The sequence below is a fragment of the Chamaea fasciata genome, unplaced genomic scaffold (assembly GCF_029207755.1).
Source record: "Chamaea fasciata isolate MVZ Bird 193981 ecotype frontalis unplaced genomic scaffold, bChaFas1.0.hap1 SCAF_2, whole genome shotgun sequence".
Classification (NCBI taxonomy): Eukaryota; Metazoa; Chordata; class Aves; order Passeriformes; family Sylviidae; genus Chamaea; species Chamaea fasciata.
Genome location: NW_027094087.1, coordinates 14473313 through 14617491, shown reverse-complemented (window position 1 = coordinate 14617491; position 144179 = coordinate 14473313). Strand labels below are relative to the sequence as shown.

General features: G+C 41.6%; 3 protein-coding genes across 12 annotated transcripts; 1 reads left to right on the top strand and 2 right to left on the bottom strand.

The window, feature by feature from the left end:
* Window positions 1-36499: 36499 nt before the first annotated feature.
* On the bottom strand, window positions 36500-75290 carry GABPA (GA binding protein transcription factor subunit alpha). 6 transcript variants are annotated; one of them, XM_066208581.1, is made up of 11 exons: window positions 75167-75281; window positions 61366-61466; window positions 58946-59090; window positions 58014-58098; window positions 54136-54381; window positions 49782-49976; window positions 49004-49060; window positions 47831-47971; window positions 46311-46503; window positions 41406-41646; window positions 36500-38740 (listed from the first exon to the last, which is right to left on the bottom strand). In XM_066208581.1, exons 2-10 carry the CDS (start codon window positions 61440-61442, stop codon window positions 41418-41420), a joined length of 1368 nt encoding a protein of 455 aa, XP_066064678.1. In that variant the 5' UTR covers window positions 61443-61466; window positions 75167-75281; the 3' UTR covers window positions 36500-38740; window positions 41406-41417. The 6 variants fall into 6 exon arrangements, with proteins under 6 accessions (XP_066064678.1, XP_066064681.1, XP_066064667.1 ...); XM_066208584.1 differs by having other exon boundaries at window positions 36715-37176; window positions 75167-75282; XM_066208570.1 differs by lacking the exon at window positions 36500-38740 and adding an exon at window positions 74660-74875 and having other exon boundaries at window positions 38782-41646; window positions 75167-75290.
* Window positions 75291-75351: 61 nt separating this feature from the next.
* ATP5PF (ATP synthase peripheral stalk subunit F6) lies at window positions 75352-79413 on the top strand. Of its 3 annotated transcripts, none has more exons than XM_066208607.1 (4): window positions 75352-75461; window positions 75992-76171; window positions 77470-77594; window positions 79290-79413. In XM_066208607.1, the coding sequence occupies exons 2-4, from the start codon at window positions 76002-76004 to the stop codon at window positions 79316-79318; spliced, it is 324 nt and encodes a 107-aa protein (XP_066064704.1). In that variant the 5' UTR covers window positions 75352-75461; window positions 75992-76001; the 3' UTR covers window positions 79319-79413. The 3 variants fall into 3 exon arrangements, with proteins under 3 accessions (XP_066064704.1, XP_066064716.1, XP_066064707.1); XM_066208619.1 differs by having other exon boundaries at window positions 75352-75504; XM_066208610.1 differs by lacking the exon at window positions 75352-75461 and adding an exon at window positions 75486-75504 and having other exon boundaries at window positions 75989-76171.
* Window positions 79414-80000: 587 nt separating this feature from the next.
* Window positions 80001-134975, bottom strand: JAM2 (junctional adhesion molecule 2). Of its 3 annotated transcripts, none has more exons than XM_066208585.1 (10): window positions 134696-134975; window positions 99654-99719; window positions 96462-96575; window positions 94818-94997; window positions 90778-90983; window positions 88502-88604; window positions 86959-87066; window positions 86004-86019; window positions 85218-85251; window positions 80001-84272 (listed from the first exon to the last, which is right to left on the bottom strand). In XM_066208585.1, exons 1-10 carry the CDS (start codon window positions 134745-134747, stop codon window positions 84240-84242), a joined length of 912 nt encoding a protein of 303 aa, XP_066064682.1. In that variant the 5' UTR covers window positions 134748-134975; the 3' UTR covers window positions 80001-84239. The 3 variants fall into 3 exon arrangements, with proteins under 3 accessions (XP_066064682.1, XP_066064683.1, XP_066064692.1); XM_066208586.1 differs by having other exon boundaries at window positions 94818-94970; window positions 134696-134973; XM_066208595.1 differs by lacking the exon at window positions 94818-94997 and having other exon boundaries at window positions 134696-134974.
* Window positions 134976-144179: the final 9204 nt, after the last annotated feature.

The window sequence follows — 144179 nt, the reverse complement described above, 5'->3', positions numbered from 1 at the left end:
GTTAAATGAATTACTGAGAGAACGCCAAAAATTTTATGTGCAAAGGGATGAAGAAAAAGCAAAGGTAAAAGCTAAAATTATGGTAGCCACCATGCAAGAAAGTAACCCTTTGAGGAATCCGCAGCCCCTGGGTACTATTCCCAGATATTTGGATTCTACAGATAAGTAAAGGGGAAGAAACAAACCCTCTCTATGATCAAGGTCTCAGGAGCAAACTAGAAATGTCTGGTTTTATTGTGGAAAAGAGGGACACTGTAAGAGAGATTGCCCATGCCGGAACAAGGACCTGGCAGTATTCAAAGAGATATACTAAGAAGGATTAGCAGACTAGGGCTGCCAGAGGCTCTATTTCTTGGAGGATAAATCCATCTAGAGCCCTTGATAACTTTAAAAATAGGCCCTCAGGGAGAGGCATTAGAATTTATATTTGATACTGGGGCAGAGAGAACTTGTGTAGTTACTATTCCAAAGGGGTGTAATGTAAGCAGTGACACTATAAAAATAAGGGAAGCTAAAGGAGGAGGGTTTAAGGTTCAAAAATCTAGTAGTTGAAGGGGAAACTAAAATAGGGACAGGAGATGTTTGACTAGTTCCTGGAGCAGGTTGCAATTTATTGAGGAAAGTCTTGCAGGTACAATTAGGAATAGGGATTATACCTGAAGAAGGGAAAATGGTAGCCGAAGAGCTAAATTTCTACCAAGAAAATAAGGAAAGGATTAACAAGGAAGTTTGGACTGGAGAAGGAAATAGGGGAGGATTGGATATTTATTGATGATTGAGAGAGAGACGGGAAGACTAATTTGCTGATTAGAATTTGTTTTTACTGAAATTTCCAAATGCTTATATACTATGCTAGGAAGGCTAGTAATCTTTTACTACAATGATTGTGTTAAACATCACACAGACAAAACTCATACATTTTACAACATCTCTTCCTTGTAGAAGTTTGATTCAGTATTCTTCTCCTTAATCCAATCTTCTTGTTATCTTGTTTAATTCAAAGCTCTGTTTGTTCTTGGTTATCAAACTGACTATGCTAATTAAATCCACATCCTATGCAGATACTGACCCCGTAAAGGTAACAGTTGAGAAAGTGAAATGTCCCATACGTATGCATCAGTACCCTATATCATTAGAATAAAGAGAAGGCTTAAAGCCAGTAATAGAAGAACTGATGAAGGATGGGACATTGGAACCTTATATGTCTCCTCATAATACCCCTATTCTCCCAATAAAAAAGCTGGTTGGGACTTATAGATTATTTCAAGATTTAAGGGAAGTTAATGAAAGAACCCAGAACCCAGTGGTATACTTAATCCCTAAACCCTTTAAGTACCTCAACATCGGTAGTTTAGTGTTGTTGATCTTAGAGATGCATTTTGGGCTTGTCCATTAGCTGAAGATAGTCAAAATATTTTTGCTTTTGAATGGGAGGATCCAGGTACTGTGTGAAAACAGCAATTAAGATGGCCAAAACTGCCACAAGGGTATACTGAATCTCCAAATCTATTTGGGCAAGCTTTAGAGGAAATTTTACAGACCTTCCCCAGTTCTCCAGAAGTACAGATTACTCAGTATGTTGATGACCTTTTATTAGCAGGAGAAACTGAGGTTGAAGTTAGGGAGGCCACTATAAAACTTTTGAATTTTCTTGAGGAAAAAGGACTGAGGAAACCCAAAGTAAAACTACAATTTGTGGAGTTAGAGGTGAAGTATCTTGGTCACTTAATCAGCAAAAGTACTGAAAACTAAATGCTGAAAGGATCGCTGGGATTTTATCTCTTCCTCCTTCTTCAAAGAAAGAAGTTAGAAAACTGCTTGGATTATTGGGGTATCGTAGGCTGTGGATTAAAGGATATACTCAGGCAGTGAAATTCTTATATGAAAAATTGACAGAGGAAGACAAGATGAAGTGGACTAGAGAAGACAATAAATTAGAGGAAATAAAGTTTAAACTAGCTCAGTACCAGCTTTGAGTTTACCCTCATTAGTAAAGCCCTTTTATCTGTATGTGATTGTGGAAAATGGAGTAGCTCATGGAGTTTAAGTCCAAGAATGGGGAGGGGTAAAGAGGCCAGTGGCCTATTTACCTAAACTGCTAGATCCAGTGAGCTGTGCCTGGCCAATATGTATTCAAGCCATAGCACCTACTGCCTTCCTAAAGGAGAGCCCTAAACTTTTGGAAGTAAACTAATGGTGTGCATACCTCATGCAGTCCAAAATGTGTTAAATCAAAAAGCTGAAAAATGGTTAACAGGTTCCAGGATGTCAAAATATTAAGCAATTTTGATAAACAGTGATGATTTTACGTTCGAAGTAGACAACAGTTTAAACCCAGCTCAATTTTTATATGGAGAGCCAAAGAGTGACTTAACACATAATTGTTTAGAAGTTAAACAGTGGCAAACTAAATTTCAAGATCTATCAGAACAGGCCCTCCTGGAAGGGAAAAGAATATGCTTAGAGGGAAAAAGGATGTGTGCTAGTTTTGCATGGAAGTGATTTTTTTAAAGAAAAACTGTGGCAAAACCAATTAGTGACTAGCTTTGAATATTGACAACCTGTGGAACAAATTAGAGAGCTAGATGTGCCTCTGGACTACACAGGTCAAAAATCAGAGGAATCCCAGGAAGAGTTCTCTTTTCTTCCAGTCTGGGAAGAGGTAACAGGGTGCCGGTGGGGTTGGCCTCACTCAGTTGCATGGCCCCTACATCCTGGCCAGGCCCTGCCGCTGTTATAATTCTGGCAGGGCTGGGCCCAGTAGCTACTGGGCACGGGGAAGGGGAGGAGAGAAGGCCCCATCCCAGCTGGATCAGGCCCCCAGCAGCTGTTAACATCCTGCTGCTAAGCAGCCCTCCTGTGTCGCGGCCCACAGGGCATAGCCAGGCCGGGCCCTCCCCAAAGCACCCTCCAGCCACCACTACTAAGACCCCTTGCTGAGGAGGGCCCAGCTATGCAAGAGATCATGCAGCTGGAACCAAGGGCAGCTCTGCAGCTGCACAGAGTGGCCACACAGCTGAAAATTGAATGCAGCCAGAACCCCTGAGATCCTGGCCCAACCCCAGTGCGGCCTGAATTTTCCACCTTCGGCACCTGCCCAGGAAAGACCATCATGACCCTCTACAGACCTGTGAGAGATAGTAACTCTCTTCTTGACAGATGAAACTTGAAAAGCACTGATCTTCTCTGAGTAAGAGAAAAGGACAAAGTGAAGTCACATAAAGAGACAATATAAAGACATTAAGGTTAGTAAAGAAAGAGCTAAGGCCTAAATGGAAAGAGAATGAGTAGATGCCTTGGTTTTAAGCTGAAATTCTTTTATAAGCCATGGTAATGGACTGTGGTATATTATAATATCCCTCTAAGTCATGGAAGGCATGGATGGGGAGATGAGAGTATTCAAATTGTAGAATTTGTAGATCTGAGCAAAGGCATTTGTAGTGAACTAAATAAATATTGAAGTAGTTGTGATCTTATGAGAAGTTTGAACAGAGAGAGACGAGATGAAGATCTGCCTCCAGAAAGAGAAAAGATCTCTGTTCCTAGAGATGAAGAAAACCTTTGCATTTGAACAATTCATCTTTAAAATGGTACCCTGTGAGTTTACATGGCCCATTATGCAACTGTGGGAAGGCTGCATGATGTTGGGGGGACATCACAAATGCAGATTTCCAGGCAGCTGCTTTTGTGAGAATTAAAAACCACAAGAGAACTGTTCTTTCTTGTGGGGAAGTTTCCTTGGAAGACCAAAAGAGACTTCTCTCTCTGAGAGGACTGATGAAAGACAATTTTAGAGGTGGCAACTGACCTCAGTTTTGTCTCTCCATGTTGTCAAAGATAAAGAAAGGAGTTTGTGGGGAAGAGGGGAAATGTTTTGAAGGTTTCTTCTGATTATTATTAATTTTTTTCTCTCTTGTAGTTTTGTTAATAAACCTGTCTTTATACCCTTTTAAGTTTTGAGCCTGCTTTGCTTTTCTACTAATCCTATCTCACAGCAGAAAAAGGGTAAATAATTCTAGTGGACACTCAAACCACTACACTAATTGATGCCTTGAATCGGATACAGAAATAGGTGAACTTGAAACCATTACATGAATTGGTGTTTCTACCCGGTTTAAACCTGAAACCATCACAAGAAGTCAGGATATACTTTAGTCGATGGGAAAAATATGCAAACCATTGAAAAAGGGAAATTACCTTCAGTTTGTAATTTGAAGGTAATTCCTCAATTTTGTGAATTATGTGCTCTGAAGAGAGCATTGGAATATTTAGCATAAGAAAAGGAACATTACATAAGAAAGGAACCATGTACACTGATTCAAAATAGGGCTTTGGGGTAGTGCACACTTTTGGAAAAATTTGGGAAGAAGGGTTCAAAAAGAGGGCTGATTCATGAGGCACTCATTCTAGAAGATTTAGGAACATTAAAATTGCCCAAAGAATACAGTATGTATGCAGTACATATTAGAGGACACCAAAAGGGAATGACCCCATATGTAAGAGGGAATAATTTGGCACACCAAGACGCTAGAGATGCAGCTAAAAATGGGAGCAAGAAGGTTATGTTAATTTTGACTGCAAGCAAGGAAGAATTGTAAATTCCAAGATTTAATGAAACAGAAGAAAAAGGGTTAAGATGGAGAGAGAGTGAGATAAATCTGGAAAATGGAATATCCCTGATGGGAAGCAAATATTTAATAAGCCCCTTACTAGGAAAATATTAGAAGACATACATCAGAAGTCTCATCAGAGTACTCAGGCTTTGTGTGATCACCTTTTAAGAAATTATGGGTGCATTGGGATCTTTGGATTAGAAAAGCAAGTAACTGAGAGATGTATATGTTGACAAAAGCTAAATAAAAAAGGTTATGAGAAAAACAACACCAGGAGGTCATGATTTAGCTATGCGACCATTTCAAAGCATCCAAGTGGACTTTACTGAACTTCCCCAAGTTCAGAGATGGAAGTTTTTATTTGTAATAATAGACTATTTAACTCATTGGGTGGAGGCTGTCCCAGCTGCTAGAGCTACAGCTAATGTGGTATGTAAAACACTTTTGGAACAAATTATTCCCAAGTATGGAATGGTTAAAAAGATAGATAGGTATCTTACAGCAAATACCTCAAGCCCTGAGAACAGAATGAGAATTACATGCCCCGTGGCACCCACAGTATTCAGGCCAGGTAGAGAGAATGAACCAAACTTTAAAAATGACTCTAACTAAACTGATGATTGAAACCCAGATGTCATGGCTAAAGTGTTTCCCTCTGGCACTACTGAGAGTCCGTATCAGATCAGACCTAGGAGTGTCGCCGTATGAAATGATGTTTGGATTGCCCTTTTTGACCACCCAACATGAAACCACTACTTATGAAGAAGGGAAAGTGAATGTTAGAAAAATGTCACCACAATTGCACAAACTCTAGAAAATTTAGTTAAAAGGGCTAATCTCTCAAACCACACCCTTAGATTTTATGATCCATAACGTTTGCCCAGGAGTATGAGTATTGGTTAAAACATGGAAAGAACAATCTTTAACTCCATAATGGGAAGGTCCTTCCCAAGTACTACTGACAACTGAAGCTTCAATCCAAACTAGGGAAAGAGGATGGATCCACGACAGCAGACTCAAAAGACCTGTGGAAAAACCTAAGGAATGGACCATAACATCTAAACTGGGTGACACAAAACTCTTAAACGAAGACTGGAAGGTAATGAACTGAGATGATCCAAACAATCCAAGGAATGTTCCAAGGATCACAGACAATTGGAAAATAAGGCCAAGTTCATATCTGGTTTTAAGTACTGTCTGGACAAGTTTAAAGAAACCTCCAATACCCGTCTGGGTATATACTTCTGCTCCAATTAGAAGTATCAGGACTGTATTAGTCAGGGGGTCCTAATGTACTGGCATTAGCATGTGATTTGTACTATTACAATTATCTTACTTTGTGGATGGGAACTACTAGTGTCTGTTGAATGAAAAGTATCTGAGAAATAGCAGAGAAATGTGATTTACCTGGAAATTAGCAAAAAGAGAGTGACAAAGGAAATGGAGAGCAAGACCAGGTTGGCCACTGTACTCGCCACCAGGAAGATCATACACACCTGCTATGGGTAGCAACCCCATAGGCATAGGAGGTGGGGGTAGAAGCCATACCGGACCTCTGTTATTCCTTTTTTGTCTGTTACTCCATTTCTGTCTTTTCCCTTTCGGAATTCAAGCAAATCCATGTTGTAAGTGCTACCAATCACTTTACTTTAGAAAAACCCAAAATTCTTTTTTCACTGCTCACACCCACATCTGCTGGTTTGAAAGCAAAACCAATGAGAGATTCTAAGTCAGAAATGCAACTTAATAGGAAGGGGAAAAAAATAAAATAAAATAAATGCAATAGTACAAAAGACCATTGACAGAGTCAGAATATCACCTGGCACTCTTTTAGTTAGGGTGGTGGTAGCAGTCTAGATGAAGTGGTCTTGTTGAAGCAGTGATCCCATAGAAAGGTCTGATAGCTCTTGTCCTCTGGAAATCCAGTGGGTAAAGACCCCCATGTGCTGTCCCAAATCCTAGATGATATCCAGATGGGATATCTATATTCCCCTGGGCATAGCATCTCACAGTGGGCTCATATCATTCTGAGTCATGCAGTGGATCCTTGATTGCCTATTAAACAGAGATAGCTCCCGAAGGGAGTCATACAGCAAGGCATTGATGGGCCCATTAACAGAAGATAGTCCGGAGGGAGGGGGCAAGGGAAGCACTGCCTCACCTGGTTACAACAACTCATGAAGATGGTGATAGAATACATACTTCGGGCACATTTTACATTGTCACCTAGGACACCATATCAGCAGATACTGTTATGACTCATCCAAATCAGAAACCTGTACACAGAATGAGCAGACATTCTGGGTTGCAGAAAACTTAGGACAAGTATTGCAGTGTTCAGAGCTGCAACGGCTAGCTCGGTCCCGAACACGCATTAATTGGTACAACCCCGGTACCTTCTTGCTGTGTGAGTCCTGGCCCTCAGGTAAAAACGTGGCTTCAGCGTGGAAGAAAAGCAGACTCTCACGTACGTGACAAGATAGGTTTATTGCTGCCAGCTGGCCACATGAAGAGTGCCCTCTCTGGGCTCTCCCTCAGTTTAAGTACCAGAGGGTGTGGAAAGGGGCAGGGATTAACCCAGGACCAATACCAGGTGGGGTGGGAGTTACCAAGACAGAAAGACAATACACAGGACATCTGATACATGATACAGGGTGGAGAAGTCATAGGCTCTGCCAATCACCCCAACCCCTCACCAGTCTGGGCAGGGTTGCAGGGAGATGGACAGGACCCACAACTAGGGAAAAACCAGAGGGGTAATTTGGAACAAACCATTCTACATAAAATTGCAAAGTATTAATTTCACACCACTACAGACAAGGTGGTCGAAGTCTGGGAAGTAGATGCCCAAAGGGTTATGATGGGTTTGCTTTACAATTACTCTCAGGGGTGGAATCCAGGGTTTGAAAAGAGCAGATAGTAAGCAAGATGAAAAAGCAAATACAGCAATCTAACCTGAGGTCAACCCCACATGAATTTGTATACAAAACTCAAACAACAATTGGAAAAGGAAATAGAAATCCCTAGGTTAGGGGGAAGGCTGTTTGTGGATTTGGGGGAAAGAATAAGTTGAGAACTAAACATAACCAACTGTTGGGTTTGGAGGGGGGGAGGGCCGAATGACAAAGGAATGGCCATGGAAAGGCTGTAGCCTAGGCCCTGGTGACCCCCTTAAATGGAAGCAGACAAATATAAGAGGGGAGAACCGACCAGAAGGGTGGATCTTGAGTTCAACAGTGACAGAAGAGTGCCTCTGGCGCGCTGGGAAAAAAAACTTTTAACAAAGTAGGGCGTACCCCCTGTACAAGATACAAGGTTAGTAATTAGACCTTTACATGGTGGGTCCCCAAAGAACCAATGGGGTACTGGGCCCAGGAAAAAAACTAATAAAAATTGTAAATATAGTAATAGAACTGGACTTTTTATGTGTAATGATAGAGGCAAAACTCTCCCCCCAGTGGAAAGGAAACTGTACTGTGGGAATTAAACAGCCAAGATTTTTTTTCTTTTACCAGGGCAAGATGCAGATGATTTAGGGGTACCAGTTTATAGAGCCTTGAAAAGAAATAAGAGGGAATTAAGCAGAGGATCTCAGAAATGGGGGAATGAGGAATGGCCGCCTGAACGAATATTGGAAATATATGGGCCAGCCACATGGGCGCAAGATGGAAGTTGAGGATACCAAACCCCAGTTTATATGCTAAATCATATTATAAGACTCCAAGCAGTTATAGAAAAAATAATTAACAAAACTGCCCCTGTCACCATTACGGACATGAAAGAACCACACTCACTCAGGTTCAGAGATGAACAGAGAAAGAGGACAGTTTATTATGGTTTGGGGTTTAAATAGGATTTGGGATTTGATCAAAGATTGGGAGATGAAAGGAACACCTCTCTGACCCCAATGGTCAATTCAGCAGTCCATCACAGAGAGGTATGAAAACAATCTACTTTGTTTATGGTACATGCATGAGAATCTCAACTAGAAATATGTAAACAATCAGAAGGCTTGAAGAATCAGGGCAACACTGCCCCAGCACTGGAATTAATATCAAACTAACGAAGGCAAACAAGAGCCGCAGTGTATCAGAATAAGTTGGCTTTAGACTACTTATTAGCAGAAGAAGGGGGTATCTGTGGATAATGTAATTGGAACATGCAATTGTTGCTTGAAAATAGATGATAATGGGGATGCCATTATGGATGAAGCCAAGGATATCAGAAAAATAGCCCATGTCCAGGTCAAGGAATGGTAATCAATAATGAAAGCCAGTTGGTGGGACAATTTATTGGGAATGGAATGGTGGAAAAAGCTAAGCTGCTTCTTCTTATGTGCAGCAGCTGGTTTATTATTTCTTCCTTATCTGATTCCATGTTTTATTCGGACCAGTGTAGTCTAGGGTATGCCAGTAGTGGCAATGCCCGTTGTCCCGAAATTGGCTATGTCCAAACAGCACAAAATATATTGGTATTTAAGAAACAAGACAAAACAAAGGACCCCTTCAAAAAAGCTAAATTGATTTATGAAAAACATGAGTCTATGACCAAAGTTAAAAATAGGAATTATCGCTTGAGTCAAATGATTTATGAAAAGGAAGAGGAGGTATTGTGATAAATATATTACAGTGTTGACTTTCACAATTGTTTGGGTGAATACTGTATGTTTTATAATGTTGACTTTTGTAAGACTAGTTCTGCTGAAGTTTAGAATTCTTTTAATGTGAATGCTGTATTGTAATACCAATGTTGGTGAAGAGTTGTAATGTTATCTTTTAACCAATGAAGGAATCTAAATATCTTGAATGTATTGGACAGTAACAAATGACCGCAACTAAGACCACTGCACATGCTCCAAAAAGGCAGCATGGAGGAAGAACTATGCTAAAAAGTTTGAAAATGTATGACCATTTATGAATGTGTAGTTGGCTGATGTAATACCCAGGGTATATAAGGGGTGTTGCTGAGTTCACTGATGTGCCTCTGGCTTCAGCTGCACTGTTCCTTTTGCTTTATTGACTTTGTCCCCTATTGTCCCTTATTAAATTCTCTTTAAATTTTAACAGTAGTGGACTTTGTTTCTGTCTTAAATTGCAGTGCAAAATGTAACCAAAAGTATATATTCTATTACCATCTGTTAAAACCAGATGGGGCTATGTTCTTTCTCTCTTCCATGATCCATCCTGCCCTCCAGGGAGATAACTTCTGTTAGTGGGCTATTGAGTCTCCCTGCATGACTGAAAAAATTACATCATCCCATTTTGAGATGCTCCACCCAGGGGGAAGAGCCAAGCATTCCTACTTTATCCTACTTGGATATAATCTAAAATTTGGAACAACAGAGTCAGCCTCTTTCCACTGGATTCCCAGAGGAAGACCAGACCCACCTACACCACCACTAGACCTTCAGAGGAAAAATACACCCTTCTACAAGATTCTTCTACAAGATACAAGAAGTTCTGCTTCAGCATCTGCATCTGTCACTCCAGGAAGACTGCAGCCAGCATTTAATCAGACTGCTACCAACACCCTGACCAACAGTGTCAGGTTGCATTCTGTCAGTGGTTATGTATTACTGCATTTTATTTTAATTTTCTATTAAGTTGTAGGGGTCTTTTTATTTATACATACTAGTAAAGAATGGTTATTCCTATTCTCATGTGTTTTCCTGAGAGCCCCTTCATTTCAAAATTATAATAATTTGGATGGAGGGGGTGTACATTTTCCATTCCAGAGGAGGCTCCTGCCTTCCTTAGCAGTCTTTCAAACCAAGATCATTTCTCACAAACCTAAACCAGATGAGTACTGGGGAAGTGGGGTTTATTTTCCTTTCAACAGCCTTGTCTCTCAGCCTGCTTTATGAAAAAAGAGTGGTTTCTTTTCATTTTTTTTTTTTTTTTTTTTTAATTTTATTTTTTTTTGGTGTATGTGAACTGGCTGCTTCTTGCAGAAGAGCTGGAGGCTTTTCTTGCATACCTAGCTGGAATGAAACTTCAGGCCCAGGCCACTCATTTGGGGTTGCCTGGAAGGAGAATTCCAAGCCCTGTATCTGGACCACTCTGTGGCTGTGCCAGCCCATGCCAACCACACTGAACTCTCACTGAGTGTTCCTGGTGCAGGGGACAGCCAAGGATGTATCTGTAATGTTCAGGCTACTCAGGGGTGCACCAATGTTTTATGTTAGTCACGATCCAGCCCACTCCTGACATGTTTGGTGTTACAGAATCACACCAGCAGTAGTGGGAGCTGGAATCCTGCTCCACACCTGACACCTGGGCTGCCCACTGACCTACTGGGGAAACTGTGCTTATTGGCACTGTAAGGGACGGATCTGAGAAGTCAATTCAGCATGTGAGTTTAGTGCCTGGGAAGTGAGGATGAAGTCCCTGATCTGTTGCACGGGCAGTCTTGGCAGAGAGCAACAAAAGATGATCACCTGCCTTGCAGATACCTTCATTAGAAACCCCTTGTTTTCAACAGCATAAAGTCTCCCCAGAATGACATAAAAAAATGAGCAATAAAAGACTGAGCTGCAATTAGTGAAGTTTATTTTTAGAATATAATTTGTACCCTATTACCTATACAAAGTGTAGTAGTAAAGTTTTCTTTTTTTCCCTGGCACAGAAAAAAAATAACAAAGGTACTTGGCTGTTTCTGACAATAGAGTTGCTAGAAAATCTGCTGTGAAAGTCTGTGGGCTGCTAAAATTCAGTAGCCAAAAGAGTATTGCAGTCAACAACCAGCATTTTGCAAAGCCTAAATTTTACATGATTGATATAAAAGAAGGTATATAAATCTAGATATAGAAAATGAAATCCTCTCTTCAATCCCCCAGGATAAATGTTATCTTTAAAAAAACCCATAAATGAAGGGGAAGCCAGAAGGAGCAAGCTGATGACAAACCCGAAAGAAGAGCTGCTCTCCCCCAAGAAGGACTGGCCAAGCCTCTCTCTGCTGCTTGCCCAGAACAGCCCTCATGCTGCAGTTCTGGCCTGGTCCAGAGAAGATGTCAGAACATCCTCTGTCAAGAGTGTGTTGACACTGGGGCACACTAAATTTTCTAAATTTAAATGTTCTCCACTAAATAGAGTGGAGTGACTCACAGCCCCTTGTGAGAAAAGGAAGCACCTGGAGCCCCAAAAAGATTTCATCCATGATGCAAATTCTATTTAAAATCTGCAGTTTATCCAGAAACAACTATACTCCCACTGTGAGCCTTTCCAATGCATATTCAGTTTCCTAAGCAGAGAACACCTTCCAAAGGACACACCAATGGAGTCACAAAGTAGAGAGAGAAAATTCCGATTAGGACTGCATAGTACTGGCATGATCAACCAAGAGAAACACAGAATAGCAGATGGATATGGAGCATCAGAGCCAAAGTCCACCAAAGCCCAGCATCCTGCATCCCATGGTGACCAAAAATGGAAAGCTGGGGAAGGGTGTAAGAGGTTCCTAGATAACCACTATGTTCCATTCCAGATGTCTCACTTTGTACAGATGTCTCAGTTTAAGGACACTGAGGTGCTGGAACATGTCAAGAGAAGGCCAACATGACTGGGGAAGGGGAAGAGCACAAGTCCTGTGAAAATCAGCTGGGGGAGTTGGGGGTGTTCAGCCTGGAGAAAAAGGAAGCTGGGGCTACTTTATAGTTCTCTACAACTGCTTGAGAGTGTAGTGAGGAGTTGGTCTCTCTTCCCAAGCAATAAAAGGAAATTGCTTCAAGTTGTACTATGGGACATTTAAATTGAATTTCGGAAAAATTTCTTCTCTGGAAGGGTTGCCAAGCCCTGGCTCAGGCTGCCCAGGGCAGTGGTGGAGTCCCCACCCCTGGGGGGATTTAATGGATGTGTAGATGTGGCAGCTGAGGACACAGGTTAGTTGTGGGCTTGGTAGTGCTGGGGGGCAGAGCTGGACTCAGTGATCACAGAAGTGTTTTCCAACCTCAGCACTTCTGTGTTTCTGTGACTGAGTGTAAATTAGCTAGTACTAACCTTGAAGAAGATTTAACATCCACAATGCCTGGTTCAGATAGGCCCATCTATAACATGGGCAGTGCAAGGTGGGGTTTTGATGGGATTCAGGAGTGTACACCTTCCATATAATAGTAACACCAAAGAAGAGTGTGTCTAGGCAAGACAACTGCTACTGGCCTTTACTGACATTTTAATATAGAATCACTTCTGTGACACAGAATCATTAGAGTGAAACCCAGCGCTTTTAGGAGAGTGACAAGTCTGATAATTGTAGGAGAAGGGAATACAGGTGACCTTGCCCCTGAGAGGTAACAGCCGCATTAATTACCCAATATAGCCTCGCCCCTTGTTGGAGTACAAATCCCCCTGGACCCCATCCACACAGGCCCAGGAGTATTCAAAAATGCGAGGGCTGAATTAAAACCTTCAGAGAAACTAAGATACGTAAATCCACACAGACGTGAGGTAGAAATGCAAGTTTAGTTTTAAATAAGTAGATTTTTTAAGTGCCTTTGCAAATAAGAGACTGAATTAGTTAGTAAAAAAAAGACCTAAAACTTGGTTTAAAGTTCAATAGCATTAGGTTTTGCAAAGTTAGTTAAATTCTAGTCATAACAAAAACAACGAAACTTCACTAAACATTCTTAGATGGAACAGATTGGGTTATAGAATGTGTGTAAGAATTTGTGTTTGCCTTCGCACATCAATCTTAGCTTAGGATAGACCCAGCAAGACTAGGAAATTAGTGTAAGTACCTGATTGGTTAAAAATAGAATAAAATGCCCTTCTTAGAGAATGCTAGGATGCTCACGAAACATCATAAATGCCACTGTTGTTGCTGCTGCTGCGACTACTACTGATAAGAAGCTCATGGGACACAGATTATGAGTGTTGTCGCTGCTGCTGTTGCTGCTTCTGCTTGGGACTTAGGAATTCTATGTTATGAGGCTTCCTGAACAATGGCACGAATTGTAACACCAATGCCTTCATGGGACTGATTTAACGATGCAATAAAGGACTTTACTTCTACTACTACCCAGCTTCTAGTCTTCAATGAAGACACCCAAACCTCTTGTGTCAGCCCCTGATGAGCCACAGCTATAGCCAATAAAGATAAGTGTGATAAAAGGGAGTGGGTTAGCTGGTGAGGGAGAATCATGGAGGAGGAGGAACCCTGAGGAAAGGGAACTAAAGAATCATGAAGAAGAAGGATCCTGGGGAGAGAGAATCACGGCTGTGGTGTCTGTCTGGGTCTGCAGTTAGAACCTGTTGTTGGAACCTGCATTCAGAGTTTGCAAACTAATATATGCAGTCATAGTTTAGCAGGAAATAACCAGCAGTCAGAGACTGCAAGGGAAACCTACAGTAGGAGCCTGCTGCAGCCAGAGTCAGTGAGTAGTTGGAGTCAGGATGGCTAAGCTGTAAAGAGGAATAAACCAAGACCCTTTTCAAGCTATGACAAACAAGAAGTCTGTGTCTCAGCTCATTTCTACCCTCTAACAAGAGGGTTGCTGCAACAGATAATAAACTCTTTAACCAGTAAACTTTAAACTTTTAGACCAGTCCTGTGAAAGGACTGAATCATTCATTTTGAGCATGACTTTGATAAAATAATACATAGTGATTAAACAACATAAGGCAAATCAGAATGACTATTTTATGGATTCCTCAAAACTCGCACATTCTCTAGCCTTCTGGCTATCTTAAAGAATCAGGATTCAGTATGTTTCTAGTTAAATTACTACTGGCCTTGTGGTTAAGCTAAACAGTGTCAATGTAAATTGAAGGTAGCTTCACCTTTCAAATCTGTACTCCAGACAGAAAAATAATCTCAGCACTGTGGCAGTAAGTGGTATTTTGGACTTCTCCCTGTAAAAACACATTAAAACACTAGCAATTAGAAATCCATGGGATGGCTGATTGCCGTAGTTACAAAAGACCAGCCTGTGTACACCTAGCCTCAGAACCTGATGGAGAGAATGGGCTGTAGTTCAGTGGGCTCGCATGCCCCACTCACCCATCTTGCCACCTCAAGTTAAGCTCTGCAGATCACTTCTGCCTTTGCAGCAAAACCACATGAGACCCATTCTGGGAAGATGCCTGTGATTTGACATGACTTTTCCTGTGACAGAAAAAATACACAAAGCCTATGAGCCCAGGCAGTGCCCAGTCTTCTCACCATGCTTCAGGAAGTCAAGGAAGCCAGTTTGCTTGCCTGTCTCTCCTGAAATGTGGGCTCAGTCCTGTACCCACCTACCAAGTAGGGTCCATTCAGTGTACCATAACAAAGAGATACAGCGCTTCATGATTTGAGGGTATGAAGAATTAGTCAATCTCATCACAGTTTCTATTTTCTAGTGACAGGAGCCTCCTTCAGCTCATGCAGCACAAGATGGCTCAAAACTTCCACTGCAGAGGTTGCAAACCTGCTTTTCCCATTGTCTGCAGCACAGCAGCTGGCTACACAGGGAGACGACTCCTCAGCACAGGGAAGGAAGGTCTTCTGCTCAGCTTGTCCCATCTCATGACTTGAAGTTAACTGAGCCTGGGAGGAAAAAAGAAGACTAAGAGGGCTCCTGTAGGTAGTCATGAGGGCTTCCTTTAAGGTAGATGTAAACCGTGAGCAAAAACCTTAACTGTATTTTATGAACAGAAAAGTAAACCTTGCACAGTTTTTGGAAGGAGGAGATATACAAACCTACTTTCCGGAAAGGATTTACTGCCCTACTCTGAGGAAGCAGAGACAGAGCTCTGAAGCCCTGAGGATATGTAATAAACACTCACATCCTCTGCTTTTCTTACTGGTTTGTTCTAAAGCACTTTCAAATTATGATCCTGACTGTAAGACCCTATGTGAGGCTTGGAAATCAAACACATTAAAAAAAAAAAACCCAATCCATAGCTTTCATGCACATCAGTCTTCCATTGATCTACCTGAAAGTGCCCTGGCACAGTTTGGACAGCTGTGTGTGAGAGCTGTAACAAGTTTAGTTGAAGGAATGAGCATTCTGCAGCTTTCACAGTCCTATGCATTCAAAACGTGCTTGAGCAATGCAAGATCCTGAGACTTTGATATATTACGCATTATCTGCCTCTATTTCAAGATCTTGAAGGTCCACTTGCATCTTACTTTCAAGTGCTCAGCTTCAGTCACGTGATAACAGCCTGCTTGGGATTCTGTGGTCAGGCAGACATAATTGGTCAGATTAGTCCCATCTATCAGCAGCACAAATGAAATCCCTAATGCTGCTGTGGCTGACACTGAGCAAAAGATTATATTGGGCTTTTCTGATAATAAAAATTCCCACTTAAAAATCCAAAGCCACTTGCATAGCACACTTGTTTCTGTGTCAGAAATCTTAACAAGTTAGCATACTTAAAATACATACTTGTTCAAAATTCAGTGCTTCTGTGCAGGTAAGACAACAGGAGTCAGGGTTTTAGACTCAGAAAGCATCATAGATATCATACTTTTCCCCCAGTAAATTCCCTGTCTTAGTCCTACAGTATGTAAAAACACAAACACAGCTAATACCTAATCAAACAATTTCTCTTGCTTTTTGTGATGGAAGATGGAAAACATTGTTATTGTTTCTATTTGAAAATATTTTAGAGCTCTTTGAGGTCAGCAACTCCACAGAGCTTTATAAAATACACAAAATTCTCATTACCTTGGACTTTCATATTTAAAATTCAAATTTAACTACACAACCCAAGAAATGTTGCAAGCCAAAAGCCATAATAAAAATAGGCTTATATCTCACAGTCAACCTCATTTTTCTCACTCTAAAATTATAAGAAACACTAAATATATGCACAGTGTAGATAAGTCAGTTTTAGCCAAATGGCATTTTAAATGGTTCAATATAGTTTGACTAAACTATTTTATAATATACACAATAAAGTCTTCAACATGGTGTTGCAGACTATTACACAACTCAAGAACAAACTCTGGCTTCATTAATACAAAACCATGCATTTTTAATAACTCTCCTCTGATTGTATTCCTCCAACCTGGCTGGAGACCATGTCAACTGTAAATTCTTCCAAAGTGGCTTTTTTAAAAAATCTACTTCAATGGCACTTAGCTGGAGGAAACCCTTGTCCAAAATCAGATCATCTCCAACAATAAATAATTGGATTTCAATAAGCACTGATAGCATTTTCTTACTTGTGAGCAAAGGTCTTCATTAGCTTGAAATCTGTAAACATAAACCATTTTTTTTTTCTTTTTCTTTTTTTTTTTTTCTTCCAGCTCAGGACTTCATGAAACTGGGAAGTGCATGAGTTTCAGTTTTGAAAAAAAATACAAGTTCTTTTCAGGCTGAATTAGACAGAGCTTTCCAGTCAGCTGGAAAAGAGAGCAAGGGAGCAGGGAAACCATAAAATATAAAAGTTGTTCTCCATAGGAATGAGTGCTGAGATGGATTGAAAACTTTATGTTGCTACTGCTTTTGATTAAGAGAAACCTGGTGTGACATCTGGCTCAGCCTATCTTAGCAATTAATGCAATGTAGCAAGTGTGGATCTGCTGATCAAAGCACTTGGTCCTGAGGCATCTCGTGTCCTCGTTGTTACTAATGGATGTGGGTGTTAAGTCCTTACCTTTTGCCCAGGCCTCTGGCGGCAGGCAGTAGCTTTACTGAGGTGGCCAGCACCCCAAAACACTCTTGTTCACAAGTTCTTTAATAATGACTGATTCGGGCTACTATAAAATTATTTATTTATTTAACAGACAGAAAACTGGTGGGGGGCGAGTTTTGTTTCCCCTGGAAAAGGGCCACTATTGGTGTCAAGGGCTTGCTTCCAGGAATGGGCTTCTGGCATCTAAAATTATAAATGGCGCTGGATTTCTTCCACATCAAAAATGTCAAAAGTTAGGACTGTGGTTCCCCTTGGAGTGCCAAATGCCTCCTCCAAAATGACATCAGCAACCTGGGGAGAAGAGTTTTGTTTCCCATGCAAAAGTGTCTCCATTCATGTCCAGGAGCTTGTAGCAGTGATTGGCCTTCTGCCTCCTAATTTGTAATTACAAATGGTACAGGACTTCTCCCAGATCAAAACTCCCAGAACCTAGGATTCTTGCTGCCTGTGAAGTGCCGAACACCTCCTCTAAACGGACATCAGGAACCTGGGGAAGGGAGATTTATCTCCCATGGAAAAGTTTCTCCATCATTATCCAGGCAGTTCTGGCCGTGAGTGGGCTTCTGCCTCATAAAAATAAAAATGGCGCAGGATTTCTCCCAGACCAAAGCTGCCAAAACCTAGGACACTGGTTGCCCTTAGCATGCCAAAGGCCGTCTCCAAAGGGATTTTAGGAAACTGGGAGGGTTTTCTATTCCATGGAAAAAGGCCTCTGATACCTTTTGATTGACAAGAGAGTGTGAAGAAAAGGACAAGGGAGCTGGGGAAGGATGTGGAGGACAAACTCGGTGAGCAGAGCTACTGAGGGAGCTTTAACCTGAAAAGCTGCAGGCTCATGAAGGACCTTCAGGCAGACTTCCACCTACCACTTCAAAACAGTGCTCAGCACAAGGGCTGTTTCCCTGTCAAACATGCCCTTGCTGCAGCGAGTGCTGTAGACATTGCAGCAGGTGGCAGACACTCATGTTTGTGTGCTTGTGCTTTTGTCTGTTTGATGGTTACCAAAGCCCGATTCATCCTCTCTTTTCCCAGCAAGCAAAGATGCTACTGCACAAACTTTCCTGCCTTTTTCAGCACTGGTTCAGATTCTGCTACAGTTTGAGATTTTCATTTCTGCAGCAGCAAGAGCAAAGGCATTGCTAGCTATTTGCTGCTTTTCCAGATCAGAGCTGTTAAGAACTCCATGCTTTGCTTTGCAGAGAGAACACTGCTTGCCGCTGTGAAGCAGAATGTCATGGAGAGGCTAGGACATGTGAAGAGAATGACAAGGAAATGGTGGCAGGCTGTGGAATACAAGTCCAATGAGGAGGTGCTGAGGCAGCTTTCGCCAGAAAAACTGCAGGGTGTTGAGGGACATTCAGCCACACTTGCAGAAATCCTTACATGACCATGCACAGCACAAGGCCTCTTTCCCTGCCAGACATTGCCTCCAGCTGCTGAGTGCTTCAGACACTGGAGTAGGTGGCAGGCACTCTCTTCTGTCAGTTTCTGTGCTTCTGCTTTGCCTGTTTGCACTGCGCAGAAGCACTCATCCTTCTCCCTTTTCCCAGAAAAAAAAAAGCTACTGTAGCAATTTTCCTACCTTTTCCAGCACTCGATCAGATTCTGCTACAGTTTTAGTTGTCCATGTCTGCAGCAGCAGGAGCAAAGGCGTTTGCTGGCTGTTTGCTACTTTTCCAGGTCAGAGCTGTCAGGAGCTAAAAGTTCCCTTCTGCAGAGAGAACGCTGCTTGCTGCTGTGAAGCAGAAAGTCATGGAGAAGACAGATCATACGCAGGAAACAAGAAGGGAACTGTGGCATGCTGTGAAATACAAGACATGTGAGGAAGTGCTGAGGGAACAATACCCAGTAAAATTTAAGGGTCGTGACAGAAACCCAGTCACACCTGCAGAGAGCTTCTTTGCTTGCAGGGATCACAGGAAAAGAAAAGATCTTCTGTCATAAGCAAGCAAACAAAAACAAGAAGAAAAAACCATGCAGAGTGAACTATCCTCTCTGAAAAAAAACAGCCGTGAGTTATTGACAGCTCTGCCATGGAAAAGAACCAAATAGTCAAAAGGAAATTGCTTCTAGCTGCTGCAGACACGGGAAAACTCCAAGGCCAGCAGAAAGTCTTGCAGGGCTGGAAAAGGCATGAGCGGCCCTACACTAACGTCTCTGCTTGAGGAGAGCACAGAAAACACAGAGGGCTGCTGCTACAAGCAAAGCCACAGAATCTCCACTGAGGGCACTGGATCTGCGAGCACAGTTCTCTGTGCTCCAGGGCTGGGAGAGGCACAACAGATGCTACAGTACCTCCTCCTCTTGTGGAAAGCACAGAAAACACACACGGCTCCTGCTCAAAGGAAAGCCACAGAATCCCGCTCCGAGGCCACAAGATCTCCGTCCAGAATTCTCTGTTCCAGGGCTAGGGAAGGAACAAGCGATGCTACAGTAGCTTCTCTGCTTGTGGAGAGCACAGTAAACACACAAGGCTGCTGCTTCAAGCAAAGCTACAGAAAGAGCCGCCAAGAGCACTAGATGCGCCTAGAGTGATTTCTCGCTTCCTGGGCTCGGAGACGCACTTACGCTGCTGCAGGAGCTTCTCTGCTTCTGCAGAGCATGGACAGCACGCAGGGCTCGGAGATGCACTGGCACTGCTGCGGCAGCTTCTCTGCTTCTGCAGAACACGGAGAGCAAGGGAGAGCACCAGAAGTGCCGAACAAGCGAGTTCTTGCTTCCTGGCCCTGGAGACACACTGGCGCTGCTGCGGCAGCTTCTCTGCTTCTGCAGAGCACGGAGAGCAACGCAGGAGCACCAGAAGTGCCGAAAAAGCAAGTTCTCACTTCCTGGGCTCGGAGATGCACTTACGCTGCTGCAGGAGCTTCTCTGCTTCTGCAGAGCACGGACCGACGCAGGGCTGCCGCTCCAAGCAAAGCCACAAGAAACAGTTGGCAGGAGCACCAGATCTGCCGAAAATGCGATTTCTCGCTTCCCAGGCTTGGAGATGCACTGGCACTGCTGCGGCAGCTTCTCTGCTTCTGCAGAACACGGAGAGCAAGGCAGGAGCACCAGAAGTGCCGAAAAAGCAAGTTCTCGCTTCCCGGGCTCAAAGACACACTTACGCTGCTGTGGGAGCTTCTCTGCTTCTGCAGAGCATGGACAGCACGCAGGGCTGCCGCTCCAAGCAAAGCCACAAGAAACAGCTGGTAGGAGCACTAGATCTGCCAAAAATGCTTTTTGGGATTTTCCTTCTTTCCCTCCCCCTCTCTCCCACCCTCCTCTCCCCATTCCCTGAATCAAACAAAATTTTTATTGCCAGGGCATTGTACGGGCCAGTGTCCCGTCTGTCCACACAGTTGGCACGGCTGCTTGGTCTTCTGGGCCAACGTGTGGGAAGCAGGTAAAGTGTTTTATGACTCAGCGTCCACAGCAGCAGCAGTTTTGGCAACAGTTTGTTTCTTTTGGTGATTTCCGGACGGGTTCATTTGTGGTGTTTTTTGTTCACACATCTCAAGCATGTTTAATAAATCAAGCATTAGATTCATCAGGACTGAAAAATCTTAGAGGATCATGAGTCTGCATATTTAAAAACACACGCTCTGCTGCTTCTTTAATCTTTTCAAGAACCAGGATAGGGATATCTGAGGCTTGGGTAGGACCCAACTCCCAGTGGCCTTTATCATATAGATCTTCTAGAGTTATCACAATTTTGTTCACATCAGACTCTCTGAGTGCTTCACATAACTCTTTCACTGTACCCTGGGGAATAACTGGGGTCTGTGTTGAAATCAGACTGCGGTTGGAATTCCCTGGTTTTGACTCATTTTCCCGTTTCACAATAATCTGAAGCAGGGGAGGGAGTGGGGGAGGCGTGGAAATCAGGCTGGGGGGCGGGGCGACCGTAGAAACCAGGCAGGGGAGCGTGGGAACCAGAGGTGGGGCGGGGCCCCCCAGCCTCGGGGACGTGGTCTGGCCCTCTGGTGATGTCATCCGGTAGGCAGACCTCCGGGCGGGGCGAGGGGGAGGGGTTCGGGGAGAGGGCGGAGGGGAAATCTCGCGGGAAGCGGAGGGGAACGGGGTTTGGGACAAGCAGGGGTCAGAAGGGTCCTGCAATGGGTGACAGGAAGGGGAAAGGTCACAGAGAGAAGCCGAGCATTGCACGCGGCGGCTGCCATTTTCAGAAGCATGGGTCACCCGCTCGGGGCACACTGCAGGGGAGCGGGTCCGTTCTGGTCAGAAACCGTGGGGGGCGGGTGGAGGGGATCGCGTTCTCTCTCTGTGGCTCCGTGGAGAGGGGGCTCGCCCCTCGTAAATATCACTGCCACCCGCCCCTCGGTGGGGGGGGAAGCGACGCCGCTCACGTGGTGTCCGCCATTTTGGGCGGGGGAGGGAGCACGCCCCTTGAGCTCGCTTGCAGACGACTCGTGCATGCCGCTGGCAGGGGAACAAAGGGGCTGGGACACACGCTGTGACTCCGGGGGGAGAGTGATCCCCGCCTGCCCCGCTCGCGGCCACGTGTGGATCCCCTCTGTTCTGAGCAGATCCTGGAGGAGCCGCGTAGCCCAGAGCCATGCAGAGATGGTGTCCGCAAACAAATTTTTCCGTCCCGCCCCGCTCAGAGCACTCCCCCAACCTGTGCTTTTCGGCACGGGGCGGGGAGCGCTCCCCCGCCCGCGCTTCCTGGAGGAGAGCGGGGAGTGCCCACTTTGCTCCCACTCAAGTGGGGAGGACAAAGAAGGCTCCCCGCTGTGCCGGGGGGGGGGGGGGGGGGGGGGGAAGGGGGAGGCTGCGCATGGTTTCGGGAGGAAGAGAGGTGCGCCTGTGTTTTGTTGTGGTTAGGCGCCGCTGCCGCCAGGCCGCTCCAGCCTGGGCAGTTTGCGGCGCTTCTCGGAGCTGTCCGATCACGTGGATTGGCGTAGCTCCGCTACTCTTCTGGACTTTAGTCAAGCTAAAACGAACCCTGGATTTCACAACTGGGGGAAGTGGGGAAGGGGGGCTTCGGGCTGCCTGACCATGGCTAACACAAAGATCTCTGGAAAAACGGCCAGTTCTACCAGAGTGAGAGGGGGGAGGCAAGCGCGGGGTCTCGGGACTAGATGGGAGCGGCTCTTTTCCCATACCCATGGCGTCGGACAGGTTCCACGCCGATCGGGAGGGGGAAGCCCACTCCGTCTCAGTTTCCTGAAGAATGCTAGCCTTGGGAAAAGATGGGACGGGGCTGGGGGAGCGGGAGCCCGTTATAGATTGCTTTTTAGGGGACTGCACCTTTTTTCCTTTCCTGCCAAACCGGCCCGAATTTGGTGAGGACATTTGCGTACTCAGCGGGTTTTAAATTCCCTGCGCGTGATAACTCCATAAAAGTTTTACACACTGTATCTCAGAAACACTCACTACCACATAATTTCACGATGGTAATAGGAAAATAAAGGAACAGAAACCGCACAAATTTCTTCAGGCCTGCATTGGAAAACCTAACTTTTGCTACTGATAATTCAGAGCAAATTCTAAAAAACACACCTTTCTCAACTGCGGAAGATCTTGGACCCATAATTATTTTACATTTAACCATTAACACACACACACACCCCCCACAAAAAATCAGAAAATGAAACTACAGCTGAACACGTTCGCGACCACGTGTGTTGGACGAAGGGGGGGGGTGGTGTGTCTCCCGCGGCCACAAGGTGTCGCTGCAGGACAAAGAACGTGCGATTTCGCAACCGGCCCCACACCTGCCACATGGTCGCGGAAAGTGAAAGGAGAAAGAAGGAAATAAAAGGAGTCACGGAGGGATTTTAACCAAAAGAAACGCACTCTGGCGATTCTTTACGACTGCGCAGTTTTCCCAAGCCTCTTTCCAGGGAGAGGTACCCTTTAGGCATAAAGCCTTCTTCCCTAACAGGAATCCAACCCAGTAACCGCCAAAATGGCAACTATACTTACCGTCCTGTGTGACGAGAGAGAAATTCGTGGTGGTGGAAATTCCACGCCTCAGAGGAGACCACTGGTGCTGCGGCTACCTCCTCTCCGCCGATGGTGTTTTTTCAGCGGTCCGAAACACACCAAAGAGGGTTTTTTTTTTTCCTCCGATTCCAGCCGGAAAAATCTGAAGCGGGGTTCGAGATTACTGTTTCCATGGGGGTCTGATTTTCACAGACCAAGTCATGCTGGCGGCCTCGTGCTACGCTTCCTCGGCACTCCTTGAGACCACGTGCTGATCTTTGTTTCACGATGCTCTCATTGGTGCTGAGTTGCTGAGATTCAAGCCCCATCGTCTGGGGGCCAGTTTATGTGGGTGTTTGGGGCAGCTTACCAGCTACCTCGCTCACCGAGTCTGCATTCAGGGGTACGGTTTCGTACCTTTCTGATTTTGTGGGTCTGAGCCTCAGGCAGAAGCGGGGCAAATGGCGTGGAAGAAGAATGGAGGACTCCCACGTGGGCTTCAACTAGGCTTTATTGTACCCAGAGGGCTGCCCACGTGTGAAGTGAGGTTTCTGCCCTTGGATTTCGGCTTAAGTACAGGGAGCGTGTAAAGGGGCAAGGGGGCGATCTAGAACCAATCCCAGTGAGGATGGGAGTAACCCAGAACAAGAGAACAGTTAGTAGAATATCCTATACATAATAGAGGAAGGAGAAGTCATGGACTCTGCCAATCACCCCGGCCCCCCACCAGAGCCTGGGTAGGGTTGCAGAGTGATAGACAGGACCCCCAGCTAGGGAAAAACCAAAGAGGGGTTTTTACATGGGGTAGGTAGAACAAACCATTTTACAGAAATTTGGTAAACCTAAATTTCACACTGCAACACCGACAAGCACACACAAGCAATGCTGAGTGCAGCATTCCCTGAGAACACCCGAAACCTAACCCTAACAGCGACCCTAAACCTAACCCAGACCGTTTGACTGCCATAGGGAACTTGGAGTCCATTCCAGCTCTGACATGGAAAACAAGCAACTAGGCAGCACGGCTTTTGCTCTTGCTGCTGCAGACACGGGAAAATCTAAACTGTATCAGAATGTTCTCCAGAGATGGATAATGCTGCAAAATGCTGCAGTAGATCCTTTGCCTGCTGGCAACTGAGAAAAGAACAGGACTTCTGCCTTGACAAAATGGCAAAAACAAGCGCACAAAGCAAATGCTGAGTGCAGTGTTCTCTCTCCAAAAGGGAACTTGGAGTTCTTGATAGCTCTGACATGGGAAACAAGCAACTAGGCAGCAAGGCCATTGCTCTTGCTGCTGCAGACACGGGAAAACTCATGCTGTATCAGAAGGTACTCTAGGGCTGGAAAAGGCACAAACGTTGCTGCAGTAGCTTCTTTGCTTGTTGGCAACACAGAAAACACACAGGGCTTTTGCCTTGAGCACACAGACCAAAACAAGCACAGAAACCAAATGCTGAGAGCCGTGTTTTGTCGGCAGAAGGGAGCTTAGAGTTCTTTCCAGCTCTGACATGGAAAACAAGCAACTGGACAGCAAGGCCTTTTTTCCTTGCTGATGCTCATTTGAGAATATCCTGAGGGACATTCAGGCAGACTTGCATGGATCCCTACATTACAGTGCTCAGCACAAGGGCTGTTTCTCTGCCAGGCATTGCCTCCAGCTGCCAAGTGCTTCAGACACTGCAGTGGGTGGCAGGCACTCTGTTCTTTCAGTTTCTGTGCTTGTGCTTTGTCTGTTTGCTCTGTGCAGAAGCACTCGTCCTTCTCCCTTTTCCCAGCAAGCAAAGATGGTACTGCACCAACTTTCCTGCCCTTTCCAGCACTGGATCAGATTCTGCTACAGTTTGAGTTGTCCATGTCTGCAGCAAGAGGAAAGGCATTGCTGGCTATTCGCTCCTTTTCCATGTCTGAGCTGTTAGGAACTAAAAACTCCCTTCTGCAGAGAGAACACTGCTTGCTGCTGTGTAGCAGAAAGTCATGGAGGGGCTGCAGCGTTTTTCAGAGAAAGTACAAGGGAGCTGGGGAAGGATTTGGAAGACAAGCGTGGTGAGAGGAGGTGCTGAGGGAGCTTTAGCCAGAAGAATTGCAGGCTCATGAGGGATCCTTCAGGCAGACTTCCAGATAGCCCTCCAAAACAGTGCTTCCCTGCCAAAGATGCCCTGGCTGCAGCTGAGTGCTGTGGACACTGGAGCAGGTGGCAGGCACTCATGTCTTTCGGTTTCTGTGCTTGTTGATTTGCTCGGTTACAGAAGCCCGATTTGTTCTCTCTTTTCCCAGCAAGCAAAGATGCTACTGCATCAACTTTCCTGCCTTTTCCAGCACTGGTTCATATTCTGCTACAGTTTGAATTTTCCATGTCTGCAGCAGGAAGACAAAATGCGTTGCTGGCTATTTGCTACTTTTCCATGTCAGAGCTGTCAAGAGCTTAAAGCTCTGTTTTGCAGAGAGAACACTGCTTGCCACTGGGAAGCAGAAATTGATTGCAGGGCTGAAGCGTGTGCAGCTCAGAATCCATCACAAACCATTTCCAGTGTGTGTCATAGCAGGCAATCAAAGTGTTTATTTGGGAAGTATGGTAGTTATTTTCATATACTTGGAGAAATCCTGAACTGGAAATAGCGATTTTCAACTCATTAATTGAATTCACTATCTGCTGCCCTAGGAGATACATCTTGCCTCCATCAAGAAAGGCAAATGCTCTGTGTTTCCTGTCAGCAGGTTGAGGTGGTAGAAGGGAGGAGGAGAGATGTTCATCTGTCCAGAAAGGTGGAACCCAACCACACAGCTTTGGAAGGGTAAAGGTGCAGCAGACGCAAATGGGAAGCTCTGTGCTGGGCTTTGGGACAAAATAGTGTTAAGCAGCATTACAAAAATCCAGTAAAAACAAATGTGCTATTCATACTTAGCACAGTTGTGCCAAACTCACTGCAAATTCAGACTGGGGGTCTCAGGCCTCCTGTTTCTTGCAGAATGGCAGGGCTGTCAGGCTGCTGGGATATGTCCTTGCACCAACCTCCACCCCACACCAGTTCTGCCCCCTCCCAGTGGGGCTCAGCTGCCCAGTGGTGCTCATGCTCAGCCTTCCGCTCTGCTGTGTATGTTAATGCATCTCCTTCCTGCAATCCCAGGACATGTTGTCTCTGTTCAGGATCATCACTAGATTTTATAAAGAGTGCTGGTGATCTCTTGTGTGTTTGAATTTATTATCAGAGTGACATCAGCTGGGAAATGCTGGTAGTGGAGCAGGACTTCCTTTTAAGAAGTTTCTTTCCACCCTAAAGTAATTTCCCCCCTAAAATGCACAGCATATCACCTCAGTTCTTCTGAAATCAAAATATCCTAAGAAAATTATAGCTTTCCATAATCTGAAAGCAAGCAATGACCTCCCTCTTCAAGAGTATCATCCAGATTAATACCCAATGAAGTTGTATTTTAATGATTTCTTGTCACTGTAAATTCTTCATAGATGAAATAAGCAAGAGTGAAGTGGAGCACAGCAGTGCAGCTGAGGGACAGTGCTCAGCACAGTGGACTTTCCTCTTTTAGTCATACAGGAATGAAGCTTCAGCATCAGCTCTTATGGGGGCTGGAGGTGACAGCAGTCATACTGAAGGGCTGGATGCTGGGAATAATTTTTTCCCTAGTCCTTCTGGTGATAGTAACTGTATTTTAATTCACTATTAAGACTACAGGCTCTTCATTAAAAGGCAAAGCAGTTACAACGCAACACTGAGTCAACGTATTTATAATAAATGTTGTCACAGGCTGCCAGCATGTACTACTATGCAAGAACCTAATGGGTTTCACATGATCAAGGCATAAAGCACAATTGTATTTCTTTCTGAAAGGTATCAAGAATTGTAGAGTACCACAGATAATTCTAGAATACACAGATGAGCAGGAAATATATCAGGATTTCTTCTTTGACAAGAAAGAACGCATATTGTATTTCTGAATGTGTGATAGTGTGGATGGAGAAATCCTTCTCAAAGAGGAAGATAGGTAAAATTCTCAGAGGCTCAGATCAGCATTGAAAAAAGTTTCCTTTCCTTGGGGCAGGAGACTATTTATTAAAATTTTTTAGCCAAAAAACAACAGGTACAGCTGAGCTCATCTTTTGGGAAAGAAGCTGTATGAGATCTCACTTGGTAATATCTATGTTTGCTTCTCTTACACCTGTTGTTGGTTTGCTGAGCCACTACAACCCGGGTTTCAATTAAGATTTTTTTTAATGACTAAAGATTTACAGCTCCAGCAAGTGACAGGCATTTTTTCATTGTCTAAGTCAAGCCTTGCAAAGGGAAGTTGCCTCTTTTCCATACAGGAAACTGATTGCCCTGAAGGCCATAGCAAAAAAATGCACTTTCTAGACACAAGCTAATTTAAAAGATGATGAAAATGTCTTCTGAAAACCAGCCTGCAAACACAGCATGTCTTTTGAAAGAAAGGAAAAAGCTGAGCTTCCCAGGAGAGAGTGGCTCCTGGACTAATTTTGGCACCAATGCCGTCTTTTATTGCAACAAAAAGGGAGAATGAAGAACGCCCCCCTGCTGAACGCTTAAAGAAGGCATTGTATGTTTTTAATTTTTTGAACTGCTCTTTGATAAATCCTAATCCTCCAATTGTCAGGCATTTCAGTAGCAGTCTGCAATTACAGCCCAAACAGAAACTCCTGGTGTTGGTAAGGGATCCAGAGACAGGTAAAATTGTGAGACCTTACCCCTTCATTATGTGGGGTCGAGGTTATGTTTGTGTTTCCACAGAAGCTAGACTGAGGTAGATTCCAGCAAGGAATGTGAAGCCTTTCAGAGAATCCTTGGCGACACCACCTGAGGATCCAGCCCTGACATTGACCTCTAAGGATTAGTGATTTCGCCCTCTGAGGAAACTTGTGAGGAAAGCCTCATCAGCAACTGCATGACAACAGACTTATGTCCTTGGGAAGATGGTTTAGGTTACCTAGAAGTGTTAGGGTCACGAAGATTAAGTTGTCCACTTTACGTGAACCACACATCTAGGGGCAAACATTACAGTGGTCAATTTTATTTTGAAGAATCTATCCTTACTTTTAATTAGGAACATTAATCCTAGCCAAATAGCCACTGCTTTTAAGCGAGAACTTAATGTGGGACTGCTACTTTCTCTTCCCTGCTTAGTTTGTCATACTGGGTATTACCAGGCTTAGGTTGAATGTAAATGTGTTGAATGTGGAGTGTTGTAGTATTGTGCATCCCACAGAAGGTGAGCTGCCTATTATTGGTATGATCCCGTGAGAGGCAGCCAAAGTGATGCACAAATTGTACAGTTAGTGTGTGGGCATAGAATTAGTTTGTCTGAACAGCAAGAATTATCTCATGAACAGTAGTGGCTTGCTGCCACTAGCTAAGGAAAAGCATAGAGTTAAACCATATGTTATGCTTATGCTTATTAGCATTGTTTGTTTTTATAGCACACCTTGGTCTGTTAACCAGCCCAAGATGAATGTTTAGGTAACCCTGGCAAATCTAACAAGACAAGATACCCTATGCTTAGCTACTGCATCCCCTGAAAATCCGTTTTCAACCTGTTTGTAGATGTTTGGCCAATACCAAAGGCTGCTGCTTGTGCTATAAAGTGCATAAAAAAATCCCACTAAGGCGTGAGACCAATGAACCCCTTACCTTCCTAAAGCACCCTTAGAGTTACAGGAATTAGAGCTTCTTGGTTCTGAGTTAAGTTTGGTTTTTGTGTTAAGTTTAACTATATGAAAAAAGATCAGTCAAAAGTGTAGGTTGTTTCTCCTTATCACCCTGTGTATAAGAATCCAAGTTTTTGGTGCAATCGTACTGCATTCAGTGTTTCCAAGTCCAAAAATACTAGCTTAATTCTGCCAAATAATGTGAACAATAGGCTATCCATAGTTTTTGAGAAAATTCTTACTTAAGGCTGTAGCCTATTTGAACTGTAACAAGTGTATAACACTATACTGTGAGAATAATATCAGACTTCAATGATATCAAACCTGACTTCAGCTAACTCCTTTTTACTCTGTCTTCAGCTTAGACTTCAATAAAATTTAATTTCAATTCGAACTTGAACCTAGTTTTGCTCAAACTTTAGCTTAAGACTCCCTGCTTAGATTATTTTTACACCCCCTCTTTTGAAGTCCTGTCTCTCAGTCACATGGCACCTTGGCAAAAAGGCAGGTGCTGAGCTAGCACACTCACTGGGACCACTGTCAGGAAAAAAGAATACTTTTGCCTGCTGTACTTCCACTTCATTGAAGACTTTCAAAGGTCATACAAGTAAAAGGAAAGATCAAAGCGCTTAAATAAAGTAAATAGCTCCAGTAATTCCCAAATTATTTGTGAAAATCATATTGAGCTGGTATGAAGTTTGTGAGTTTCTCTGCAGTGAATAACCTTTTATTTTGTTCCTGGCTGAAACAAAATTGTCATTAGTAGCTCAAGCAGTGGAAAAGTGTAGAGCATTACAGTACACATTTCTAGTGAGTGCTCCTATGTATTGGTTTGCCACGGCCTGGATTTTGGCAGCAGGAGGGCCACAAAGATGGCTCCTGTGAGAAGCTGCTGGAAGCTTCCCACCATGTCTGGCAGAGCCAGTGGCTGATGGCTCTGAAGACGGACACGCTGCTGGCCAAAACCAGGCCAATGAGAGGGGTTGGTAATGCCTCTGAGATGACATATTTAAGAAGAAAAACAAAGTCACAAACAAAAACAAAAACCCAAAATAAAGTCAATAACGTTTTTGTATCTAGTCAGAGAAGAGGAGGAGGAAGTAAGAACATGTGAGGGAAACAACATGGAGACACCAAGGTGAGTAGAGGAGGCAGAGGAGGTACTCCAGGCACTGTAGCCAAGATTCCTCTGCAGGCTGTGAAGACCATGGTGAAGCAGCTGTGCCCCTGCAGCCCCAGGGGATCCACAGGGGATGCAGAGATCTGCCCGCAGTCCGTGGGGGAGATGCCCATGCCAGAGCAAGTGGATGCCTGGAGGAGGCTGTCATCCAGTGGGAGACCTGGAGAAGAGAGGGGGCCCCCGCTCCCAGGCTGGAGCAGCCTGTCCTTGGACGACTGCACCCCATGGAAGAGTGACCCATGCCACAGCAGTTTTGGGAGGACTGTTTGCCCTCGGGGGGAATTTATGTTGCAGCAGGTGCGGCAGGACTGCTGCTTGTGGGAGTGGACCCATGCTGAAGAAGTTCACAAAGAATTGTCTCCTGTGGGAAGGAACCCATGGTCTCACAGGGGAAGAACTCCTCTTCCAGAGCAGTGGAAGAAAATATCAGTGAAGAACTGACCCAAATCCCCACACCCTGTCTCCCTGTGCTATCGGTGGGAAGGAGAGAGGGGCTGAAGGGAAAAAAGGTGGGTTTCAGGGCTTATTTTACTTCTCATTATCCTCCTCTGATTCTTTAGCAATAAATTTCACTTTGAGACTTTGGGTTGAGCCTGTTTTGACCTTGAAGTGTTTTCTCCTGGTCCTTATCTCAACTCAGGAATCCTCCATTAACTTTTTTTTCCTTTTCCCTCCTCTGCCCAGCTGTGGCAGGGGAGGGTGAGCAAGTGACTCTCCTGGGTGCCTGGCTTTGGGCCAGTGTCAAACCACAACATCCTCTGTAATCACAAGGTCAAATACAGTTAAAAAATTAAATACAAGATTACCCAGAAGGCAGAGGCTTCAAGATCAAAAATCCTTAAATGGGTAATTTAAAATGCTTCATCGAATAACACTGTAATACAATAGCATGTTGGAAGCTGCTGCCCAGGATCACTGCTCAAAAGACATACCTGTCAGCTGATATTGAAAACACTTCTTCATAGGACACCCAAAGTTTAATCAGTGTAGGTTTTTCAGACCCCTTCACTGAAGCACAGTGAGAGACTACATGTTTCTACGTGTGCACTGATGAAAATGATAAGAGGAAAAATTGCATTTATCAACTTACTTCCTGGCCCAAGGGGATAATCAATGCCAGTTGCTTCAGTCAGCAGCTGGTGAGAATAAAACCAAGAACTACTCTGACACCATCTGGTTTAGTTAGAAATGCTCTGGGAGAGAGGGAGCCAAGAGGAGACAGTCCCTTGGCACACCAGGCTGCTTCCAACCTGCAGCTTCGGCTCTCATGGAGCTTTTCTCAAAGCTACTTTGGCTGAATCAGGCTTTGCTTCCCTGCATTTTCATTTTTCAGTTATGGCTCTGTTTCCATTCCCTCTGGCTTGCCTGCACCTTCAGCCAACATCAGTGCTCTACTTGCATTTTTATGCAGTCTATTTAATACCTCCAGCTGATCTGGCATTTTTGAGCAGCTTTGCATCTCTAAGGAAGAAATTTTTATTTCGTCCCTCCATTTGCTCTCTTCAGCCAGGTCTGTCTTAAGAATAAACAAAAAATTAAAGCACTCACCCATTTTAGCTTTCTCCACTGCATGGTGAAGTCCAAAGCACATAATACTATCTGACCAAGAGTACTTGGAGGGACACCCCTTGCCTTGGTAATTTTTAGCAACCTTTTCCCATGCTTCTAGGTCAATTGTGGAAAAAGGCACCTTAACTAACATTCCTTCTCCATCTGGCCCCACTGCCTCCTGGAGGGGTGCTTGGAATACTTGCTTTCTAGTATGAGAAGAAATCGGACTACTAGATGGGGGCGTGTGCTGGAGCTACAGGAGTTGATGTCTCCTTTGAGTCTTCATCCTCTTCCTGTCCATCGGGGAAGGCCGAAGAAAGTAATCTAGATCTTGTTATTGTGTTACTGTCTGGTATACCTTATCTTTTCTTGTACATCTTTGACCAATGTTACAAGCTGAGCAGCACCACTTAAGCTTCTTTTTTTTTTTTTTTGCTTTGCAGTCTTTTTCAAGGGCTAGTACCAAGACATGAGAAGGGGCTCTCATTCTACAATCTCTCTGACATTAGGGTGGTTACGAAAGAAGAAGAACATATCCACATACGAAATCTTGTCCCACTTCCCTTCTCGCCTTAAGAACAACATCAACTGTAATAAGGTGTTGTATTCTAAAGTTTCAGTATGTGGCCACTTCTCTCTATCTTCCAATCGATACAAAGGCCACCACTTACTGCAATACTTAGAGATACTTAATAATATACTTAATAAGATTCTGTTTACTCTCTGTGCCCCCAGAACCCACAGTTCCTTCCAGGATGCATCTCAGAGGACAAGCTTTAGAAATTTCCTTGCTCTGGCCAGTCCCCATTATCTTCTTCTCTTAGCCTTGTCTCATTTTCTCTCCCCTTTATCCTCCATCCCCCTTCTATCACAGTCATTTACCAGTCTTCTTCCTGCATTTCGCAAGTTTTAGGAACCAAATATTTTCTGCATACAAGTTTAAAATCTCAGGCTCAAGGTCTGTTTGGCTAAGATGTTATTCTTTCTCTCACCGGGTGCACACACTCTGCCGCCTGGAAGAGAGGTAATACTAAGCCATGCACCTTACGTTGTATCACCACCTAAGTGAGATGTTACTCTTTCAAACAGGAAACAGAAGTGGCTCAGCCTGGGACCTGCTGCTGCCTGCTCAGGAACTGGGCAGGGGAGGACAGGAGATGCAAGTACAGCTTAGCCCGAGACCCCCTGCTGCCCCCTCTGAAGGGGCGAAAGCACAGGCCTCATGGCTCGGAGTGGGACCCTCTGCTGCCCACTCGGAGCAGGTGGAAGCATGAGTTCAGTGGCTCAGACTGGGACCCCCCATTGCCTGCCCAAGAACGGGGCAAAAGCATGGGCTCCATGGCTCAGAGTGCTACACCCCTGCTGCTGCCCAGGAATGAGAAAGGAGACACAAACAGAGCCCAAGCGGCTCAGCAAGCAGTCCTGCTCCTCCACCCCAGTAATGCAGGAGAACACAAACAGAGGATCACACAGTCAAAGATCTAGATTCAAAATCACAATACACAAAGCAAAGGGTTCACACAAACAAAACCCATGGATTACACACAATCAAAAACAAGGGTTCTCTCAACTCACCCCCAGAGCTGCTAGTGGCTGTGCTATCAGACAGTGAACCCCTGAATCCCTCTACCAAGCTGCCCTATCAGTCCGCCGAAATCCTTCTGCCAACTGTCCTATCCGTCAGTGACTGCTTGCAAGCCCCAAACTTCACTTACCTAGGGACTATTTTGTGTGCCAGATGTCTCTGGTGGCTTGCCAACTGCTCTCTGGCCCTGTGTACAACTTATGGGTTTCTCTAGGATCAATACATACCGTTTGTCCACAGTGCCCACGGTCTGTTGTCCGTCCTTGCAGTGAGCGAGCTGGGGGACTGGGGTCCCTCCAGGAAATCCTGGGGCGTGCCAAGGGAGCCCATTCCCTGCTCAGTCCCTCAGAGGCAGAAAAGGGTCCCTTTGTGGTCGCCAAAATGCTTTGTGGAAAAAAGGCCCCACAACTATTAGGAGTTAGTTGAAGAGTAGGTATGTATTTCTGTCAGCATCGGGTGTGATGTGGGATCTTTCCCAAAGGCAGGCATGCATGCCTCCAAAGAACTTCCTTTCTCTACTTATTCTCTAAAATGTTATATATGCATTAGGTTGTCTATACATATTTATCACCTAACCCCAACTATTCTCACTTTGTATTAAAATGAGCTTATCAGTCTTTGGCACCTGTGCAATGCCCTCCGGTGGTCTTCAGTGGTCCTCATGATGTAGTAATACGAGTCTTCCTCTTGTTGAACTTCTTACTTCATCCACTTGTGCACGCTCACCGACTTCTTGGTCACAGTTTGAGCCACAAGGCTAGCCTTGGTCATAAAAGTCCTTCTTATCACTGCCTCAAGCATACAGTTTCTTTCTTATCTGCTAGCCTTGCATTCTTTTCATTTTGCTGTGGCAAGCAATGGCCTTGCTTCCTCTTGCATGCCCAGCAAATGTTGAGTGAGACACATTGTTCAGACTATTACCCCTAACTGATCACCCTTTCACTTACAGTCCCCTGGTTTCACCCTGTATATATATGTATTTATATATTTTTGTAATCTTGCAACAGCATTTTTCTGTCAGGACATGTTCAGTCCTTCAACACAGATCACAGTCTTGGAGCACACCCCTTGATTACTCCCACAGAACACACAGGCAAAGGTTGTCTATCCTCTTTTTATCTACCAATATGGTCTGGCTTGCCTTCTGATCTAAGGCAAAACTCTATTGCCACCTGTCTGGTTTTAATGAAATGAATTCATATTGCTATTCCCAGTTTAATGCCAGTTTAGGATCCTAAACCAGCTATGGTTCTGGTGTTCTGTCTGGTTACCGCCTCTCCTTGAAGAACTATCCTCCCTTTGACAAAATACTACTGGAGTAACAATTAAACCAATTGTTGAAACGTTTTCTAAAATGACTGAGGTTTTTCCATCCAGACACAAGCAGGCCCAGGAATAACAGCTCCCTGGTTTTTTTCCTGCTTCAGCAGCTGAGCAACATTCAGCAAGTGGCCAGTCTGTAACATCATGCTGTCTGTTGCAAAAAGACTGAATTATGCTTAATTTTCCTAGTTGGGCACACTAATTTGGGCATGGTTGCACTGCCCCAGCTCTTCAGTTTCGCACTTGTGTTTCGTGCTTGTAACTCTTTAGATGTAACTGACCCTTTGGTTGTGCAAGAAAGACACAAATTTCTCCATAAAAACTAGTCCACTCTGTAGCTATCCCCCAGGTGATTTTTTTCTTTTCATTTTGTTGGGGGTTGGATTTTTTTTCTTTTTTACTTATGGAATTTTTTCCCATAACTTGCTAGGAAACTAACTCCTGGGTACTTATGGGTACTTAGGCAAAACTAAAGTGGACAAAGACAGGAGAGGAGCATAGCATCTGGCTACACTTTTTTTTTCTGGGAGTTTCTCTCCGAGGGGAGAGATACTGCAAGATTTTTGGGGGAGGGAAAGGACGGGGCTGGGGGCAGCTGCTTGCTCTTGCTCTCAGCATCAGAAGAGGAACGCTCCAGCTGTTGCTTGCTGTGGGGAAAATTCACTGTCACCACTGAAGTATGGTCCTAGGGACCTACCATCATCTGCCTCTGTGTCCAGTAATTCTGAGCTCACCTTTTCCTGCCCTGCTGGTGCTGGGCCATCACTGTCCTGCCCCTGCTACTTCTTCGGCACTGCTGTGGGTCTTTTCTACACTGTAGCCCCACACTGCCCTGTCCTACTGGGATGGCCTGCAGTTCCGGCTACCACGGTGGAGCCTCTGGTACATCTCATCCACCAGCCCAGGATTTCTGCTCATTCCTGCTGTTTCAGCTTGGTGCTCCTCAGAGTCCTGCAGGGGCATTGGGATCAGACTGCTCCAGGGTTTTGTGAAGCAAAGCCTCTCCTTCATCCTTTCTCAGCCAAGAAGGCTGTCATGAGGTTCCTAGATCTGTTTTGTAGTTAATGCTGTAGTTACTGTTGTTTGTTTGCCTTGTTATACACACTAGTAAAGAACTGTTATTCTTATCCTCATATCTTTGCCTGAGAGGCCCTTAATTTCAAAATTATAATAATTCAGAGGGAGGGGTTTTTCAGTCTCCATTCCAAGGAAGGCTCCTGCCCTCTCTAGCAGACACCTGTCTTTACAAACCAAGACACATTTGTACAAATCTCACTTTAGGCTTGGCGAATTAAGCCTGAGGACAAGTTCAAGCTCCTGTTACAGCTCCTAGTTCCTTTTTCAGGACAGTTCATGTCATCTTACTAATTTATGGTTGTTCACCAAACTGCTTCCCCTTGGTTCTGCCCCCCTCATCTCTTTTCACAGAACAAGGGCCAGGAACAACTCGAGTTTCACAATGAGTTTTGCATCCTGAGTGTCCCTTACATCCTCTCACTGGGGACATCCAAGTGGGTACTACTGATTTCGACTCGGGGCACTCTCTCTGAATCCCAACATGCCATAGGATGTGGGAATAACACAGCCATGATTTTGTGGAATAAAGCATTGCTTTCACGGAGGAAAAGAATTAATATCTTTTCTATCCTAACCCTGAAGTTTAAAGAACTGCACCTTGCAGGTGTCTAATGTCTAGTTAATCTCATTAAATCTCATCTCTTGCATTCTCACTTTTCCAGACTCATTTTTTCCATGCATGGTTTCCAGCTTTCACCCTGACGAGATTTGTATAAAACACCCTGGTTTCTCATTGCCTTCTGCAGCTAAAGATTTATGCAAACCAGTTCCCATGAAGCAGCTCCTGTACAGTCCTTGAAAATGAGAATATTGAAAAAGCAAAGCTTACCAGGATGAAGAGGGAAGCAGTTAACTCACATTATTTAATCCTAAATGACATTTCCCTAACAGGGAGAAATTTCAAATAAACAATAAATCTTCTAAGGAACAAGTTTTTTAGTGCCATCCATGTTTGCTTCCATTATAATCAGTAATTGATTTTACTCATATATAAGTCATATAATTTGCTTTTTGTCTACTGAGAAAGGAGTATTCTACCTTGATTAGTGAATTCTGAGAGGTAGGACTCATAGGACTAGAAATATGTTTTCTAAATGCTAATTTCATACACTAGGTTAAAAATAAGGTTGAAGAGGTAAGACAAAAGAAGTGTCTTAAGATTTCAGACCTATTATGGATGGAGTGTGTGAGTTTTTTATTATGTGAGCTGATTTAGATCATTAGTAACAAATACTTGACACAATTCAATAGACAAAATGAAACATTTCCACAAGTTTTCACACTCCCCAAAGTTGTGCTAAAACCATTTTCTCTGTTTTTTTCTGAACAACTATTTCAACTCTTGCAACATGAAAATTACTATAAACTGATTTCTAAAAATATTTTATGTCCAGCAGTTGCTTTATAAGTCAAGAACTGCTGGACTATGAAAAACTAATGTTCTGTAGGAAGTTTTAGATTTTTCTGATAACAACTATTCACATGAGAATTCCAATTATTTCTTCATCTTCTCTTTTAAACTGACTTCATTTTTATTAAGTAGCTGCACAAGTAAGTTGCTTAAAACTACGATCAATTACTTCTTCGGATTCTGTCTTTCCCATCACAGCTGGTTACAGTAACACCACCTAGAAAAAGAAGTTATATGGACATTGTGTGCCACAAACCGCAAACACAATAATTGATTCCTCTGTCTTTTCAAAGTAAATAAGAACTGTTCTGTGGCTTCCAGACCCATCTTCTGATACAACTGCCACTAGAACAATTTCATTTTGGTTTTCAGAAGCCCAGTTTCACAAGTAAAAGGCAATTTTAATTAAATTCAGACCCTCAATATTTGTTTCTCCCTCCTCAGCATCTTTAAACCTTCGTTTCAAGTTATTAATGGGCAAGATGTCGATACTCTAAAATTATAAGATGGTAAAATTTCAGTTTGATGCATGATTTAGAGTCCATGGGCTCCAATCATGAAATAATGAGGCAAAATGTAATGGAATCATAATGTAACTAATGCACAGGGTTCCATGTTACAACCCTCAAAACCAGTCAATCATTAATTCCTTGCCTTTAATTAATTTCTTGTTCATCATAATTCCTATTAAGAATCACTTTTCCAAAGGAAAAAAATTAAACATTATCAACCCAAATATATTTTAACAGCCCTAATGTAACAATATTAAATCCACACCTTTTAAGAATATATATGATCTTGAAGCACAGGACACCCCAGTCCAGTCAGTAGATGTATTCCCCACAAACCTGTTAATGGACCATATAACAGCTTCTTGATCACGCAGTAGAGTTCCACGTCAGCTTATTTTGATTAAAAAAGGCATTGCAAGCTTCTAGTAACTCCCTACATGGTTTCAATAACAATTTCTGTATGATAGGAATCCAAAAAGAAACTCACGCTGGATAAACATACTAATAGCTTTAAACCCAAATAATAGGTCCTCCATTAATATGATATTGGAGCACTTGTAAGTGAACTTTAAAATCATAGATTCATTTAGTTTGGAAAAGACTTCTAAGATCATCAAGTCCAACAAGTTACTGAAATGTCTGAAAACCAGTATTTTCAGTCCATTACATGTTGTTGCTGCTAAGCTAAACAAACATTTTGAAATCAAGTGATATGGCAGGTTTAAAGATGACAAAATATTTCAGTCTTGAATTTGGCAGTCCAAATGGAAGACTTCAGAAGTATAATAAGAGTATTTTTAAATTGTGTCTCAGTAGAAATAAAGAGCAGTACAATCAGAATTTTATCTTGTTTTTAACATGGCAAGTACTAGCAGTTTTATTAGCAGAGCCACATGAAGTAAATGGGGCTTCCTGCAGGAATGAAAAAGTCCAAAGTTTACAGGGAAACATGAGCCTTTCTGATTTAAACACTGATAAAAGCTTAAACTGAATCATTTCACAGTTCCATTCTGTCCTACTACTGAGTTTTCATCATTTGTTTAATCTAAGCAGAATTCTGAGATTTACAATTAAAATGTTGAAGAAAGCTGCTACAGAAACAAAGGACACTGAGTTACAGTTTAAAAGTAGAAACACATAGCCAAATATTGAGTCAAAGAAGATGCACCTTCAGAACATAAGCTGAGTTTGCCTTCTTTCTGTACTGAACTTCTGACTTTAGGAGAAAAAAGAATAAAGGGCAGGTATTCATCTTTTAACTGCTTGTTCCTGAAAGACATTAAAAATGTCTGAAAAATTAGGAAGGCAAATTAGCTGTGTAGCATTTTTATTTTACTATATTGACATTTTAAGCACAAATACTTTATCTGAGTAAAAATAGAAAATAATTGTTTCATGTAAAATTACAAAAGAAAGCAAAACACAAAAGAAATACAGAATTATTAGCAGATTATAAGAGTCTTTGGATAAAGAGTAAAAAGTATGCAAAACCCTTCTGTTTTACAAAAATTGGGAATATTCCATTTTCCTTCTGGCAGCAACAAAAAATCCCTTGATAATATATTCTACATCTTTTGTTTCACTGAAGACATCAAGTTAGTCACAGATTTCTCCCTCAACTACAGAGAGCATGATAATAACTTTATACTGCTTCAAAGGTTCTTTCTTTACTAATTAGAGCATGGTAGAAAAGCAGATGGAATCACAACAAAGAACCCCAAGGACCATTACTCCTACTGCAAGGCTGAAAAGCAACAACAGGATGTAATCACAAATGGTGGGAGCAGAAGTTTCTCCCATGGGACTTAAGTAACAAGAAAAAGCAGGGGGATGAAATATTGATACTACTTTTTCATTTTGGTGTGTGTTTACCCACAGTCCGATTTCATCTAGAAAGCTGGTATTTTAGCCTTCTTTTCTTTTTATCCTGTATTTTAACTAAAAAGGCATCTCAGGAACTCTGCTAACTGGAACTAGTGACTTGTACTGGACTTGGGTTTAGTCACGGAATGTTGTTCCATGCAGACCTGCTGCTCTCAAATACCAGCTTCACATAATTCTTGGTAAGCAAACCTGCATCTCCTGCACAAGCCACCTCCAACACTTGTCAATCAGTGACATCAACTCTAACAGCAAGAAAAGGAGTGATGTTGACCTTTCGTGACAGATATATTTACATTTTCTGCTCAGGATTAACAATTTTTTTTAAAAGAAAAATTATTTCAGCATGCTCAGCAGATGGAGTGCTGCAAGAACTCAAGGATGAAAACAACAGTAAGAGTTACCAAAAGAATCCAGCAAAAACCTTTGTTTTTATAATCATGTCAATGATGAAAAAACACAAGTTAGAACTATTTCAAGACTTCTAGTCAAGCAAAAACTATCTGTGGATGAGCATCCACCTACAAAAAGCACAAAACATCTTTAGGATACACAAAAGTCTTTGTATTCTCTGCCTTTTGCCTGCAAGTGTAAACATTCCTGCTCCAGTCAAGTGCAGCAGCCCAGTGCCCTCACTGCCAGCATAAAAACACTTTATGTTCAGAACCTCACTGTTCAAGAACTTTGGATTTAAAGTTTAAGAGTAAGTCGATCCCTAACAGAATTAAAGGTCTTCCCTGGTAATTGTTAAATGTTACCAGAGGGATTTTAATTTATAAAAAGTTGAACATCAGTGGTGACATAGTAATTATGCTGTTTATTAACATGAAGAGGCAAAAGCAATCCCCAAATCACACCATTCTCAGACATCAAAAGAAGGAGTCTAACAGGCACCAGTACAGAAAATCAAAAGCTGAAGCCTACTTTTTACTGCATGTCCAAGTTTGCAAGAAGCACTGACTAGCTCAGAATTCAGGATACATCCCAACTATTTTTGACTCATCATTCAGACTTCAAATTGCACCCAGCTCTGGAGCATGCATTTAGCCTAAGAAGCTTCAAAAATATCACTTGAAATTCAAAGAGAATTTAATTTTCAGTAAAAAGTACCTCTTTGTAGTTAATATATTTTAGACTGTACAATGATTGGGAAATTAAACTTCAGTTCTCTGTAAAACTATTTTCAATTTCCTTTCTGTTCCTAACTTGGGACTACTGACTGTGATTAACTTAAGTCTTCGGACACTAAGGTTGACTACCATGAAGATATAAGCACCTTGCAGAACACAGCATTAATACTCCCCACCAAAACAATCCACTCTTTGGGCCGTTTTCTCAAGTTTTTGAATTACCTGATGGGGGATGGCAGTGAGGGAAGAAGTTCACCTTTGCTTTCTGCAAAATGGCTAACATCAAGTACGTATTTCAAAACAGGTATTTGCCCTCGTATATGTATATTATGTGTATATTACAATGAAATACTCATATTTGGCTTTTCACCTAAGCCATATTTAAACCTGGATCTCCTTCTTTAGCACTGATCTCCAGTTAAGTCCAGTCTTAAATTTCTTTTGCTTTTTTAAACACAGAAGCTATTTTAAGAACTTGATGCTCTGTAACATTTAACATGTCTTTCAGCTCCACTTGATTAACAGAATAATGAATATACTGTAAACTTTGAAAGCATGAAATGACATTTGGTAGTTCAGCAGAGAACAAAAGACTGGAAAAGGCTGTATTCACACAACTGATCAGCCTGGGGACTACAGGGACTTCAGTTTTGTTTAAAACTGTTGCAGAAATTACTTTGCACAGCTGTGGTCACAGCGCTGAGTGGCTCCACCTCTCACTAGCTGCAGAAGTTGGGGTGATCCCTTAACTTACATTAAAATATATGCTGTTAAAAGATCCAAATTTATGTGAGTCTGAGTTCTTTATAGAAATTCATGCTCTATATTGTATGGTCAAGAAACAAAATAAGTTTCCAATTCTGATAAAAGTAAGAGCACCAACTGCTCTGATTATAGAGGAAAGGTCTCAGGTTCCCACTTACAGGTCCCATTGCTTAATTATCTTTCTCTGCTTGCAGGGATGCTGTAGCCAGTGTCACTGCTGTAACAGGCTGTGCAATGCCATGGAGCTGCATCTTGGCCAGTTTCTTCTGCTCACACTCTGTGACCAAGCGGTTCAGCTCTGCTGCACTGTACCCAATCAGAGTCTTCAGGTCACACACAAATTTGTACACAAACCTCTTGCCTTGCACCTTGCAGATCATGTCTCCATCATAGTAATACCTGCAAAAGAGAAATCAGCAACAGAGAATTTTAGCATTTGTAATTTTCATATTCATCTATTACTTACTTAAGATCACTAGAGGCTAAAATATTACTCTTTTTCTCATTGAGATTCTCATAATTTCATATATCAGGATATTATTTAAGCATTTTCTTATATGAGATAAGGAAAGTGTTGAAAATTGTCTCTGTACCTTGGTATATAAAGGAGAAACAAAATGCAGTAATCATTTTGCAGATCACTGGAAGCACCAGATCAGGAATAAGTCTTAGAGCAGTTTAAAAACAGCTTGGCAGGGAAGATGTCTAATATACAGTGCTTTGCTTTAATAAAAAAAATATTGTCTTTCCCCTTATTATTGTCCTTTGCTTTGCTTTTCTTAAGAAAAAAATTAAGGCTAGAAACAGGTTGAAAATTACCAAGCAGTTTCTATGATATGAGGGCAGCTATTCTCTCTATACTGTCTTCAAAGATGGAAATAAAACTATAAAGGCATGGGTTGGATTTGTGGGGTTTTGTCAGGTGAGTTTTTTGTTTGTTTTTGATTTTTTTTTGTCTGTTTGGTTGTTTTTTATAATTCATATGCTGTCAAAGCGACATCTTTGCCTTAATTTACAACTAAAAGTGAGTTCTCTAACAATAACCATCATTTATATTGTGTGACAAAAGAATTATCAGATTGGGCAGAAATGTAGTGAGACAACATCTATATAACCCCCCCCGCCCCCCACCCTCCCACCCTCCAGAGACAGTTTAGGTCATACCAACAAGACAGAATTTAGAATTTTGCAGTTTTGTTGCTGTTCTTTCACTACAAGCTTTAATAGAATGTGTGTCACATTTCTCATTAAGGAAACTTAGGTGACTGGGATGTAACTTGGATTTTATGAGCTTGACAAGCTTGTGAGAAATCTGGAAAATAATAAAAACTCAACCAACACAACTCACACAGTAAAATTTCCTCAAAACTATCACTCAAATGTAGAACAAATGAACCCAGATTTCTTGACTGTCTGAAACTCAATCCTGTGACATGTTCATACAGCAAAGATGATTCTTGTTCACCAGCAAAAAACTAAGTCAATTAAAAGATGAACTTCTGATTTCCAGCTCTAGTGGAAAAGAGGTAAGTAACTAAGAATCCAAGAAAATTCTTCAGACATCTCAAGTTCTGGAAGAAAAAGTCTTTTAATTTCTTACTTTTAAGGGTCAGGACCTAAGCAGGAGGACCAAAGAGAAATGAGAGACAGGCTGTGTAGAAAATAATGTTGGTAAACCTGTTGATTACTGAGATCATGGAAGAAGCCACAGAGGTCTGTCATGGAGTACAGGAAATGTCAGAGTAGCTTATTACTGCTCTGTGGGTAAAGACAGTGTGGTTTGTTTGCTGAAGTTCTCCTTCAGCTTTCTCCTGATTGACATACAATTATAGAAAAACTTCCTTTTCAGTCCTTCTCCTCACTCTACCCCTCAAACTACCACCTGCCTCCCTCAATTCCTCTGTGTTCTTCTCTGCATCTCTACACTTATTCTTGGCTGCTACTACAGCTTCCACCCAGCAATTCTTCATGCCAGCCCTGTCCTCCAAAACATCTCAGCACCAGCTGAACGAACTGTTGTGGAATGGTGTCCAAAACCTTCAGCCTCTTACGGAGGTTTAGTTGCAGTGGGTTGAATGAGCTGTATAACCATGAGGGTGGGATGATAATTTATGTTCAGCTTTGAAGTAGAGTCTTGTAGTACTGGGCAGAATTGGGGAAGGATGAGTAATAACCTGGTGTGCCCCTTGTGTGTGGAATAGTGTGTGGCAACACTGGGCAGACTCTGATGTTGAATATGACAGGGTAGAGAAACATAGAGAAACTGAGCTCTGCTCACTTGGGGCAATGTGAAGCACCCACAGAAAAACAAAGTTTGTAATATGTGGTCATGCCATACATATGTCAAGTGGAAGTGGTCATCATTTTTTTAAAGTTAGTTAACTCTGTACATGCCTTTACATTTATTTTACAATCCTACATAATCATTCCTGTCTCAAAAAATGCTGTAGAAAATGCCTTTAAAAACTGAATATACTTTGGACAATTTAGTCCACATTACTGATATGATCAGAAAGGAAGAGGATCACAAGAAATTAGATCATGTTTATATGAACATCCAAAACATGCAAGATTCCCACATCTCATGCTCGAAACACTCAAGTTAAAATCAGCCAGTGTGGGAAGAGGATATTTTCAATATTATGTTGAATGCATTTCTGATTACAGCATTTGCCTACTCAAAAATACAGAAAGCTATAAATAAATAAATTAAATACCCATGCAAGTTTACAAAGTTACCAGAATATTCCAAGACATATGGAAACTTTGTTTCAGAAGAATACAGGAGAAGAATTATTTTTCTTCAAGTCTCACCTCGCTACTGAATAACTAAATAGACTTGGATTTTTAAAAGATTTACCAAGATATGTATAACAATAAAAAGCTGCTCTTCCCTTTCTGTCCCTCTGCCCTAGTGTATATATGCCTGCTTTTCCTACAGCTGGGCAGAAGTGCCATCATATTTCTCAATAATACCAACATAATTTCCTGTATTCATCAATAATTAACATAGTGATTTCAATACATTAGTAAACAAAACACAAAATCATTTATTAAACTTTAGCTTGGCAACAGTGTTTATCACATGAGTAGAAAGAGGCATTAAATATCCCTTCAGACATTAAACTGTTAGAAAACATGTTAATATTGATGCAGCTGCCAAAATTACACCACTTTGAGGAATGTGATTTCTGTAATTCTGTGACTAAATATAAATGCAAAATTTTTCTAATAGTGATGTATGCAAATTGGTGTTTAATATCCGACTGATAAGAACGTTATTCCAAAGTTCTTCAGCTGCCTTTGGCATCTTCTGTGAAGCTTGTTGACAAAGCCCAAAAACATCAACATGGTTTACGTAATTTTTATGTATCAGGTTTTCACATATGCCTTTAGTACACAGACTCACAGATACACAGGTTGGAAACCTGGGAATGGCATTGGAACAATACAGGCTGGAGAAGAGCTTTATTGGAACAGTCCTGCTTTGGGCAGGAAAGTTGACCAGAAACCTCCTGCGGCCCCTCCAACCTAAGAGAGTCTGTGATTCTATTAAAAAAATTAAGATTCTAATTAATACACAAATAATGCAAGAACAGCCATACAAAACCAGACAGACCATCTATAATAGGAATAGACTCCAACAGACTGAAACATAACACCTAAGTAAAACCATGAGAGTAAGCATCTACCAATGCTCATCCTTGCTTTTAGTGATCTGAGGCTCAGGAACTCTTAGAAGTTGCATCTTTCAATCTTTCAAATTAATATCCTTCAAAGTATTTATTTTTCATTCGTTTTTCCACTTATCTGTCAAACACAAAGTAATTACGATATCCACAAAACTGTGCCTAAAGAAGTTCTAGGACAAACAAAAGGGTATAGTTTAGCTGTGTATCTCGTGCCTGTCAAATGCTAAGTAAATCCTCCCTAAAAGGGTAAAGAAAGTCAGAATATGATACTTTACCATCATTTCTTACAGACGTATTTTCAAATAGAAGTTGATATTTTTATTCAATGCTAGAGGAGTTTACTTCAAAAAAGCACAACCAAGCAAACAACATGTATCCAAAAGTGAAAATGCTAGTAAGTAAAACACAGACCTCAATCAAAATGCAATTTCACTCATACAAAAAGAATTTCTAAACCTGCCTAAACAATTTGCAGGATTAGGCAAAAAATATCTTTCTTGAAAACAAATCAAGAGAAATATATTTAACAGTATTGGAATAAGAAATCAGAAGTTTGCTCTCAACGATTTCAAATAATGTGGATGAATTTTCAAATAATCCGAGAGACTAAAATAATCAGGGAAAAGTAGTCTAAAATTCAAGTACTTGCATTCTTCCCCCTCCTCAAGTACCCCACCCACAGTGACTCAGTAGTACAAGGCCCTTTTATCAATGTCAAACTACAAAATCCCAAAGAAACAAAGACACTGAAACACTCCATTTCTTCAGATCACTGTGATGTTGGAATTGCAACTCTTGAAATATAGCTATCAATTGTATTTTCAATTTAAGATTCACACAATAAGAACAATGAAATGAAACAATGAATATTTGAAGTTGGAAAAGGTTCTTATATACAGAAAACCACTAACAATTACAGGGAAGTAATCTGCTTTATTCCATAACAAGGGCAAGAAGAACATGGACAGCAGAACATAAAAATAAGTTAATAATTCACATATTTTTGTATCTTTCACCAATAATCAATATTGTTTGGCATGCTACTAAAGCATAAATATTGAAGATAAATAAAAAAGAGGTATATTTCTGGAAGTAAGTGACCCAAATTAATGATCTTGAAAAAAGAAAATCAATTTCAAGAAGTTATTATTCTAGCTTCTTTAAAAATGAAAAAAAACCCCACAAAACAAAGGCAAAAAGCCCAGCAAATACCTCTCCCCTAAGACTAGCAGAATTTCATTGCAAGGACCAGCTTCAGAAGATTTGGTTATGCCTTTACTAAAACAGCTGCAAGTTCTGCATTATGTTAATAAAAAATGAGATAGCCAAATGAAAGAAAATCATACCCCATGAGTTCCTTAAGTTTCTTACCTCAAAGCACGACTAAGCTTCTCATAATTCATTGTGGGCTTGTTCTTGCGCTGTCCCCATTTCTGTGCAACCAGTTCAGGTTGATTCAATTTAAACTCTCCTTCATCACCAACCCAAGAAATACAGTCTCGAGCATCTTTGTCAGTGAGAAGTTCTAATAAAAACTGCCATAGCTGGATCTGGCCATTGTTCCCTGTTAAAACAGGAATAACAAGTTTCATTTCAACTTGTCCTTTTTATGTTCCACTCATGGCTAAAAACTTGCAACCAACATATTAAAGCCGACCAGCACAAACTACATCATGAAAGGAAAACTTGTACTTTATTAATCCCTTCTAATAATTCTTTCACAAATGTTTCCCTAAAAAGTCATAAGTAACCATTTTTATTAAAAAAATGAAGAATATAGGAAAAAAAATAATCAAGATTTCACATAAATCTTCCCCTAGAACTTAAAAAAGCCCAGCCCCCTCAACATAATCATTTAGACACGTATCTGTCTTTAAAATAGAACAGATTTATCAAGAGCTGCTTACTCCTCTTCACACACACACATATATGTGTAATAGAAGCTGTTTTTCTTTTTAAATGGCCTCAAATAAATTTTCAACATGAAATATGAGAAATATAAAAGAAACCGCCAAACGTCAGCTTACATCATTGTAGCATCTTTGACATCCAATCATTAAGATTTCTTTCTAACTCAAGTACCAATTTACTCAAGTAAACTTCTAAATTCTCAATGAGATACAGAGAGCGGACCTGATGACTAAAGAGAGAAACACAGAGCATTCCTCACTAATGTCAGCCAATAAAACCTTGGCCTTAAAATTCTGAATGACATCATTAGAGGCCTTTATAGAGTCTAAAACAAATAAAAACTCAAGGAGGAAGAGAAGGATTTAACAAAAAAATTCACAATATTAAAGAGAAGCAAAACAAAAATGATAGCAAGAAAAAAAATAAAGGAATTAATAATCGAAGAGTATGTACAAATAACAGTAATTCCAAAATTAAGCTGCAATTTTCGTGTGCAGTTTTCCAGACATGCATTCATTTAACTAAACAAGGAATATGAAACTTTATAAATTTTGAAGTCACCAGACTGGGGAGAAACAGAGGAGAAGTGCAAGAGATATATCGTGCAAGTGGCAGCTAGGCTCCATTTTACAATATAGAGTTTATTTTCTTCCCTTTCTGCAAATAGAAGTTAAAAGCTTGAGTAAATGTTATGCAGTGGTTTGAGAGGACAGACTGTTAAGTGATGGGCAAATTTATGCATTTTATTTGCTGCAGGATAGAAAAACTGCATCATGTTGACATGGTGCTTGTGTGAGCAGACCAACCTGCCAGGGCTGCCTGTGCGTACCACAGATTTTTGTACCTATGGCTCCCTTCACACCAAACGGACTCCTACAAACCTCACACTAGGAGCTACAAAGACATGTTTCACCAAACTGTAATTCAAATTAATGGGTCAGTGTTCAGAGCATTAGCATGAAAAATAATGGACGCAATACCTGTTCTGTTCCCAGGGGAACTCCTATCTTCCCCAGAGATCCTTGGAGCTCTCTGTACTTTAGCTGCCTTTGCACTGCTGTTTATCACTTTGATGGTGGTTGGGGTAGCGGGCTGTACAGATGCTGGTATAATCTGCACAGCTGTAGAGCAGAGAATGTAACAGAACATCAATTATAACTTGCTGGCACAGAAATAGCCATATTTTATTTATTACCTGTATTATCATAACATTTTTTCCTGTGCTAAAAAGGCACAATGCATTAAAGTCACCATGCTAAGTGTAATTTAAAGATCTTTTTACCTCTCATATGAAAACTGTAGTTTTAGACTCATTGCAGAAGTGCCACATTACAGATAAAAAAACAGCTTAAGTTTATTATCATGTGTATTACATGCTTCCACAAAAAGAACCCAAACTCTCTCAAGCCCTTGTTTTCATCTTCATGCTGTTCCCACATGATCTGCCCTAATGCCCTTTTCTCTACAGTCACTGCACAACCTCCATACCTGATATTCAAACAGCAAACACCTTCTATTGCAATGGTGTAGAAGGATGCAGATGCCCCACTCAAGCTGGCTTTAACTAGACACAACCACAGGATGTAATAAACAGTCTGTCTATTTAACATGTAAGATGCTTATAAGTCTTCCGAAAACTGATTCATTGATGTCATTGATGACACTGCTTAGCTAAAAGCATGAGCTTCAAATAACTGGAAAGTTACTTTAATGCATTATTTCTACTATTGGTTTCTAAGCAAGTCATCTCTTCCACAAAACCCTTCAGGTTTTGGAAACACTTTGTTATTTGAAATTAATATTTAAATAGATCAATTCATTAATGCAATATATAACATAAAGCCCTGAAACAACTAAAAACCTCAAATATGTAGCCTAAACAGCTTATTTCAAGAAAGTGGAAAATCTACCATCCAAAATTAAAGTTATAAAATTCCATAGTTAAGGTCAAACACTACTTTTCAGTGAGTAACAAAATACAGAGAAAGTCAATGTTATGTTTTGAAGTTTAAAATACATCCTCCTCCCTTCCCCAAGGAAAAATACTCTCCCAAGTGATTTTCTAAATGTTGTATGAATACTGCTGAACCACAGTACCATGCTAAAACTGCAAACAGTGAATTGTGTGAATTAATGCTGACAGAAGTACTTACGCTGATCAATTGTAACAGTTGCTATTTCTCCAGAGTGTTCTTGGCTAGCCAACACATCTACAAATTGCAAAAAAACCCAGCAGGTTTATATTTAACCCAGAAATAATAAATCACCTGAAGATCAAAACCTTTCATATTTTGTAGAGGAGAAGAAATAAAAATTTCCTATCAGTCTGCAAGAGACATGTACAGTTCATGGTCTTACAAGTGGAGATACATTTGTCGTTCAAGTTTTAGAAGAGTGTACATGGCAAATTTCCATGACCTTATGCATTCTCCACCCCCAAAAACCTTCAGCTATGTCACGTAAATGAAGATATAAATATTTATTAGTCTGGCAAGTTACATCCAAGCATGGTACATCTGAAATGCACATACTTAGCAGCTGTGTTGTGTGCTATCTAAGGAATTCACTTCCAGTGCTTAATAATATCCACTTCTATATGACACAGAAATGTACACTTAATAACTCACAATCAATATTTAATTATAGAACTAACAAACTCTGTAGATGCACAAACTATGAAGCTTTATAAAAAACAAGGTGGAATAATCATTCACTACCATCCACCACTTACGAGGTTTGATAAAAGACATGCAGTGTTTAGTATGCAGACAATGTTTCATGGCAGCACATTCTAATACTTCCTCTTATCTTGTACTGATACCCTCATTTTCTCCCACAGCATTAAGTAAAGGAAAAATGACTGCTCATAACTGGTTTCACAGTTCAAGAAAGAAGTCCAAAAAAAACCCCCCAAAAACTAAACTGCCATACACTTTCGAAGAAGCTCCAGGTGGCTCCAAAGGATTTCTCCCCGTGGGACACGTTGGAAGAAATCTTCTTGGCTGAGATTGCAGAGGTCCCTCCCAGGAATGCTGAGTGCGTTGAGGTCGATGTCAGTCATGCTGAACTCCTTCATCACCCACACCACCCAGTGGAGCACCTGGTCTGTCGACCACTGAACTGGGTCTGGAAAAGATGGATGAAACTGCAAATCACCTCATCACACACTGCAAAGTTCCTCCTTGATTATATAATAACTTCCATAAGAGTAAAAAAAAACAATATCAAGAAGCAGCGTTACTGACACCAAACCTGCCCGGAAAGTTGGTGACTGCTCTTAAAATGGTGATGGAATGGTGTGGGTTGGTGGGGTGAAGAAAAGGGTGAAAAAGTGATTTTTTTTAGAGACAGTTCTTACATGAGAACTACATCTGACATATCTCAAACACAAAACAATAAGCATTTTCTTATTCCACAGGTCTTCAGCTTCAAAGAAAGAGTACTCTCTCCCACAGAAGGATACTCTTCTTCAAAAGTGTTGATCAGTTTGTGATTTTGACAAAATACTACATTCTAAACTTAGTCACATCATCTCAGTTTCTGCTGACAAAAACCACCACTGGCGTTCTTCCCAGAAGCCCCTATTGTGTTGTACTTTAGGCTAGTGATCAAATAACTTCTAATAACACACTAAAATGTTTTGTCTACTGCTGAGCAACCCTTGTAGAGGCCACTAAGATGTGGCTCAGCCCAACACAGAGAACATAAACCACAAAACTAGCAAGAGAATTTCGAAGAGAACAGTGGGCTCGAGTTGACTGCAACCCAGGTTCTCCTACCTGGCTATTAGGGACACCTAACCTGGTGACGGTGAGTATATTACAAACACCTGTACCAGGAATCCTGTTGGGATTGGGACTGGGATTGTGCAATGTTCTGCAATTGCTGTATTCATCTAAGTATATTTTACCTTTGTGTTAGGTTTTAACGCACCTTATATCACTCTACTAAACTAGAAATCCCATGTAATATCAATGATTTTCAAGTGAATTTGATATTCAATATTACACCCTCCACACATGGATATCTAAAAGAACCTGGTCAGACTAGTGGACTCCAATGCAAAGCCTTCTCTGCTTCTCATTCAGCAAATCCAGCGAGTAGGGTGGGGGTGCACATGAAGTTGAGGAAGGACAGCTGACTCCAACTGATCAAAGGGATATTGCACATTACATGGAATACTGAGTATTAAAACTGAAGACCAGTTTTTTTTAAGGATCCCTTGCTTAGAGCCTGGCTGAGCGCTGGCCTGCTGGAGGCAAGTGATTGCTTCTGCATGACTTTTTCAGCCAGAGCATCAAGTTTTGGGATGTTAATGCTGTACACAATGTATTAAAATATGTCAACAGGTAAGAAGTAGAAACTAAAGTAGGAACATCTGCTTTTCACTGGAGCAGAGTGATTATGTATTTTTAAATTCTAATATCCCAAGCAGATGCCACCTTGACAATTTTTTATTTTAAGATTTAAAAGAAATAAAATTAAGAACTCAGAAAAATTAATAAAATTAAGAATTAAAGAAAGCAAAGTATTCTAAGTCTATAAATATTTATCTAGGAGCTACAAATTTAGTTTTGGTTAACAACAGCTACATGGCATCATTTTTCACTAATGCTACCTAAAACAATGCTATGTAATCCTGTGGCAAAAGACACACCCACAAGGGTGTTGATCCACCAAACATCAGCAGCAGTGAACTTTCATCAAAACGCTGCTAGTTTGTTCTCAGTGACAGAACACAATTTGCAAGGAAACAAAAATCATTATTTTCTCTAACCACTTTTGTGGTTTCTGCTGCTAAGTTTTCTGCATTTATTTCTCATAACAATTAATATTTCCCTTACTTCTACGTACCAAATATTTGGATTCTAATAGCAGCAATACTTTTAACAGAAAAATATTTATAATCTCTAATAAAACCCACCCAAAACATAACATAGAGAGAAGGCCACAACATTTTGAAGACCTACTAAAAGCTAGTTTTCCATTTGCAGCAAAGTTGAGAAGCCTGTAAGGATGAAGACAACAAACCACTACTTTTCTTGACGATTATTCATTAACTAGCCTTGACTCTTAACATCAACGCATCCTGTCTTCTGAAAAGATTCAATAAGTAATTTTGGATTACAGTGTAGAACCTAAAGGCACCTTATTTCAGCCAAGTCCCTTTAATGTCTACTCAGAAAACATTTAAAATGTTATTCTTTCTAGGAGTGCAATTTAGCACATTTTTGATATCAAGAGAATGCTATTATTCATAATCCACGGATCTCTGTCATAATGAACTAATATGATTTTTCTAAAAAATCTGGACTCCTATGGCCCAAAAATCATTAAACTTTTAAATCCACAGTTGTGGGATATAGGATTTTCTTAAAGCATCAATATTATTAAAGTTTATTAAAAATATTATTGAACATAACAACATTAGTTTAACTAATTTTCTTCTAATATTAATGTGAGAGCATGATGAAAAGTATTAATCTGCTTCTGATAATGCCTCCCTTTTTTATTTTTTCAAACATTCCACATCAAATCCCTGATTATGAACAGACATAGCATGAGGAAAACTATTTTTGAAGTGCTTACCAATGAGAAAACTAAAAAGCCATGAAAAAGCCTTTGCTTCAGTTATCAAAAATATGCTCAAAATATTGGCAAGCTACATGTCCTGCAAAGACCTTTGACTTACTGGCATTCTTAAACCCTTCCAAACATCCCCCTTGCCAAATATATTCCAGTTTTACAGGTCTGCACATGTAGAACAGCATCCTGAATATGCCTTGACATTTCTGCCAGTCATAAGAAGCAATTCAGCTGGATAATCTCTCAAACATGATATAGGTCTATATCCCACAGTTCCAGTTCAATCTTAAACAGACATTCAGAGATGTGTTTTTAAGCTAACATTAAAAGAGCAACTTGCTAAGTAACAACATTAACTCAAAAAAAATTATCATCTGGAAGAATATTTTTTTTCAGTTCTGAATCATCTTCCTCCAGTATGATGAAATCCAGTACAGCTTCTCATAAAAAATCTGATTTAACAGAATATTCAGCATCCTCCAGTCCATGAACAATTTGTTTCAGCAATTTTACAGGCAATACCCCAATACCAACTACTGAGTCTGTTCAATTCCACACATATTTGAAGAGCTTTATCACTAATACACACATTTTTAAGGAGGGCAGGAAGAAAAGTGCTTTCTAAAGACTGCATTGACAAAGTAAGTTACAGCATGAAAGCATTTAATGAAACTATTATGAGCATTCATTTTACTTCTCCTTGGTTTTTTGATTAGGTACTACAAAAAACTTCCTCCCTGTGAGGGTGGAGAGGCCCTGGCACAGTGCCCAGAGAAGCTGTGGCTGCCCCATCCCTGGATGTGTCTGAGGTCAAGCTAGATGGTGCTTGAAGCAATCTTGTCTAGTGGAAGTTGTCCCTGCCAATGGCAGGGGATTGGAACCAGATGGTCTTTAAGGTCCCTTACAACCCAAACCATTCCATGATTATACAATTCCCTTATGCAGATTATTTACATTGTACTAATGCTGAAACCCTGAAAGTTGAGGATTTTGGGCTTCCTGTGCTAAAAGACACTGACCCACAAGCAAGCAGTACATTTGACCTGAGGCTGTGGAACAGGCTTCGAAATTGAGTGATAGCACTGGGATTATGGGTGTGTAGTTTGAACAGAGGCGTGTAATGTCACAGGGTGCAAAACTTAGGAGTTAAGGTTTTAGTATACAGTAATATATATAAAAGCAAGATGGAGGATTTAGGGTGTTGGCTAAGTTATTCTTCTTCTTTCACCTTCTTCTTCACGGGTTTGGGTGATGTTTTCTAATTGGGTGAAAAGGTCTGCATTGTGGACCATGGGTAGTTAGTTATTGGGTTAAAAGTGAAAGTAGTATAGGTGTAATCTCATTATTGGACAAATTATGCTTAAAAGACCTTGGAAAGAGTTATTTTCTACCTTGTCAGCAAGAACTCACAACTCGTGAGACTGTACTATAGATAAGAATTAATAAACAACTGAGTCTGAACACGAGAAAACTATGTCTCCTGTACTTTAATCCCAGCTCTAACAGGAAGAAAAGAAGATAAGGAACCCCACATTTTAATGACTTTAATCCTGGCTCTAACAGGAAGAAAAGAAGATAAAAACCTCACATCCTAACCCATACCACAAGCTTCCCTCTCTGAGGTCCTTAAACACCAACCCCACACAGAACACAAGAGCCCAGCCCCCAGCTGAATACACCCATAGCTGTGCACTATTACCGTAAGGTATTCCAAGGCGCTCCTGCTCTTTCCGGTAGCCTTCCAGTGCTGCAGCCCACCGTGTCACTTGCTCAGACGTTTCATCTGAAATTGCCGCAATATGTTTTGTCCCATCCAAGGTTATCACTTGAGCTTCCTCAACAAGGTGAGCTTCAGCCTCTGTATGATGAGCATCTGGATCAATCACAACCTCCACAGTCTCCACAGGCTTCACGATTTCCAGGATGTTCAACTTGGGCTCTATCCCTAAGCATGGAAACAACACAAAACTTAAAGACAGTAATGCAAATACAACAAGAACATAGTTTTAAAGCTTTCTGATTAGTAGGATTAGCAAACTCAGGAAGGAAGCAGGACACAAAAGTGTCATCAGATTTCTGCGAGTGTCCTAAATTAGAATGACATACTCTGTTAAAGAGCATATACTTTAGTAAGGTGAATAACAAAGCTGTCCCTCCTTCTTCCCGCAGCTTCCTGTTCTAATTAAGTGATCTATTTCACAGATTTTGAACAGAATGTTCAGCATGTGAGCATAAAGTACAAGTATTTTGGCCTGTAAGAAATACACCAAATAAAAAACCCCTAAACAAACAGAAAAAGCAACCTCCAAAAGGACCCAGAACAAGTATTCAGCTTTATTCCAACCATAAGGCATTTTTTCAGGCTTTACAATACTTCCCTGATATCTCTGGGGTCTACTTAAAGCAGTTAATATTTTCTTTCAGTACTCTACAGTAGGCAGTGTGTTACACAGCAAGTTAAAAGAAACCTATGTGTTACACAGCAAGCTAAAAGAAACCTAGAAAATTCTTCCCATTTTAGGCTTCAACAGCTATTCATGTTTTGGCTTTATGTCTGTCATTTCAGATATTAGATCATGGAGCTAACACGATATGTCTGTATCTATTCTGAAGCAAAAAAGAACACATTCAGTAACGCTTTGTATCACCACCCTCTGCTGTCTTCTGAGACACCTCTTCGGAGGTGTTTTGTCCAGCTAGTGCCGCACCAAATTTCTGACATTGTACAGAGGATTTTTCAAAATTATTTCATTTTTTGTGACATACAATATTCATTATAATGCCAATAACCACACTTATTTTAAGAGATTTTTAACAACTACATTTTCACATAAATAAAGAATCTTTACAATTCTATTTTATCATGAGTTGGAAAATCTTGACTATGGTTAGGCTGATGAAAGCAGGATTCACAGAACATCATATGGCCAGAGTACCTTCAGTATCTTGTACCACAAAAGTATTTGTGTCCTTCCTGTCTAATCTATATTAAAGCACAGCATGAGATGGTTCTGCAGGTAACAGCCTTAAACGCTAAATCCACAATCCAGTCAACAGTTTGTAAGGGAAAACAAATGGAGTATGTTCCTGTATTACAAGTAAGAAAAAACAAGTCTCTTTCAGACAAGTATTCCTCCAGATTTTAAAAGGCATTTAGCCTGGAAAAATATTAGAAAGGAAGCAAACATTACAAAGACCCTAGAGTACAAAACTCAGCAATGTGAAATCAAGGATGTAAAAACAGATGTTGACAACCAGTAAGTGGTTGATCCGATGAAAAAACAAGCATGAAGAAAAAGCAAATAAATATCTTACTTAGGAGACTGTTTTATCTAGGCCATGAAAAATTAACATGCACAACGCAGGTTTCTTTCAAAATCATACTAACTACACTGAAGTTCAGCTATAGAAGAATAACTGTATTTCACATGTTGCCTTTGAATTTAAAGCCATCTGACCGAAATTTGGTAGAACATTTGAAGTGACATAGCAGCTTTTCTTTCAAGAAATAAGAGAATCCAATCCAGCACACTGATTACTTCTAGCTGAATTCTATACATTACACAAGCTAGGGAAAAAATAAACATAAGTGAACTGAGAATCTCTCAAAACCTCATTCATGCAAGTAAAATATAAGGATGGAGTAAGAAGCCCTTTTCTCCCATCTGGCTCAAAGGGGTACTGTGCTCAAGAGCAACAAGTCCATTTTCCTGTTAGTGATCCAAATATCTTCCTTTTGTTATATGCATGCTATTTGTTTTCTGATATTCTGCCCTGCCATATTTTACATGCCTTCAACAAACAGACTTCTTATGAGTTGCTAAAGTATAAGACCTGAAAAACAACACTGAGGAGTGCTCCAAAGTGACACAGAAGTACTTAATATTCAAGTGTTTCTTTTAAGAGGGAAGGCGGGGAGGGAGAGAGAGAGGGAGGGAGAGGGAGAGGGGGAGGGAGAGAGAGAGGGAGGGAGAGGGAGAGGGAGAGGGGGAGGGAGAGGGAGGGAGAGGGAGAGGGAGAGGGAGAGGGGGAGGGAGAGGGAGGGAGAGGGAGAGGGAGAGGGAGAGGGAGAGGGAGAGGGAGAGGGAGAGGGAGAGGGAGAGGGAGAGGGAGAAAGAGAAAGAGAAAGAGAAAGAGAAAGAGAAAGAGAAAGAGAAAAAGAGAAAGAGAAAGAGAAAGAGAAAGAGAAAGAGAAAGAGAAAGAGAAAGAGAAAGAGAAAGAGAAAGAGAAAGAGAAAGAGAAAGAGAAAGAGAAAGAGAAAGAGAAAGAAAGAGAGAGAGAGAGAGAGAGAGAGAGAGAGAGAAGGTGTGATGGGGGCAGGGAGCAAGAAGTTCCTTGTGCTATGACATCATGAACCTCAGTTTTGCATTAAAGGGAAAAAATGTAACACAGGAGGAACATGGAAGATGATAGTAAAGATATTCATCACTCACGTCCTTTTGAAAATGGAGGTCTGAGCACTGAATACTAGAAGTTACTGGGCATGAATTAAGAGTGGTTACTCTAGTTCCCTAAAGGATATTTCCGTTCTATTTTGTAAGCAAAAAGGTAGTACACTCCCCATTACATATGGGGAACTGAGGATTCAACCCAGCACTAACCTGACACTCAGCATTAAATGCAAATTGTATCTTACTGAAGACTGTTAATACAAAGCAGAAAAGTTTTCTTCAGTTTAATCTACAATGAAGCCACAAGGAAACAAAAAGTGCTCCCCAAATTTTGCTCATTTGCTTTGCTGATGTAACTCAAAATAGATAACTAATCTACTCCTGTACAAATGTGTCCCTGTTTAAAACCACAGAAATAAACACCTGTAGTTGTTCCCACAGCCCAATAGGTACATTGTCTTTAAAGAGTGGTGGCTATCCTTCCACTCAAGACATATGGAGGGGGCAAAGCAGAAAATTAGGACAAAAAGCAAAATAATGAGGCTGCTAGTTCCTGAGAATCTGACAAGGAGAAATCCTGTCATACCAGATAATACAAATAAAAACTATGCCTCAACAAATCTGTACCCAACTGCTTAATGCCCCTCTGACACAATGGTTTATTCTGACTTCTCATCCAAAGAAAACAGACAATAGACAGTGATCCTGGACCTTGATAAGGATTTTCAGTTAGCTACATCTACTTTCAAAATGTAATTTTTCCTAAAGCACGCAAACTCACTCACCTCACAAGGATGAAACTGTCACCTACCTACACAAAAATCTTTTGCCGGCATCGATATTTGGTCTGATAGGAGTAATTACTCAACCTTCAGGAAAACCTCATACTGTAACAGACACTACTCAACAAAGAATTGCTTGGGTTCTGGATTTGTGTTTGATTTTGTTACTTATAAAAATTATATGAAATTCCTTTAAAAAAACATTTTAAATAGCATTAGTCCATGACATTTATTTTAATTTTACTACTTAGAACTACAGTACACAATGAAAAAGACATTCTGAAGTTCTGTGACCATTCATTGATTTTCTCAATTTTACAGCTAGGAACAGAAGATTCTGTTTGCTCACAAGTATTCCTACAATATTAGTTTGTCTGTACAACAGACAAATGTAACCGCTTACCTTGTCTAGATATCACTTGCACACTGAGTTGCACCGTTCCATCGGTTTTCACTCCTTGATCAAAAAGGCTTCGATCTGGGTCCAGCTTGATAAAAGCATTAAAAATTAAAAAATTAAAAATATATATTAGTCTCATAGTTACAATTAACTTAATCTCCTTTAGAAACACTTGGTGCCTGCAGAAATTTTTCTGAAGAAGTGTACAAATATTTTTAGTACTGTGTAGACAATAGTACATGACAGAAAAGATTTCATCGTATTTGAAACTTGCCACTCTGTTCTGTTTAAGATATTTTCGCCTACAGGAACATTTTTTTACCTAAAAGAAGCAATACAATACAGGGAAGTACCTTCACTATCTGGAAACTATCTACAGTTCCTTCTCTGAGCTTTTAGCAACCTCATAAAAATTCTTATCTTTATACCAAAATTCTCCTGTTGTTTCTGGAAAAGCCACAGATGTCTGATTGTAACTTCAAATAAAACACGTAGCTAAACAAAATGCAAAACAGTTATACTGCCTAACATGTGGCAATACCTGTAAAATGGGGGGATTTCTTGAGTAATGCCTTGCTACCTCTATACCTCAATAACATAGAAACCTTCTATTTTAGATTCGAAACAAGATCAGAATTATGGAAGTTTGGCAGCAACAAAGTAGTGTGGTCATTGCCCTCATTCTTTTTTCACTTGCAAAGTGATTTCTTAACCTCACACGAGGAACTCCAATAGTATTTTGATTGTATTCACACTGAACTAGTGTGTATATATTACATGGTCTGATGATAATGAACCTGACATGAAATTAAACTCTTAATTGTAGTTAATATTCCACATGAAGCATGAATTCCAGAGACAACGCAAAAAAGGGAAAAAGTACATAAAACACTTCTCTATTATGAAGTTAAATTTTTCATAACCTTTCAATTTACCTGGATATCTTGCAGACAAATCTCGTGTGCATCCAAGGAACACTGCAGTCTGGGTTCCAGCAACTTCTTAAGATTTCCAATGGGTTCACTGATGTCAATAGCCTGACTCACAAATTCTGCAGTGGTGTAGGTTTGCTCAACAACGCTTAAATAGCAAATTAATAAAATAAATCATTACCTACATGTTAAAAGAGCAGGTATAGGAAAGTTCAATAAAAGATAGAAGTAAATTAGATAAAAAGTAATACTGATTCTGAAATCTTAATACCATGCAGTATTAGTTTGAGTACTCTTCATTTGAGTAGAGAGTCAATTACTAAATTGAGTTCACTAATTTTACAGTTGTGTAACTCTTCTTTAACCCTGTCAACACTAAAAAACTCAGCTAAATAGCAAGATTCAGATCACCTCCTTCAAGAGAGTAAGCCACGGTTAGCATATATATTGTTAACTTGCATGTAGACTAAACTAATTTTATTTGCTTTGCCTGGACTGTATTTAAAATATATTCACGTTAAAAGCAAACACAGAAACTTGACAGACAGGGAAAACAGAAGGAAAAAAATGTTCACATTCATAAATAGCAACTTTCTGTGTCTTTTCACCAGCCAGTACAAGAATAACAACCTTAACACATAAAAGGGACAACCAGAAGGAAGTCCAGCAACATGGAGCCTTGAAGTAACTACATGCCATGGTTGTCCTGCACGACAAGGACAGTACTGGCACAGGCATTCGGAAATGTCACTGTTACAGGACTCGTGTTACAACAATGACCTTACACAGTTGGGCTCTCTTCATTTACACAGAAGGAAATCAGAATGTACACAGATATAGTCTGTCAGTGGTAAAAACACACAAGAAACTTAGAACAGTAAGAAACTAATAAGTGGCTTTGAATCAGTTCTTAAAGAGTAGTTAACCTAACCAGCCTCAGTTCTTTCTACCTGTTGGAGACTGAAATATTATGGTTTATGCCTTAAACATCTTTCATAAAGACTTTTGCCTATTATAGCAAGAGTGGGTAACAAGAGCTGCATGGAAGATCCCTGCATCTGTTAACTTGACTGCAAGTTAACAGAGACAAGTGACTCAAATCTGGGCTGGGGTAAATGAATACATTCACAAGAGGATTAAGTCCAGCACCTTGGGGGTGGAGGCCACAACACCACATTTTTCTGCTGCCAGGCTCCCACAGATCGCTACACCAAAGGAGGGAAGGAGGAGAGGATTTGGGTGTGTGGCATAGCCTCTGGCCAGATGCAGTGAACGCCCATCCTCCACTGGGCAGACTGGCCCAGCTGTGGGGCCTCCCACCCCTGGAAGGCCACATCTATGTGAGGGACAACCGTGTGAGGGACAACAGAGGGGGTGTCATGGCCCATCAAAGGCTGCCCCCAAAGGGGACCCCAGATCCTGCACCAGAGCACTGCACGTGATACTACAAGATGCAACAGATCCATGGTCTTGCAAGGGACAGTATCAAACCTGTCCCCTGCCAGGGAGACATCTGCATCTTCCCACCTGCCCAAATGCATATTAATCCATTGGATTCTATACTTTTTTGTGGGCACCCTCACCACCAGATGGAGGGAAGCAACGAGATGTTGTTGGGACCCTTGGAAGGGTGATATGCTTCTACTTCATAATTGTCCCTCTTCCTGATCCTGCCCCCCACCTCTTTTTCTATTTCCTTTTTTCTTCCTTTTCTCTTTACCTCTTTTAATATTAAATTAAATATACTATTCATTTTTTTGGTATCAAAATCGAACTCCATTTGGTTTTAATCAACTTTTGGAGTATATTTCACACCCTTCTGGGTTTGACTTGTTTTATTCACAGAGAATTAGTTTTCTTTGCCCTTCTGTGCTTAGACCGGATCGCAACACATTATCTAATGCTCTGAGCTTCCAAACACAGTAATGAAAATTAGAAGGGAAGCATTGGAAACTAAAAATCTAAGTTGAGGTAATTAAATCAGAGAGTATCCTACTTCAGTATGTAAGGTTTCAATGGCCCTAACAACAGTATGGTTGATACTGAGCATCATTTCTGCTCTGTTAAAAACAAATCATCCTGCAGACATCCTGTATAACAGGAAAGCAAAGGACTGAAGATACAGAAAGGCTCATCTCAATTACAGAAGGATCCACTGAAGCGGAAAGGTTTGCAGCACAGACATACTATTACAGACATGAAAATAGGAAAAGTAAAGTACGAATAACGTAGCAAGAGATAACCAAAACAGTTTGGGGATTTAGATAACTAAGGTTGAGGAACATGACAGCACTATACTGACTTCCTACAGTGGATGTATTTCAACTTCTGGAAAACCACCATTTAATTAGATAAGAAACAGAAAAACTAATTAGTTAATTAATTGCTGCCTAGGGATCCCAAAGAGCAAACAGAGTACATACCTTTCTTCAGTGCACTCCTGTTTCTCAGTTCCATCAATTTCAATTTCTATCAGCTCCTCTGCCTCTCTCTTAGTCATGGCTGCAATGTCTTAAGAACAGAGCTATGAACAGAAAACAATTTTTTTGTGTAAGTCACAGACCAACATGAATAGACAACGTTTTGAGTCATATCATACTTTTTTTAAATCCAGGACCAGAATATCCTTTTAAAGCCAACAATTCATCTTAAAAAAATAAATCCAAAAGCTAATACAGATTTCACAAAATATATTACTATATCTGTCCTCAAACAAATGATCTAGAAGCAAACATGGGACTATTAAGACATTTGTACAGAGCCCGAAGCCTGATTCTCTTGGAGGTACCCAAATTCATGGATTTCTTTTGTTGTTGCTACAGCAAAGCACACCTGAAAATTCAAACTAGCTTCCTAGCATGGGTGAAAGTTGCTTATAAATTTAAGCAGCATTTTATTACATGAAATGCTGCAGGAGGCAGGAAGATAGAAGATCCATGATTTCTTCATAAGTAAATTAAGTCAACAACAAAGCGTTTGCTGACTACCCCATCTTTCCACCTATGCCTCCCACAGGTGAACGGTTGATGATACAAGCACAATGAACGGATCTTGTTAAGTCCCAAACTAAAGCAGAATGCTAGTAATGAAAGGAAAAGCTATTCTGTGATGACATTCTCACTAACGCTGCAGATTTTCATGCCCTGTAGAACACTGGAGTCTGTTGGGAACGTAAGTGGGAAACAAAGAATTACAGCATTTGATCTGAAAAGACACAGCTTGTCTGGTATTGCTGTTTTTCACTAACCAGCACATATACCATAACTATAGAACTCATATGATAAAAACCAGGCCCAATTATATTAACAATTTACAAAAAATAACATCATGAACTCATAGCAAAAGAAACAGGAAGTTGAGGTACAAAGGAAGAAAAAAAAAATTGGAGAAAAAGCAAAACATGACTACTATTTAAATATCCAGAATAGAAGAGGTCACCAAGATTTCCATCCTGGAATCATCCTTTCTCAGGTACTACTCTATCCCAAACCCAACTATTAGCAAGAATATCTACTGAAGACAAGATAATAAGGATAAGTATTAATCTTTAAAACTTCTCAGAAGTAAGAGTAAACATGTTTTACAGTTGCTACGTAAACTGTCTTAAGAAATTCAAACTACTCATCACCTCCTTCAAAAACTATTTTGTAAGATCAGTTGTGAAGAAATCAAGTGCAGCATATGGTTCATTCTGTAAGAAGCTACTAAGGCTAGGAAGTAAAAAATCACCTTATCAATAACTTATCACCAGAAACAAATCCAGAACCCATTCCAGATTTGGCTCTGTGAAAATTTCCAAAGGGCCAGTGTAGTGTCCACTGAATAGGGCCCCAGGAGCCCTATTTCTGTATCACTTAATCTTGCCTATTATTCCCATGAAAAATGTAAAAGATTGAAACACAACTTCTGAAGAATGCACACAGGCTTAAATATCTTGAATGCACTGACACCCGCATGGTTACAGGTGATCTGTCAGACTGTTAAAAAATATTTCAAAACTGAGATTTGAGCAAAGTCTCTTACTGAAAACTCCCAAAGAAACAAACCGGTATGACAGATATAGTTGGACTCTATCTGCACAGATGATTTGGCTTAACAGATACCGGCTCGATCAGCCTAGCCTGAAGTAAACAAGACCCTAGACACCACAATTCAGCCAACTCCTGTGAAGCACTGATACATCCATATCATTGGCCAGTGAGCTAGGCGGAGTTAAGACCCTTGACCAATCATATCTGTAAGCATGGAAAATCTGGAAGCTTTATAAAAGGAGCCGCCGAACAAGAGCGGCTGTTGCTACATGAGCTTCAGTGTGTTAACGTCGCGTCCTTGTCTCCATCAACAGCGACATCTTGTGATCTCCTGACATGATAGCACCAACCGGCTGTGGTTTTGCAGGGAGACAGGGGAGCAGCAGGACTGCTGTGGATAGCCGATGAGGCTGCAGGAGGTAGTGGGATAGTGCCACACAGCAGTGGGATTGCTGCAGACAGCCGGTGAGGTTGCAAAAGGCGGTGGGATAGTGCCGCGGGCAGGGGAATTGCTGCACAGTCCTGGCGGAGCAGTGGAATATTGCTGCGGAAGGTGGCAGAGTGAGCCATGTGGGTCTAGAACCCCCTTCACAGAATAAAGACACTGCTGGGAACATGGGAGCCGGGGGCTTGACACCGTAAAATCTCTCTCTGAAGAAATGGACTTTCTTTCTAAAAAGGAGAGGGATAAAACATGATGAGCGGGCTCTGCTAGCCCTGCGGAGCTGGTGTGAGAGCCACAAATTAAATGTGTCTGAAGGGAATGCCCTAGACTTAAAAACTTGGGAGCGGGTTAGCCGAGATATGCTTGCCTCAACCTCCACAGGCGGCAAGACAGCCATCAACGTTATAAAACCCTGGAGGCTCGTCATGGACTTGCTGGAACAGTTGAAGAGGGAGCAAGAAGCAAAGATGGCAGAGGAATCACAGCGGGCGCCACCCACCAAGGCAAGCAGCGAAAGCGCTACACCAGTGGAGGCGGCGGGGGGGATGCAGATGCCACGCCAGGTGAGTGGGAGAGAAGAACGGGTGAAGAAGTCACAGCACGCCGTGAAACCGCCTAGGACTGCACCGCCGACCCCTGCAGAGATGCTACCACAGCAGAGCAACCCCCGGTCGCCTGGGACCATGCCATCGTCTGCCACTGGGGGGGACGTGCTGCTGGCATAAAGTGCCGCAGCCGAACTCCACTTTGCCACTCCATGCTCTGCTGCCCTGGGTCCTGCCAGACCAGCAGAAACCCCTGAGACCACCCCGTGTTCTACTGCTCTGTTGTGCCGTGTCGGCAGGAACCTCTGCAACCCCTCCCATCTGCAGTGAGACTGTGTGCAGCTGCTACGAGATGCCTGCTTGCCACGGGGCCGCACCTGCCACTGGCTGGTGTGACACAGCGCAGGTCACTAGCTCCTGCCAGGCACCTGGCAACTGCCGAGCCCCTGGCCACCGCAAAGCCTTATCTGCTGCTGAGCCATGCTCTGTGATCCCCCCGACTATAATAGCTCTGTTACCGCACCATGGAGACGCCCAGCTCTCACAGAAGCAGAGCTTCCTACACCTATTCCAACTGTGCATGTGCAAGGATTTGATCAGTGCTTACAAGAGCCATCTACACCCTCTGTGAGCTGTATGGGCTGCACGGTTCTCATGGCACGGAGCGGCCCACAGCTCCAACCGTGCCTACGCAGCTACCGGATCGGCGCACACAAGGACCACATGCACCCCCTGCTACCACACATGCGTGCCAGGAATGCCTCCACCTGAGACCGGGTGGGCCAGCTCCAAGACCACGCCTCTGTGGGGCTTGCCAGTACCTCCAATTCAGCCCTCTAGGGGTGTGCCTGTGTCTCCGACCCAGCCTCTGGGCACAGGTCATCACCAGGAGATCCTGGAAACAAATTACCTGGAAGCAAAGCTGCTGTCTCGAGTGCACCACCCCTGCTGGAGTTGGAGCTGTCTCTGGAATATATACAGGCAAGGGATGCAGGAGACACCAGAGAAAGCCAGAGCTATCATCCCTCTACAGAACACTGTATTTTATTGCATTTGCAACCAAATCCAAACCGCCGCTCTGCATCAGCAGACCAGACAAAGAATGATGCTTGTGTCACCACAGCTTTCCCTCCGAGCCCTTCTATGCCTTTAGCCAACAACTATAAGTTTATCAGGCATGGGCAAAGCCCCTGTGGGGAGCCCAACAAGTGAAAAGGGGTGGCAGAGACAGTGGGGGGAGGCATGCGGGGGCATGGTGCCGTCGTGGCAGTAGTGATCGGGCTGTCCTGAAAACATGGCACCAGCCACATGGCACAGCTGCTGCGTGGCAGCAAGGGGCAAGCCACGGTCTCGGCAGGCCCAGCAAGACATCAGCAGCTCTCTACAAAAGGGCTGTGAAGAAGCAAACCAAGGAACTTAGGAGCGCCGGCCAAGGCAATGCCGACAAAGGCAGCGCTGAGCTCCTATCCTCCACACATAGTAGCGTGTGCCTGGTGAAGCGTGCCCTCCCTCCAATATGTTAGCAGAGCACCACTGCCACTCTGCCTGACACTGCTTTGACTCTACTAAAGCTTTCACACCCTGCAAACTCTGATAAGCTAATACTAAATAAAGGAAAAAGTTGGGCTAGTTTAATAGCCTCTTCCCCAAGACGGGAGACTGCAGCATTTGCATGTGCTAAACTTGAAACTGATTCATATAATATCTTCATTAGCTAGTCCTCTTGCAGTTACTGTGAAGGTATTATGCCAGTGTTAAAAATATGGACTACAGCTTGCCTAATATGTTCTTGAACTTTATAGTACAATGCTTGTTGATTTTGCTTTTGTGCACTCTACAGGCATCATGTTTGCTCAATCAACCTGAAAAACTAAACCCACTATTTTGAATTCAAATTGTCAATTGCTGTCAGGAGTGTTTGCAGCTGTGAGCTAAACCTGTCCTTTCCCACAACTAATTGGTAGACATTTTCTGCCCTTATTATTCAACTAGCAATTCCTATACGATTTAAAGAGTCAGTACTGATATTATGCCAATGTTATCACTATCCCAAACCTTCATTTAAAGTTACTTTTATGAATAGATGCTTCTGTAATAATTCTAATTGTACGCTGTCCCTTCAAGCAGAAATTAACTGATGTGTTTTTTCAAAGTACCTTCCAAAGAAGAGAAAACATTAAGGTATCTCTTCTCCTCTTTGAAAAATCTTACAGTTTAAGTTATGGCATTTCAAAATCTATAGTAAGTTTTGTTCTCAGCCACTTAAAAATTATGCAACAATGTAAAGCCCTAAAGCTCAAAAACAATTCTGTTGCCCCATACTGTGGGCTTGTAAAAACCTTTGTTGAAAGAAAAAATTAAGCTTTAATCATATTGTTATTTTTAATGGGTTTATATCCTAATTTCTCTGCTCTGAAACTCTTTACCCTTAAGGAGCCACTGCAGCCCTTTTCTGTGCTAGAAGCTTCATGCCAGTACTTATGGGGGCAAGTGAGCAGTACCCAGAGGTATTCACCTAGACTTCATTACCTTACAGTGTTGAACGAGATTTTCTTCGTGACAAATTAAGATACCTCTATTCCAACAATATTTCCATTCACAGTCCAGCCCTTTTGCTGAGTCAACACCAAAAGAACTAATATTTCCCAGTTATAGATCTTTAAACAGCTGTACTGCGTTACAAAGATACTGCTCTCGTTCAGTACAGGTCTGCAGATGTCATCTCTGGGGAAATGAACAGCCAAGCATGAAGCAATGGTGCACTATGACACAAGAATCCCTGTCCAACATGCCAGTAATCACAACTGACCATCAGGTTCACAGCTGCAACAAACCATATCCAAATTACCAGCCACAATCTCCCCAGGTACCCGTTTGGTACACCCGTTTTGCACAGCCCAGCCAGTTAATGATAACAGATTTCATCCATTGTGCAATGTCCACAGCACAGCTAGGTCCTGAACCAAAACCTCATGAATTTTCAATAATGGGAGTGAGCAGAGTTCATGCCGAAGGATTTTATGTTTTACCAACTGTACTGTCTGTAACATCCTCACAAGAAATCACTGTTTTAGCTGTCTGTCCTGACCCCCCTTGTTTCTTACCTAAAGGACTAATCACAGTGCAAGCTTTTCTCCTATCAGAGTGATGCAGTGACACATCTTTCATCACTTGGACAAGACAGATCAGTTGCTAGCAGCCGCATCTCACCTGTGTCCTAAAGCATCTTGGGAAGACCATCACCCTCACAGGCCTGATCAATACCGGTGCCGATGTCACTCTGATACCTAAAAATCAACAGCCGCAAGATTGGACCATCATTCCTATGCTGGATCAACTAGCAGGTATTGGAGGTCACTGTGACAGCTTTCACACCTTACACCCTGTTACTTTTGAGGGACCCGAGGGTGGCATTGCTACCACCAAGACATTTATAGATATAGTTCTTTGGGGAAGGGACATTCTATCACAATGGGGTCTGAAAATAGAAATAAATTTTTAATACCGGCTGTACATGAGCGTGACACCTTAAAATTTACATGGACCTCTAACACACCTATTTGGGAAAACCAGTGGCCCCTACCAGCAGAAAAACTTGCCACTCTGGAACAATCAGTACAAGAACTATTAGACAAAGGACATCTAGCTCCAACTACCAGCCCTTGGAACACTCCAGTTTTTGTAATCAGAAAGCCAAACAGTAGAAAATGGAGGTTGTTACATGATCTCAGAAAAAGTAACTAAGTTATTGTAGAGATGGGCTCATTGCAAATAGGTTTACCTTTACCAGTTATGATTCCTAAAGATTGAACATTAACTCTTATTGATTTAAAAGACTGTTTCTTTAATATTAGTCTGCATCCTGCTGACACACAACCATTTGCCTTTTCTATTCCATCTATTAACCAGCAAGCTCCGTTAAGGAGATACCATTGGAAAGTCTTGCTGCAAGGCATGCGTAACTCCCTGACTATCTGCCAATGGTATGTTGCAGAAATACTTTCTCCAGTTTGTGCATAACATCCAAATTTTCTCATACTGCACTACATGGATGATATCTTAGTAGCAGCTGAAGACGAAGCATCCATGCAGGAAACATCAGAACTGATCATCTCAGCAGTGCAGGAGGCAGGATTCACTGTAAATTTTCTCAAGGAAAAAATACAGCAGCTTCCTTCTTGGAAGTACTCAGGATACAAGATTACAGAACGGACCATAACACCACAAATGCTTCAACTGAGAGACAATCCAAAAACACTTAAAGAAATGCAGAAACTCATAGGAACTATCAATTGGATCAGACCTCTGCTAGGAACTACAAATCAGGACCTAAACCCTTTATTTGACTTACTAGAAAGAGACACAGCATTAAATTCACCATGAGAACTCATCGAAGAAGCTCAAAATGCCTTGGAAGAAGTGCTAGAAGCCATTCAATCACATCAGGCACACCGTTATAATCCCAGCCCAGCCTTTTTGTTTGCAGTTTTAGGAGAAATTCCACAACTTCATGGGTTGATTTTTCAACTGGATCTGGAGAAGAAGGACCATCTGGTAATACTAGAATGGGTCTTTGTCTTGACAAATGGGTAAAACTATAACAACCTGCCCTGAAATTATGTCTCAGCTCATAATAAAAAGCAGTTCCTGAATGTTTTCTCTTTCAGGCAAAGAATATTTCAGAAATATTTTTGCCAGTCAAATTTATGTCTTTAGAACGGTTAATTCAAAATTCAGAAGTTTTGCAAATTGCCCTTACAAATTTTGCAGGAAAAATCTCAGTTCATTACCCTAAACGTAAGTTATTAAATTCACCTTTGAAATTAATTCAGAAACCTCTAAGGAGTCACACACCTCTAGAGGCAATCACCTTTTTTACAGATGGCTCAGAGAAGTCTCAGAAATCTGTAATCACTTGGCTGAATCCAGACACCAAAGAATGAGAATCAGACATCGAAAAAGTAGAAGGCCCTACCCGGATTGTGGAGCTAGCAGCTGTTGTGCATGCGTTTTCCAAGTTCATGTTTCCTTATTACTTGATTACAGATTCCTTTTATGTTGCAGGTATGGTGGAGAGAGCAGAGGGATCTCTGCTAAAAGAAGTTTCAAATCATCAATTATACAGTTTACTAAAAAAATGAATCTTTCTTCTTAACAGCAACCTTATTTTATCGCACATATTAGATCACACACTGTCCTCCCAGGTTTCATAGCAAAAAGAAGGCAATGCAATGGCAGACCTTCTGGCAATGACAATACAGAACACACTACCAAATGTTATTGAACAGGTTCAAATAAACCATGCATTCTTTCACCAGAATGCATCAGCCCTGGTAAAAATGTTTAACATCTCTCAAATTCAAGCTAAACCAATAGTCCAACCATGTCCAGACTGCCAAAAACTAGCCATCCCAGTAACACCAACAGAGGTAATCCCCCGAGGTTTAAACAGCCTACAGATATGGCAAACAGATGTAACATAATATCAATAATTTGGAAAATTCAAACACATACATCTCTCTATAAACACATTTTCAGGAGCAATTTATACTTCAGCACATGATGGAGAAAGGACCAAAGATGAAATTCAGCATTTCCTCCAGGCATTCTCATCCCTAGGCATCCCTCAGTAAATCAAAACAGACAATGGACCAGCTTACATTTGCACAAATTACAGCAGTTTTTCAACATATGGGGGATCAAACACACTACAGAAATACCTCATTCATCCACAGGCCAATCTATTGTAGAAAGAGCACACAGATAACTGAAAATACTCCCGGAAAGAGTAAAAGGAGGAGCAGAAGTGCTCTCTACAGCAGAAAGGTAAATAAAGCTATATATGTCTTTAACTTTTTAAAATAATTATTTTATGGAAGAGATGCCCCCAATTTTCAGACAGTTTAGTAACACTGATCAAGTGAAGCTCAAGGAACAGCCACCAGTGTCCATAAAAGATCCTGAAACAGGACAAGTTTTGGGGCCCTATCCTCTTATAACATGGGGGAGAGGTTTTGTGTGTGTTTCCACAGGTGCGGGCCCTAAATGGATTCCTGCAAAAAAAATTAAGCCACAACTGTGGCAGATGAAAGAGCAGCAGAACTCACCCAAAGAAAAACATGCAAAGGACATTGAGTGACCACAGACCATGGCTTCAAAACGACTCCTACCCCTTGACACAAACCAGCAGTATGGACACTGGAACATTTTCAAAGCAGAGACTGAGTTTTTATAAAGCTTGCACTAGTTATAGATTACTCAGCAGAGTATTCTTTGTACTGAGAAAGTTTTTATAAGTTATCACTGTCATGTTATCTTGTTTTCTAATTGTATGTTAAAAAAGTTTAAAGGTCTGTAAGTCCCAGTTCTATATAAAGAAGAGAATATAGTCCACCTGAAAACATCTCACCAGACTATAAAGCAAATTATAGTTCCAAAGCAATGAGAGACTGAATTTTAATCTTAAAAAATTAGTAACTGAAGTAATTGGCTGGAAAAGAAGAAAGGGTAAAAAATTCAAAATAATTTAATACATAAAAAACTGCAGTTGTGTTAAAAAACCAAGTTATAAAGCAATAAGAAGTTATTCAGCACAAAGGGTGAGAATTTTTTCAAGGTATCTATTTTACTTTTTTCTTTTTTTTTTTACTAAAATTAAAAATGATGAGATGTTGCAGTGCACCCCCACACCCGAGCAGATGTTCCCATATTAGGAAAAGAGTTTAAGCCTCAACCCTGAACTTATGAAGAAGATGAACCAGAAACTTCTATGCTCTTCTCACTATAACTGTCCCAGTGCCAGGACAAAAGCACCTGTTGGACCCTTGAGCTGCTCCTCAAGCAATGTAGCTATTTTCTATTGGGCAGCTTGCCAAAAACTCCTCCTAGATCATTGCATATTTAAGAGAGAGATTCTCAGGGCAATTTCAGGGTGTCTTGGCAGGTGCAAGGAACCTCCCTGAACTGTGCACGGCTTTTATTTTTCTGTTTTCTATAGTTTGTTATTTTTGCTTTAATTAAAATCTTTTTGCTTTTTCAAAACACCTCTGATCATGCCATCTCACTAATTATTCTTAAGCCATTTCTGGGAGGTTGCTGACAGCCCTCAGAGTGTGATGAATCTTCATGGGGCTAATAACATGCTGGCCTCACGCAGAAATTCATTGGGGGAGTGTGTAGTGAAACTCCACAGAGCAAAGTAGTGAAAGCTGTTTACACCTTGAGTCACTTAACAGTACCAGAACAATCCCGAAACCCAGTAATCTTAAGTAATTTCCTAACACTGCAGTCATCTAGAGATGCCCAGCCACCTAAACCTAAAGTAATGGTAAAAGACATTATCACAAACAAGTGGGAAGGTTAATGGGATGTCATTACATGGGGAAATGGGTATGCCTGTGTTTCCACAGACACTGGAACATGATGGATGCCTGCCAGGTGTGTTCATTCTACTCTGCATCCCGCTCCGGACCAGAGACAGTAGCTTCCTGATGAAGCTGCAGCAGACATTGTGGAGCAGTGAGTTAAACAACTCATGCAAAAGATACATAGTGATCTGGAACCTTTCTGAGGTAACAAGTTTATTTAAGGCAAAAACCTAAACTGGACAAGTTGCTTTTCCTGTTATTAGATTTTCCCACAGTTCTAAAGTTGAAATGTTTCCTGTTCATAGAGTTAAGTTGTAAGTTTGTAGCTTCCAATAATAGGCCTGCAGTGTGCCAATTTGAGAGGTTCTATTGCTGGTAATCCTACCTGACAGCTTCTGGGAAGGGATGTAACATTTTCAGTATGTGGGATGCATCACTGGTTAAGACAGGCTACGCTTGTCAAGTAAAATTATATGCGTCATCATGCTGCCCTGTCATTTTTTTTGCAAAGGGCCATTGCAGGTAAGACAACAGAGAACGCTTTGCATTTTTATTAAACTGAGAAGGGGGAACTATGACAGATATAGCTGGACTCTATCTGCACAGATGATTTGGCTTAACAGATACCAGCTTGACCAGCCTAGCTTGAAGTAAACAAGTCCCTAGACACCACACTTCAGCCAACTCCTCTGAAGCACAGATACATCCATATCATTGGCCAGTGAGCTAGGTAGAATTAAGACCCTTGACTAATCACGTCTGTAAGCACGGGAAATGTGGTGCGTTTTTCGTATCACTTGATGCACTCCTGTTTTATTCACATGCTGTTCTCTGTAATGGTTTATTCTATGTACCCCCTTGGTTCACTTCCCTTGGTTTCTTCCCTGTTACAATTACCTGTCAATCAGATGTTATGTAATCCCCGGGTCCTGTCTGTCACTTTGGGCCCTCTCCTTGTGTCTGCAAAGTTCCAGGGAGAGCCTTGAGTGATTGGACAGGATCCCAACTCCCCCCTCCTACCTCCCTGTAGTTTGTTGCTGTGACTGTCTATTATGTTCAGAGCCACTCCCCTGTTTCTCCTGATTGGACCTTGGCTGAACCCATCCCCTAGTTCCACCCCCAAATAAAAGCAGCTGTATTCAGGTGCTCCTGGCTCTGCTGAGGCAGACACTATGAGTTTCGCTTGTGTCCCCTGTGGGAACCATAAACCCAGTTGGTTGACCCCTTTGCAGAGTCCCTCTTTCTTTCTCCTGCCATCGCCGACAATCGCCTGAGGTCAAACCAAGACCCACAGGATCAGGAAAGTGATATCTATCACTGGACTGTACCTTGCTTGCGGTGGTGCCAGGGCTGGCCGGGGTGAGGGACACACCAGCACTGCAGCAGGGAAATTTGGAAGCTTTATAAGAGGAGCTGCTGAACAATAAAGAGGGGCCGTTGCTCCATAATCTTTAGTGTGTTAACGTCCCGTCCCTATCTCCATCAATGGTGACAAACTGGTATGATAAAAAAGGGGTGAATGTCTTTTCTGTATTAGCAATCAGATTAAAAAACACAAAACAAAGGTAAATTATCTTTTTTTTTATGATGAAGGAAGTTTACCATTAAGGTCACAAAGGGATTAGGCTAGGATTTCTGTTGACTTATTCATACGTTATTTACTGAAAAAACAGTGTTAATTTACAAAAAGAACTCACCATCTTGATAGATCTCTGGCAGAAAATATTCAATACTGCTAAATGCAGAGTCATGCAGAGTGATAAAATATTACTGCCCATAGTAACAGCACAGATTTAGGTAAGGCATTTAGAAGTCCATATGGTCTGGACTCCAAACTGGCAGCTGGACTAGTAACTGTTCACTCCCTCTTCAAAGGCAGTTAATGGTTGAATCTCTCAGGCTCTGTTATATTTTTTGGATCCCTGAAGGGGCAGGAAAGAGGAACCCGGGCACAAAGAACAGGTGCAAAAAGAGCAAGTACTCAAAGAGGAAGAAAGCTGGTTCTGCTGAGCACAGGTACAAAGAAGGGAGATGGGTACAAAGAATAACAACATAATGTAAACACATAAACTCATTAAAGTTCATAGAAGCCTAAAGGGGAAAAATATTCAGTCTTCTCTATACTAGCATAAAGTATGTATAATATGCATTTCACATGAAGTCTAGCAGTTTGTACCTACAGGATGATGCAGAGTTCGAAAGTGAACATAGGTTTAGATGGGACTGAGCTGCCTGACCCTTCCCTGAAGGCTACTGAGAGACAAGAAGACTCAAACAGCCTGGCTTGCCTGGAGGGTTCATTTGGCAGGAACACTACAACAGCAGCATTAGCTCAAAGGTGCATAAAAACTGTGGTTGATTCCTGGAAGGTTCAGTCTACTGATTTCTCCTTGTTTCTGCCTTTTCAGCCTAACAAGCCCTAAGACTTATCTGTTAGCCAAGAAGAAATCTCACCTCCACTAACATACAAGAAGGCACCTGTCAACAGAGCCGCCTTCCCATGTGCAACAGCCTAGAGCTACTCTAGTATTTTTTACAGTAAGGAGAGTAGGCCCTTTGTTCTGTTTAAGATCCATTTTTTCCCTAGAACACAAGGAGTTAAGCAAGGAATAAGCCCACTGTGAAATAGGCACAATCTCTTTGAGTAGAATTATGTTAGCTATCCTACCAGGTAATTGTGAAATGGGGTCCAGTTCTGAAGCTCATACACATAATCAGCTGATACTGAAGCCCAGTCACTAGAGTTATCTGTGCCCCAGAGAAGCTCTGGTGTGTGAAGCACATGGGTCCTATCCATCCATATTTTCCAAATTATAAATACCAACACAAAGCAGGTAACAAAGCAGATAGCCTGTCCTTTACAGATCAGCTTTTACAACTCACGAGCCACTTCAGTTTTATGATGGAGATAGTGAAGCACTGAACAGGGTGGGGGAAAATCACACCAGATTTCATGTGTTTAACTTCCCTATCAATCGCCCGAAGTGAGAAAATAAAGCCAAAATGGGGAGCCATTGGCTGTGCAGCGTGTACCTGGCCAAATATTAGGAAGCAAACTATGCAAGATCATGGGATCAGTTAGGTTGGAAAAGACCTTCGAGATCATCATGACTGAACACCACGTCAATCAGACTGTGGGACTAAGTGCAACATCCAGTTTTTCCTTCAACATCTCCAGCGCTGATGATTCCACCACCTCCCTGGGCTGCCTGTTCCAATGTCTAATCACCCTTTCAGTGAAGAAATTTCTCTTAGTGTCCATCCTAAACCTCCCCTGGCACAGCTTAAGACTATTACTGGTTTGCGGAGGAGCAGAGCCCGACCCCCACCTGGCTGCAACTTTCTGTCTGGGAATTATAGAGATAGGGTCCTCTCCGGGCCTCCTTTTATCCGGGATGAGTCCCCCCAGGTCCTCCTCATCGGACTTGTGCTCTAGACCCTTTCCCAGCTCCTCTGCCTTTCTCTCGACTTGCTTCAGCCCCTCTATGTCGTTCGCGGAAAGAGGTGCCCAGAACTGCACACATCACTTGAGGGGCTTCTCACCACTGCAAAGGGAGAAGCACAAGACGCCACATCCTGTTAAGTTTTCACCCAAACCAAGGTTTTTACAAGCGGGGGTCAGTTTTCACGCGCTGCGGAGGCCTCGCGAGCCCCGCAGCGGGAGCACTCGATCCTTAATCCCGGGGGCCCTTCCCCGCGACTGCCGAGGCGCCACCTCCCCCTGGGCACCGCTTCTCGCGGCGCCTCCGTGTCGCTGTTTGAACCCGAAACGGAAATGGGATCGCAGAGCCGCCGGGGGAGAAACGGAAACAAAACACGGGCCGGGCCGCGCTCACTCGCCACCAGCGTCCCTCCGTCCGTCCGCCCGCCGCAACCGACACGTCCCGCCGTCCGTCCGCGTCCGGAAACTCCCCCAGCTCCGGGTCCAGGACCGGCCCCGGGAGCAGATCCAGGAGCGGGTTGCGCCGGGATCGGGGCGGCGCGCAGGCCCAGCGCGGGGAAAGCGCGCGACACCGCCGCGCCCCAGCACGAACTACGACTCCCGGCGGCCCCGCGCAGGAACTACGGCTCCCGCGGCTCCGGAAGACCCCGAGCCACTTCCCCTCACTTGGAAGTGGTTGTGTGCGGACGGTGCGTGCTGGGCTCTTCCAGGCCTCTTCCCGCGCTACCCCAGGTCCTGGCGGGCGCTAAGCGGGGCCGGACGATGTGTTGGGACGGGGGAACCCCAAGTGTGCGCGGGGAGGCGGGGGATGGTGGGGTGGTGGTCCCCGGTGCGCATCGCGAGGGCGGTGGGGCCGAGCAGAGGTGGTGTTTCGGCCAAGGTGACTCTGAGGAGCTTTGTTGCGTTGAAATTGTCACCTTTTTTTCTACTTAAACAACGTGAAGAGTGGAATTCACAGTTTGTCTGGGTTGTTCTGTCGCGGTTCCGTACCGAACCGGCTGCGGAGCTGCACCCGTGGGATCACAGTGCGCTCGTGTTCAATGGGTGCTGGAATTTCCCCTCACCGCCGCCCCTCCCCCCCCCCCCCCGCCCCCCTTTAAATACCTCTCTGCATTTTCCTGCTTTTTTATGCAAAAATGCATTTTATGCATTTATGCATTTATATCGCTGTGACTAATTATTTATTCTTGCTTTGGTGTTTTTTTAATGGTTAAAGCAGCAGTGCCATCATGATCCTGCCACAGATCTTACGGCTTTCCTCCCTTTTCCACTCCGCTGTGTCCATTCACGTGCGCAGGAACATTGGGCTCTCTGCAATTGTGTTCAACAAGATAAAAGAACTCGACCCGGTTCAGAAGCTCTTCTTGGACAAGATCAGAGAGTACAACACGAAGAGCAAGTAAGTAAAGGAAACTGCCTTAATGAGGGGATTGATGGCAAAAGGGGAAAATCTGTTGATTTTGACATAAAAACATCAGACATGAAGTGTTTGATTTTTTGACAATTTGATAGTTTTGTAGACTGGTCTGTAAATATTTAGTGTGTTTTCCTGCAAGACTTCCTGATGGTTTCACTAGTGGGAAAGCTTGTTCTCGCATATCTAATAGAAAATATAATTTTTTTCCCTTGAAAAAGAAAAAAATCTAATGTCATTCTTCTTGAGCAGTTAAGGCACAAAGTTAAGGTCTCTTGCACACTGCATGAATGCACTGGTATATTAATTTTTACCCATCTGCGTGCTCTGTAAATAGGGGGGAAAGCCAAACATCCTTTCTGTCTTCTTTTTTTGGCTGGGGAAAACAGTTATTCTGTAGTCTTGTTTCCAGAAGCTGAATGGAAACAGCCTCTAAAAGCAAGTGAGAATTTATGGAATTATCAGGATGGTTCATTTAACATCTTCAGTTAATAAGCAGTTCCTTCAAATGGAATCTTAGATTCTTGTAATGTTTGAATGAACTACTGACCAGAAAACTAAAATTATAGTAATTCTGTATACTTTATTCTTTGGAAATATTTCTGGGAAGGAATTAAGACGCTTCTTAGCTCTAGTGGTGGAAGATGTGTGTATCCTTACCTACAAACCCATCTGTGTAGGGAGGCAGATATTTGGTGGTTTTACCAATTCTGAGTGTGGATCCTGTGCAGGTACAACTGAGTGCTGGCGATCTAAAGAGTTACTATTTTATTTATCTGATGTTTGAATCCCCAGAAGGACCTGTAGTGGTGGGGGGTTTTGCTTCTTCAGTATTCAAAATGTGTTCTCTTCATAAAAACAGTTACTAATGAGAGATGACTATATATGAGATAACTAATATGAGATAACTAACTAATTCAGAGATGCAAGAGATGCAAATCCCAGTGTTGTTAGGAATTCACACCTGGAACAAACAAAACTAAAAGCCCTGAGAGCCTCCATACTCATCAGTGTTTTTGCCTCGTAAGACCACCTTTTGTCTCAAAAGACTTGGATTTTCATCACTGATAGCAGAAAACCTTTACTTTACCCTGAGAATCTTGTTTATGTGTAAGATAAGGAGGCCCTAAGGTGTCATATCTTGAGATTTGGAAACACTTTAAATTACTTCCTTGGTTTGGTTGTTGAAAAGGTTTTAATTCATAAATGGGCTTGAAAATGTGGAATTTTCCACGTGAAATGTTAAAACTGAGTTGTTCATCACAACTTTTAATGTTTATTAGGCAAGCTGGAGGGCCTGTTGATGCAGGACCGGACTTTCAAAAAGATATGAATGAATCCCTTGCAAGACTCCAACGGGCATATGGTGAGGGAGATCTCACCAAGTTTCCAGAATTTAAATTTGAGGGTGAGTTAACAATCGTACTGAATTCTAATTGAAAGTAGAGACATTATTACTCTCAGGTTTTTTTTTAATTCCCCTTTAGTTTATATTTGTACCAATAACTTTTTGTAAAATGCCCTCTGGATGCTTTTGCACAGTTCGCATCTGTTTCTAAGTGACTCCTATTTTGATTATTTGCCTTTTCTAGCAGAGATGTTGTCTTCCTCACACTAATGCTTAACAAAACTAGAAGTCAGATCAGGCTGTCTTAACTGTCCTTCAGACACCCTAAAAACAGAGCTCAAATAGTAATAGCCTACGGTCTGTATTTTTCTCATCTTGACAAGGAGATCAGCAGACTATAATGTGAGTATCAGTTAGTCTTAACATCATGTAAACTGTGACATTTTTTATTTTGTAAGTTCCTCGGGAAAGCCACTGATTTCAGAAAATGAACACAGAACTTAACTTTCTTACTTAGGAATATTTTGTGGCTAAATTATATTAAATCTTTATCTTCAGCTGTTTGGATATGGCTTCTGTTTGACTGCTCTAAGTTTGTTTTAACATGGAAGGGAAAGGGCAGACAGCATGAGGCTTGGTTGGTATCTGGCAGCCAGCCAAGGCCAAGCCACCATAGTCAGCAACTTGTAGTTCTGATCAGACTGTCTGGGAATTCTAATTTAGACTAGGAACACACCTGAAAATGTTTTGGTAGTATTTCAGTTGGGTAAAGTTGGTGTCAGGTTGTTACTGGTGCAGATAAACCAGAATACCTGTAAAGTATGATTTATGGTTTTTCTTTTTTTATTTTTCCACAATTTTAGGGATGTAGCTTCTGTATATTCAGTTTTATTTCCATGTCATGTATGAAACTATACATATTAAAATTTTACTTGTTTTTGTAAGGAAAAAGAATTTATGTGACCGTAGGAACAGAGCAAAGCACAGAGACAACATGACTATGTTCTTTTGCCACTGTTGCATATCCATGATCTAATGTCAATTAGGTTTCAAATTGTAATTATATGAGTAATTATATGTGTAGGAACTTCATCTTTTTTACCTTAGGGATGCTTACTATAAGCTGAGCCTTGCTTATAGTGTGTGTATATATATATATATATATAATATACAGTATATATATCTCAGACTTTGTATTAAAGACAGCAAGTATTAGTAGCCCCGGTGCCCAAACCCCTAACCTTTGTGAGCCTGTACCTTTGACATCAAGAGCTCCTTGGTCAGTGTTTGGAGAGTATCTTGCGGAGTTGAGTTGAAACTGTGTGCTCCTCTCTGTTAATACACACTGATAATACACTAATGAAAGGGAGAGAAGAGCTTGATTAGTTGTTCTTGTATCAGAGGTACAATGGAAATACTTGTGCAGTAACATTCTGGTTGATTTCTTCAGTTTCTCTGCTGTCTTCTCCCCTATCCCAGGTGTTGCTAAAAGCTGTTTTGGCAGAATATTACTGAGGCTTAGTCTTTATACATAACTCCCGCAAGGTGAAAAAGACCTGTCTCCAGCCTAGTTACTGTATACTTCTACCCACATTTAATCAGAAAGTGGAGATGTAGACTGCAATGTACTGCTTTAGCTTGCCAATGTAGTTGTTAGTTTTCTTTGAATTAATTTTCTTTGAAATTAATTGTGGTGTTTGAAGATGGAATAAAAAGAGACTAATAGAAATTTTCTCTCTCCCATTCCTCCTGTAGAGCCCAAGTTTGAGGACACTCCAAAGTGATCTCTGCAGCTTGTATACCGAACAGCAGTGTACAGCCATGGAGTTGCTGAACATGGCACCAGTTGTGATTTAATAAATGTAGTGCTTCAGTTTGATTTCAGTGGTGTGAAGAAGCTCTTAAATGCATGGTGAGCATAGCTAGCTGTGATCATCAACTCTTACATGACAGAGGCAGCTGAGTAGTGCTGCTCAATGTTAGCTTCAAAACTCCTTTGTGTGCTATGTTTTAATGCTTAGACATTATTACACTCATAATAATATACCAGGAAGGAACTACTGGTTCTATTGAGTTTAGCAAAAAAGCTTCTGCAGAAAAAAAACTCCGTGAACATTTAAGTCTGTAGCAAAGCCCTACAGTAGTGATGGAGCTGCACAGCCAAAAGCATAGCCACAAATGCCCTAATCCTACATTGCATCAATGAACACAAAGGTAATGAAGTTAATCTTCCAGAAGAAACTGAAATCTGCTAAAGAGGTTGTAAGGTGTGAATTTCTGCAACTGAGCTATTGACAAAAGCACTTCAGCTTCTTATTATGTGAGAAGCTACATAAACACTTCAACAGTTAGAGTCTACATACTACAGTTTGAATTGTATTGACATGATTTTTTTTTCAGAATGAAATTACATATGAAGTCTACAGAGAGAGACTTCCACATTAAACACTAAAACACTGCTTGAGCTTTAATTACAACAAGATTTATTTTGTCAGCATAGTGAGTTTATTTCTGCACAGCTACACACTTTGAAATTGTGTCAGATTTGCAAAATCATCTCTAAGTCCTAGTAAATCAGAATTGCAGGAGAAGTTGAGCCCTCAACAGTGGTTGAGACACAAGTAGTGAGGTCACGTATGAAAGTTACTTGAATAGATTGTTCCAAGCGACAAAGAGTAAATCTTATATTGCTGCATGAACATATAAACAAAATGAGAAGCTTTCACACACAACTGAATTGAATATACAAGCTAATTTGTCTTTAAATTTTTTGGGGGGGTTATTTTTTTTGAAATGCCATCACAGCTAGATTGACTAAATATTGGCAGTTTATATTTTCAGCATGTAAGACATGGGAACTATTTACTGAGTGGAGGTCAAAAGATCACATGGTGTTGTGGTTTAACCCCAGCTAGCAACTAAGCCTCTGGCTCACTCCCTGCCCTCTCCCCTGACTACAGGGAAAGGAATTGGAAACAAAACTCATGGGTTGAGATAAAGTAGTTAAATAATTGAACCAAAGTAATAATAAGGGAAAGAGAGAGAGAGAGAAAACCTGAGAAGCACAAGTGATGCACAGCCCAAGTGCTCATCACCACTTGCTGACTGATGCCCAGTCTGTTCCCCAGCAGTAAATGGCCCCTTCCCAGCCAACTTCCCCCCAGTTTATATACTGGGCATGATGTTCTATATCCCTTGGGCCAGTTCAGGTCAGGGTCCTGGTCTTGTTCCCTCACGGCTTGAGTACCTTCTCACTAGCAGAGCATCAGACACTGAAAAGTTTGACTCAGGGTAAATACTGCTGAGCAACAACTGAAACTCTGCGTTACTGACATTATTCTCATACTAATTAAAAAAGCACCTCTGTACCAGCTACTAGGAAGAAAATTTTTTTCCAGCTGAAACCAGAAAAGTATCAGCTGCTCATTCCATTCCATTTATGTTATGCCAGATCCTACACTTTGCTATACACCACCACCTTTCCCATCTTTTTATAGATGCACACACATACACCATTTCCTTAATCTGTAGACTCCCCACAGAAGTCTATTCATTTAGTCCATGACTTCTGGTTTATGACAGTCATGACTTACGACTGCCATAAACAGTTTTTCAGGGCAGGAAACCAGGGTGTCTGGTGTTAAGATTGTTGCGTGTTGAAGCCAGTTCTCATTCCATCACTGCTCTGCTTGTCCAGTTACATCGAAGTTTATTCTTAATGTGACAGTTGAAGGGGAGTTAGGTTCAGATCCCCAAAGCTGGAGGGATGGAGACAGGCACCATGAGGTGCCCAGTGCAATGGTGGGCACGCAGCTGACATAGAAGTGCTAATACACAGCATTATACAGCAATTCACATCACACAATTCACTGGCTATTCAGTCAAATCCACTGAATGCACAAACCAGACTTGCCCATCCTCTCGTCTTAACAAGTGTGCCCAGGTCCCTGAGCAAAAACAATCCCACAGATGAGTTTACCTTTGCCCGAGGCAGGAATAACCCAGACTGTCTTCCGCAGTTACATTTTTCATGTGCACTACAGGAACTTTATTCCCTTCTACATTAAAAGTTTTGATTGGGCAGGGCCAGCCCACTTGGCAGATCTAGTGCTGACTCACCAGGTGGCCTTTGCCAATGTGCATTCCCAATGTTTGAAGGTCCTCCTGCTCTTTGCTCTCAGTGTAATCTAACAGTCCATTGGTTCATTTGGTTTTCTCAGCTGATGCATGATACAGTACACCTACTAAATGCCATATTCTTTGGCCCAAGCATCTGTGAGTGTTTTCCAAGTATTTCTAGTTTAATCTGTTCAAAGGCTAGGTGTTGCTCTGGGCCCCTTGTGAAATCATTCTTCTTCTGAGTCACTTGATAAAGAAGACTTACAACCAGACTAGTTTGGAATATGCATTTTCAAAAAACCCACAACATCTAAGAGAGTTTACTTTTTGAAAAAATGGATTAGAATTTCTTTCCATAGGATCAGGAGTAAATTCAGCTCTTCCACTCTGCCTGGGAAACCATGCACTGAGATGGGAGTAGCAACTTTCCTGGAAGAATCCCCATTTGGGACTGTTTTCCTTAAATTCATATACCCATGTCTCTAGGGTCAAGGTAGGTCTTCCATCCCAATTCTTCATGCCCTTTCTGTCATCTCTCAGCTAAACCCCCAGAGTGTCCATCCTATGGTGTGTACCTTCCATATCCTCCCTCTTGAGCCAATGCTTACTGTCACTAGCATTGGTCTGTAGAGGTGGAGAATAGAACATACCATCTTTGAACTGCTGAAACTCCTAGTGCAGTTTATCTGATAGTTTCTTCACAGATGGGATGAGAGAGGAAGAGAGATTGTCTTCAAATTCCCAGAGATGGCAAGCCACTCCATCCACAGATGATTGTGTGATGTCTTTCCAGATTTAACATTGCCAGTGGGTTGGTGTGTACTTTTGGTACACTCTACAAACTTCCACCACATAGGTCATGTGCAGAGAATTGGTCTGGATCTGTGGGGAACCTTGTATTATCCAGGTCAAAATAAATAATCTGTAGCACAGCTAATTCCCTCAAGTATTGGATATCTTCCTACTTGCATGGTGACACGTAACATCTTTCTTGTAAGGATACCTTCATGCTTGACAGGAGTCGCTTCCAGGGGCTGAGGACTTGTGTCTCTCGTGGAATCACCTTGTCAATGCCTGCTTTCTAAGAAAGTGATTCCTACCCTCTAATTCCAATCTGTTAGCCCCATTATCCTAGCATCAGAGGAACCAGGTGGTAGTATGCTTATCAGGACAACAGCTGAAATATTTATGTATATCCCGTAGCTCACTCAGGAATAAGGATTGAGTGGTTGCCTCTTGTTGGCCTGTCACTGAAGTTTGTGTAGGCACAGTACGTGTTGGTGGGGTTTTGGTAGACACAGATTGTTTCTTAACCCTAAAGAAGGCCTGAACCAAATGCAACAACATACTGATTGTTACCAAAAGGACCCGGTTGGTTTCAATGGTAGTCACAGGATATGCAAAGTCTTTAAAATTCTCAAATGCTACTGTAATCACCCTGGAGGGGAAGGAAGGGGGTTTTTTCTCATGGGTTGGCTCTCTTGAGGGTAAAACGCAGTAGATGTAACTCTTGATAGTTTCCACCAGATGGCTCCCAAAGGACGGTGGGGACACATACCAGGCAGGCTCATGACCAGCCATTCTATCATATCACAAGCCAGTACAACACAGAACAACACAGTGATAACCTTAGCCCAGGCCTAGAGCAAATGAATCAATATGGTGACCAGCAACTATTAAACCAATACAATGAAGGCTTATAACAAAGTTGTTTTAATATGCTTTAGTCAGATCTGTTTTTATCTCAACCTTTTGAGTCCCACATTTGGTGTCAAAAAGGACTGTAAGCAGCTCAGCCAGCAGTTTAGCCCCATATGGCTGCTTGCTTACTGTCCCCACCCAAGCCCAGTGGGAGAACTGGGAAAAAAAAGTAAAATTGGTGGGTTGAGAGAACAACAGTTTAATAATTGAAATAAAGTAAAATAAGATACTAATAATACTAATGATAATGATAATAATAACAACAACAATAATATGAACTGTAATGAAAAGGAAAGAGCGGAGTAAAGCCTAAGAAAGACAAGTGATGCACAACAGTTTCTCACCATGCACTGACTGATGCCCAGTCTATCCTCCAGCAGTAGTTGGCTCCTCCTGGCCAACTTCCCCAATTTAAATACTGGGCATGATCTGGTGTGGAGGTGGTCACCAAGCACCAAGCCTGTTTGAGTTCCAGAAGTGTTTGGACAATGTTCTCAGCCACATGCTGTGGTTCTTGGGGTGTCCTGTGCAGGACCAAGAGTTGGACTTCATGATCGTTATGGGACCCTTCCAATTCAGCTTATTCTTTGATTCTGTGATTCTATGCATATCTCTTTGGACAGTTCAGATCAGCTGTCCCAGCTGTGCTCTGTCCCTGCTTCTTTCGCACTTCCTCACTGGAAGACCATGGGAATCTGAGGACTTCTTGACTTGGAGTAAGCACTACTCAGCAGCGACTAAAACATCAGTGTGTTATCAACTTTATTCTCATATTAAATCCAAAACACAGCCACTACGAAGAAAATTATCCCAGCTGAAACCAGGACACTGATACTTTTGTATTACAAGTAGTAATTTGATGTCCCTCACAGAGGCTGAAATCTTCTAAATAACAAAGGACTTGGTATGCTTGAAATCCTAAATGAAGCAAGCAAGGTTACATAAATAATAGTTCAAAGATTTTAAGCAGGTTAATATTTAGTGTACATTTCAGAAGAAACGAAGGCATTGAGCTTGACAAGAAATGTGTCTTATGCACTGTTAGTAAATGTTTATTCTTTTCTGGGATGGGAAGTCTACAAAATGCTCTCTACACAGAACTAGTAAGCTATTCATAAATACAGGTATCAAACAACTGTGTTCAGCATCTGATTTTTAAGTGCATTAACAATGATAAACAGATACCATAGCTCTGAAAAGCTTTATCCTTCTCTCTCAGAGCAAACAGATAGTTTGTCTGAGGAAGTTTCTTACATGCATACTAGGTCAAGGAATAAGCTTATGCAATTTATTATGTTTTGTTTCAATTAAGGAAATGGGTGGTGTTCAGGGATCTTTTAAGGTTACATCAGTATTACTGATGCTACTTAAACTCCTATTATCATTAAACTGTAGACAGTGATATTAAGTCACTCCTAGTTGGAAGTTTTACTTTGAACTCTATTCCTTTTTCACCAATCTGAAAAGCTGGAATGATGTACATGTAGTTAAAGCCCTTGAGCCCACTCAAGGAAGTGGGTGGAAGTAGTAAATTCAGCTTCCATATTTAGTCAGGTCTTTTGACCCATATTATTCTTAGAAGAATTAGGGCTCAATCTTTCTCTCATTGCTGTCTTGGACTATGTCTCAGTTAGTTAAGTAAAAAAATATGCAAAGTATGGAGCAAGGTGCTGTAGTTGTGTGGCACTTGAGACTATGCAATAGGAAGCTGTAAGTGCAGACAGAGATAAAGTATCTCCTGGTACTGCTGCCAGGTACAGCACGGCAGGAGCTCGGAGTTCATGTACAAAGACATGACAGATCTCAGGAATTCTGAAGATATCTAAAGCTTTTAAAACACACTAGTGAACAAAAAAGACTTGCCTTTTCACTTGTTGATTGATAGTTCATCTTCTTTCTATTAACAGAGCAGGAAAGAAATAGTGGTTAAATTGCAACTTTTCCTGTGTTGGGTTTATAGGAGCCTCTGGGAGCCTCATATATGAATGCATTTTTCCAGATTTCCAGCAATCCTCAGGGTTTTTTTCCCCCCTCTGAGAAAAAAACTTACAATAACAAATCCATTGAATGCTTTTAGATACCAGTCATTATCTCATAAACCACTGCCAAACACGTTCTCTAGCTTGTTTTTCCAGTTACACTTTTTGTCTAGCTCATGGCCAGAACAAAAATAGTTTGAGGAATTCTGACTTGCTACAAAGAAATTTGAGTGGAATAAATCCATATCAAAGGAATAGACCAGGCAGTGTCAGAAAGTTTACACCAGTTATATTTTTACAAAACACTTCCTGACATAACCTGTAGATATGGATATGAGAGCAGTTCAATTTGGTTCTGATTGTCTTTTGTCCAGTTTGAAGAGGAGACACATGAATGCCTATAGCTGAGTTAGGGGTGTAAGCTATTACTATGTAAAAAGACACATCTCTGTGTATTTACCATGGCAATGTAATGATTCACTTTCTGATCAGCACACTGGTTTCTAATAAGGAAACCAGCTAGTATGTAGGATCAGGTTTATCTCAGTGTCAAGAAAGTTACTGCACAAGAATGTTAGAAAGGCTGTAAAAATCATTGCAGTTACTAAATAATCTGAAACATAAATGAGGTTTGCAGTGATTTATATACTACTTGCATCAAGATACTTACTGGGAAGAGCTTTTCTCTGAAAAAGAAAGAAAAAAGAAAAAGAATTAGCACAAGAACAGTTTCCTTAGCTGATTTAAAGTTCTTTGAAATAGTTATTCCTACAATATTCAGCTCTTCAGTTTCTAGGAGTTTCCAAACCAAATGTCGCTTTTTGGTATAGTGAGTTTAGACAGAAGAAAGATTAGGTTGCTTTCAAGGGTAAATGAAGCTCCAAATGAATTCTAACGAGCAGCCCTGTAGCCTCTGGTACTTTCAGGCAGCTGACCTTTTCAGGCCCAAATGTTTGGTATTCATTGTTGCTGTGCTCAGCCCTACAGGTACCAATGTAAAGGCTACAGAGAGGGTTACTGGGTGTCAAGCTTTTTGCAGCAATCCCTAAAAGCAAACTTTTTCCATGATCTGGAAGAAGACAGTTAATTTAGTTTCTCTTACTAAAACTGGTTTATTTCTATGTTGCCTTTCTTAGGCATTCCTTATTCAAAACTAGAGTGGAGAGGTTCCAGGAACCAGGGTCTAGCTTGTTGCTTTTCCTACGTTGTTGTTTGGTAGCCTTAAGCAACTGCACAAACATCTCCTTGCATTTTCAAAGCACCTTTTGCAGTACATGTTGGCAGAATAAAAATGTCTGCACAAAATGTTGCAGTTTTAATGCTCTCCAGCTTTAGTACCCTAGAGTAAGAACCTTCATGGAAAGGAGGACATGTCACCACAATCATAAAATTATGGAATGCTTTGGGTAGGAAGGGACCTTAAATATCATCTAGTTCCAACTTCCTGCTGTAAACAGGGACAGCTTCCACTAGATCAGGTTGCTCAGGACTCCCTCCAACCTGTCCTTGAACACTTCTAGGGATGGGGCATCTACAGCTTCTCTAGGCAAGAGAGAGTGTCATGGAAACTCTGCTAAATAAAAACATTTTTTGACACAAGGAAGGAGTGGTTTTATTCTACTTACTTGCAAAGTAGCCCTTTTTTTGGGCATAGAATACTCCAAGGCCACACAATACCATCACCAGAGCCACAAATAGTACAGCCATAATGATACCACTTACATTAAGGTCATCTGTAATTATAAAGCAGAAGTCCAATGTTCTCATTTGTAAAGATTTTCACTGGTTGGATTTTTCCCTAATTACCACAGGCATTTTTGTACCTGTAAGAAGTCTTTGACCCAAGATGCATAAGTTAATTAGTAACACTTAGATGTATTTAAGCAGTAAAAAGCACTAATATGCACAGCCACTTCAGGAGAAGTGTTTGGTACACATCAACTGTTTAGTCTGGGTCAAAAGTAAGGAAAGAATAAGAAAGACCAAGGGATACATACTCCTCATCATGTCTACCCCAGAGAAGTATTACCCAAGTCATATGTTTCTGAGAAAAAATACCTTGAAATCTTTGTAAGTGTTAAAGCACGTTTTTGATAGGTAATTTGCTTAACGCAACTGAAAGAGATGATGGCAATTGCGTTCCACTTCTAAAGAATTCCTCAAATTAGTTATTTGAAACGCAACGATTTTTTAATTTTTAAATAGCAAGGCTTTTAAAATCAAACACAACAAAGCTGAGTTTCCTGAAGTTAAACTCTACACCAGGCTATTAAAACACCTGGCAATTTTATTTTGAAGGTGATAGCTTGAGTTGAACCATGACAAGGACCACACCCATATCCTGATATAATCACTAAGAGCTTCAGACTCTTTCCATTTTAGGAAAACCAAAATCATCAACAAACAGAAACATTTTCAAAAGTTTTTGTTGTTTCAAATTACTTATTTGGATTCCAACTTTAAGCACATGTTAATATATGGTTGAGATTTTCACCCCAGAACCTAACTATTCTTGTACAATTTAGGCTGACAGCAATTTAGGACTTAGTGTGTATTTTCACAAAGCGATTCTATCTCAGTAGCTTGAGGAATATTTGCTCATAATCCATGAGGAATGCATTAAAATCCATGACACACTGATTTTCAATTAATTAAGTTCCAAGAAAGCACCTTACGGAACTTGGCAGTTCCATGTGCTTTTTTTTGGAACATTTGGACAGGATCTTCTCTGCAGTGGTCATTAGGATTTGTTACCATTTGCTTTCCTATGATATCTGCAAGAACCAATTGTATATTTTGCACAAACCTTCACACATTTTGGGTTATTACAGACTGTACATTAAGATTTCCCATTAATGAATCCCAAAAAGGAGGCTTTCTGTAAAGAAAACACCCCAGTGGGCTGTCTCACTCTTCTGTAGGCCTTCCACAAAAGCATTTGGAAATATTAACATTCTCATATGGCTGATGCTATTCTGTGAAGTTCAGTGTTTAGCAATCTAAAAGCTAATTACTGCGACAAGGAACTTATTATTTGTCCTCCTCCCAAATGCCATGACAAAATAAAAAGATTTAATTCAATCTAGTCTTAGCTTCTTAGTTGCACCATGCAATTATATAAATCCTACTGTAAGACTGTTTTCCACCATTATTTTCTTTAATACATACCAACTTGCATTCGCTTCACTGAGCATTTCTGAGATAATCCAATCCCATTGGAGGCTTCACAGAAATACTCTCCAGTGTCATTCTTTGTAACTGTATTAAACAGCTGTTAAGAAAGAGTCCAAAACCATTATCAAAACAGGGGGAAAAAAATTCCTGTAGGATAGAAATGTTGACGTGTCAATGTGTGGATTTGTTTGTTTTAAACAAATAAAACCCAAAAAACACTGAAGGCAAGTAAGAAATTCAGGTCCATTTCAACCTTGTAACAGCTCCCTAGTCACATTCCCTGCGTTCTTCAACTTCTTCTTGTTGCCTAAGAGGTTCCTTTAGGTGGACATTTAACAAAGTGGAGTGTATCTACAAGGAAATTAATTTTCCGTGTATCAGAACTTTTCAATAATATCCACTTTTTTAGATATGCTCTAATTTCAGAATACCCGAAATAAAACAGTTTGTTCATTTTATCAAAACAACAACCCCATTAATCGATCCTTCAAAAAACTTGACATATACAATACGATGCATTGTCAGCTGAAATTTTTCAGAAGTAGAGAGCTGTTTGGGTGGTTCTCAACCCTCCAAAAACACACTTCATGTCTTCTTCCAACAGAGAAATGATAAACCACACTATTTATCAAATACTACTACGGTAAAAATGAAAATGAGAGACTGTAGCAGGACATCTCCCCCCGCCACAGAAGAGCTTATCTGTTGATTGTTAGCTGGTGTAGTAACTCAGGGCATCATGTTCTCACATTAGCCTCACATGAACCATGGTGAAGCAACTCAGTCAGGACAGTTCGTCTTGTAGTTAATTATTTCATCACTATGGGATTGATGCTTTCAGCTGAGAGTAAACATCTTCCTGTGGAAGCAGATGTGGAAAGACAAGTCGGAATTTCTGACTGACATACGCTTCACTTTACAAATTATAAAAGCTATACCATATTTTCACAAAGCAGAAATCTTCTGCACATTCCCAGGAAATGTGTGGGGTCTTCTCCCCAAAGTCAGGACGCCATTTTGTGGTTACTCTCCTGGGGGCTGAGTAAAAGGACTCTGTGTATGCTATCAGAAATTCAGTAAGTTACATTGACACCTAATTATTTTTTTGCTAGCTGTAATATAGGTACCTTAATGTCATACATTGTTTTATGTAATCTACTTGTAGTTATTTTATTTTATACTGTGTAATAAGTAAATGTTTAATGCCTCTTGTCTGTTACCTTCTGACAATTCAATAAGTAACTCATTTTATAATAGACCTAACTGTCCATTCTTAAGAACTTGTGAGCCAGAGCGATTTAGGTGCAGGTCACCTAATACACTGTCAAAAATATAAGCCTCAGGCAGGGCTTGTCTAAAGCTCTCACTTGATCCATAAGAAAGGAATGGATAGAGACTGATCTCATGTCAATTTCAGTGTTTCTATGTTTTTAATCATTGGACTTGTTAACTGTTTCTTTTTTATGTATGCCATACTTCAGTATTTTCAGAAGTGATTAGCAGGTTTGGGTAGTCCACCTGATTTCTGTGATGTGCTGAAGGATCCTCAGAACATCTGAATGCTTAGTCATACTTTAGTTTCCATGTTTGATTTTGCACAAGAGTAGTGTTCATAGAACAACCTTTTACTTCTGAAACATCTGAGAACCCTAAGTAGCATCAAGTTTTTTTGAAGGATCAGCTAATGGGGGAAGAATGAGAGAGAGACAGCCAGTTCTGAAGGAAAAAACCCCAACACCACAACCCACAAAACAAACTACAACTAAAATGAAGAACTAAGCTTACTTACAGTCCCAACTCATTCCCACTGACTTCACAAGTTCTGGATGGGAACTTGTAAATGGCACTGGATTGCAGACATTCTGTACTGCCCTGAGTGCTGGACTCCCCCTGAAGTGTATGAAGATACTATTCCAGATTTTAAGGTTCTGTCAAATATAGCTCTGCTGCCGACTGAAAATGCATTCTTACCTGGCACTAGTTTACCAACTGACAAGGTAAAATTTGTCATGTATTTGTAGTTTCTCAGTTAACACTACTGTCGCCTTGGACTTCACCCAATTTGTGCGTATCATTCAAGGTCTACGGCTTGTCACTGATTTGAGGCAGAAACTACCTTCTACATTTCTCACCACGTATTTCAGCATGACATTGACGTCCAACAAAGACCTTGTGAATATCTGGATTTAGATCCTTGTGCATCATTGTACTGAACAGTAAATTTGGTCTCCTTGATAGCTGTCTATGACAGAGTTGGTTATTACACTTACCAGAGTGCCAGACTTTCTATTCATGGTGTAAGTTATGTTTGCTGCTCTAGCACTGCCTGTTCCTGTCTTCTCCAGCAAGGCAACACCATTCTTGTACCACTGGTACTCAGATGGAGGGGAGCTCTCAGTTTCCTTACAGCTCATCTGTACGACCATTCCTGTCATTGCAGAGCTGGGTACCTCACATACTGGAGTAGTCGGAGCAACTGGACAGTGAAATTGCACTTGTTACACATGTACTTATACTGTCCACATGTGTCAGATACTGAAATAGTTCATAGGCCTCAAACATTGATATAAAGTTTTGCCCATTATAGCAAAAACTGTATAAAGAAGCTACAACAAAAGAAGCCTCCCTGAAGATACTTGACTGGGACTTTGGACTGAAAGTCAAACTGCTGAGATTAGATAAAGGGAAAACCCATTCTTCAGTCACCTGAAACAAACAAGTAAACAAGGAAAATAATGTGAACCAAACCCAGCAGCCATGCTAAGAATCATCTCCGGCTTGCTTCAGGGTGGGAGAGGCAGTAGCCCACAGACCCCTTGGCTAGGACCAGGTTTGCACAGACCTCCCCGCCAGCCGAGGTGGGGGGAGAAAGTTTCAGTGTGTTGTAACCTCTGCTCAGGGGCAGTGAACCCATCCTCCCTTCCACAAACTGGCTATGGAACCCCCAACCTTGGGAAGGCCACATCCATGGGACGTTAATGTGAGAGGCAGCTGAGGGGATGCCTTAATCCATCAAAGACCCCCCAAAATGCTCCCCAGAGTCATTCCTAAAGCCTTGCACCACAGAATTGCATGTGATGCAACAAACCCAGAGTCTGTTGTAAGAGACAATGACAAACTCCGCCTGATGCCCAGGGAGGTGCCTGGATTTTCCTACCTATCTTGAGTGTATATTAAGCAATCAGATTCTATGCTTTCGGGGCGACCTTCACCACCAAGAAGACCAGATGGAGAGGATCAATGAAACATCACTGGGATCCACAGAGTGGTGATACTTTCCTTATTCTGTCCCTGTTACTCTCTTTCTGTCCCCCCACCTATTTCCTCTCTCTCTCTCTCTCATATATTTACTATTAAATAACCCCCATACTATCGTCACTGGCATATGGCCTCGTTTGCACCTTAATTCAGGCAGGAGCATTTCTATGAACTTTAGTAATGGGATCATGACAACATGCCAACAGGCTGACAGTCATTGTGAGGAGGTGAGCACTTGTGAACATTTAATAACTACCACATCAATTAATCAAAGTGCAGGAGAAGGGCTGGATAGCACAATCCTGCTACTGAGAGCACAGTAAAATTTATGAGTTGCTAAAAATGAAAGAGGTGCTTACTGCCAGCCTCCCCCATTATATGCTGTGTCATCCTGTCTCCAATCTGTGCACTTTCATCCAACCCCAGAGAGTTTGTTTCACTTTGTTTCTTGTATGGACCCTCTTGTTCACAGACAGAGATGGAATAACTCAGAATCTGTTGACCAGTAATTGCCCCCTTCCCTGCCCTAGTATTTAAAAACCGAAGTGAGGAAGGGGAAAAAGAGTTTTTGTACTAAAAGGAGTCAATTTTTGAGAAGTGATTTAGAAATGATACTTCTCAAATTTTGAGAAGTTACACTAATTCACATTAGCTTTCAAAAAAGTTTGTAAGCAACACAACACCCACCCCCTCTCCCCCCCCCCCCTTCTCCTTTGGCCTTGAAGATTTCAACTTTAAATTAAGACGCCACATTTAAAACAGGAAAGCTGTTGAGAAAGTATAAGATAGAAGGAATAAGTGGGGTTATGTAGCTACTGAGCTAGCTAAGATGGATAATATCTTAGCCTAGGTAGCCTATGCAGAAAACATAAACCTGATGCGGGATATGGAAATTAGGATGCTATGGCATCATTCCAAAAGAGGTCATGTCTCTGGTTCTAGTTCTCTGTTGGTTCAAGACCTTTGACATATATAGTCAAACCCCTATCCCCTATTCAGGATTGGACCCCTGCCCCCAGGTAACCTTATATATTATTAAGTTAGCCATGCCCCTGGGTCTTTGGATGCCTCCCAAACCATGCGGTCACCGCATTTGTGATTGGACCACCATTAAAGTTCTACATTTGGGCACTCCATTGTTCCCATCCCGTTTATTTTGCCACATTCCACCCAGCCCGACTGGACCTGGAAGCACACTGCTGATTATGGTAAGTAGCGCCTGAATTGAGAGACCCATATTGGGGGACCTCTCAGGCTCGGTTTGGCTGGGCCTTGGCCAACTGGTAGGACTTTTCCTCTCCACTGTGGATTACTCATCGTCAGGCCTGACATATTTGGGCAAGAGGGTCTTTGGAGGAAGCCCAGCTGTCTCAAAAAGACACCTGCAAGGAACGCAGGTGAGTGGAGAGGGATCGAGCTTTTCCCATTTTCTTACCCTTACCAGAGGGTTATATTCCAGTCCATCCAAGTTTTGCTGCAGTGCAGGATGGGTTTAAAGTTCTCTACTTTAGAATGGGATGTATATGGACATTTCAAAAAACTTTCAGCAGACCACGGGAAGCAGTCCAGAGGAGGCCATGGAGATGGTCTGAGGGCTAAAGCTGGCCAGCAGGAGTCACAGGGGCGCACGCAGGCTCATGGCTGCACTGGCGACTGTCACTCTGGCAGCTCAGGCTGGTTCTCAGGTGAACCCCTGACTGTGGACACAGCACTCTGCAGCCCAGAGGTTTCCCTAGCTCTCAGCCCACGTCAGTCTGGCTGGCTTGAGATGCTGAGCCAGTCCTGTCAGGGCTGTGCTGTGATCCCAGGTGAGTGATGCACACACCTCGTTCATCACTGCCTGAATGTCTACCTGCTGCCCTTTGAACAGGACCAGCAAAGTGACTTGCGGTCTCATGGCTTCCTTGGAGCTGGGAAATCCACAGCTTTAGGGCTGCTTTTCTGGTTAATGGTTAGGGGCTGCATGTTAATTTTGATGTTTCAATTGGCACCTCCATGCAGAAATTGATGGGATGTGTGGGCCTCCATCAGTGTTGAGTCATCAGAACTGGTTTAAAAGGTGATGGTTAAAAAAGGCCATACCCTAGAGGCTCCTACCCAGGTGAAGATGCAGTTGTCATGGCTCTTAAAGTGTGGATTTAGCTCACTTGAAGCATAGAAGGAAGGTAGAAGAAGCAAACTTAAACCATTAACATGTGTTTGTCATGACATTATCAGGTTTATGGTTTCTGCATAGGCTACCTGGGCTAAGGTATTATCCATCTTATCTACCTCAGTAGCCACAAGGTTACCTCATTGCTGGTGCTAATCAGCATTTATCATCCTTTATGAAGAACTTAGAGACTTTATTTATAATTTTAAAAGATCAATTATTATTTTTAATAGGACAAATATAGAATCTACAAAAGCAAGTGTTTTTATTTGTCCCTGTACAGGTAAAAAAAGGAAAACTATTGGGTCTCTACCACTCATCCAGTGGGACAAATACCAAACTCAATGTGAGAACAATGTGCTCAGTATTCACTTTTAAATCCATTCCCTAACTGGGAAAGAAAACAAAGACCCACAAAGAACAATCACTCCCCAGCAGGCACCACCATCTCTCCTGTAAATAAAGTCCACCAATTGCCAGCTCTCTGGCCATCATTGCACAAAAACTCTCTCCTTCCAAAACCAGGAGGAGACTGTAGCATATTGGAACAAACTTCTGCTTATGAATATTTGATAAGTGTTGACAGATGCTGCTTTCCAGTGCCAAACACCATGATCATCTTATCCAGATTTTCAGTCACTGAGTGATTTCAATTTGAGAACTGAAACACATTTTGATATAATAAAACTCAAGTTATGTCTCCCTTTCTAGTCCAAGTATGACTTTTGCTAGCTGTTTTATGATGTTGTAGAATGTTCATGTGCAAATGTGTTTATAAAGCCTGAAGAAAACCTAAAAAGAAGACCCAGCAGCTACACTCTATGTGGACAATCCTACCTTCAACATCCCAACACCCCATCATCCAGTTTCTTTAAAAAGCCTAAGTAATAAAGTTTGTACCCAATACTGTGAGAGTAATAGTAGCCTCTCCCAGGTGTTGCCCCTCTTCACTCTTGGCACTGATTTCACAGCGGTAGGTCCCAGAATCCCTTCTAGTCACATTCCTAATTCGGATTCCTGTATTCAGCATCTCTGCTCGGCCTCGAAGATCACCTTTAGGGAGAACAGACACAGAGGTTTCTGCTCTTTGCTTATAGAATCATAGAATCACTGAATGGTTTGGATTGGAAGGTACTTGAAGATCATCTTCTTCCACTCCCACTGCCATGGGCAGGAATACCTTCCACTAGACCAGGTTGTTCCAAGTGCCATCCAACCTGGGCTCAAACACTTCCAGGGATGGGGAAGCCGCAGTTCTCTGGGCAGCATGTGCCAGTGTCATACCACCCTTATAGGGAAGAATTTCCTGTGTATATTTCCTCTGTATATCTAACTTAAATTTCCCCTTTTTCAGTCTGAAGCAAATATCTATGGCTCACTGGCTTATTCTGAAATTGTGTACAATTTATTGATATTTTACATCATATTGTACTGAAACTATTGCTCATTTGTTCAGTATCAGTTACCTATCAGCAAAGAGCCAATATGTAATCCCCTTCTCAAGACAGTGTGAACCTTCCATTTATCCAAAAGACCACCCTGAATTCAAAAACCCTCCATCAGCCACACATTATCCAGTTGGAAGATGGAATGCATTTTTCTGCAGATGTTTCAAAAAGATGTACAGCAGTGGTGAGGTGACTGAAAGACATCCCTTTCCACCAGAGACATGGCAATCACTAACTTAATTACCTTAAAGAAAAAGTTGTGAGTGAGACCACGGGAGAGTATTTGACATTTTAACTTGGCAAGAAAAACTTGATGGATTTAGCAAAGATATTGTCATCAGACTTCTTACAATGAAGAAGTTTTTTAATTCTACAGCTTATTATGAAATTCAAGTTACATGCACACACGCAACCATGAGTTCTACTGTTTCTCTAAATTAAATATATGCAGAAAAAACTCAAGTTCATCAACAAGGTCAACACATCTGCTAGTTCTACGAGCTAACAATATTTCTGTGCTTTTATTTTACTTCTCAAACTTTATTTATTGTGTACAATGTAATAGGGACCCATGTGTTCTCCAACACACAAAGCTGAGGTAAGCCCTTTTCAGAACATACAAGGAGGAACTCTGCTTCTGGAAAGAATACAAATAATTTAAAATATACAGCTGAGTTTATATTTTATGTATATAAAAATGCTGCATTATTCATATCTAAGCCTCCTGCTTTACAGGAGGCTTCAGAAACCTCTTTTTAGGATAGGAATGCAGAGCCTGCAGTAGTTAAGGGGAGTTTACATCCAAATGTAATTTCTTTGTTGAAAAATTCCAAGGAATCTGCAGTACCATTTTTCTTAGTCTAAAGAATTTTAAGAAGAATTTAACTTCATTAAAAGGTAACTAATAATTGATGATATTATAAGGATATGCCTTTTTTTTCCCCCAGAGAATTCTTTTTTCTCAAAAGGACAGCTCTTCTATATGAACAGTCAAGACCCTTCTTGTTCAGTCATATTCTTGGTGTTGTTCCCCAAGAAAGAGTCAATAGCTATGCTCAAGAATGGCATGTTAAACAATCTGTTTGTAGTACTGTACCTGTAAATTCACTATTGTAGTAGACAAATGAGACTCCTTGAGATTGGATTTTCTTCCACTCTATTCTTAAACTCATCCCTTTTGAAAATTTGTATTTGCAACTAAGAATAGCCTCTAGAGGGAAGAGAAAAAAAAAGACAAAAGGGATAATTAGAGATTTTAGTATTGTGTTGGCACAGATTCAGGCTCTGTGAAATTCATGTTCCCCCTTCAAAAGAATTTGTACAGTCAGCAATGGCCTGATCTACTTCTCAAAGTGATGCTTCTCCATATTTACACAAACACAGTGGGGAAAAAGAAACCAGTAATTTTCCTATACTTCAGCAGCCTTTGGGTCAAACTTCAGATGCTGGGGACTAGATGCTCCCATAGTGGATAAGGTTTTTTACTTTCTCCATTCAACATGAGAATGGCTAGTTCATCACTTCCATTCTTTATTACTACTCTCATTTTAATTGAAACATTTTTGAGCAGATCAACCCTAAAAAAGGGACTCTGACACTGATATAAATGTATTTTTTGAATTACCATTCTGAATTCAGTATCAATAGTTTATTCTTTTTAAATGTATAACTCAATGGAGATGAAAAATATTCCCATAGGATAGTTAAAGAAACAAATGTAATATAGACCTTGCTATCTGTAAGCTACTCATTTTCCAAATACAGGCCACAGTATCAGGAGCAAAAGCCTAGTTTTGACAAGGCCAGTCTAGCTTTCATGATGCAAATATGCACTGCTCAAACATAATCAACCATCATCCTCCTTTCCAGTCTCAACAAATAAGGCTGGAAGGCAATTAAGAGCAACCGACAGATCTACTCACTTGCCTTTCAGTTTCTGATTTCCTATGTCTGTGCTGAAAAGAAACAAAAACCCAGACTGGTAGCCTTGGTGATATCTCACAGGGGAAAAAAATATCCAGACTTGAAAGAAAAATTGAGGCAGGAGGGCATTCCTTGCCGGAAACCTGTTACACATGCACTGACCGTTTTGAAAAACATACTGTGCACTCAGGAAGTCTGAGGTTCCTGACTTCTCGTTGAGTGGATGGGTGGAGACTTCCTGAATCTTAAGATTTGCTAGTTTCCTTTCCTCTTTTTTTTTTTTTTTTTTTTTTTTTTTTTTTTTTTTTTTTTTTTTTTGTATTCTTCTAACAAAGAAAAACCATCATTCAAGCTCAGTTTGTTTTGCTACTGGCCTTGTGACAGCTGGCTTGTCAAATGAGCTGGTCTCTATTAGCAGACAGACAGCTCAGCTGAAGTGTTCTCAGCTGAACAAGTCACCTCTGTCTGGAATGATCTGCCCCTTTCTTGCATGCCATGTGTGTTTGTTTCAGAAAAAACCCCAGCATTGATGCCTACCCTCTAAACTTATTCAGAGAAAAGGGATGTATGGAAGAAAGGGAGTGTGCACAGAACAGAGACCAAATAATAAAATCATCCTTAGTTATAGCTCCACATTGGAACCCCGGAGGCTGAAAATTTCAGGCTTTCTCTGCTAAGGGGTGCTGACCCTCAGGCAGGCACTGCATTTGACTTGAGGCCTTGGAACAGGCTTCCAAGATTGTGTGATGGCAAAGGGGTTGTAGGTGTGTAGTTAGAGTGATGTTATGTATCTTGTTTCTTTAACTGACAAGTTGGAGCTCATGCTTCGTGAGACTGTAAATACTGTAAATAGATAAGATATAATAAACAACCAAGACCGAACTCGACTCTACATTTCCCATGTCTTTCATCCTGACCTCAGCCGAGATAAAGCAGGCAGAACTGTAACAGCTTCCCTCTCCCACTTTTTCCTATAGTAATGGAGTCAGGGAGGGATATTTTCCAGAGCAGGTGTACTTGACTTGCATAAATGTAGGCTCACAGGATACTGTGCATCAGCACTGGAACAGCTAGGCCTGCAAAAGCCCTCTGGAATCTTGGAGAGATTTGCACAATGTTTGATTTACATCTGGGGTGGAGGCTATCACTGGTGATAGAATTATAGAGTATACCAAGTTGTAAGGAACCCTAAAGATCAGTGAGCCCAACTCTCTGCCCCTTGCAGAACTACCCAAAACTAAACCATGACTGGGAGTGGCACCTAGATGCTCCTTGAGCTCTGTCATGCTTGGTGTCATGACTACTTCCCCAGGGAGACTGTACCATCCTCCTCTACAGGAGCTAGAGAAGGAAAGGAAAAAGCATTTCAGACCAGCTGCAGTCAGTGGAATAACTATGTCTATCGGCCCTACCATCCCGCAGTGCTGCCACACATGGAGAACTAGTCTTGGCATCTGGGCTGTGCTAAACTGATTTCATTCAATGTACAAATAACTAAAGAACAAAATGCAAATACCATATATAAAGCCAGAACCTAATCAAGCTTCAATATGACCTGCATTTCTCTCTGCTTTTGCCTGCCTTGAGCTCTAAATGTATTTTGTCAAGAGAACAATACATAACAGAAGTCCAGATGACAGCTTTAGAGACCTCTAAAATATTTGATTATTACCTCAAGAAGCTGAATAAGGTTTAAAGCTCAGAGAACAGTTTTTTCTATCCCAAATTCCCACCCCTCTCCACTCCAACCAAATTCAAAAAACGAACCCACATAACCCACAAACCTCACACTACAGTACACTCCGTTCTCATCCATCCAGCAAACAGGTTCTCCTCTTTACCTCTGTAAATTTCCCACCCCATTACTGGAAGTAATTGTCGATTTTATATATGACACATACATATATAACTATGTAAATAGCCATTATACCTACTGACAAGTAAAAATAGCCATTAAATTATTGTTACTTATAATTAGCTAATTTATATCTGTTTTTTCTAGTCCCTTACTTTTCTGTCTTGTAAGATATTTTTCTCCTTTCCATCAGCTCCCATAATATTGCGTGGAAGGAAACCAGGCAGAAGTTACAGGACTGACAAACAAGTCATAGAACCACAGAACTAGGTGGGGTTCAGGTGGGGTTCAGGTGAGGTTGAAAAGGATGTCTGGGGAGCACCTAGTTCAACCCCACCTCAAGTAAGAGAAAATGGGGACAAGACCAAGATAACATAGAATCAGTGGAGAGTAAGCACAAGACCCCTCAGGAAAGAGGAAGACAATCTCAATAGCTGCAAGCTTCTATATACATAGTTTGCATGTGTTGTGTATATATTAAAAATTATCACAACAATGCCCATACCGTACCCTTAAACTCCTCTGCTTTTACATTGTTGTTATCAGTTTCAATGGAGATTCCAGACACATCAGGATCTGCAAGGGGACAGCAAAAAAAGATAATTCAGCAATAAACATTTGTGATTTCATATGTGCTTCGGCAGCTACAAGCAATATTTTTGAGACCTCCTCCCACTGTACAGGTTAGACATTGCCTACAAGAAAGAATACAAACTAAGAGCTAGACCAGGGCTGGCCTTGAACAGGTCATCTTTTTTTGCCCAGGCTCTGGCATCTGTAAAAAATAAATATTTATTTTTTACAATAACATAATGATATTTACATGTCAGCAGCTCTATATAAACAGTAAAAGTTTTATACTGGGGTAATGTCTCAGTCTGTTTATAATTGGGGAGATGTCTAATAATCCATAAGTGTATTTTCCATTACATTTGTATTACAAGGCATGCATGTTTGCTGAAGAACATCACTCACAGATTCTACAGGGTAAAAAATAAGTACAATAATTGGCGATTATCTCAAATTCTTGTTGAAATAGTGTCTTGGTTTAGATAGACAGGTATCTGCCAGGGAGGGCTGGAGTCTCCTTTGAAATGTAAGCCCTTCCCCCCTTTTCCAAATTATCATATATTTGCAATTAAAAGACTGTCAGGCAAAGATTTTGGGAATAGGTATAGCAGTTCTTTACTAGGGATATAAAAATACAGATGTTGTAGTACAGAAAAATAAGCAAGCAAACAAACAAGAAATCCTAGAAAACCCTGACAGAGTCAGAAATACAACCTGACACCCTGTTGGTCAGGGTGTTGGAAGCAGTTCAAAGTAAGCCTTCCTGGAGTGGCAGATGTGGTTCTGTTAGAGATGGTCCCGTTGAAGAAAAAGGGTCTAGTAATGGTGAGATGGGTCCGGTCTTCCTGCAGGGATCCAGTGGAAAACTGGATACCTAGTGGCACTGTGCCTCTTTTTTATCTAGGTTAAGATGGTTTGGCTCTTCCTCCCTGTGTGGAGCATCTTACAATAGTACAATGTAATGTGTCATGTCATTGGTGAGCTCTTAATGGTCTATTAGCAGAAGATATTCCCATGGGAGTAGTGAAACAATGAAGGGAGATAAGTAGCACTCCACCATCTGATAAGCGACACTGACCCATTTGGGCAAAGATAAGTAATTCTGCTCCACCAGATGGAATAGAATAACACATTCTTTACAAAACCCATGACAAATGGGAAGGAAGATAATCAAGATTTATCTAGTTTCATCCCAAAGAGAGAAAAAATCACCATACACTCTTGGTTATCTCATTGTCGTGTTCCACTAAGGGGAAACTGCAGGGGATTCTTTTTTAAAACAGATGACTGAGGATTGAATTAAGTGAAATGAGGGAAGTATTATATCCGAGAACCATTTATTAGTAGTGAAAAGTATGTTGCCCTACCAAGGAAGAATAGAAAAGACAGAAAAGGAACAAGAAGGAAAAAGAATGGGCAGAAAAACAAAGAGGGGGGTGACAGAGAGAAAAAATGTGTGTTACCATGAGAATTTCAGAGTGTGCTGTCAAGGCCCAGCTGGCAGGTGGTGTGTGCACATGCCCTGCCGCGGGGAGCCTTTGCAGCTCTGGGAGCAAAGGCATGGCTCCTGCATCAATGGGCAGCCAGACACAAGGTGAGTGGGCACTGGGGCAAGAGGTGCAGAACTCTGGACAGGGTCATGGGGGATTTGTAGCGATAGGCTAGATCAGCGACAGAGAGTTGAAAGCAGGTGGCTCAGGCAGGAACAAGGCAGGCAGCGACAAAGCAGGTAGGGCATTGAGCAGGAATACAGGTAGGCAGGACAGGCAACAGCTGGAGCACGTGAGGGAGACAAAGTGGTAGGGCAGGACACAGGAAGTGGTCAGCAAGTGTCCAGCCAGGAGAGGGAGAGTAAGTGAGTGAGGGCAAGCGAGGGCCAGTGAAGGCAAAAATGGGGGCAAAAGAATCAGCCTAGTCAGGGTGTGAAAAACGAGGTTCCGTCTACTAGTAAAATTTTAAAGTTTAACGAAGGACACTAGGAGACAAAGACAAATAAAGCAAAGTTTTTAATGTCTGGGTGCTTGACATTCAGCCAAGAGCACACCTGCTATTTCGGAGACACCCTTTATATACTTTTTCTATTGCATCAGCCTATTGCATATTTATAAACAATCATGCATATTTAAACTTTTCCCCAAACTTTCAAGAACTGTTTAGCATGGCTTCTCCTCGGGTCCGCTTTTTTAAAGCATGCTCATTTCTTGGCTATGGTTTAGTCTGTTCTTTTTATTACCTCTAGCTTGGGTTTTGGTCTATACTTTCTTTAGACTGCAGGTGCTGATAGTTGGCATATCAGTATTATGGGTCTTCATCATATGTTCACTGGATGTTATCCTAACCAAGCAGGTAGTTCAATTACAAACATAACTATATCAGCTATTTTACTACTATGTCTAAGTTTAGTTAATAGCAAAAATAAAAACGATATATTTTATAGTAAAGTTACTTTAATATTACACATAGAGCATGCATTTTGTTATTTGTAAAAAGCCAATATTTTTATCATATTATGTATTTATAATAAAGGCGAAATGACAAAGAGCTCTGAAGCTTGTGACACAGTTACTTTTATGCCCCTGGCTCCTTCCAAGGTCTGCAATGCTGACAGGAGATCATTGGCCCAGTCCAACATTCCACTGCAGCCCATTGCCCTTTCACCATCTGACTGGAGAACCTCTCTGGAGGTCAGTGTCCTTAGTGGTCTTCTACTGACTGCCTATTATATGTGAGATGTGAGATGGCTGCCAGGCAAAGTCTCCTGAGAGACAGGGCTTTCCATCTTCTCCTAGCTGCATGCTGCAAGTAGCCTTTGTACAGCCCTCCCCCCCCCGCCCCCCCCCCCCCCCCCCCCGGTAATTTCAAACACTATTGAGACAGAACTCAAAATTAAATTGGTTCCTCACACTTATGTATTGGGAAGACTGAAATTCCAGACAGAACAATGGAAATAACCACTAGATCTACATCAACCCCCACCCAGCTACCAGGAGTTGGTCACAGGTATTACAATTAATCCACATCAGGCTAACAACAGCTTAACAACAGCTGAACACAGTTCTTTGCACAGGTCTACTCTTTTTTTTTTTTTTTCCCCCCAAAGCATCTCAAGTTCCCTTGGTTTAGGATTAGTTTTGAAGACAGCATGGACACTCCTACTTCAGTCCATTTCCTCCTTCTGCATCAGCCAACTGAACAATTGCTATAGCGGGTATGGACAAGAACTGAGAACCTGTTTTCCTCAATGTTTAGAAACTTGACTTGGTTAAAAACAATCTTCTTTTGACTGATAGAAACTAGGAAAATAGCAAGATCAGACTTAAACACACAGACCTCTTTTGTCTATCCCTAAATAATTTCCCTTTCCCCTGCTTAATGGGGGAAGAGTTGCACATACTCTAGCAGATGAATATCTAGTCTTCACCTGAAGACACAAACAAATTAACAATCTCTTGATTCTTATGGCTTTCTTTTAACAGTTGATTACTTCTGTTGAAGTTAGTGCCTCACTCCTACCTTGTAGTAAGTCCATTTGGGCTTCAGGTACTCAAAGTTAACAAGCTGTTTTCTTTGTTTGAAGATACCATCACAGAACCTTAGAATGGTTTGTGTTGGAAGGGATCTTTAAAGGTCATCTGTAGCAGAATTTTTTGAGAAGGTGGACATGATTCGTATTTAGACTGTAATTGAATCACCCAGACTGGGTCTCATCGTTGAGGCCTGTAGGAGTTAGTGGCGCAGGTAGAAATTCAGTGTCAAGTCTATGATGCAGTTAGAATTACAACTTAATGTGTTAGCAAGGGTCAGAGGGTTTTCTAGTAGTTAGCAAGTACAGTAATTAGTGTGGACACAGTAGCTGCCTTAAGTGTTTGTTCAACAATGTGTCTTTGCATTCTTCCCTGTGCTGTACCAATAAGAATGTAATTGTGAATGTAAACTATGTAGAACTGTATAAAACCTGCCATTTTAGATGGAATAAACAGAGAACATAGCATTAATCATATTGGTTGGATCTGCGTTTTGCTCTCGCCCAAACTTCCTATTATTTTAGGGTTCCCTCGCAAATGTCATCTAGTTCAAGCTCCCTGCAAATGAGCAGAAACATCTTCAACATGAGTAGGCTGCTCAGAGCCCTATCCAGCCTGTCTTTTAATGTTTCCAGGGATGGGAAGTCCACTCTATCTTTGGGTAGTGCGTGCCAGTGTTTCACCACCCTCACTGTAAAAACTTTCTTCCTTATACTTATTCTGAATCAACCCTCTTTTAGTTTAAGCCATTACCCCTTGCCCTAACCCACAACAGGCCCTACTAAAATGTTTGTCTACTTTGTCTACTATCTTTCTTGTAGGTCCCCTTTAAGCTGCAATAAATGTTCCCAGAGCCTTCTCTTTCACAGGGTGAACAACCTCAATTTTCTCAGACTGTTTTCACAGGAAAGGTGTCATATCCCCACGATCACATTAGCGGCCCTCTGGACTTGCTCCAACAGGTCTATGTGCTTTCTATGCTGGGACCCCAGAGCTGGATGCAGCCCTGCAGGTGGGGTTTCAGCACAGCGGAGCAGAATCCCCTCCCTGCCCTGCTACCGACGGGGCTTTGGATGCAGCCCAGCACACAGGGGTTGCTGGGCTCCCAGCACACATGACCAGGACATGTCCAGCCTCTCACCCACCAGCACCTCCAAATCCTTCTTGTAGGGCTACTCTGGATCTGTTAATCCCCCAGCTTGGATTGATACTAGGGGTTGGCCTGACTCAGGTGCAGCACCTTGAACTCAGTCTTTTTAAACCTCATGACATTCCCATGGGCCACTTGTTGAGCTAGTCCAGGTCTTTCTGGATGACAATCCCATCCTTCAAGTGTGGCAACAGCACCACTCCTCTTGGTGTCATCTGCAAATCTGCTGAGGGCGCACTCGATCCCTTTGTCTGTGTCAACAATGAAGACATTAAACAGCACTGATCCCATACACCATAGTACCCTATCACAGTTTTCTTCTCAATTAAAGATCATTCTTTATGGTTTAAGTGTGGCACAACAGAGGGAATTCATTCATTCTGCTCCTATGGCCTTTTTCCTCCTTAATTTTCTAGGGTTTTTTTCAGTATGCTTTAAAAATACAAATTACAGTTCTACCGGATCCTTTAACCACTGCCTCTGAGTTATGGAACACGCAGAATGCTATCTGAGACCCTGACACCGTAGCAAGAGTACAGCTATTCATTGTATATTGTGGTGGGTTGACTTTGGAGGGCTGCTGGACAACCCACACAGCTGCTCTCTCACTCCTCCTCCTCAACATGACCAGGGAGAAAATAAGATTAAAAAGCTCATGGGTCAAGAGAAAGACAGGGAGTTTAGTTACCAGTTGCCATTACAGGCAAAACAGACTAAATTTAGGAAAAAAATAATTGCGTTTACTGCCGGTTTAAAACAGAGCAAATGCAGTAATTGTGGGAATGAGCTCCTCTCTGCTGCTCTTTCCTCTGTACTCTCCCCTACTCCAGCATGGGCTGCTTTCTATAAGTCACAGTTACTGCCAGGAGCCTGATCCAATATGGATTCTCTGTGGTGCTTTCTAGCTGTCTCACATCCCCTTCCAAATACACGTACAACAATTCTTGTGTCTAAAAGAACACAACTTCACACCTGACACTGTAAAGTGAATTTTCATGTGTGCACATTACCAAAAGATCCAAATTGTGTGTAGCTTTCCTGTCTGTAACGTTTCAATTTTATCAACTTCATGTTACCCCAAAAAGAGTTATAATCAGTTTATAATATGAAATAAATAAGACATGAAGAATTCTAGCAGTGACATTTATGTACTCCAAGCATACTGAAATAGCAAAAAAATATTTGCACTACAAATAGCACTTAGAAATCTTTTTCCACCCCTCCAAGAAAAAAAACTTTCCTACTGAACTTTAAAGAAAGAAATTTTTTTAAATCCTCTATATAAGCCCCCTCACACCCTATTGCAACTGGAGGAAATAATTTTTCCACCCCCTCCCAAAGCAATAATTTCTCCTGTAAGTCCACACACAGCCCAGCTCCCTGTTTTTGTTTAGGCTTGGTCTAGAATAGCACGAAATATGTAAGTCATTTTCGTTTTAACCTATTAGGTCCTATTTAGATTTATGGGAAAAAATTAAGCTGCTACTTTTACCCAAAACATGCTTCTAGAACAATACCCCTCTTGCCCCCTCTTCCCCCATATTCTAGATGCCAATAGTTAATAAATCACATCTATTGAAATAACATCTTCCTTTATGATGGGAGGAGCATTTTATTCTGAGACTCTGACAGCAGCTAATGCTTGATAACATTTTAAAAGGAAGCCTTTCTAGGTCTCCAGTGTATGGATAAAACCATTTATAAAATATTGGCACATCATCCTCTTCTGTCTTGACACAAAACAGCTCAAGTACATGCAATTCGCCACTGTATCACAATCATGTTTCCTGGGCCTGAAAATTTCTCTCCTCCTCATTAATAAAGGTGTCATGCAGCTCACTGTCATGATCAAAACATTCACAGAATATGAAGCCACAAAAGGAAAACACATTTTATGACTTCTGAGGCAGGACCATGGTATTTACTTTCCACTATGGAAGTCATTACAGAATTACTTTGTATGCTTTTTATTTGGAGCTTGCAATTGCATAGTCTCCATATTTACTCTTACATCAAGGGATTGATAGAATACATGAAGATGCTATTATAAAGTACAATTAAGTAGAAAATATGAGAAGGAGGGGGAGAAGGGGTGAAAAAGAAGTTCCACATACACACAGCTCTCCTCACACACACAAACCACACATATACATGACTCTTTTCAAGAAGCTGTAGAGTTCAAGCAGTAATGTAAGGTAGTGCAGAAACAGCTGATTATATTAAAACCATTATATATTCTGACCAAACAGAAAGATAGGAGAGGTCCTTGAAGCTAAAGTATCTCTCCCCTTAGACATCCTTCGAGAAATGCCTCTGCCAAATATTCAGAATCCAAGTCTTCGGCTTTAGATTTAATTCACCATATAAACAGCAATAGTGAAAAGATGACATGTTACCATACCAGTAAACCTTTTATTCAGGCTGCTTTTTAAAGACCAGGAGAAAAAAAACACCCTGCTTTTTTTATTTCTTTTACATGTCAGTAACTATGCTTGTTTAGAAGTAAACTCCAAAAAAAACACACTTTCCATTTGATAAACACTCACAGCTGTAAACTGAGACTACTAGCTGAACAAATCATTAAGGAAAAACATATTAGTCAAATCAAAAGAAACAGTGTGCCTGGAGAAAATTACATGAGAACAGAATCAAAACTATAAGTACAAGAGAAAAAGCAGTCTTGCATTTGTTTTGCCAAGTTCTAAACAACAGGTGGTCTAAAGCAAAGTTTAACAAAGGGTTTCTGAGGATACTGTAAATTCAGGAAGTCCAATATCTCAAGAATAAAGCCAATTCTCTAACTGAAGTCCTTGAAAGAGAATAGGAAACCAGACATCTGTTTGGTGTTAGTATCCTTTAGACTACCTCAGGGTAAAGCCTCAGTGGCATGATTAGGTGCTGATGCAAACTTCTCAGTCATTGAACTACCTACCACAAGGCACTCAAATGATACTCGGAGTTTTGCCATTGTCACGTTATTTAAGCACACCTGTTTTGGCTCCCTTTTTGCCATACTTCCTAGCAGAAGCAGCTCACAGACTACATAGTCCATAAAAGGGGAAGGAAAAGCTGCCTAGCTTTGGACAGGATTAGTTATGAATTATCAGAAAACACCCAAACTAGTAAGTCCCATTCTTCTTAGTACTTCAAGATGTGGCTGCTACAACCCAAAGGCTACCAACCCTGCTTAGAGTGGCATCAGCAGGCTGGACCACGTTAACTCTGACAGTTGTTGACAACCCAAGGGCTCAGACCCACCACTCTTCCCCACCCACCTGTCAGGGTACATGTTAAGCAGCCTTCCCCTTCCATTTGTTCTGTTTGGTAAATGCCAACCTCCAGCAGGCATGCTGGAGAGAGACTAGAGTATTCACAGCCTCTACTGGAGTCTCCTGAGCTACCCAAAGCCCTTAACCCGTCTCTGAAACTGGTGATTTAGGCATCAAAACATAACCTGAAATAACTGGAATAAACTCAGCTTCATTGTGTGAAGTCAGTGAATGTCAGTATGGTCAGCCATGTCCTGGCCTGCATCCTCATGGGCAGCAGGGCAGGGAGGTGATTCTAGCCCTCTGCCTCACTTTGCTGAGATCCCACCTGCAGTGCTGGATCCAGCTCTGAGGTCCCAGCACAGAAAGGACAGGGACGTGTTGGAGCCAGTCCAGAGGAGGCCACCAAGATGATCAGAGGGCTGGAACACCTCTGCTGTGAGGAAAGGCTGAGAGAATTGGGATTATTCAGCTGGGAAAAAAGCCTTATTGCACCCTCTCAGTACCTGGAAGGGCTGTAAAAGCCCCCCGCAGCCCCCGGGGACTAGCTCAGTTTCTTGAGAGGCTTTGGAGGGATATCTCAGAGGGACAGGATAAAAGATTCCAAAAGAGGCTCTTACCCCAGGATTATTCCAAGGTGTTTATTCTCAAAGGGTTCAAGGGGGCAAGAGGAAGAACAAGGAAATACAGGGTCTTTATCTAGTCTCCCACTCAGGAAGGGATGGCTGGCACTCAGCCAATTAGGTCAAGAAAGGAAGGAAAGGTCAAACCATATGGTAACAGGCATTAGGGGTCTTGGGGGGAAAAACCATTCCCCAGAGAAATACAACAAAGGGCTATAAGACCCGTGGATAGGAACATTTTACACAGGTATGTAGTGACAGGTCAAGGAGGAATATCTCTAAACTGGAAGAGGGCAGGTTTAAATTAAATATTGGGAAGAAATTCTTTCCTGTGAGGGTGGTGAGGCACTGAAACATGTGGTCCAGCAAAGTTTTGGATGCTCCATCCCTGGAAGTGTTTAAAGCCAGGCTGGATGGAGCTCTGAACAACCAGGTCTAGAAGAAGACGTCCCTGCTCATGGAAAGGGGATGGGAACCAGATGAGGTATTGAGGTCTTAAGGTCTGTTGAGATCCACTCTAAGCAGAGAAGAGAAAAGGGAACTAACTCTCTATGAATAAAATGGATCGAACTCTGAAAAGTTTGAATATACCCCAAAAATGTGATTAAACCAAATGAGGTTAGATGTTGATACCAAAAAATTGATATATTTTATTTAATAGTAAAATGTGGGAATATACAAGACAGAGAGTAGACAGACTTAATTAGCATAGCTAGTCTGATGAGTAGGATACCATGGCAAAGACAAACAGAAGTTTGAGATTATGAGAAGATGGGATTAAACCTGCTTAAAGGAAGAGATTCAATCAACCCCCTAAGACAAAGATGTTGTAAAATGCATAAGCTACTTGTATGATCTTTTAACCTAATTATTGTAGTAGAAATTATTAACCTTACTAAAATGGTATATAAGTTCTTGGAAAACCTGAGTAAAATCGAATTCTAATCACCAAAATCAAGGTTCCCATCTCTCCATCAATCGTTGATAATCAAAGAAGGAAAAAGGGGGGGGGGGAGAGAGAGAGAGAGAGAGAGAGAGAGAGAGAGAGAGAGAGAGAGAGAGAGAGAGAGAGAGAGAAGGCAAGGCAAGGCAGGGCAAAGAAGGGCAGGGCAAGGCAACACAAGTGTTGGTGAAGATGAAAGCCTAACAGGAAAGTTTTACAGAAATGAATGCTTAGCAGAAGGCTCCTTAGAAATGAAAGCTAGTTTTGATATAGAAGAATAAAAGAAGCTTCAAGCTAGAAACTGCTGAAGTAACAGTTACTGGATAACCTAAGAAAGCAAAGGTTAAGTCAGACTGAAAGGAGGTTTTTCAGCTAGAGCAAAGGTATGTTTGACCACAAACAAAGAAAGATGTTTTTACCAAGTAAAGACAATTTCCAAGAAAAGCAGGGGATACCATAGGTAAACAGACATGCTGATGTAGGAAGTAGAGAAAAGATTTAGGAATTTTCCACTGCAAGAAAACAGAAAAACAACTTTAAGCTTGAACTGTAACATATTAACTTTTGTAATGGGATAGTACTAACCATAATATGGTAATGAGAGTAGTTGTGATGGCCTATAGGTAAATGGTGAAGGTATTGTGTATAATGCTGAATGGTTGTATCTATTAAGATGGTCTGTAAAGAAAAATATATAATGCATTGTAACCAAAACTAAAGTGGCTTCAGGCTTGCCTGTAAGCTGTAGATGGCAGCTTTTAGGCTTGGGTCTGGCACCCATGACCCAGGACTGCTGTTACACCATCTATGCAATAAACAGCATTTGAAAGAGCTGCCTGATGTCCCACATCCTTCTGAGACCATTCGTCCTCGTGGACAGGACAGGACAGAGGAAAAGAAAAGGGAAAAGGGAAAAGGGAAAAGGGAAAAGGGAAAAGGGAAAAAGGAAAAAGGAAAAGGGAAAAGGGAAAAGGGAGTGTGTGGGGGGGACAGGGAGAGTAACAGAGATTAAATAAAAACACATCACCCCTTCCAAGGTCCACAATGATGTCTCACTGCTTCCCTCCATCTGGCCTTCTTGGTTGTGAGGAAACCCCACCGAAAAGTAGAATCCAATGGATTAATATACGTTTGGGCAGGTGGGAAGACACAGGTACCTCCCAGGGGGAGGACAGGTTTGACACTGTCCCTTGCAAGACTGTGGATCTGTTGCATCCTGTAGTATCACGTGCAGTGCTCTGGTGCAGGGTCTGGGGACCCCTTTGGGGGCAGCCTTTGATGGGCCACGACACCTCTTCTGTTGTCCCTCACACGGTTGTCCCTCACATAGATGTGGCCTTCCAGGGATGGGAGGCCCCACAGCTGGACCAGTCTGCCCAGTGGAGGATGGGCGTTCACTGCATCTGGCCAGAGGCTATGCCACACACCCAAATCCTCTCCTCCTTCCCTCCTTTGGTGTAGCGATCTGTGGGATCCTGGCAGCAGAAGATCCTGGGGCTGTGGCTTCCACCCCAAAGGTCCTAGGCCCTGCTGTGGATGCTTTTCCAGATGCTTCAAACAAAAGTGTCATTTTATCTCACTTTGCCTTAGGTGGTTTAATGCACTGTTTCCGTCAGGAGGCCCAGCCAGGGGGGGCTTTGGTAGTGCAGTGTTGATGCATACCTTTGCTACAACAGGCAAAAGTCCTTCATAAAGATGTTTAAACCCTAAACCAAAACATCTTAGTCTCCAACAAGGTCCCGTCAATCCAAACCATTCTGTGACCCTGTGATTAAGTTAACAACATAAACACGGCATTAAGACCTCAAATTCTGAACAAGAGTTAAAGGAAGTTATCCCACATCACTGGGGGAAAAAATAGGCATGAGAAACCCAATTTCAGTCACTCAATTACCTTAAGTTTAAAAATTTCTTGAATCTTAAAGAATAGTAATAGAACAAGATTTACTTTGTGCAGAGGTTAACTGATTCACAAATAAAATCCTTGCATATCTTCAACCACAGGAAACAAATAAAGGAGGACTGTGAATGGAGGGTCTGCAGGGTAAGAACAAGAAATCCATCTAAAGCCAGATATGAGGAGCAAGTTTGTATTTAATAAGCATGGTTTATTGCATAAAGGATAGCCTAAGGGAGAAGGCACAGTTTCTGGCTGGACAGCTAAAGGGATGTCTAAACCAGAAAAGGAACTTAAAGAGCTTCTCTTCTAAACCATCACTTATGTGATAGCTGTTAGTAGGCATGTTTTGGAAACTGCATGACTTAAACACAGCATGTTTTGCTAGCTTTCCCTCCCCTTATTTTATACAAACCCTCACATAATCCCTGACAGTTTTTTTTTTATTCATGGTGAAATGGACCAGGTTTTTGAAGGAAGGAGAGAGCAGAGGCAGAAGGATGCAGTTATATCCAGTATTTGACATGACTTCTCTTTTGGAGGAGCAGTTATTACAAAATTAAAATTCCATCTTAACAGCTGAGTATCTGACACACACAAAACTGACTTTGCCCCATCTCCAGCAAAACCAAAAGAAATTCCCCCAAACTCAAAAGCATCTTCTCTGCTTCTAGCCCAGGCTCAGAATGGAGTAAATCACAGAATGGTTGGGATTGGAAGTGAGAGGAAAGCTAATGTTATAAACAATTTGATGGGTGAAGGTATGGGTGTTACATCTTTGAAATGAGTCTTAACGCCTCTACTACCTTTGGGCAGCAGGTTTGTTGCAGAGCCCAGCCAGCTTGTTTCCTAAAACACACAAGTAAGTCTGCACAAGGCTGAACTTCTGAACTTAGGGGTAAAACAACAGGTTGAAGAGGGGAATATCTTCTGATAGGTGATAGGTGGTTTGGGAAGGCTGTACCTTCCTAGTAGCTCAGTCAGTGGGGAAAGGAAGAGGGCAATATGTCACTGGGAGTTTAAGTTAAAAAGAGGCTGTGCCCTCCGAAACCACAAAAGATAAAACTCTGTGAGCATGTGCCCCAGTGGACTCTTTCCCTTTACTCAAATAAAGCTGAAGGACTCCTCTGTCTCCTTTTTGGACATAAACTGCATTTGTGGAATTTTCCTGACAGAAGAGACATTTGGAGATGATCTAGTCCAACACCCCTGATATCTTAGTCCTCTAGAGCAGGTTGCAGAGTCTGGAATATCTCCAGAGAAGAAGATTCCACAGTCTCTCTGGGCAATCTCTGCTAGCATTCTGTTACCTTCACAGTAAACAAGTTTTTCCTCAATCAGATGAAGCTCCTTGTTTTCCAGTTTGTGCCCACTGTCCTTTGTCCTGTCTCTGGGCACCACTGAAAAGAGTCCCATGCTCTTGACACACACCCTTTAAATGTATTAGTATATTTGCACGCATTCACAGAATCCCAGAATGGGTCAGGTCGGAAGGGACCACAGCGGATCACCTCGTCCAACCTCCCTGGCAAGCAGGGTCATTCCCAAGCACAAGGCACAGGATTGCGTCCAGACGGTTCTGGAATGTCTCCAGTGAGGGAGACTTCACAACCTCTCTGGACAATCAGTTCCGGTGCTTGGTCACTGTACAGGAAAGTTCTTCCTCATGCTCAGGTGGAAATTCCTGTGCATCCATTCCTGAAGGCCCAAGAGATTTTTAGCCTGCTAGCAGCTGCTAAGTTTTTCTCAAGAAAAAGCTTTCTTGAGAAATTTTTCCTTGAGAAAAAGCTAGCAGCTGCTAGCAGGCTAAAAATCTCACAGGCCTACACATTTCTGCCCCTTGCTTCTTGTCCTATTGCTGGGCACGACTGAGCAGTGCTTGGTCCATCTTCTGACCCCTCCCTGCAGGCACTGACAGACACGGATGAGGTTCCCTCTCAGTTGTCTCTTCTTTAGGCTGAACAGCCCCAGTTCCCTCAGCCTTCCCTCATAAGAGGGATGCTTCATCTCTTCATCATCTCTGTAACCTCTTCTGAAGCTGCTCCAGGAGCTCCATGTCTCTCTTGTCCGGAGGAGCCCAAAACTGGGTATAGCACTTCAGATGTGCCTCACCAGGGCTCATCAGAGGGCCAGGATTACCTTGCTCCACCTACTGGCAATGCTCTTCCTAATACACCCCAGGATCCCACTGACCTGTGACGATCCAATTTAATTTTTACTTATCCCTCAACATTGTCCAGGCTTTAAGTTATAAATCCATTTTCTCACAGGATGAAAAATTACCATAGGGGCTGCACTTGTCTAGGGAGCCTTAACACGTGCCACGTGCAGGGGGCAGCTCAGACACGTGGGGGGGTGGGGGGTGGCGAAGACAGCTGACGTAACAGTCTCTAAGCAGACTTTAGAAAATGGAGAGAAGTTCTGTCTTTGGGGGAACTTCACCTGGCAGACAGTCAGGGAAGAGAGAACTTCCACCACTGAGCTGTAAGAACCCTGCTGCCTGGGAAAAATTCCCCATTAAAGCAGTTAATTGCACCATAACTGCGTTCCTGCCATTTCGGGAGGAAATTTTTTAAGGGAATGGGGGCTCACTTGCAGGTTCAGCTCATTCGGTCCCTCCGACCCGACCCCCTGGCTTGCCTCTTCTCCCTGTGGTCCTGCTTCTTCCCTGCCTGTCTTTCCTGTCTGCACCTGTCCATATGCCTTGCTTCGCAGCTTCCCCAAGACAGCCCATCGCTCCACGACAACCTGCTCTGATGCATTCCTGCTGCTCCCCGCCTGTCTGCTGCTTTTTCTGCGTTGCCCAGCAGCAGCCAGCCCACAGCCATCGTTGGCTGAGGCGGGAGATCCACTGCCCGTCGCCAGTTGAAAGTCATGCCCAGCCGGTCACAAGAGCCGCGCAGGGTTACTGCAGCTCGCAGCATATATGCTTCACCTGCCGAGCAGCCGCCATCAGGATGCCATGGGGTTCTAATGGTATCTGTTTTCTGTTTCTCTCCATCTCTCTTTTCCCTTCTCTGGTCTCATTTCTATCCCTGTTCGGTAGAAACACTTATCTTTCCTTATTGTTGGGGGTTGGGGTTTTTTCCTTTTTTTTTTACGTATAGAGTTTTTTCCCATAAGTTGCTAAGAAACAATCTACTGGGTACTTATGAGTACTTAGGAATAAACAAAAGAAGTTACTAAGGTGGAGAGAGGAGTGTAGCATCTGGCTACACTTCCTTCATCTCTGGGAGTTTCTCTCCAGGGGAGAGATTCCGTGAGATTTTGGGGGCAGGGGGCAGCTGATCGCTATGGGAAGGAGAACAGTCAAGCTGTTGCTTACTGTGGGGAGAATTCATTGTCACCGGACAGTCCTAGGGATCTACCACCATCTGCTCGTGTGTCCAGGAATCCTGAGCTCGCCTTTTTCTGCCCTGCTGGGAGCCGGGCCGTCACTGTTGCGGCCCTGCTGCTTCTTCAGCACTGCTCTGGGCATTTTCTACACAGTAGCCCCACACTGCCCTGGCCTGCTGGGATGCCCCGGCAGTTCCAGCTACCACTGTGGAACTTCTGGTACATCTCATCCACCAGCTCAAGATTTCTGCTCATTCCTGCTGTTCCAGCTTGCTGCGCCTCAGAGTCCTGCAGGGGCACTGGGATCAGACTGCCCCAGGGTTTTGTGAAGCAAAGCCTCTCCTCCATCCCTTCTCAGCTGAGAAGGCTGTCACGAGGTTCCTAGTTCTGTTTTGTTGTTAATGCCATAGTTATTGTCATTTGCCTTGTTATACATACTAGTAGATAACTGTTATTCCTACCCTCAAATCTTTGCTTGAGAGCTCCTTAATTTCAAAATTGTAATAATTCGTTTGGAGGGGGTTTACATTCTCCATTCCAAGGGAGGCTCCTGCCTTCCCTAGCAGACAACTGTCTTTCAAACCAAGACACATCAATAAACAATTCTCAGATACAATATTTGCCACATTTGCACTTTATTTCATCTGAGAAACCTCTTTTAAAGAATTCTACTGCAGTTCCCTTACATTGGAACGTGACACCTTCTTGGCCACAAGGGCAGTGCTCGATCAGGAACAGCTTGTTGTCCACCAAGACCCCCAGGTCCTTTCCACACAGCTGCTTCCCAGCAGATCAACCTCCACTCATATGTGGGACTCTATACTTGCCTTTTCTGAACCTCACCAGGTTCCTCTCTGCCCAACTGTCTACCTTGTCTAATCCTCTACTCTAGTTGCTATCCCAAGCAGGGGTATACATTTGAGACTTACAACAAGGCCAGCATCTAGATAGTAGGTCTGTTAGGTATATGACACAGACATTAAATGTTTTGCTGGGAAGTCAGCAGGCCCTCTTCATCTTTTTTAATAAAAGATCTCAAGAACAAAAGCAGTCAAATTATTAAAAAATATATCTACAGGCATTCAAGTAAGACAAACCCATCAAGTTTTAGGGTCTCCTGCCTGCAGGTCTTCTACTGCAACAAAGCAAGCAAGGGGCCACCCTAAAATGCACTTTAGAGAGGTTCCTCCCCTGACAAGTACTAGTTTCAGGGGAAAAAGAAACTAAAAGCCCAAAGCAAACCAATCAGCAACCAAAATTCCTAACCACAACCAACCAAAACTTAAGCTAAAGTGCTGCCCAATTTGACATAGCTTTCCTCTATTGCAACATGATGCAGTAAAGAGTTTTTCCTGTTTCCAGATGATTAGTCCCATTCCAAAGCTGAAGGTGTTTAAGTTAATAACATGTCTATACTGGACATACTATTTTAAATGGCATGCCTGGAAATAGGGTTAACTCAGGAAAAATGTTCTACACCTATGTACACAAGAAAAACTATGCATATGTCTATGTATACAAGAAGAACTGGCTGTCCCCCTTCTCTTTTTCTGTTCACAGAGCTTTCAAAAGCTTTGACCAAACTCCAAATATATTTAAAAGCTTCTAGCAACATCATTTTATTCTTTTCTCAAAAAATCAGTGCATTCTCCCAACAGCTATTTATGTTATAAAGACACTGCACTTTGACAACTTGGCAAAGCCTTTGTTGAACTGTTTTCCCTCCCTTCTCCCCCTTAAAAAAAGCAGTTAAGAATCTGGACACAACTGGAAAATGAACAGAAACTATGTGTGGAATTACTAATTCCATATCCAGAGTTCCAGAGCCTCATACAAAAAGTATTATTTTACTTAGATACAGCATTAACTGAAAAACAATCCTTCCCACTCATCTTTACAGAAAATAGGTTTTAAGCAGCTTCAGTAACTGCCTTTATAGTGGAAACCACATGAGAAACAGAATGAAGATAAGCATTTTCATTCAGCTAGGAGTTATTTAAACAGGGGAGATAAGCTTTTCCAGAAAGTGACTAAGAGCAGGATTTCTACCTGTAATAAAAGCTGGTGTTGGATGATTTGAGGAGTACAGAGTCTCACAGGGACAAGAAGTTTCTCTGGTAAATCCCACGACTACAGATCAGACCAAGCAGGAGTTTTTTATTTATAATGCTAACCTAAGAATGACCAGCACATCTGTCATGGTGTCTTTATTCTTAACTTTCAAGTTAATAAAGAAAACAAAAAACCAAACCCAAACACAAACAAACAAAATCCCCCCAAAACCAACCAACCAACCAACCAAAAAAAAAAAAAAACCAAAAAAAAAAAAAAAACCAACAAAATCCCCCAACCCCTGCCCCCACCAAAACCTTGAAAGTAAAAGTAACAAAAGACTGAACTTTTCAGAGCCAATTATCTAGAGTTATGAGTAGGAGTCCTAAGAATTTAAGGTCACGTTAATGGTTAAGTTCATTTCAGAGCCCCAAGGACAGCTGGCTGTGGAAACACAAAACTTGAAGTGCTTGTACAGGAGAAAGTGGAAAGGAAAAAAAAATCAAGTGGCATAGGGCAAGAAAGCAAGAGATTATTTAGGTCAGCCTTCCTGAAAAACTGAACACAAAAGTACAACAATTTTAGATAAACTCAGCCTCCCAAGTGCTTTCAGTAGTCCCCAACACTGAAAGAATACTTCATGAGGGGGGAAATGCTGAGGAAAAATGAAAATTTCATGTTTCATAATTAATAATCAAAATGTAAAATCTAATTCCCTTCAATGTTTATACTGCCTCCTCCTTTTCTACTCACACAGAAGAGAGGATGGGTTTGAATGCACAGAATGCACAACTTGCAAAGGTTCAATGTAGCATGGAGTTTATTCCAACTGAGACATCACAGAAACCATATGCTGTTAGCCAAATAAATATAGCTCACACTTTTACAGGTCTCAAAACACCAGTACTCCTCGTCTCCATGGCAATTTAGAGAAAGCTCCTGGAAATGGGGGTTTAAACTAGTCAGGCTTTCAAAAAAAGCCTATTTTCCAGCCATCTCCTGGTCCTGCTCAGCAATGGTTTTCACAGTAACTCATTGGCAGTTCAAAGACAGCTTGAAAATGCAGTGAGACCTATACCTGCTTCAGCTTTGCTTATTTTAAGGTGCATCAAGATGCTGAGGACGTGTCTTAGTGCTATCATGTTTCAAAAGACTATGTGAATAGGCCATTGGTGTAGAAGCCCCTTACTACTGCTGTCCCACCCCCTCATATCACACAGTGCAAAGCTGAACAAATAGATTTCCCTTTCCATTCCTAGGGGTAACAATCCAGCAGAAACACTTGCCTATGCGAACACCTAAAGCAACGGCATAACCTTATTAAATCTGCCAAACAAAGCTTGGTACCCCAGTGGAAACCAGTGTGTTCCTCTGAAGTCAATAGTACCAAGATTGATTTGCATCAACTGTAAAATCAGCTCTGAAAAACAAGAGAGTTGGGAAACCAGAAGAAACTAACAATACCCCACCACTCCCTAAACTCCATATGAAACTGGAATCCTTGCTCATTCAGAATCAGTGAAGTCAGATGAGTTCCGTTACTGTTGGAGCAGGTTTCCAGATGTTTAGCAGGAACATCTTGACAGTATAATTAAAAATTGTTCTAAGTAAATACATTGGTAAAGTGAGAAGGTGTCTCATCCTATAGTTAGTCCTATTAATTTAAGATGGAACCGAATTTCTTGTGCATCACAGAATCACATTATGATTTGGGTTGGAAAAAAACCTTAAAGATTACCCAGTTTCAACCTGTCTGCCACCCTCAGTCCCTCTCAAATGGATCTTCTCAACATTTTTTTGATTAATCTTAGTATTTCTACAAAGCATTTACACTGCAGAGGATGAGTACATACAATATTGTATTAAGTTCTGGCTTCTAAAGGTTTGGAAGTAGCTAACTAACCAGAATTGTGCATAGCAAACATCTCAAATAGCAGGCATGATAGCTAATTTGGCCAATTACAGACAAATGTCTCATTTGCAGCAAAGTTTAACAAAACCACATCAGCATTGACACCTTATATCCCACTATGTCCCCCCAATGAAGGAGACAAACATCTGAAATACTTAAAATTTTTTTTAAACCCCATTCTCTCTGAAGCAAACATTGACCTAGAATATACTTATATATGCAATGCAGGTAACTTCTTGACGTGAGTTTTTAAAAAGGACTTTACATACTCTTTTTCTCATTCAAATTTTGCTGACTTTAGAACACACTACCATGACTTCATTCTATTCACCACACTCATTAAAAAAAATAAAAAAGGTCCTTCCAACCCTGGTAGGATGCTCTCTAAATATTCAGCAAGGGTCTTGTGCAATGCTTTGTGAATTTAGGATTTCTGAGATGTTTCCTGTAACTGGGGTGGAGGTTTCACTTGTGTAAATGTCACTTGAACCATGAATTTTAGGACTGTATCCTATTAAGTGATAGACAGCACTGAACTTAGTTTTTAAGCTTTTTGTCCTCCAGACTAAAGACCAGGTTCTTTGCTAATACAAGCAGGGAACATGATGACCAGTTCTCACAGCTAAAAGAATATGGTGAACCCTTCCTAACAATCCAAATGCAATGACCAAATTGCTCATCCCATCTTCATTCACATATGATCTTTTACATTGCCAAGATTGGTCAATAGTCCCTTCCTGGCAGAAGCAAGTAACAGTCATGTCTGATGACCAGTACCTTCAATCAACATTGTAGTTTACAGTATGAATACATATTTTTAACTCTACAGGCCTTTAATAGATAATTTAGTTGCTTCTTACCAAATTTTATAGAAATATCTTCTGACACATTTGAACAAGACTGAAGCCACTCTAATTCCATTAAGGCTAACACATGCCAAGAGAAGCTACAGCAAACAGAAGATGTTTTTCTCACTCAGAGGAGAAGGTTAGATTTAGAAGATTAGAAGAAATCCTCCGGAAAGTAGAGCTAGGAACAATAGGTCACAGTATAAGAGGTGCCAAGTTTTCCTTAAAGGGGACGAAGAAAATTTAAAAACCCAACTACAAAACACTACAGTCTCCATCACAGTAAAACCTACACAAGCAAAGGTGTTCATATTAGAAAACACTAGAACAACATTGGAAAGTTACACAGGAAACAAGAATAAACAAACTCTATGCCTTATCTATTTTTAAATCAAGCATAAATTTTAATTCGGTGATCATCACAGCTTTCCACAGGAAAGAATGTTTTAGGAGCCTCATCCTCAAGAGTATTTCCCTGATGAAACACTTTGCAGCATTGCATCAGAAAAAGGGAAAGCTCAGTACATGAGCCAGTATTCACAATTCAGTGGTTTGCTCCTTCATGTAATAGGATTTGATGACCTTGTCTCCAGGTACTTACACTAAGCTGTTTCACTGTCACAAAAATTGTCTTAGAGTGATTTATTATGATAGTGTATTCCATGATTCTCTGCTCTGTGCCCAAAAATGGGTATTGTATCTTTAAGACCTTGTAGCCCAAGACCTGGTGTGTGGGGGACCAGGGGAATGAAGAGTTCTGCTTTTGCACGAGCATTTTTAAAAGCTCCCAACCCAGGTTTTTCATGGCTCTGTGTGGAGTGGGTTTTGCTGGCCTGGTTTGATTTTTGGCCCAGGCAAAAAGCTGTTCCTTTCCTTGGCTCGGAGAGGCTGCAGTAGCAGTCTTTGGGCTGCCTTAAGCCAAACTGAGCAGCTCGTTGTTGGAGGCCAGGGACATTGTGCCAGCAGGAGTAGAGCTGTCCCACTCTGACACAAACCACAGTGAACCATGCCAAGCTAGGAAGAAAACCGACTGAGAACTCCAGCCCAGCTGCTTTACCTGCCGTGATCTGCTGTACTTTGTCATGGGGAGAAGGTTGATGCCAGATGAGCCACTAGGCCTCTGCTGTGAAAGCTCCTGCCTTGCCAAGATGGAAGCTGACGCCATCTTGAACTGTGTGTTGAGAGCAGGTAATCTCTGGCACTTTGGGTCTTTGTTCCAGTGTGTGAGGGATGAAGTCTAACAGTTTGATACCTAGCAGTTATTTACTTTTTTCCTGCCTTGTGGGCATTCTGTTTGTTAATAAACTGTTGTGTGTTTTTTTTTCATTTTCATCTATTAGTATTTATTTCCTGCTGCTGGAGAGGGATTGTTAGAGGAACCCTTTAGAGGAAGCAACTCATACCAGAGTGTTGTTCTTTAAATTGTCTCAAACCGAGACAAAAATGAAACAAAAAAAAAAGATGTTAGCAATCCTGCAATTCTGTAAAAACACAATAAAAAAAAAATTTTAAGCCATGTTGGGTTTTTTTTTAGAGTAAACTATATGTAATTAAGGATTCTGCCCTATGTGTCACTACCACCTCCAGCACAAATTCCATGTTTAAAAGTCTGGTGATTAAAATGGCTGTCTGCAGTACCTCTACAACACATATAATATCATAAATTTAGTTGTTTAATACCAAATTTTATAGAAACATCTTCTGGCACATTTGAACAAGACTGAACCCACTCTAATTCCATTAAGGCTAACATATGCCTAGAGAAGCTAGAACAAACAAAAGATGTTTTTTACACTCAAAGGAGAAAGTTAATCAGAAGAAATCAACATTACATTTCTAGAATACTTGTTAGAGTCAATAGATCAACACATTTTATTAAACCATGCCTGCTGTACAAGTGTATATACTGCTTTAAGCTACTGTTTTGTTATCTACTTTTCCCTACTTCTGGCTGTATTCGCTTTATAACCAACTGCTCATGGCATATTGATGCCCTAGAAACCTGGGTGACGCATTGTCTCTGTTTGAAAGACAGGCGTCTGCTAGGGAGGGGCAGGACCTCCTTTGGAACGGAGAATTCAAACCCCCTCCCTGCAAATTATTATAATTTAGAAAATTAAAGGGCTCTCAGGCAGAGGTATGGGGATAGGAATAACAGTTCTTTACTAATATGTATAACCAGGCAAACAAACAACAAGTGCAGCATTAGTAATTATCAGAACCGGGAACCCAGTAACAGCTTCCCTGAGCGCAGGCACTTTCCCCTTTGGTGTAGTTACGGTCACAGCCGGCAGGGGCGCTGGCAGGCTCCCGGCGGGCAGGGCAGGTGCGATGATCCCCAAGCGGCCGCAGGGGGCGCTGTGTCGCGATTTCGGGGAGCACGCGGTAATGGCGGCTCAGCCCAGAGAGGAAGAGATAGATCAGGAACTCCGGAGCTGAGGCTGTAGGCAGGGGAGGTTTCGGCAAGCAGGGGGTGTGAGCTACAGAGTAGCGAACAACTCGGAGGAGTGCTGAAGAAGCAGCCTGGGGGCGGGACAACAGCGACCCTGCTCCCAGCAGGGCGGCACCCCCTCCTCCAGCGGGGCAGGAGATAACAAGGTCCCAGTTCAGTGGCTGCTCCCAGAAGCAGTGTCTCACCCCACACCAGAAAAAACAGGACCCAGCTAGACTTCTGTAGCAGGAGTGAGTTCTTTTCCCCAAGCAAGCAGCTATGCCGCCCTCGTCAGAAGGCTCAGATCGAGTGAGAGAGGGTTTCCTCTCCCCTCCCCGTCTGAAGCACCCAGCCACATCAGTGCCTCTTAGCAACACAATGGGAAAAAATTCCACTGGTAACAAGTAAATAAAAAAAGGAAAGAAAAAAAACCTGAACCCCCAACACACAATTATTGCTTAAAGTTTCCTTTAGAAGTCACAGAATCATTAAGGTTGGAAAAGACCTCCAAGACCATGAAGTCCAACTGTGACCAATCCTACCTTGTCTCTCAGACCAGAGCACTGAGTGCCATGCCCAGTCATTCCTTGGACACCTCAAGGAATGGGGACTCCACCACCTCCCTGGGCACCCCATTCCAATGCTTGACATCTCTTCTCAAGAAGAATTTCTTCCCAATGTCCAATCTGAATGTTCCCTGACACAACTGGAGGCCATTTCCTGTTGTCCTGTCACTTGTTCCCTGTGAGAACAGGCAGACCCCAGCTGGCTCTGCCCTCCTTTCAGGGAGTTGTAGAGAGTGAAAAGTTGCCCCCTGAGCCTCCTTTTCTCCAGGCTGAAAATTCCCAACTCCCTCAGCTGCTCCTCATCAGACTTGTGCTCCAGACCCTTCCCAAGCTCTGTTGCCCTTCTCTGGACATGCTCCAGCACTTCCATGTCTTTCTTGCAGTGAAGGCCCAGAACTGGACACAGGATTTGAGGTGTGGCCTCACCAGTGCCCAGGACAGGGGGACAATCATTGCCCTGGTCCTGATTAAGACAAAATAATACCGCTTTGACTGAAGAACAGTCCAAGGACTATATTGGGAAACAGCTTATTCAGGCAAATGCACATCAGCATAAACACTGTGATCACAAGGAACCCAAACACAAAATAAGGTCTTCAGAGGTCAGTTCTAAATTCACAGAACAATTTTGTTTTAATAGCAGGATCTAGGTACATTTACAGATTTATTTCCACTGTTGTTGCAGGGCTGAACTTATTGCAATGAGCCTGGATGGTACAGAGCATCAGCAGAGCTATGAGTGGCCAAGAAATCAAGAAACAGTGTAAGATGGCTTGTTGAATAATACATTGCTACCAGCATTTCTCTTCCCAAAGAGAAACTCATCACCAGCTCAGCCCAAGCTCAACAGTTTTGCTGAAAGAACCTTTGAAAAATAAGCCTGTAAGTTTTTATTGTTTATGAGTGCCAGGTGATGTTTTAGGGCAGAAAAAGGAATAGGTTCTTTACAGGACAAAATTAATTACTCTTACACAGGGAAGATTATCCACTTCAGAGTTTACAGATATGTAATGCAACTCTTCATATGCAACTCTTCATATCCAAGTCTACACATATCTTCTACTTAAACAGTTTAATTTTATACCAAAGCCTTTTATCCCATTTAGCCATAAAACCTCCTTGGAGACTATATGTCCACCCAGTACACATATCCCTTCCCACAGCAGAGGCAGCTTAAGAATGAACTGTCTACCCTTCAGTAAACACAACTGGCAATCTAAAATAATCAGATTTTTTTTACTTGCAAGATTTCAGCTGGACTCCATAAGGGTATAGAGGATTCAAACACCGCAAACAGCTGCAGGATTGCAGCTTTAACGACAACATAAAACAGTAGATAATTTCTCCTGTTTCAAAACTGGTTAGTCCCATTCCAAAACTGAGGGTGTTTAAGTTACTAAAATATCTACACTGAACATAGTATTTAAAGAGTGTGCCTTGAGACAGGGTTAGCTCAGGAAATATGTTCTGCACCTGAAAGTCTGTACATACAAGAACTGGCTGTCTCCCTCCTCTTTCTCTGTTCACATAGTTTCAAAAGCTTTGAATAAATTTTAAATATGTGTAAATGCTTCTAGCGACATCACTTTATTCTTCTCTCACAAAAATCAGTCCTCCCAACAGCTACTTATATTAGAAAGCCACTGCCTTTCAGCAACTGGACAAAGCCTCTGTAGTACTGTTTTTCCTCCCTTCTTACCCCTTAGAAAGGTGGCTAAGAATTTAAACACAACTGGAAAGTGAGTAGTAACTGTGTGTGGATTGTTCCTGTTTTGAGAACTCAGCTAGAGATACAACTGGAACATAAATGAAATAAGAAACAGTATACAGTGGCAGGGAAAAAGCAGAGTTGAAAAAACTTTTAGTCTCTCTACAAATACTGCTGATTCCCTGTTGACAGAGCTTTCCCAGATGACTTTTTATCCCCCAAAACATTATTTATTGAAAGAGTCTGAAGACAAGTGCTATAAGTACATTAACTTCTACAAATACCCCTCAGCCATCATTTCAACAACACTTCATTGAACAAAGAGAATAATTCCATTTACTCTGTATGCCTAATACACTTCATAAAACCTCTGTATCACATGATTCAAACAGCACTAGCTGATGCCCAGGATGTAGGTCTTGTTTAGGAAAGGGGAAAAAAACCCAAACAAACGCAATTGACTTGGAAGTGAAATTATGTGAAGGCTTCTTAGCCTGGCAAGTAACAAACCCATAAACTACTTCCACCCAAAATGCCACTTTTTCATATCTAACCATACTTCCACTGCAGATGCATCTCCCTATTTTACTTCTATCTCCCAGGCACCAGCTTGAATGTTACCAGAAAATTTCAAGTGTCTCAATATTTTTGTTTTACTAGTCATTCCAATAATACAATAACATCGTCAAAATCTTATGAGTGCTTGTTACTATCTGTCTATCCCAAGCCTTCAGCTTTTTTTACATTTTCAGGTGCTGTATTGCTCTATTCCAATACTGAAATGCTGATTTTCCTTATAGAAGCCTCTCAAATGATTATGACATTCTCACGGTTCAGTCACTCACATTAATACACCAGGGAGCACAATTATGCTGGTGAACAGAGGGCCACAGCAGCATTCATTGCAAGATATAAATAATAATCAAATACTGACTAAAAATAAAACATTTACCTTTCACATGAAAATATTTACTGACGTTTAAATGCAAAGCTACTGATGCTTCTTGCAGGATAAAGACCTTTTTTGCACAAACTCTTCCACCATCTGAACATTGTTATTAATGGACTTTTAATTGGGCTTTATGTGGACATTAGAGCATAAAGAAAGAAAATAAATAAATAAATTTTTAAAAAATGGTGATCTACCCTACCTTTCGAGGGGAACCCTGTGATAAATGTCTGTTCTTGGGGGGGGGCAGGGGGAGGGGAAGTGCTGAAGCAGTGGACAGAGACAATCACCCACCTCCCCAATAAACCAATAACACAACAAAAGAACTCAACCCAGCAACATTAATCACATGTTTTTGTTTCTGAACAGTGCTAAGAAGATATCAGAGATGTCTGTTTTTGATATTCTAATACTTTGGGTTTTGAGATAGTCCTCTTCTATATAATCATTCCTACAAGAGTTGCAGACATCTGAAACAAGATGGAGTTGTTTATGTGCAGTATAAATTCCTGACTGGAAACTTTTAAGTTTCAAGCAATTAAACAATAGGCATTAATCTGGTAGAAGTTAATAAAGAATATACCTTCTTCCAGATCTCATTCCACCCCGTCTGCCATAGGCAGGGACACCTTCCACTAAACCAGGTTGCTCCAAGACCCACCCAACCTTGTCTTAGACACTTCCAGGGATGAGGCAGCCTCAGCTTCTTGGGTAACCTATGCCAGGGTCTCACCACCCTCAGAGGGAAGCACTGCAGGGGTTCCTGGCCAACAGCACTCTCATGTCCTGCCATACCAAAGCCATCACTTCTCATCCCCACCCAGACTTTTCTCTATTTAGGCAGAGAATCAGACTGCCCAAATACAGAACACTGCCTTTTGTTATTAAATAACTTGGACAGGTTTCTTGAATCCCAGTTTCAGAAGTGCTCAGCATCACTATTTTGGACAGTATCAAAGCTGAATCAAAGTCTTGTTACACTTCCAAAAGTCCCAGTCAATCTGGCTCAGGGGTACATTAAACAAGAGATACAAACAAGCCAGGAGTTTAAGAGAGAATTTCTCTCCTTGGTGGGTGGCCTCCTCAAAGACTGGAAAAAAGGGCAGAAATTCAGCTTAGGTGGCCCAACAGTCTAAAGTGCAAAGAATCAATATTTACTTTTAAGACAATTTTATGCAAACATAAGAATACTAGAGCACAAAAGTGACCCAGAACATGCACCTAAACACACCAATGTGTTCTACAGATATAGTTTTAGAGATGTTTTTTGTCTTGGTTTGAAAGACAGATGCCTGCCAAGCAAGGCAGGAACCTCCCTTGGAACGAAAAATATAACCCTGTTTCCTCCACATTATTAAAACCTTGAAATTACAGGGCTTTCAGGTAAAGATATAGGAAAAGGAATAACAGTTCTTTACTGTAATATATATATATATGTATATGTATATGTATATGTATATGTATATGTATATGTATGTATGTATGTATGTATGTATGTATGTATGTATGTATGTACGTATGTATGTATGAAACAAGGCAAACAAACAACAACAGCATACAGAAAAAATCCCCAGAGACCCATTAACAGCCTTCTCTCGTCCATCAAGCAACCTCCTGTTTTGGTATAGTTACGGTCACAGCGGGCAGGGGCACTGTTGGCTCCCAGCTGGGCAGAGCAGGTGTGATGATTCCCCCATGGCTGCAGGGGGTACTGTGGTGCGAGCTCAGCTGCCTCGCAATGTGGTTATGATGGCTTAGCCAGAGAGAGAGAGAGAAATAAGGCTTCCTATAGAAACTCAGGGCAGGGTGGAGGGGGGGCAGGGTGGAGGGGGGGGCAAGGGGGCTGCGGCCAGTCCCTGCGCCCCTCCGGATGGCAAAATGGACTATAACAGGAACCTCAGAGCAGGAGGTTGGAACAGCAGAAGCGAGCACAACGAGTGACGAAAATTCCAGAGCTGTGGCATGTCCGGGTGGACATGGCCTGTCAGGTTAAAATGTAGCAAAAAGTCCAAAGCAGCAGCAGAAGACAGAGGGGCTGCACAGTGGCAGCCGAGAGATGCTCCCTCCGCAGTGGGCCGAGATCCCAGGTTTTCTCCTAATGCACCCAATGGTGAGGGTCCTTTCCAGTGAGGTTGGGTGCTGAAAACTTATAAATACATATTATAAAGTTGGCTTTTCACAAGATATGTGCTATATGATTAATAACGTTGTGGTAAGGATATAAGTTTTTACTTCTGCTATTAATAAAGAAAGTTAGGCATAAGTGGTAGTAGTTGATATAGTATGCTTAAACTGTGTGTTTGGTCAGGATAACATCCAGTGAACAGGTAAAGAAGACCCTGCTTTTGAGATACCAACTATCAGCATCCACCATCTGAGGAAAGTATGGACCAAGGCCCAAACTGGAGGTGATAATGAAGAGACAGCCAAGAAACACGCATGCTCTAAAAAGGCAGACCCAAGGAGGGACCATGCAGAACAGTTCCTGGAATATGGAACCTAGTTTATGGAAAAATATGAATATTCAACAGACTGATGCAATAGAAAGGGTATTTAAAGAATGACTCTGATATAGCAGTGTGTGGACTTGGCTGAATGCCAAGTCACCCGGCTGGCCATACTTTGTCTTTTATCTTCTGATTATCTTATTTTTTTATTAAATCTATTTCTTAAAATTTACATAGAAAGTGAACCTCGTTTTTCACAAAAATGTACCAGTACAACAGCCGCTCTTATGAGCAAAGGTTCACCCACAGTAGGAGAAGCAGTGAAGGACAGAACTCCATGGAGGCAGCGAATTCTCCCTGCAGCAGCACCAACCCAACCATTCTCTCCGGTTCTGAGAGCAAGAGAGCAAAGAGCAGAGCCCAGCTCCAGTGACCCTGCCCCCCCCCACCCCTCAGCCAAAATCTCATGGTATCTCTGCACTTCCCAAGAGAAAGCCCTCCAGCTAAGAGGTTGGCCAACTCCACCCTTCCTCCTTCTCCTCTTCTCAGCTACATCTTTTGTCTCGTAAGTAATATCATTATCATCTCTTACGCAACAAATGGAAGAAAATTCCTTGAGAGAAGGAAAAAAAAAAAAAAAAAAGGAAAAATCCTAACATCCAACATTTTTTTACTCATTTTTGCCAGCTCCTAGAAGGCTTCAGTTATGAGCCAGGGCTTCCAGAGACAAATACTGTCTACATTCTAGTGGCAAACTGCTGTCTGATTCACATAATAGGCATTCAAATGTTGGTTTTCTGCATATATTTTCCTCATATTTTCACAAGTATGCCAAGCACAAATGCTTGTCCAACTCTAACAAACATACACAAGTCCTTAGCATAACACCCCCCAGATGGTCTCCGAATTCATACTGGATAGTTTCTGCAGGCTGAGATACAATCATTTTGCATTGTATATTAATTTCAGCAAAAGTAATTTGTCAGAAATTTTACATCATTATCTCCGACTAATATATTCAAAGTTTCTAAACAACAAATAAAGCCCGTTTTTTTAAAATTATCTAGTATCAAAATAATCTTATAATGTGTCATTTTACCATCCAGATAGTAATATGTTTTGTTCCCCTTTGAATCTGATCCAGTGCTTTGGATGGGGTCAAAATCATTTTCAATCCTTAAGAAGTTAATCCACCTAAGAGCTATGAAATATATCTATTGAAACTTCATACTTGTAGGGTCTGTTCTTTCCAGCGCAAATTTGACCATTTCCTACCTCTTTAAACAATCAGAATCAAATTGCTATTTCAATTAAAGTTTTATTTTTCCATCTCTTACTAAAAAGTGCTAAGTTTTGAACTTTTAAAAAGCAATCATTGAAAAGGTTCATTACCAGATTTTTTTTTCATGTTTTCCCCTGCAAATAATCTTTGGGAGAAATTGGATGCCTGCTTTAATTGTTATTAACCAGAAAGGTTTACAGACTTACTAGTGGTTCAACAACTACGACTGTTACATGACTTGTCTTGTTCAGAAATTGCCATTTTCCCTCCTTCTTTCTCCAAAAGTTCCTCCCACTGTGTTAGAAACCAACAAGTGAACAGGACCAGATGTTCAGTTGCCAAGCTTACTTTCTGCCTGGCTTGAGAAATTTTATGTAAGCACTTGAGTACTTGATGATATATTGTGAGCACAGAGGTGACAAAACTAATTGGAGTCCTCCAGGAAAAAAAGTGACTTTGGCAACACAGTTGAGCGCAAGCTCTGGCAATCATCCAAATGCTTCTCCAGCCTCATCTGCTGTCTCATTCTCTGAAATACATATTCCACTCTCTGAAAAAACCCCAGCATTTAGACGAAGGAAACGAATAATGTGTCTTGATTACAAGGCACCATAATATTTGTTTTAAGCTTCCTGAAGTGGAATTACAGCACAATCACAGTGCTTTGAGGAAGACATGACAGGCTTTTCTGCAGAAATCTTTTGCTAAAACTGATGTTCTTTCAAAAGTACTGGGGATGGGAGAAGACATGCCAGAAAGTAAAACTGTAACAAAGTTAGCTTAACAAAAGTGGGGTGGGAGTGGCGGGAGAGGGGGTGAGCTAACCAGAATAGAATGAATGACTTTAAACAAAATAAACAGCTTCCACACAACATTTCCCTCTGCTTCCATAAAAGTGCTCACCCCATGGTACTGAACTAGCCACTGAACTAGACAGTAAGAACTTGTAAACCATCTCTTTTCCCGCATATATGCAATACTCCACAAAGATGGAGAAAAAAAACCCAGCAAAACAAGAAAAAGCAGCAATAAGTCAGCTCATTGTACACATCCCCAAGAACACTATTTTATGCAAATTATGTTTTGCTTGATATTGTTATATAATTTCAAGTGAACTTCAAGGGAGTTTAGCCATTCCATATGGCCCTGGCAAACCATCTGCAAGGACAAATACAAATGTCTATCTTGTGCTTCAATTGCTTTAATACACAAGATATTTATATTGCAATGTGGACACTTCTGGCTGTGTGCACATTTCTAAGTAACCTTCCTTTACATAAGCATTTGCACTGGAGTCACTTCTAGCATTTCTAAGGAAAAGTATGACAGTAAGCCTTAATTTAAGAAAAGTGTTCCTAAAAGGGTTCACCATGTGCAGGGAGCAAGCATCTTCAGAAGTGCTCCAACACAAAGATTACATTTTGAATGTTGATGGATTCTAAGTAGATCATACCAGATGGAAACTTTTACATCCCAACTGTAGAACTATATTACTAGTTGCTCCTGGCTCTCTAAAAAAACCACCAACCCAAACCTACTCCCCCTCAAACAAAGGAAGCTTGCTTACTGCAGAAGGTTCACATACGTGTCACTGTCTATCTTCAGTGAAGAAATACTACTATTATTTACTCATGGGAATTTATGAGGAAACTGAATATTCTTAATGTCAGATGTACAAGGAGATTCTCCCATATTTCACAGGAAGACTTCTCCCTAGTGACCACCAGCACTTGAGAAAACCTAAAGCACCTGGGGCATCCTTGCAGGAAGGGTAAGAGCCTGCTGTAATATCTTTAGTTCAGTTCTTTAAAAACAAGTCTGCACACACCCCAAATCACATCTGGAGTTAGTCAGTGGACAGACAAGTTTGGTAGCTCTAGGTCATGAAAGGTGAAACCAGGTATTCTGTTCTGTATTCTCACCAAATCATTTGCTCTAGCATCAGCCAGTTTCTGAAGCATAACCTGGCAGCTACCAAAACAGACTGCTGCAGGAATTACAGGTGTAATACAGGAAATAATCACATAAATATCTTTTTGTAGTTCAGTTAAATAGGCAATGGGAAGACCTCATCCAGGCTCAATTAGATCTGCTAATCACAGTGGTAGTTTAAACTCTCATTATTAATGCCAGATGCCCTATGATATTCACAACTACCAGAAATATGTATACTACAACATGAACAAAGAATTGTTGCAACTTTAAAGCTGAGAAAACAGGACCTCAGAGGTCAAGCAATTACAAAAGCAAGTCCTCCTCTTGCATACATCCACCTTATAAAAGAAACAAGGAATTGCAACTGTCTTGATGTAACATTTCCAAGCATGCTTCTTGTCTCCTGTATGCAGTGAGGGAAAACAGCCACCCTTCATTTTCTCTTTTGCACATCCAATAGTAGTCTGTGGGGCCAGCAACCTAGAAGAATGATACAATGGGGCCAGTCAAGGAAGAGGTCTCTCTGCCTCCTCTCTGCTAGAGAGAGACAGGAGGGAGACAGAACAACACCACTTCTGGCTGAGCCCTCTCAGGAATACAGAGTCCCTTCTAAGCAGCATGTGCAGGTTTAAGCAAAACAGCATGACTTGCTGAAATGCAGTAAAAGACATGATTTCTGAGAGACATGCCAGTAACTCATAGCCAGTTTCTTCTGAGCCCTGAGGATCGAAGGAAGAGCGTGGAATTGTAAAGGTTATTAAACAAGCTAGAGAGAAGCATATATCCCTTTTAAAGACAGAAATAGTCTTTCCCACCATGTCAATTTGTATTGGTTTTAGAAGCATCTGGATATCTTGTGCAGTCTCACCACAGTCATAAATGAAAAATGTTAGGCTGAAGACTAGAATCAAACATTGGTTTTTTGTAATTAGTTTGTTTATATATTAGCAGTTTATTCTCCTCCTACAACTTATGCTGGAGTGTCTGTGTCTGTGCATGTTTCTAAACCTTGAGCAGCCTTTAGCAAAGAAATACTGCTTCTCACCTAAACTAGCAAGAGAATGAACATTCAATTGATGCCTCTTTACCCACTCTTCCTCCAAAACCAGGCTGTCTGCTTTACAGCATTATGTTGAACAGATATTACTGGAGTAATATGCAGTCTTACAGATTTAAGAAATCTCATCTCACCTGAATATGGCCTAATTTAGAAATCAGTTCTAACCAAGCTAATCCAGCAAACAAAGAGGGTTCAACAAAAACTGAGGGTTGACAATGGTCTCAATTTTGAGTACATCAGTTGTGTATCACATATAGTCAAGAAAACATAGTTTAAACACTTTCACTGTCAATTCCTACAGCAATGCAGTCATACTTTAGGATTTCTTTTCAGGGTTGGGGGGACAGAAACAAAAGACTTTTTTGGTCAAGAATCTCTGTATCTGAGTGAAACATTTCTGAGGAATAAGGAGTGGGATTTTCTTGGGCCAAAATAAACAAATAAACAAAATATCACTTTATTTACTGCTCAAATTACCCCAGTGAGCTCCATAAAATATTTAGGTAAGACTACTATTTATTGCCTCTGCATTGTTCTCACACACACACACATTGTACTGCATTTGCTTCCAGCATCACTAGCTGAAGTTTAATTTCAATGTGCACTAATATTAAGAAAAATCACACCTAGATGCTTCACAGAAAGGCCAGTTGGTCAGTATACCCTATCTCCTCCCATGAAGCCATGATGGTTAATAGCAATGATTTCTGTACATATTCTGTCTTGCCAACAGAGCTCACAAGTCTTATCCTGTGGCACCTTTCACAACTTTCATATGTCAGTTCCAGAAGCTTGTGCTGAGAGAGAACATGATTAAAGACCCCATCTCCCTTACTTTCCCCTAAATTAAATGTGGAAGGGAAGATTAGCTCACAGAAACTACAATTTCTGCAGGTTATAAATATTTCTTAGCAAGTTCTCAATGAAAAACAATCCAAACCTCATCTACCTTGGCTATGCTGGTGCCCTGTGACCAACTTACACAGCTTTTAATTTCTGTAACTCAGCTACCAAGAAAGTTTTCTACACCTGCTCCACAATATAACCACAGAATTGCAGAAACATTTAGGCTGGAAAAGACCTCTAAGATCATTGAGTCCAACCTTTGACCAATCAACACCTTCACAACTAGACCAGGGCACTGAGTGCCACATCCAGGGGTGACCCTACCACCTCCCTGAGAGTCCATTCCAATGCTTTACAACGTTTTCCATGTTCTTCCTGATGTCCAACCTGAACCTCCTCCCACTCAGCCTGAGGCTGTGTCCTCTTGCCATGTTGCTGGTTGCCTGGGAGAAGAGGCCAACCCCTATGCTGCTTGTGAGGTATCAACCACTACTTCCTTTTCCCCACTATTTTCTGCCCATTCCCCACCATCTCCAGAGCACATGGGTCCCACATAAGAAACTGCTCAGCCCATACACCTGACTTGGACACCAGAATTACTCAGCCTTACTGTTCACGTGAACACACTCCAGCCACAGAAGCAGCAGCAGATTTCTGGTTGCCTGGATTTCTGCCTGGGTTTCCTCTGGCTCCCACAAACAATAGGCATTTGCACACCCACACATATACAGTCACTTTCTTCATGAAAAGACTTCTTATCAGCATCTTGCTTGTAAATTTGCTTTCCACCTAGTGTTTCTTTGGAACTGGGACAGGAAGGGAAAAAAAAGCCCAGCAACAAGAAACCTCCAAGTCTGATAACAACACAGGCACCAGACTTTGATGCACAATATTGCACCCTCTATTATTTCCTTAGCAGCCAAAGTCAGCACTGCCAACAGACAACTTACCAGAAGGCTGAGCAGCCTGAACACACTGAAACCTGTTACCAAAAAAACCCCCAGCAGTTTCACCTGCTCAGATATATCATGCAATTAAGAAAAAATGAAGTAATGAGTTTATTATTAATTAATATGTGAAAGAGAATTTCTGCACTAGCTGTTCATTTAACAGCCCAACATTTCCATAAGGCCTTGTAGGAGAAAAAAGTGAGGAAAAAAAAAATTCCAAGCCAAAGACCTATCAGACATGCATAACTTCAAGTCTCTCCACTGCAGACTCTGGGGAAAAAAAACGAAGTATACACACACAGAGCTTTCTGTTAGGTAATGCTCTGTTAAAAGGAATGAAAGGTAAACCTCAAAATATATCAAGCATCAGTACCATGGATGTTCCACATCTACAGCGGATTGAGAACCCATCCTGGGCTGGTCTTAGGTGGTCATTTCATTGCAAGACTGTGCTACGTAAGTCTTTTCAAAACACTGTTTTCACGTACAGCCCTTTCTCCAAAACATCAGTAAGACACAAGAAGCACAGAACAGGAGCAGTGTAAGATGTGATCTGAAAGTGACAGCCTTATCATGACTGGCACTACCAACTCTGTGTTAATTTAGTGGCTCTCTGCTGGTATGTGGCCCCACTCTCTGCTTTTTCCTACTATTTATGCATGCTTTCTGGCTGGGGAATCTTTGTCCAACTCATTCTAACCTTACCCTTTTTTTTTTTTTTTTTTTTTTTTTTTTTTTTTTTTTTTTTTTTTTTTTTAAAGGAGTTAGGACCATAAAAATACTCAAGTATTGAAACTCAAGTCTGTTCCAAAGATGAAGTATCTAGTGCTGGCAACAGAAAACGCACCTCCGCCCCTTTTTCATTCACCTTGTAAAGCCCATCAGAAAAACAAACTATGCAGCCCGCATCCTAAAGTTTGCACGGCGGCAGACGGCCGCTGACTTGAACGCAACCAGGCCGGCCTTAAACAGGTTACATCTGCACGAAAACAAGAGATACATGGAAAGAATCAGCGCACACCGCCCCGGCTGTGGCGGGGGACGCGCTCGTTTGCATTTCGCTCTTGGAGACGCGCTCGCTCCGGAATGAGGGAGGGCACGCGACACCTCCAGGAGCCATCCCCCTCAACATGCACATAGAGATTTCGCGGACACCGTCCCCCCTCAGCCCAGCGCCGTAGCGGGTCGGACCCGGGGAGCTCCCCGAGGCGGCGGTTCGCGATAGCCCCGCGGGACAGGGACGCGACCACTTACAGCTCAGGACCCCCACGTAGACGAGGATCAGCAGGCGCAAACTGCTCGCCATCTTCCCGTGGAGGCGCCGCGGGGCGGTGCCCGTCGGGCCGGGGGCTCAGCGCCCGCGGAGCTGTTACAGTAACCGGCCGTGCTCTGCCTCCTCCGAGCCCGGAGCCGCCCCAAACTTTTAACGTGTCCGAGGAGGTGTCTCCCCGCTCCGAACGCAGGAGCCGGGGCTGGAGCGGGGATGTGCCCTGGCCGCTCGCCCTAGAGCGGGAAGCCGTGGCGGGCAGCAGTTCCGGGAGCATCCCTCTTCTCTACCGCCCCAGCAATGCTCCCGCGCATCCTGGGGGCTTTGTTGTACTGAATCCAGCAGCTCTTCTCCCCGTTTTGTTAATTTGTTTTTAAGATGGGACATCTTCATAAGCGGTAGGACATGTGTTGCAACAGAATAAACTTTTCATTACGAAAAGGTTTAATTTCTCAAAGAAGAGCGTTGTCCCTGTTGGTGCGTTTCCCTCAGGCAACCCCCCCCGCCCCCCCGGGGTAGAAGTAGGGATGACGAGGTGAAATCACGAAACAAATATTTGGATATTCCGGGTGACAAAAAAAAGCCATGTGAGGGTGAGGCGCTGTTTTAAGGCGAAAGAAGTCACAATGATTCCTTTTGCCTGTCTGTACAGGTGGACTGGATAGAATCCCACCTAAAGAAGAAGATGGATCCCACAGTGACCTTCAAAACCTTTTATGTTATTATGTTATACCAGACTGGGAGAGTTTTTGGTTAAATATACAGGTGGTGTAATGGCCCTTCAAATTTATGAATCAAGGAAAATTACTCATCCTGACAATAGTATATCTGAGTAGTTTCCAATGAATTTTACAAATGCATTACCACTGATGTAAAGCAGTTCTATAACAAGAAAAGTATCACAAGTTTTGAGGGTTTTGGGGGTTTTTTTTGTAATCAAAACAGCAATGTCAGCTATATTTTGTTAGAGAGCAACAAAATGAAGAAAGATAATTTATAAATAAAATCTCTAACAGCTATTTTAATGGAGAGCAAGGAAGTATGATGCCATGATGCTCTTCATGGCAAAATCTTTTTAATTTATTTTTCATGTGGAAAAAATGTATACAGAACACATGTAACACTTCTTTAAAAACAGCAAAGGTTTTGTGTGTCCCAGCACATCATAGCTTTAGTCATATACAAAGGTTCATTGATTTCAGTCGGACTGCTTTACTATTTAGTCAGACAATGATGGAAATGTTGTCTTGATATAACATTTAAATATAGGGCAAGAGTGGTGGAAAAGGTATAAATATGGGGAATGTTAAGAAATGGCAGTATGAAATTAAAGCATAGGCAATAGAATGTTATTAATACTGATGGTTGATGAAAAACTAATATGGCCGTGAGCTCTGGAAGCCCAGGAGCGCCCCCTTGTGCTGGGCTGCATCCAAAGCCCCGTGGGCAGCTGGGCAGGAAGTGGGCTCTGCCCCTGTGCCCCACTTTCGTGAGACCCATCCTGCAGGGCTGCATCCAGCTCTGGGCTTCCAGCACAGGAAGGACAGGGACCTGTTGGAGCCAGTCCAGAGGAGGCACCAAGTTGATGGGGGGCTGGAGCACCTCACCTATGAAGACAGGCTAAGTGATTTGGGGCTTTTCAGCTTGGAAAAGAGAAGGTTGCATGGACAACTCACAGCAGCTTTCCAGTATCTGAAGGGACACAGGAGAGGGACTCTTCATCAGAAAATGTAGTGACAGGACAGGGAGTAATGGATTCAAACTGAAAGAGGAAAAATTCAGGTTACACATATAGAAGAAATTCTTTACAGTGAGCATGATGGCATGGGTTGCCCAAAGCAGCTGTGACTGCCTCATCTCTGGAAGTGTGCAAGGCCAGGCTGGATGGGGTTCTGAGTGACCTGGTCTAGTGAAAGGTGTCCCTGCCCATAGCATGGGGTAGAATGAGATGGACTTTAAGGTCCCTTCCAACCTAAAGCTTTTTATGATTCTGTGATTCATTAACACAGCTCTTATACTATAATAAATCCATTTAAATGATAAGGTTTTTTATAAGCATGAGGTCAGACTAAAGTTCTCTCTTTCTGGTCACTGTTTCATTTCTCTTGCAACTGAAGCAAATTCCTAGTGCACAGGATTGTTTCCCCCACCTTTTTCTGACTTTTTCTAGTACAGTTATTTTCTTTCCATTCCCTTCTTTTATTTCAGCAATGACTAGGTCATGGTTTCTCTGTTTGCTTTACACAGCTGCAGGAAACACCAGAAATTAAATGTCAATATTTTGAAGGCATTTAGAGAATTATTGGAAAAGTGGTTGTAATACATGTAGTTCATTTAATATATACACTTTTTCTCTATGTACTTTGCTCAATGATGTTCTTTTAAATACTGTTAAGTACTTTGTTAGAAGAGCACAAGGCTGCTATCTGGATTTTTTTATCTCTTAAAGTTGAATGTATAGAAATGTTTTCATTAAATAACACATGAAACCCAAAATGGAAGAATTTGTTTGAAATTATCAGTTTAACAGTTATCCTTGGAGAATTTTCCATAGACACTCCTTTTTAGAATAATAAAAATAGTCTATAATTAACATCTGCACACAAAATGCAAGTCAAGAATAGCTGACTTATTTTGTGATAGCTGTTCTAGTCAAGTTCTTCCTACAGAAAGCCTTGAAAAATTGAGTGTAATTGCAACATGATTTCAAGACTTGGATGTTTTGTAACAATTTCAGGAATTAATAAAGTGAAAGACTGTCCTCATTTTATTAGACTATATTTTAGATAATTCTACATTTTTACATTGCAATGGAATTCTAGCTCTTGTTAATGAAACTTTCTATTGCAAATATAAAGTACTGATGATAATCTGTTCCAATAATAAGAGTTTACCTCTTTTATTATTGCATTGTCACTGTGTTATGGTCCAATTTTTAGAGTTATTAGAAATGCTTGAATTAAGGTGCAAACAAGACCATATGCCAAAGTCAACAACATGGGTTTTATTTAATAGTAAATATGAGAAAGAGAGAGGGAGAGAGAGAAAGAAAGAAAAGAGGTGGGGAGCTCAGGGAACAGAAAGAGAGTAACAGAGACAGATTGAAGAAAATATTACCATTGTGTGAATTTCATGATGTTCTGTTGATCCTCTCCAGCTGGTCTTCTTGGTGGTGAAGGTCCCCTCTGGAAAAGCGTAGAATCCAGTGGATTAATATGCACTTAGGTCAGGCCAGCTGAGAATGCCCAGGTAACCTCCCTGGGGGTGGGGGCAGTTTCTTGCAGCAGACTCTGGATCTGTTGTGTCACTTTGCATCTCATGTAGTCCTGTGGTGCAAGGCATCTGGGGAGTGCTTTGGATATCTTTGATGAATTCTGACACCCCCTCAGCTGCCTCTCACGTGAATGTCCCGTGCCCTTTGGGGTTGGAGGTTTCACACCTGAGATGGTTTGTGTAAGGGAGGATGCGTGTTCACTGCCTGCCTCTGACCAGAGGTTACACCACACATCGGAAACCTCCTCCTCTCTCCTTGGCTGGGGGGGGGGGGGACTCTGTGTAAACCTGGCCTCTGTTGGCTGTGGTCTCCCCCACCCCAAACCCAGCCAGGCATGATTCTGCTGCATTTGGCTTTCTTATGGATGCATTCCTTTCCATCAGCCTTGTTTGCTTCTCCCTAGACTTGAGATGATTGAGCATAATGTTACCTTTATCTTATCTAGGTGGCTTAACTCACAGTGTAAAGTTCCAGTCAGGAATCTTCAAAGAGGGGTGGGCTTCTGTGGTTGTAGCTTCTTTATGCAGTTTTTGCTATAATGGGCAAAAACTCCTTCATAAAAATATTTAAGGCATGAACCACTTCAGTCCCTGACACAGTCAAAGAGTTCTGTTCTCCTCACCTAACAGAAAAAACTGTTTTGAAAAATAATTAGTAAAAATTCTGTGAAACACCATAAGCCTCTGACTCTTCACTTGGGAAACATTTTATCTTTCCTAGCTATAGGACACTAAAAATGAATAAAGAGAAATTAAGTTAGATTAAGAAAATCCTCGTTTTGGTGATTTCTGCACTCAAAATATGTTTCATTTTGCAGAGGGAGCAAAATCTCTCTAGTTTAATTCTTCTACAATTTACATGCAAATTTCTAGAATAGCTTTGATGTAAAATAACAACAACAAAAATCAGTATAACAAAATAGAACTGCTAAATTTGGTTGCAAAGGTGTTGCAATGTAGATACTTAAACACCTATCACAGATAGATTAGCAACGAAGATGATTGTAATTCCTCTTCTCAAAAACCTGCATAGAAGAGGGGCAAAAGCAGTGCAGTATGTTAAGAGAACTGGCTTTTTAATTAGCACTTGAAGAGTAAGATGCTAATTTCTATGGAATCTCTTCTCTGTTACGGCTTACACATGCCAGACTAGAAGATAGTTGTGGGAGAGATAATGAATATTCATCCTTGCACTGCCATTAAAAATAACTTTAGAAAAAAGTTTAATGAAAGGCCATGTTTCCCTAGTATGTCACATTCAGGCATATCTCAAGTTTACTCATTGAATTTAAGAAGATTAAATAATGCAACCCTCATTCCATTTAAGAAAGCACATATTTTTTATCCTGTTGATAAGCAGGTAGTATAGATGTGTGATAATCTGGAGTGGCTGTTCTCTTGTTTGCAGAGTGAAACACCAGTGAAAGCATAAAGGATTACAGTTCTGCACTGCTTTTCCATTTTCTTCCTGTGCTTTCCTACCATGATTGTGCTTTAAATGTTTTAGTGTCTCTTGGTTCATCTATAACAGGAGATAACCCAGCAAGTTTGCTGATAACTGATAATAAAAGTAGCAGTGGGGAAGATGTAGAATATGGAGCCACAAAGGGAGAAAATTATAATAAAAAAGAATTCCTGTGCATAATTCCTTATTATTACGAACTTTATAGCTAAATTTAAACAGATTATAATTTGCTGTATAATCAAGTGTCAAAAACAGATAATCCTTTGCCATACAAAAACGACCTTGCCCAGTTTTTCAAGACTGATAAGTAGAAATCAGTGCTCAAAAATTGGAAAAATACTAGATTTGTAGTTTAGACTATGCCCAGAAATCTTGGAGGACAGCAAGAGACCAAGAGAGCCTGTGCAAAACCCGAGTTCATCCAGCGGACACCTGAGGAAGACTTTCACTTCATCCAGCGATGAAGTATCATTAATCATATCATCCAGCAATCCCCTGCACAAGACCACCTGGAGACAATTTGCAAGCACAGACCAGACCGACAGAAAGGTGATTAACATATGAAGTGAGAGTAGGCAGGGATAGGTTCTGAATAGGTATAGGCGATGCTGAAACTTTCATAAATATGTATGAGTTTAAGTGTATTTGACTTTGGCGGAGTTATCCCTCCTGCGTCCGGGTGCCAAGTAATGCATACCTACTTCATAACCTTTGGTTGTGGAGTCTTTGTTCTGCTTCACATGCCTATCATACTTTATATGGACAGTTGAAGAACCTAATGTTATTGGAACTTACATGGTTCAGGCTTTGATCAAGAAGACACCTTTGAATATTTTCCCATATTTAACAAAGAAGAAACAGATTTTTTCATATTTCTAAAAAGAGAAATGTTATGTTTGAGGTGGTCAGAGATGCCATTTGAGATTTGGTGCCTTAGCCTGCGCGTAAGATCTTTGTATACATCTTTTTTTCCAAGCACACTAAATTGTTGTCACATATATTTGCTCCAATAAATGCTGAATACAGTAGCACACAGCTGTAAAGTGACAATTCTGATGTGATTCCAGGCATAGCAAGTTGATGGAAAACTATTTTGGAAAACTGCTAAAACAGATTCCATTTAATTTAATTCAATTGCCAATATGCATATTCTATAATCCATGTCACAAACATTTTTTCTAAAATTCATTGATTGATGTGCTATGTATTCTTTGTGCAGCTTTGACTGCCAGCCTGCAGAACATTGAATATATCAACTTGAAAACCTTGCCCTTTAGTGTAAAGAATAATCAGCAGCCATGTATAAGTGTGTAGACAGGCTGATATTTCCAGTTTAAGGGATACTTTTCTCTTTTGCAATTTTAGTTATCAACACACCTATTTTTTTACAATGTCCTGGAGTATTGCTTTAATGACTGTCCATTCCCCTGGTTAGAGAAGGCCTTGTCTCCTTTTGACTTCTGTGGCATTTTATTATTTTTTATAGCTGCTTCATGTGAATTGTTTTATCTCACATCCGGGGAAAAAAATCTAATTTATCTGACAGATTATCTGCTTGTTTTGTATTTTGAAACTAAAAACTGTGAGCATGTATAGTTTTGAGAAAAGAAGCTAAAACCATTTTCAGTTATGTTTTTTTTTTTCTCCAAGCTGTCACTGATGGCTGTTTAAAGACAGAGCATGCCATGGATTAGTTACCTGGCTGTAATGCAATGGACTGGAGTACTGTGATAAAACACTGTATCACTATTAGACTGTTAAAATATTTCATACCTAAAAGGACTGCCAAACTTGAACAAAGAAAGCCACAAAATGTGAGGGTAGAACAAGTAAAGAGCAGTACAAATTACTTGTTCTCAGTAACTTTTTTTGGTGAAACCCCCTACACCCCACCTTCATTTTCTGGAATGTCTTGTATGATTTTATCTGACTTGCAAAGTACAGAATCAATGTCTATTTTTTTCTTTTTTTTTTTTTTTTTTTTTTAACTGAACTTGCAAGATTAGTGTCACTGAGTAGGCAGCTCAGTAGCAATCAAAGGTACATTTCTAAAAAAGATCCTTCACATCAGATGGCATTGTAAGACACAATTCAACCTAAGCAACAGTGGACAATGCATTAGCCACAGTGCTGCTGGTGAAGAATTCAGAATTATTTTGCCACAGTGTTCACAATGCTTTACTGCTCACTAGGCAGAAAAATGCCTGGATGGCAGAGCCCAGAGAGTTCTGGTGAGTGGTGTTAAATGCAGTTGGCAACTGGTCACAAGTGGCGTTCCCAGGGCTCAATACTGGGGACAGCTCTATTTCATATCTTTGTAATGATCTGGATGAGTGCATCCTCAGTCAGTTGCAGGTAACACTAAGCTGGGGGGAATGTTGATCTGCTGGAGGGCAGGAAGGGTCTGCAATAGGGATCCAGACAGACTAGATCAATGTGCTGAGGCCAGTGGTCTGAGGTTCAACCAGGCCAATTATCAGGTCCAGCCCTTAGGTCACAACAACCCCCTGCAGGACATGCTAGGGCAGAGTGGCTGGAAAGTGGGAAAAGGACCTGGGGGTGCTGGTTACAACAGCTGAACATGAACCAGCACGTGCCCAGGTGGCAAAGAAAGCCAATGGCACCCGGCTTGTGTCAGAAAAAGAATGGCCAGTAGGACCAGTGCAGTGACTGTCCCCTGCACTAAGCACTGGTTAGGCCACATCTCGAATCCTGTGTTCAGTTCTGGGTCCCTTAATTCAGGAAGGACATTGATGTGCTGGAACATATACAGAAGGGCAATGAAGCTGGGGAAGGGTCTGGAGCTCAAGTATGATGAGGGGTGGCTGAGGAACCTGGAGTTGTTTGACCTGGAAAAAAGGAGGCTCAGGGGTGATCTTATCATTCTCTACAACTACCTCCCAGGACATCGTAGCCAGGTTGGTCTCTACTCCCAAGTAACAAGTGATAGGACAGGAGAAAATGGTCTTAAGTCATGCCAGGGGAGGTTCAAGTTGGATATTAGGAAAAAAATTTGTCACAGAAAGGGTTGCAAAGCATTGAAACAGGCTGCACAGGGAAGTGGTGGAAGTGCTCAGAAAATGAGTAGATGTGCTACTTAGTGATATGGTTTAAGTAGACATGGTGGTATTCAGTTAAAGATTGGACTTGATGGTCTTGGAGGTCTTTTCCAACTTTAATGATTCCATGGTTCTATAGTTCTATGGTATTATGAAGAATACATGTCTTAAGATGTAATTACACAGCATGTTGTTTTACAAGGCTGTTGCTGCTTCTGGCCATGGATGTCTGCTCTCGCTTTGCTTGTGCATGAAAATTAGTATAAGAAATAATGTGAATCGTGAATAAAACATTATCTTTCAGTAGTACTGATCCTGTAATTTGTATCACTTCAGTGACCTTGCATTCAGTGCCTTGTATAGAGTGCAGTATTAAGCAGAACTTTACTCCTGTCATTCTATACTCCCTCAGAGAGACAGAACAGGTTTGTTTCTGTCCTTCATTCTCTGAACATTCTGCATTTATCTATTCATAGAATATTAAAGTGTTCTTTTTATACCCTACACTGGTAACCTTCTTTTACTTATATTTTTTTAACCATTTAAACCAAAAAAATTGTCACGTGATCACTGACTGCATATGATTCCTTGAGTTAATAGGAGAAATGGTGTAGTTGAGCTGTAATTACGCAAATACTAACATAATTCTAAGTGACTTGTATTTAACTTGTTTTGAAAATGAGGAAGCAGGATGACTGACTTGCTGAAATTCTTAACCTATCAAATAATGTACCGAAGGGCACATACAGCTACCATACTCACACCCTTGGTTTTATGGATGAGAGCCCAGGTGAAGAAGGAAGCCAGTGCCAGGTATCAAGGGGACCCAGCTGTCCCACTGCTCCACGAATCTTTCCATGGTGGAAAGTGCCATGTCTTTTATTTTTTTTTTTTGATGCTGTGTTTAATTATCTGCTTTAGCTCTTAATGACACTAATTCAGTGTAACTGTCTGACACTGGCCTCATGATGGCCACTTATATCGTTGCCAGCTGAAGATTGTGATGAAGACCATCATCAGCTAAATTGTAAAGCATCAAAATAAACTCTTGAGTTATTTCATAAATTTATTGTTTTAATGTGAACCATGGTTTTCCTACATAGGCAGCAGCTAGTTTCTGCTAGTGTTCAAATCTTTTGGGGAGGAAGGACAGTTGGGAGGTGTGAGGGGTTGGCCTTAGCTGGACACCAAGTGCTCCCCAAAACCACTCTGTCACTCCCCTCCTCAACTGGACAGGGAAAATATAGTGAAAGGCTTGTGGGTTGAGAGATCATGCACAAATGACCACCACCAGCAAACCAGACAAAACTGAGGGAAGTTAATTTAATTTATTGACAAATCAGAGTAGGGAAGTGAGAAATAGAAACAAGTCTTCCCTCATCTCTCCCTTCTTCCCTGAGTTCAGTTTCACTCCTGATTTCTCTACTTCCTCACCTCCTCAGTAACACAGGAGGATGGGGAATGAGGGCTGCAGTCAGTTTGTCACATGTTGTCTCTGCTGCTTGCTTCTCATAAGGACTCACAGTTTTCCAGTGTGGGCAGTGGAACCTCTGCTCTGGTGCCTGGAGCACGTTCTCCCTTTCCATCTGCACTGCCCTTGGTGTCTGCAGGGCTTTTCCTCTCATACATTCCCAGTCCTTCCTTATCTGCCTACAATTGCTGCTGAAGAGTAAC

Bases quoted from the DNA above. Each gene is read 5' to 3' on its own strand.
- JAM2 (XM_066208585.1), bottom strand. From the start codon at position 134,747: ATGGCGAGCAGTTTGCGCCTGCTGATCCTCGTCTACGTGGGGGTCCTG. The intron at 94,998-96,461 runs GTACAGTACTAC...AGCAAAGAGCAG, and splicing joins CTACAATAGTGAATTTACAG to AAACCTCTGTGTCTGTTCTC. The intron at 84,273-85,217 runs GCAAGTCTTTTT...TGCTTCATTTAG, and splicing joins ATCAATCAACAAGTGAAAAG to GATTTCAAGCATACCAAGTC.
- GABPA (XM_066208570.1), bottom strand. From the start codon at position 61,442: ATGACTAAGAGAGAGGCAGAGGAGCTGATAGAAATTGAAATTGATGGA. The intron at 59,091-61,365 runs GTATGTACTCTG...TTGCTATTTAAG, and splicing joins CAGGAGTGCACTGAAGAAAG to CGTTGTTGAGCAAACCTACA. The intron at 41,647-46,310 runs GTAAGAAACTTA...TCTCTTTTGCAG, and splicing joins AAGCTTAGTCGTGCTTTGAG to GTATTACTATGATGGAGACA.
- ATP5PF (XM_066208607.1), top strand. From the start codon at position 76,002: ATGATCCTGCCACAGATCTTACGGCTTTCCTCCCTTTTCCACTCCGCT. The intron at 76,172-77,469 runs GTAAGTAAAGGA...AATGTTTATTAG, and splicing joins GAGTACAACACGAAGAGCAA to GCAAGCTGGAGGGCCTGTTG. The intron at 77,595-79,289 runs GTGAGTTAACAA...TTCCTCCTGTAG, and splicing joins TCCAGAATTTAAATTTGAGG to AGCCCAAGTTTGAGGACACT.